This window comes from Cynocephalus volans, chromosome 1 (genome assembly GCF_027409185.1).
Source record: "Cynocephalus volans isolate mCynVol1 chromosome 1, mCynVol1.pri, whole genome shotgun sequence".
NCBI classification, from domain to species: domain Eukaryota; kingdom Metazoa; phylum Chordata; class Mammalia; order Dermoptera; family Cynocephalidae; genus Cynocephalus; species Cynocephalus volans.
This window is the reverse complement of record NC_084460.1, coordinates 52,862,310-53,006,488: the sequence shown is the minus strand read 5'-3', so window position 1 is coordinate 53,006,488 and position 144,179 is coordinate 52,862,310. Positions and strand designations below refer to the sequence as shown.

Sequence of the window (144,179 nt, the reverse complement as noted above, 5' to 3'; positions counted from 1 at the left end):
GTGGCACAGATGCATTTTCTTCTGGAAGAAATTTTATGGTCATGTATTCAATGAGCTTGAAGCTGCCTCAGCAGGACACAAGTTAAACAAAAGATGAATGCACTTGAATATGGAAGTCAGAACTCAAGTTCAGAAATCCAAAAAGGGAAGAATTTGACCTGATAGCTTCTCAGAGACATAGAATTCTGAGACAGAGCAAACTCTCTTACTGGAACACGGTGAAGCATTAGGGAGGAAATAGAAATTGTTCGACTTGGATTTTGGGGTTTTTTGTTTTAACTTCAGGATTAAACTCTTAGTTTACAGAGATGTCAACTGGTACCATAGTAGAAAAAACATTTAAAAGTGTTCTGTTTGTTCCTTTATTCATTCAACTATCTATTAAGCACCTCCCAGGAGCCAGACACTGTTCTAGGTACTGAGATTGCAACTGGGAACAAGACAGTATGATGCCTCCGTGCTATTAACATTAAAGACAACAAGGCAAATGGACAATTAATTAATATGATGTCTTGTCTGGATAAGTGCCATGGAAAAAAGCAACAGGAATGGAAGGGGTGGAGAGGGACAGGTGGGGGGGCAGATGGGCACCATTGTGAATGGAGTAGAGAGCATTCCAGGAGTGGAACTGCTGGGCGGGAATGAACTTGGCCTGTTCCAGGAAGAGTAATAAAGTCAGCTATTAGTGACTCTTCATAGTGCCATCTAACCTCCCTTCAGATCGCAGATCAAGGGCAGTTTCTTGGGGAAAACTCCTCTGACCTCTCAGGCTACATTAGGTCTCCTATTACTGATGCTCCTGGGAAGACCCAGGACTTCTTATAGTGTTCTTCAGAGTTGTGACAAAACGCTTGTTCCCGTGATGATCTGGTGAATGTCTGTTGCCCTTGAGACACTGGTGGAAGCCATGGATCACATCTCCCTGTTCACCACTGTGGCCCCAGTACCTAGACCAGGATCTGACACCTAGTAGACATGTTCCACAGATACACTCAGTGCCACCCCTACCTTCTCCCATGTAATGCTCACAACAACTCTACCAAGTGGGTACTGCCATTCTGCCCATTTCTCAGATGAGGAAACCAAGACTCAGAGAGGGAAAGTGACTTGCTGAGGCCACACAGCTAGGCAAAGTGTGGGGAGGGTGTTGGGAACCGGGGTTTTAATCCAGGCCTTTTGGCTCCAAAGCCCAACCGGCATGCCTCACCCTTTGAACAGGTGATTGGCTCAGAGATGGGCACATTGGCAGGGGCTTCCAGGAAAGAGATGCCATCTTTCCCCCTGGGGAGCCTAAGGCTGAAGGCAACACCAAGGAAGACAGAATGAATGGAGAGACTGGAGAACCAGGCCTGTGGTGGCATCCTTCGAAGCACTGGGTCATGCCTCACCAGAACCAGACATGCATCTGGACACCAAAGTCTTCATGTACTGAGCCAGTTTCAGTCTGTGTCTTTCACTTGCAACATCAATGTTTTCTAATCGATACAATGTGTTGGATTGGTCATCACCATCCTTGCTGCAGTGGTTATTTTTACAGAAGAAATTAAGATATAAAGTAGGTTAATATACATATGTATATATATACCAGAACTGGTTACACGTCAAGTTTTTCAGAACGGTTACTCCTGGTTCCATCCCCAGCCCCCGTTCTCCAAGCATCTCAGCAGCTCAGTTCCCCATGGTAGGCCATTCCTGCTCCCTGTTGCAGCCACCGTGGCCCAAGCCAGCCCAGAAGGAATAAGATGCCTGGTGACACTTGTGGTAAGAAACTCTAAGCCCATGTCTGCCTTTTCTTCAATACCATGAATCAATGGTGAATTCGCACCAGATGCTGAAGTCAAAGTACTATCATGTGATAGCAGGTAAGCCATGAGAGATGAATCCGTCAACCACTACCAACTCCACACTGTGCTTAGTGCTCAGGGGCATGCAGAAGTATGACATATTGTTTGCTCTTTAAAAGCCTGTGATCTGCCAGGAAGATAAAAGAAAAGACTGGGAATTGTTAGAGAACAGTGCGAGACACATGCAATAAGAGACAGGTGGTGTCTGCCTGCCCCAAGGGCAATGGGCATTCAGAAAAAGCAAAGCCACTTCCTAAAAGCAAGAAACTCTAAGAAAGGTGGAAGGTTGTCCTTCCACTGCCATCAGGCATATTCCACCATGATTTTTGCCACAGCTGGATATTCTCCCTACCATTACTCACTTAATATTTTCCTTTTACTCAATAACTTTTTTTCACTCAAATTTTGCTTTAGAGAGGATGTCAGTCACACAAATGGAAACCAGTCTCACGTGCTTTACATAGAAAGTAACTATTATAAAATTAAATATAACAAAAGCACAAAACCCCATTCCCAATCATCTAACCAGATATTACTATGTGCCAAAAACTCTGGCTCTTGGCTAGCTTTCTCTTTATGCACTGGGAGGTGTTAAAGATTTGCTGTCTTCAGAGAGAGAGGCTATCCTGAAGCAATCAGGATTGAAACAGAAGGAGGGAGTAGCCTTATCATTATGTGATTCAGTTATCAATGTCATGGCACGCACCATATGAAATTATCTTGTGCACCACACTTGAGCACGCCTGCAGGCTGGCCATGGGCAAGGGCCTCAGCTTCACAGCTTGGATTCCGATGCCACTCAGAGTGCTGGCTCTGAGTGCCTTGCTTAGCTCTTCAAGTCTTAGTTTCCTCTTTGGTCGCAATAATGTCTAGCTAGACTGCAGCATTGTTGGGAGGACTTTAAATGAGATAACATAAGTACAATGATATGTAGGTCATAATAACTACACAAATATAAGCTGTTATTGTTTTTGCTACAATGTTGGTGACAACGTTGATAATATTTGGAGATCCACAGGCCCTGCCTGACCAGTTGGATTGCCGGCCCTAGATTCACTCAATGTTTATTTATCCAGTGTTGACCCAAAAGAAGAAACTGAGGCAAAAATATAAAAAGCAAAGAGTTTATTTGAGCCAAATTGTAGGACTGCAGCCCTGGAGACACAGGTTCAGGTTGCCCTGAATATATGCTCCAGGGGACAAAAGGGAAATCACTGGTCTTCACAGGAAAAAGAGCAGGAAAGGGAGGGGACATTTACAATGTTTTGATGGATGCAGCATATGTCACACAGAAGGGGTCAGATGTAACAGTTCTTCGAGGTGGGCTTTAGTCAAGGATCTTCCAGTTTGGCAAGAAGTAGCAGAAGGTAGTGACGAGCAGATTTGGGGTAGTTGTTCATCAGGAAGCTGCAACCTTCAGAGTGTTTTCAGTGAGGGTGCACCTGAAGCTCAAGCTGAGATGGCCTTGTCTCCATTTCAGGTGCCTTGACCAGGCTGACGTCACTTTCCCATGTCACTGGCAAACACATAAGAGTGCCTCCTTGGTATTAGGCACGTGCTAAAAGACATTGCTCCTGCCCTCTAACAGTGTATACTTTGGTGGGGATGTGACATTAGTCTGGCTGGTAAGATGACAAATGTGACAGTGGCTGGAAGGACTGTGTTAGTTCGAAGAGGGCAACCCAGCCCTGTCTGAGCAATCAGAGGAAGCCCCTGGAGAAGTGTGCGTGGTGCTGAAATGAAGGAGAGGGAGGACGGGGAAGAGGAGACATCCTGTCAGTCCTGTCATGAAAATATACAGTCCTAGGAAGCCAATGGGAATGCAGCTCCAGGCACTTGCTTGCCAGTGGGACCACCTTCTGGGCAGGTCTCAGCGTCAGTCCTGGGGATTTCCACCCAGTGTCCTTCCACTCTGGGTGAAGGCCAGGCTGGCCTCACCAGGCTCTGGTTGATCGTAGGTGAGGGTGTGTCCACATAGGCCTGTAGTGTATCCCTTCCAAAGGGCTGCTTGGGTGTAGCCAAGCGATTGCCCAGTGAAGTGCTGCCTCAGCCCCTCTGTTCTCGTCACCCAGGGATCCTCACTTCCCCCAGCAAAAGTGCCTCACTAACTGCAAAGCAACAGAAGCTGAGGTCAGGCACCACCAGATGTCAACTCTAAGGTAACCCAAGTTTGCAAAAAAATAACTCCTTTTGCAAACCTTGATGTATCATGTCTGCATCAAGGAGACCAAGAGGCAGTCTGGAGGCAGCTCTGGAAGATGGTTCATCTCAAAACCGAGAATTCTACTTTGGTTCTCAAAGGGCATCTTGGGGACAACTGTCCACCATAGTGATCCTGAGTGTGATGCAAAGACAGGAAGGCTGCAGTTTACCTCCCATGTGGTCAGATATGAAACACAGGAGGGGGGCTTCTGTGAAGTTGTATTTGAATCATAACCCATTATTATGATTAAAAGCTACCATCTATTGAGTCTTCTCTATGTGCCAGACACCACCCTAAGCTCTTCATGCTTCGTCTCATTTCATGTCACGTCGTCTGCACAGTCTGGGGAGTGAGGTGTGGAGAGATGAAGTGACTGGACTTAGGACACAAAGCTAAAGAAATGGAGGTGCCAGACCCAGCATTTAGGTCTGTCTGATACCACGTCCAGGCAGCCCACCCTTGCCCCGCACGTCCCGGATAGGAGGGGGCTCCTCATATGCAAGGCGCATGCTGTTCTCACCCTAAGTACAGGATCCAGCAGTACCCACAAGTGCTGGCACCCAACTGGAGCTCATCAAACAAGTTTGCCGCACTGAGCAGATAGATGTCTGCAAATGTGTGAACAAGGAGTGGTTGGTGTCCAGATGTGCCCTGATATCTGGGTTTGTCTTAAACAGGAGTGGACGCCAGCCCCTCTGCTAGAGGTGAAAGCAGGAATCCCCTGGACTTGGGCACCTGTGTGTCTGTCACCACCTGAAGCAGACTCAACATGGGCAGCATCTTGGGAGCAAAGGCCAGGAACATGCAGGTGGGATCAATAGGACCCTATGGCAATGTGGCCAGACTGTATGAGGATTTCTTCAGCACCATTCCCCACCATTGCCCCCAGGTCCATCTGCCTAGGAGCAAGGCAGATGGCTCAGAGGGCAGCTATGAGCCCTGCCAGCTAATAGGAACCACCGAAATGCTGCTGGTTCCCATGAGGACCTGAGGGAACCAGGAGTTGGAAGGTAGATGTGTCATGACTTCAGACAACTGAAAAGCATTTGCACATCCTTTATAAACAGCTGTGGAATGTGCTTGTCTGATTCTGGTGGGCCTGTTGACCCATCATTCATTCATGTGTGTGTCCAGAACAGCTGCCTGGCAATAGTGTGCCCATCATGGAGCTACGCAGCCTTGGAAAGAAAGGCCCGTGACTGCCAGGAGCTTGTCAAGCTGAACAAGGTGGTCGAGACCCTGAGAAGTCCTGCTCCTGGAGAGAAGAAGAGAAGGGAGCAGAACAAAGGGACTGAGGACAGGACGGGGTGAGGAACAAGGGACATATTCAGGATCTCACTGGACATATAGTCAGAGTCCAGGCCAGCATTGGGCGGCAGGGCACAGCAGAGCCAGGAACCATGCAAGATGGGACCCCTGGGACCCTGAAAGTCTCCATAGCCAGAAGAGGAAGGAACAGAGCCCAGCAAGGGGGCAGAGGCCTTCGCCAGGTCCCAAGGGCCTCAGGGTGCACTGTGAACTCTGTCGTGGTCTGGCCGGTGGCCCTGAGCCCACTTCTCTCTCTGGACATGAGGTTAAGGAAAGGCGAGTCTCTCTTGCCTGTCCTTCATCCATCCAGCAAATTTACTAAACGCTGTCCATGACCCAGGTACTGGTTTTGGCACCAGAAAACAAGGTCCCAGCCCCCGAGATGTGTTCAGTTCTGGTGGGGGAGACAGGCAATTGACAGGTGAATAACACGGAAGAACAAAAGTACAAACTTTGAAAGATTCCGCAGAGGAAGTGGGGAGCGTGGGGTGATGCGGGGCGTCTGAGGGAGGCCACTTCCGCTGTGTGATCAGCAAAGGCCCCTCCGGGCAGCTGATGTTCAAGCAGGTCCCGAGGATGGCAGGGAGCCAAGCACTAAAGTCCCCGAGGGAAAGGTGCTCCAGGTGAGGACACAGCAAGTGCAAAGGCCCGGGAGGGGTGGAGTCAGGCCGAGCACTTGGCAACCGGAGAAAGGGCAGAAAGGTTGGAGGGTTGTGTATTAGTTTTCTGTGGCTGCCACAACAAAAGCACCACAAAATTGGTGCATTAAAACAGAAATCAATCTTCTCAGTTAGCAATTTGAAATCAGAGTGTCGGCAGGTCTGTGCTGCTCCAGACTCTAGCGGAGAAGCCTGCCTGCCTCTCCTCCTGCTCCTGTGGTTCTAGGGTTGGGTTGACACAACCCCCATCTCTTTACCCCATCTTCACGTGGCCTTCTCCTCCCTGTCCTTTCCCCTTCTCCTCTCTTTTAAGAACACTGGTGACTGGATTCAGGCTCTACTCTAATCCAAAATGATTTTGTCTCTGAATTACATCTGCAAAAATCCTTTTTTCAAATAAATTCACATTCCCAGGTTTCAGTGGACGTATCTTTTGGGGGACCACCATTCAATCCACTATGGTCTGCCCTTTGGCTCCCCAAATTCATGTTTATCCTACCTGAAAAACACATGCACCCTATCCCAACATCTCAAAAGTCTCAACCCATTACAGCATCAACTCTACATCCGAAATCTCATGTGAATATCATCAGCTCAGAAGTATCAAACCTCATCATTTAAATCAGGTATGGGTGAGACACTGAGTATAAACCATCCTGGAGCAAGTTTCCTCTCCATCTGTGGACCTGTGATCCTAGAAAACAAGTTTTCTGCTTCCAAAATGCAATGGTGGGACAGGCAAAATGCAATGGTAGGCTAGGATAGACATTCCCATTCCCAAAGGGAAAAATTGAAATAAACAGAAGAGTCACTGGCCCCAAGCAAATTAGAAATCCAGCAGGGCAAATTCCGTTAGGTTTCAGGGCCTGAGAACAATCCTCTGTGGTTTTTGGCTCCACCCTCTGGGACTGTGGCTCCACCCTCTGGGCTCAGGCTCCGCCCTCTGGCCCTTCTAGCTGCATGTTGCAAACAGACTGTATTAATCAAGGAAAGAAGCAGAGAAACCAGTTGGAATGCTTGGGTAGACCAAACAGGAGGTGGTGGCTTAATCTGGGGTTGACATGGTAGGAATAAAGAATGGTAGATCAGATTCAGAAAATGTTTTGGGAGCAGAGCCAACTGGATTTCTCAATGGATTGAAGATGGGAGGCAAGAGGAGAGCGATGGAAAGGAATCAAGATGCTTTCTAGGATTCTGGCCTGAAACTTGCTGAGGGGAAATGGATGCACAGTGTTTTGAAACATAGGAGTTCTGTGTGAGTGAAGGGAATTCTTCATACCCATCCAGTCCCCAAAACTGGAGAACAAGCAGCTCCTGTGTGCAAGATTAGAAGGTCATATCCCCAAGTCCTTTTCTTTAGCACTCAACCAGTTTCTCTTTTTTATTCCAACCTTCATCTCTACTTCAAACTCAAAGCACATTTCCAGTAGATGAGTTTTAGGGGGTAAAAAGAGAAAAAGCGTTATTCTTGGAGGCCAGCCCCATAAGCCAGTGTGCTGAGAGGTCCTCCTTCCAATTGCTGGGACCCTCTGCCCTCCCCTCCTACACTCACTCCCTAGAGACACTGTTGTCAGTTGGGCAATCCCGGCCCACCTGCCCCAGCCCACCACATGGACCCCAGGCGTTGGTTACACACGGGACCCTCTCATTCTCACCCGCCAGGCCAGCCATCATTACAGTCATGTGCAGTTTGAAGTTACCCTGGCATCTGTTGCCATTGCTACTCTGAACTGGTTGAAGACAAAAGAAGAAACAAATGAAAACCCTTTGGAAAAACAGATTAATGTGGAAAAGTGCAAACAGTACACACACTTCACACATCGAGGAGACCGGGGGTGACTTTCAGCTGCCTGCCCTATGTGCAGATTTCAAGCATAGCCAGGAGATGCCAGAAGCTACCGTATTTTAATTCTTGTTTTAATTTTTTTCCACAGGTCCTTTATTAAGGAATGTCTGATAACATAAGTGGTCTTGAGGGGCTTCCTATATCTGAGCCTTAATAAGATAAACTAAAATAATGTTTACCACTTTCTGTGTGCCAAGCATTGACACACAGTATCTATAATACTCAGTGGCAAGAAAGGTCATTTTATCCGTATTTTACAGATGAGGAAACTGTGGCTCAGAAAAGCTCAGCAACTTCACCACATTCTTACAAGGGAGAGGTTGGGTCAGGAAATCTGAACTCAGGAGTTGTCAGCAGATGGATTGCATTTCAAGCTTCAGGTTAAGTTCACCCTGGAAATAAATGTGGATTGAGAAGGTACCTGGAAGCTGAGACCTGAGGTGATCCAAAGTTTAGATCTAGAATGAGGAAGAAGATCCACAAAAGGGGACTGAAAAAGAGAATCCACCTGTGATTCAACCCTACTGGGCCACTGCTTCCCACTAATAATGAATGGGGGCAGGGTATGGATATAGACACCAGTAGCCTCGCCTATATTCCCAACAGCTATTTTCCACTAGCTCATGCGTTTACTCAACAACACTTGGTAAGAAGTGAGCGACGGGCCAGGCACCATCAAGATGCTTGCTGGATAGAGGAGGAGGCTGGTGGTAGGAAATCATTGGAATATTCATTATCTGCCTCTAACATGCTCAGGACAGGCAAGTTTTAAATAGGGATCAACGTAAACCCACTCACCAGGTCACTCGGGCCAATATGGCCAGTCTGACTACATTGATCAGATTAATCCCAAGATATAAAAAAGAAAGCCACCATGCAACATCAAGATACAAATTAATAAGAAAATCTGGACACTACTCTCAGAAAGTTTGTTATGTAGTAGAATAGCTAGGCAGGCCCAGAGATAACATGGTTACTACGAAAACATGGCAAATTCAAAGAATGCATAAATACGGTGAAATACTGATGGCAAGCCCAAAAATAAACCCTTGCATATATGGGCAAATGATTTTCAAAAAAGGTTCCAAGACCATTCAGTGGGAAAGGGACAATCTTTTCAATAAATTGTGCTGGGAAAATAGGATATCCACATGCATCATAATGAAGTTGGACCCTACCTATGCCATATACAAAAATTAACTCAAAGTGGATCAAAGACCTAAAAATAAGAGCTAAAACTACCCAGTTCTTAGAAGAAAACGTCTGGGGAGAGCTTCATGACATTGGATTTGACAATGATTTTTTGGATATGACATCAAAGGCAAGACAACAACAACAACAAAAATGGATAAATTGAACTTTATCAAAATTAAAAACTTTTGTGTATTAAAGGATACTACCAACAGAGTGAAAGGCAACCTACAAGATGGGAGGAAGTATTTACAAGTCACTTATCTGATGATGAAAGATTAATATCCAGAATATGTAAAGAGCTCCTGCAATTCAACAACAAAGAAAACAAACCAAATTCAAAAATGGCAAAGGACTTGAATAGACTTTTCTCCAAAGAAGACATACAAATGGCTAATGAGCACATGAAAAGATGCTCAACAGCACTAAGCATTAGGGAAATGCAAATCAAAACCATGAGATATCACTTCACATCCATTAGAATGGCTATTATAAAAAAACAAAACAAAACAAAAACAGAAAATACCAAGTGTTAGTGAGGGTGTAGAGAACCTGGAACCCTTGTGCCCTGCTGGTAAAACCTAAAATGATGCAGCTGCAGTGGAAAACAGTGTGGCAGCTCCTCAGAAAACTAAAACTAGAATTACCATATGATCCAGCAATTCCACTTCTGGTAATATACCCAGAAAAATTAAAAGCAGAGACACAAACAGGTATTTGTATCCCCACATTGACAGCAGCATTATTCACAATAGCCAAAATGTAGAAGCAACCCAAATGCCAATTAATGGATGAATGGATAAACAAAATGCAGTCTATACAGGAGAGTACTTCAAAAAGTTCATGGAAAATGGAATTAAAATATACTGTGAATCTTTCCATGAACTTTTTGAAGACTCCTCATGCAATACACATATACAATCGTAAAAAGGAATGAAATTCTGATGCTTCAGCATGGATGAACCTTGAGGACATCATGCTAAGTGAAATAAGCTAGTCCCCAAAGAACAAATACTGTATGATTCCATTTATATGAGTTACTTAGAGCAGTCAGATTCATAGGGGCAGAAAGTAGAATGGGGTAGCCAGGTGCTGAGGGGGAAGAGGGCAAGGAAATTCAGGGTTTAATGGGGACAGAGTTTCAGTTTGGGAAGATAAAAAAGTTCTGGAGATGGATGCTGATGATGGTTGCACAACAATGTGAATTTACTTAATGCCACACAACTGTACACTTAAGAATGGTAAATTTTGTTATGTATATTTCATCACAACTTAGAAAAATAAATTTTTTTAAAATAGGGAAAAATGTCTCCTTCCCTCCCAAAAAAGTTACTAATGGCAGTAGTGGCCAAGTGAGTTGGTTTTTCAGAGCACTTTAGTTCAAAGCTGGAAGGGCATCAAGGGAAATCTTGAGTCTTTGAAAAAGTAATTAAAGCAAATCATTTCTTTCTTCTCTCAGCTCCCCTACAAAGCATAACTGGTCTGCGGTGACCCTGCTCAAAATCTTTCTCCACCAACTCTTGAAGGAGGAGGTAAAGCCACGCATGTGACCCCAGGTAGGGCCACCTGAAATTCGATCCTTGTGAATTTTGCCACGTGACGCCTGGCACAGCGCAAGGCACTTGGAATGCGATTAGTAGATGCAGTTTGAGTGAAAAGCGGGGCCAGCTGCAGCTTTTCCAGAGGCAGTTTTAGAGAGGGCAGAGGTGCACGTTTTAAAGCTAATAAAAGTTTTAAGTGAAGAGGAGATGTTCCAAATCTCTTATAAAAAGTAAGAGGAAGGAGAGGGAATAAAGGCCGTGTAGTTATGAAACAGGAGGGCACAAACCCCAAAATGACATTCATTTCTCAACTGGGTGGCTGACGCAGGCTTTCCACAAATGAGAAGCAGAGATGCGCTCACAGAGCTGTGGTCCCGACGATCAAACGTACACGGTTTTGTTATAGAATAAATTCTTTCCTTCTCTGGGTAGAACATTGAAGACTCGGGTCATGTCGGTTCAACAGATGCCCCCAGGCTAATTTCCTGGGGGTTGCGGGACGGTCTCTCTGCACCAAGGCGAGAAAACACTCCCATTCCGTTCTGTGCCCATTTGCCACTGAGAGTCCTCTAGCACAGTTCATCTCCTTTCCCTAGGGTCATCCGAATTATAATTTTTACACTTATCTGGTAAGTGTAAAATCAAGCTCTCCTTGACCAGTTTTTCTCTCTTAAGGGAAATCTTAATTTTGAATACCAATAGGTATATATATACATGAAGACTTTCATTCCAGCTTGGGTTTTGTTTGGAAAAAATAACGTTATTTAGTGACTTTTGGAAAATATTTAAAATTAAGGGATTCTATTGATGTGCAGATGAAGTAAATGGTAAATTGTTCCAGACAGTGTCAGTGACAGGAAACAAGATTATTTGCTATTTACATGGTTTTTTTGTTTGACTTAAATATTTATTCTGTATTCGTCCCTTAGATTTCCTTGAAAAATCTGTTTTTAAATATAGGTTTTTATGGGTTCATTCAGGCAGGACTTAAGACCAACCACTGATTTGATTAAATTAGTGTAAAAATCTGACATATTGAGCAATTGGCCTTGCTGTTTTTTGTTTTGTTTCGTGTTCCTGCCTTGGCTAATTGAATTAATTTTAAATCAATCTTTTTAATGTGTCATTGAGGACTATAAGACTGTTTCCTTTCGTTGCCTGACATTTTCTGCTGATCACTACCCTCCCTCCTCTTTACCCACAGTCTGTGTGTTTTGGGTGGGAAGGAGGTGGGGGAGATGATTGGAAATTTATTTCAGGGAATTAAAAAAAATTCTGGGCAAAGCAGAGGTAGTGATATTAAAGGCTAAACTGAGAGCAAGCACAATCAGCTGTAAGATTTTTAGATTTGTTCTTTGCCATAGGTACATTTTCACAATGGAGTCAAAAAGTCTGACACTTTTTCTGGGAAGCAGAAAAGCATTGTAGGGAAAGGCTGGGGCAGGGAGACAGCTTCCACCTCTGATAAGGTCATGCAGATTTGATGTCTTTGTTCTGGTTCACAATAGAGTTATGAATAAGATTATATGGTTAGCAGCAGCCTTAGACAGTCAGAGAAACAAGACATGGGTCTCATGAGAAAATACTTACATAAACTAAATAGGAGGCCAGAGGTTGTTTACATAAGCTTTGAGAAATAATAACTGAAATAAGCTGAAACCAATTCTGTGATGTAACAAATGTACAAAGCTGTCGGGATTCAACAGAGGAGATGGTTGTGTAGTTAGGGAATTATGTCCAATGTCAAAAACCAATTAAAAAAACTAAGGTGCTGAAAGTTTGGTCAAAAAGGTCTGGTCTCCTCAGGCTTGCATAGGACTGGAAGCTTCAACCTTGCAAGGCCATTTCTGAGATTTTTCACACCTGCAAAGTGAAGGAAAGGAATGCATGCATTCTGGTGACAGGATCCAATTAATTACAGGATCTGTTATAAACAGTCAGCTGTATGACTTTGGCAGAAAGCAAATTTGTCATCTCGAGAGAAATTCAAAGTTCTAAATAAACAAGTGTGATTAGAATGATCAGCAAATTTCGACCTACTTCGAATCCTCTCATTATTAAGAGTGAGAATGACAGAGACAGGGTGCAAATTTGAGCAAGATGGAAAGTGTTAAGGAGATTAAGAAATTAAGTGACTCCAAACAGACCAGTGGGTGAAAGGTGACTGGTGGCCTTGGGTGAACGAAACTAATTTATCTCCCAGAAGTTCCTAGAATGTAAACGGCTTGGATCAGCTTCAGCATCTGCATTTAAACATGGCAAATCTCTTCCAAATCATAACACAAGGAGCAAGATCTCAACTTCTAGTTCATTTCATCTTATTTTATGTTTTGGTGTTCTCTCATCCAATTCTCATAGTAGTTTTTATAGAATATGTTCAATAAATTCTTCAAAATGAGGTATTGTTGGTTTGTTTACATTCGTGGTTCTCAGCTGGGGGTGATTTACCCTCCAGAAGACACTTGGCAACGTCTGGATACATTTTTGATTGTCACAACTGGTATGGGGGGCAGGGATGTTGTTGGCTACTGGCACCTAGTCAGCAGAGATCAGGGATGCTGCTAAACATCCTACATTGCACAGGACAAAGAAGTATCTGGCCCTAATGTCAATGTGCCAAAGCTGGGAAATCCTGGTCCCCAGACTGTACATTTTAGAGCATCCAGTTGATCAGACAACAAACCCTTACCAGGCAACACTTTGCACACTGGGATCTAGGTAGAATAATCCCAGAGGAGACTCTTTAGATTACAAGGGACAAAACTCAACTCAGATAAGCTCAGGCAGAATGGAGAATTCATTGGCTCTAGTAAGTAATATCCAGAACCTTTAATGAGTTAAGGATGCCTGGTTCCCTCACATGAGCTCTTCTCAGATGGGCCAACGCATTTGCAGCAACAACTCAGGTTTGTGTCCATTTTATGTGTTTTAGCCTCTGCCCTCAGTTCATCTGCCTTATCCAGGCAGAAGAACTTCTGTTTCTTGATGGAGGCAGAGGAAAAAAGGAGGCTGGAGCTTTTTGATTTTCTATTGTCTTGTAGATTTACCTAGAACTGGTTAATGCTCTTCTGAGGGAACTTTTCCCTGAAAAGCAGGGGTGAAAATAAATGCAATTTATACACAGCATAAATTTAAAACTCCCGGAGGGTAAGCACGTCCACTGTGCACTATGACGCCACTTCAAGATGTTTCGTGCAGTCCTGCTGGTCATCACAGTGCCAAGAGAGATCTGTTAAGCTTTGGAGCATTACCAGACCAAGCATAGTGCTTAAGATAGCATCTTCCTCTTGTCCTCAAAGACAAAAGATAATTGGTTTTCTCCACTATCCATTTTTCACCTGTGGTTCTAAATGTGCCATGAGCTCTTTAACAATTAGAAGGATGGGACTAAAAATGCTCCTGTAATGGCAAAGAGCAAAAGGCAGATCACGTACACACAGACCTGCCTCTTCCTCAGCCAAGAAACAAACAACTCATTTGACTTCAACTGGAACATAAGAACTCAAGAAAACAAGTATCAGGAACTCTTTAGATATCCCTTTTAAAATCATGAATTTCGCTAAGTTGAAACAAAGTTGCTGAACTGTTTCCTAGGAGATTTCCAACAGAGAAGAGTGAGGACATGACGGATTTGAGCTTTAAGGAGTCACACTGACTGTGTTGCATCTTCTTTGGAAGCTTGTCATTTAAAAATCTCCTGTTTCTTGTAAAAGATGAAGGAAATTCTCCCCTCATTGTGCAGAGCCGGCCACTCAGAGGGAGCAAAACACAGCAGTGTTTCCATATTCAAAGATGACGAAGAAAATCATCTCCCATCCTGGTGAGAAAAAGCAATCAGAAAGACAAATGAGGAGGCCCTTTCGGCCTGTCGTTCAAAACTTCTCACACTTGTATCGCACTTCCTATTTTTAAAGCACTCTTTTACGTGTTTTGTGCCTTTTCGGCCTTACAATATTGTAAGGCGGTGAGCTTCTTGAGGGCTGAGACTTTGTCTTTGTACCTATATCTGCCCAAAGGCCTTGGACATCAACTTAGGTTGAAAAGACTTTGGTGAGAAAGGCCAGCCAAATATTGCTGTCCACATTTTGCATATAAGGAAACCGAGAACAGACCGTTTTGGAGAGTCTCTAACACTGGAAGTACAGTGAGTGCCATTCTTCCCACGCTGTTCTGGGAGCTATTCAGCTATTACAAAAGAATCTCATCCCTTCTTGTGGCTCCCTGTCCCGACACATGCTGAGCCGTCAAGTCTCTGTCCCTTTGTCTAGTGGGTTGTTCATCCTTGGCCGGAAATCACTATACTGGTTTGTATTCCAGTTTCCTACACACCCCGGTTGCAAGCAGCTGTTGTCCTGACTCCAGGCAGAGAAGCGATTGCTCGGAAGCAGCTGAACAAAACAAAAAAACCCAAAATGGACAAAGTGTTATTGGATTGGAGGGAGGCAGCTATCAACGCTCAGAGTGCGGGTTCCTTGAAGACAGGAATTAGGTCTGATTCATCTCTGAAACCAACATATTACCTCACAAAGTAAAAATCCTTAGTAAACACTTGCTCAATTAATCCATTTGTCTAATCACCATGGACCGATCACACATCAATCTGTGTGATATCATGGAATCCTCAAAATAATCCTATATGATGAAGGTCAATATCACCATTGACAGCATGAACCTTTGATGTGGTACAATGAGAAGGGCACATTATCTCTGCTATCTTCCTCCCCAAACCCCACAGCTAAGCGCAATATGAGGGAAACATCAGACAACCCCAAACTGAGGAATGTTCCACCAAATGCCTGACTATTCCCCTCAAAACAGTCAAGGTCACCAAGCCCAAGGAAAGTCTGATTAACTGTTGCAGATCAGAAAAGCCCAAGGACACATGTACTGTGGCGTCCTGGGTGGGATCCTGGACCAGGAAAGGGACATTAGGAGAAAACTAGTGAAATCTGAATAAGCTGTGGAGTTTACTTAATAGTAATATACCAGTGCTAGCTCTATATTAGGGACAAAAGTGCTACAGAAATGATGATGTCGACAATAGAGGAAATCAGGTGAAAGGTTTATGGGAAGTCTCTGTACTATCTTTGCAACTTTTCTGTAAATCTAAAATGATTTTAAAATTTAAAAATTATTTACATAAAAACATTTGCTGAAAAATACAACCCTCTAAGGTAGGTGCTATTGTTTGCTCCAGTTGATGGGTGAGGGGACTGTCCAGAGGGGTTTGCAATGTCTCCTAACCCTATTGTCATTCTAGCAATTTCTCAGCCCCTGCACCAAGACTGCTGTTTGTACCAGGCCTCACAACAATTAGATCATGAAAGAAGATCTCGAAGCGTGATCAAAGCAAATTGCTACGAGGGGAAGTGAGAACGCATCCGTATCTGCAAGGTCTGGAAAAGTCCCATGTGGTCACTGGACTGTTTGCGCTCCCAGGGAGGGTTGTGGTGAGATTGATTTAGAGGGATGCTCAGAGAACTCCTCAGAACAACTGTAAACCATGCACATCTGAGTGGGATGGAAAATTGGTTCCAATTCAGTGGGATCTGGGTGGCAGGAAATTATCTGGAATAACCTCTAACACTCTGAAGACACCAAACTTTCTGCGCCTCTCAAGAGTCAAAGGCCCACAGCTGCTTCCAATCAGGGAAGGCAAACTTTCCATTTGGAGCGCCGCATTCTCACACGTTCTTATTGCTAGCTCTTCAAAGAACAGCTCCCTCACCCTGGCGCGAGGAAGAAAACACATGCTCTTTCAAGCTCCCAGACCCGTCATGCTCCCTTTCTCCTCCCCTCCTCACTAACGTGCTTGCTTTTCTGACGGGGGTGGTCCCCAAGTCCTCAGATGCCTCCAGCATTACCCACAGGGATTTCTCGGAGGATACCCTTTGTCCCGGCACTTGCGACTGCCCACTAGATTTCGCTTCAATAACATTCAGTTTTACAAACTTCCAGTGCTGCACAAATATGCAGTGGACCGCAGTGGAGCCTTCTGGTTCTGCCTTCCCAACATCCATTTTCCCTTCCTCCCACGGTAGCTTGGCCAACACTCCATCCCCCCTTGTCCCCGAGGTGCTGAGAGAAGAGGTCCTGCCTCCCCCATCCAGTCCTGGTTCAATCACAGTCCCAGTGAATGATGGATGATGGACTGAGGGAAAGGGAATAGGAGCCAAGCAGGTTGACTTGGATTTGTCACTAACAAACAGGAGTCCCAAGTGCCCTGCAACCAAAGGGTAAGTCCCCTATGATATGTCCTGATCTCTTGCAGGGCTTCAGGTCAACACCTGTTGCGCAGATTTAGCAAAGTGTCCTGTCTCTTTCATTCTCAAAAGTGCCCCATGTTGGCCAATAATACAAGCACATTACTTATGACATGGCCTTCCCCTGAGAAGCTCACCATCAGCTGTGCAGTACACATTCTTCTCACTACTTTCTTCTACACTCAACATGAACCCATTATTGCTCCTTCCTCATTTCTACAGAAATGCAGACATCCTGCAAAAGCTGTTATACCCTTTTCTCTTAAGACTCAGTCACCCTTCCCTACAATACTTGTCAATCCACTCACTCATTCTGTTTAATGCTGCAGAATATCCCATTGAATGGATGTACCTGGTTTGTTAACATTGGCCTGTGGATGGACATTTAGGTTGTTCCCACTCTGTCACTGTTACAAATAGTGCTGCATTCTTGTAAAAATGTCTTGGTACACTCGTAAGCATGTTTCTGTAAGACAAATGTCTAGAAGTGGACATGTCACTTAAAAGGGAAAATGTGTAGTCACTTCACTGTGGATAGACCTCAATGGCTCCAATATTGCTTACCTTGACCTGGAGTCTCCGTGGTCACTACTTGATAGGACCTTGTGAAAACCGAGTAGAGAGATCACATTTAGTGAGCACCTTTGGTGTGTTGAGCTTTGTTATGCCTCTTAGTATGTAGAACTTTGTGTGTACTTAGCTTGCAAAGCAGGTGCAATTATCACCCACATTGTACAGATGAGAAAACTGAAGGTCAGGGAAGGTGAGCAACTTGCTCCAAACTGTCTGACACATGGAAACATACATATTTGGCTCCAGTACTGCCTAACTCAGGAGCCTGGGCCTGTCACTCCCAACTCTTTTTCCCCTAGTCGCTGTGTGCCTTAGAGCTGGGTACATTGTCACAACCCACTCTGCCTCATGAGTTCTGTTAATGCCATTTCTACAATAATCAATTAGAAACCAGAGGAACTGGTGTGGGGTTGGATATGAAGCTCTCTTCGTCTGGTTTGAATTATTATGAAATCAGGGTTATGTTAATATTTTTCATGCTATACTCATAAGACAGTGATTATTTTCTTTTATTCATTTATTTTCTTTTTCTGTCAACTTCAGCTGCTAAATCCTTCCCACTCCAACCTTCCTGATCTCCCTAAAATTGCACAGGATGAGGAGGATTTGCTGTTTCCTAAGCAAGTCGGCTCCTAGGGGTGGGTCAGATGGCCTCACAGACAGGACACTTCCACAGTCTTTGCCTTTTGGTCTATTTCACCCATAAACTTCTGGCTCTGCAGGGAGAACACATTTCTATGACACTCTCATGTACACACCTCCATGAACTCTTTCACAAACTGGATGCATCTAAAGCTGGACAAAAACAAGCTGTGCCCCCCAGCTGTGGCTGCCACGTTCCTCTGCTGCTGGTTCTGGCAGGAGCACATTGTGGGACACAATGAAAGACTTCATGGCCTAACCTGACTTTCTGTCCATTCACTCTTGTTTCCTCCCTGTGGCTCCTCTAACGACGTTTCTTAGAATTTCTGGGCTGCTGTGGCAGGCAAGATGGGCAGCTCCTCAGAGGAAAGACTGACAGACACTCTCGACCTTTCCTTGGTGGTACGTGAAGGTGGCACTTACTAATTATGGCTTTCAACAGAGGGCTCATCGCAATCACAGGTGTCATCCTAGGCCATGCCTGAGAGGAAGCAGGAGACTTTTGTGCACCACATTAGGGGTGCAGGAAGAGGGTTCTACACCCAGAAAGTGTGGACATACCACCTGACAAATCCCTTGTCCAGGAGGTACTGACAGATTTCACACAAGTATCAAGGACATAATACATATAAAAAGCTTACCTGGTAGCTTCCCTCTCCCCCAGGTTTAAAACTTGACCTTCTAAAGTGTCAGCAAACTGAGAAATTTAGCAGATTCCTACTCACAGACACACTGGAGACATTCACAATGCCATCACCAGCAGCCAAGGCCACCTGGGGAGTGGACAAGTATCAGCAGGTAAAGCTGTCTCATTATTATAGAGGAGTCAGGAGTAGTGGCTATAGTGAAGAACTAGCAGCATGAATGGATCAACAACACAGAGCTTAATGAAAAAATTAGGAAACCGAACAAGATATATAACCATTTACATAAATTAGAAATAGATGCACAAAATTTATCTATGGTGATAGAAGTCAGAAAGTGATTACTTCTGGGTTGGAGGACAGTGATTGACTAAGAAGGGCATGAAAGAGTCTTCTGGGTGCTTGGAGCCTTCTAGATCTTGATCTGAGAGGTGGCTATCAGTATAGATATATGTGAGGTCCATCAAGAAATACACTTAAGATTTGCATGTGTATGTGTATATGCATACAAAGCAACAATAGACATGTTGAAAAAACATAAATGGTTAGTGCATGAATGGTTTGGTGGTCAATGGGGCAGAGGAGAAAGGGTCTGGAGTAGGGTGGCAAAAGGGGATGGAGGGATGGATGGATGGATAGATGAGTGGATGGATGGATAGATGATGGGTGAATGGTTGGATGGATGCATAATTAGATTGAGAGAGAGAATGGAGGAATAGATGAATGAATGGATGGATGGATAAACAGATAGATAAAGCTAGCTGGCAGAGGAGAGATAATGTTACTGTTCTTGACCCACCATAGTAGGCCCAGTTGGCTCAAAGTTGCAGACATCAAAACCTGACTCCAGCCATCTTAATCACTGAGGGAAATGATCTGAAGGACATTGAGTAGCTCACAGGACTGACAACAATGCTGGTGAATTGGGCTGTATGATGTCATTAGTCGTTTGTCAAATGTAGAGTGACCAACCGTCCCAGTTTGCCCAGGACCAGGGGATCCCAGGACACTGGACTTTCCATGCTAAACTGGGAAATTCCCAGGCAAACCAGGACATGTCACCTTAGCAAATGGCTCCATCCAGTTAGGAATGAAAAGAAGGGAGCTCACAGAAGACACCGACCAGATCACTCCCCAAAGTTGGGCCTGGGCCTCTTGATTCTCCAAGGTAAGTTCTGAAAACGTTTGACTGAGTTTGGGAATTCAATAAAAAAATGTTCGATATTAATAACTTTTTTCTCCCAGAGCTTCTGATTGAATCTGGAGAGTTTATCCATGATTTGGGGCAAGATAGTAACGAAATAAAATCCCTGGGCTTTCTTCATGGTTCAATCCAGGACAGAAACTTCATTGCGCACAGTTACACAGCTGAAGTCCTCAGAGTGTATGACAGGGCCTTGTAAACTGCAATGCATTATGTACACGTGAGTAAAATATTATCGTCATCCTGGTTTGTGAAAATCTCTTGTGGTATTGAAGATTTTTATACGACAAAGATCCATGCTTTTTCTTTGCTGAATTAACAATTCATTTATGCTAATAAAACAAAGAAATCCAGTTGCCAATGTCTCAAAAACAATCTCATATCTTCCCATGAATTCTAATGTGGCTTCCTCCCTACTCCCCTCTCCTCTTTTTCTTTTTAGCTGGAAAATGGGAACAGGTAGGTTGCTAAGTCTGTGGAGCATTTTGAGCCAAAAAGAGTAAATGGTCCATGGATTAAAAAGAAAAAAAAAAAAGTGTGAGAAATAACCCTATGTTTTCTGTTGGTCTTAGATTGTACCCCCAGTGCAAGTCATTTGAACTACCTACCTACCTTTTTCAGTCGCATGAGTTAAGATGGGACACGTGGCATTCTCCATACTCTCTCTTCAAGGTACCTGCTTCCTTTCTTCTCCACCAAGGTGCACAGTGAGGTGGCCCTGCCCAAAGGAAGCTGAATGGAGAGAGCTGCCTTGGTGGCAGGGGATTTCCAAAGCTGTCCAGGCAGACAGACAGACATACCCTTCCTCTGTGAGCGACTTCTAAACCCTGAAGATGTTCTAGAAGGATTCAGGTGATGAAAGATATGTTCAGAACCTTAATGACTATTTTCCTAAGCCCTGCTTGTTGGTCCCAAAGGGCTATCTCAGTGCCTTAGGGTAGAAATGAACTGTCCTTTGGAGGATGAGGTAGGATCATCTTCATCAAAGAGGATGTTGTATTGCTTCAGGACAGTCCCAGAACTCACAGTCACCCAGAGCATCCTGCATCTGACACTGTTTGTCTGACATGGTTGGTGAGAGGTGGTAGTGGGAACACAGATCCGGGGGGGGTGGACAGCTGGGTATAAGTGTCAGCTCTGCCACTTTTAATTGTATGACCTCTGGCAAGTTGCTCAACAGGTCTGTTCCTGATTTCCTCATCTGTAACAAGGGAATGAAAATAATACCTACCCTGGAGAGTTGTAGTGAAGATCTACTGACTTAAGACAGTGGTTCTCAAGGTGTGATCTGGGGTCCCGCAGACCCTTTCACCAAGCTTGACACATTTTCACAATAATACTAAGTTGTCACTGGCCTCTTATTTCCAAATTCTCGTAGAAGCACACAGTGGAGTTTCAGAGACTACAGAGAACGTGACATTGCAACAGACATTAAAAGAGACGTCCATAAAATGGAAAACAATGCCCCTCTCTTCACTAAATTCTTATTTTGAAAAATACTGTTTCCTATTAAAAAATATATAGTAGATTTACTATTATTGTGTTTAAGCGGATTAACAATTTTAAGTATTTTCAGTTTTAATTTACAGTGCAATAAAGATGAACCTCCACTTTATGATAGGCATTTATTTTCTAACAAAACTTCTTTGAGGTTCTCAATCATTTTTAAGGGTATGAGAAACCAGAACTGATGACATAATAGATGTAAGCACTCTAGAACAGTACTAAGTGCTAGCCATGAGTATTTCATTTAATGTAAAAAACCTGGGAGGTGTTCTTACTGTTCCCACTTTACAGAAGGAGAAACTGAGACACAGAGAAGACTCAAAGCCAGACAGATTCAGATCAGAGCCAGACTCAAGCCCACATCTGTCTGGGTCCAAAGCCTGTGTGCTTAGCTGGAGGCTGAACTTAGTTTCATTCATCCCTTGCTTTATCTAGTGGCTAGCTGACTCTGAGTCTGCATATATTCAGTACTCTGAAAAGGCTTGTTGAATGAATTAATGAATGAACGAGAGTTTCAGCTTATGCAGTATAATTTGGCAGACCATGTTTTGTGCCTACCACAAAACAGGCCCTCTGTTGGGGCTGAAATCTGCTTCCTGAGAGCAGGGACCTGTCTTTATTGACCTCTGAGTCTCTAACGTCCAGCACAGACTGGACTCACTATAGCTACTCAATGCCCAAAGCAGTGAGCCCAGGTGAGTTTTGAGAGGGGAGAGGGTCTCTGCTCCATGAAAGCAAATGTCTTCCTTATTAAAGGAGACCATCATCAGTTTTTATAATCAACCCCATCACAAAGATATTCCCTTTTGTTTGAATACTAAGGGAAAACTCTGGATGATTTATAGAGGAGGATCTTGCAACACCAGATGCTAAAGAATTCATATTAATTAGGAATAGGCTTCCTGTGCCACCCCAATCTTACCTTGACATTTAGTGAACTAAAATATCATTTAAAGCCAGACACAATCTACCTTTGTCCCTCTGACTTTCAGGGTAGAAAATGGCTGAATGCGTCAGGAGGTATTTCATATTCAAGGCAGATCTGAAATGTACTCAGGCCAGGACTATGGCAAGAGCTTTGCAGGTAGGAGAATAACACGTTTCAACAGAGAGCTGACAAGATGGGGACCTTATAAGATGGGGTGGGATGGCTTCCCACCCCCATGACACCCAACCCGCATAGTCTCAAATTGCATCTCTTGCAGGGCTGTGTGGTTCCGTTCAGGTGCATACGCACATGGGGTGCAGCTGCGTCTGCATGCTGTCTCCTCTCTGGTACGCCAGGAAGTCATTTGAAATTCATATGCATGTAATCGAGAGCTACATTTCCTCTCACTGCGCATGAAACCACGAAGCAGTGACCACAGTGGTGATTAATAATGTAGCTTCTCCCACCCCCCCAGCTCCTAGGCTTAGGGTAGAAGTCAATTAAATTTTCACCTTTAAGTTCCCTGCTTCTCCAAAGCATATTATTTTATTTAATCTGTCAATAATTTCCTACAATCTGGTTATAAAATCAGAGTATAATCTATGGCGGTTTTTTCTTTTTTCTCTCTATCCTTCCATAGGCTTTCTCCCCCAGATGAAATAGCCATGAAATCTGTGCAATGATGTCATGATCCTTCACCGTACCTGCATGTCTCCTGGCCCAGGACCGCCTCTCCTCCAGCTCTACTGATGTCCTCTGGCAGACGTGTCCCATGGGAAGGGACTGCAGTTTTACTTTCTTTGCCACTTGTGAAAATTGAGTTGCCACAGCACAGGGAGTCAGGATGATTTGCAACCCCCCCTCCCCACAGTGGGAAGCATTTAGCTGTGGGTCAGCTGCCCAGGCCAAGACAGGTACCAGGGCAGCTGGGACAACAAGCCCATCTCTGTTACCCATGGGCTTCATGCTGCCTTTCAGCCACTGGTGGTTAAAGATATTGAATGTTTTTCTTTATCAGCAGTTTCCTTAATTAAAAACCAATATGTACCTTCTGTTCCCAGGCCCCAAAGTGTTATCTCCTGATACGTTGAAGACAGCACGCTTAGACATGCTTTCCTGATGCACTCCCCGTTGGACGTGGACCATTTTACATAAGCACCACATAAGAGACGACTTGTGGACACTGACCCAGGAATTGGTTTCTTTGGGTGACTTCTGTTGGGCGCACGTAGCTCAGCCACTGATTGAAAAGGCTAAGCTTTTCAAACTTTAAATCTATGTTAAACAAGGACTGAGTCTGCTGAGCAAGACAGAGTGGCCCCAGCAGGTAAGGAGAACTCAGTGAATCCTGAGCAAAACCACAGTCATTTCAGCCAGTTTTTCCTCAAGCCCCAATCAGATGTGTTTTTCAAGCACCCTTCCAGTGTTCACTCCCAATGAAGAAAAAATTAGGAAGTGCGGGGCAGGGAGGTTCCAGATACGAATCTACACTTCTGGGATTTTATCCATGTCAATTATTTAAATTCTGCTCCTAAGTGAGTCAGAAATGAAACTGCTTACTCCACGCATGTCATAAAACACAACAGTGGACAGCAGACATTTGGAATCTTCTGGACATCATAAGTGAATTTTCTTTCATCTTTCTGTCCAGATGAAAGCAAAAATTACAAGGCGATTCGAGCCACCTACTCCTGTATTAGAGGCTGATGGACAGCAGTTTTCAAAGTCTGTGGCTGCCTGACCCTTTGTTTCATTTCACAGCTTGGGTTATTCCATCCAGAGGGGCTATCATGAGTATCACAATCGTCAGGTTAAATGGGATACTGAGACAAAAACCCAAATGGGCTGCATGGAATTCCGGGCAGGTCTGAGCAACTCCACCCTGAGACACATTGAGTGAAGCTATTTTAATCTTAGTCACCTGTCATTTTCAGGAACAATACAGACCTTGCAGGCAGGGGTGTACATTTGGATTTTAAGCCAGTTTCTAGCTTTCAGGTCCCAGAAGAACTTCCTTCCTAGATTCACAAACATAGAGTAGATTTCCTGACCATGGTGATTCAGATAAAAGTGTACTCTTTAACTCTACCCACAAAGTCCTCCTGAGCTGGCTCGTGCCCACTGCAGCCCCTCTCCTGTTTCTCGCCTACCTACTCTCTCCCTGGGCCATGCCTCTAACCTGTCAGCTCCTCCAACTCAGTGCTCCCTCCACCTGGAAGCCCATTCCCTTCTCATCCCAATTCATTGCTCAGAGTTCAGCCTAAAGGTTCCCCCTACTTCTTCGAGCTCCCCCAATTACTTTGTGTCATCCCACCTGATAGGGTCCCTTTCTAGCATTTATCAAGTTGCAAATAAATAACATGTAATATTTTGTTTAATGACATCTTCTCTACGTGGCTGTACCTGGCAGATGACAGATGCTCAAAAAACATTTGTTGGATGCATGGAAAGAAGGAAGGGAGAAAGGAAGGAAGGGAGGAAGGAAGGGAGGGAAGAAGGAAAGTAGGAAGGAAGGGAGGGAGGGACCTCAGGGCAGCCCCACTGTGGTGACTCCCATGATGAGCCACCCAGATCCACCTTGACGAGAGGCTGCAGCCCCCGGCTGCTGCAGCCTTCATCCACTGTTGCCTTCAGGGATCGCTTCAGCTGCAGATAGCTGAAGGTCACACCCCTTCTCAGGCAGCCCCAGGCAGCGCACAGCCAATGACTCATTGATGCAGGGGTCTAAAGTCCTGGCCTAGCCAACTTTAAAGAGCCGTTCTAGCTCCAGAGCATCCCATGGGTTGGTCAAGGCTGTCCTTGCCTCTATCAGCTTCTCCCTCTGCCCGTCCCGCTTCGCTATCCTTCTCTGCACAGGCATGGATGCCAGCGATACTCCCTAATAAACCTCTGGCACATGGAGCTCTGTTTCAGAGTCTGCTTCCCAGGGAACTCAACCTGAAATACTCATAAATCCTGGTGGTCTAAGGCCCTCTCCTTGCAGATGGATGCCTCCCAAGTCTAGCATGAACCAGTCCCCCAAAACTCAGGTTCCCAGGGGGAAAAACACCAAGTGATATTCCATCTGCACCCCAACATTGAACCATAACAGTTTTGGCAAAAACCTTAGAAAAAATGGCCTTTCTGGAACCACTATTGGAATCAGTAATGAGACATCGAGAAGTTTCTTTTACATGACTGAAAATAATTTTTAAAGTAGAAAAAGTCACAGAAAGTGTAGCCTGATGCCTGGCAACATACTTAAATATCCAATAAATGTTTATTGAAACAATGAAAGCTTCTTTTTTCTTGTTCTCTGTTTCTCCCCTAAGACTAACACATTCAGCCCCATGCAGTTATTTTCTCCAAATCACTTGTTTTTAGCACAAAAGGAATAACTACTTGTGATGTATTTTTCCATTATTTTCTTTGTGCAGGAGGTTTTTAAATTAATTTATTCTCTTTCTGCATCAGGTTGTCTTATAATTGAAGATGTGAAGTGTTTGTCTTCCAAAGGCTTTCTGGCGATGTCTTTTTTGCTGTTAACATATTCTTTGTCTCCGCCTGTGATCCCTGACAAATTGCCCACGGAACAGCGACTCAAGTGCATAAATTACGAGACCACATAGGCACTGCGCACATCTATTTGAGTCTAAATGTCTTAGAAGAGAAGTTTTCTTTTTGCAAAACAAACACAATCAAACCTTGATTAACTAGAACATGGCCGGGATAGGACAGTCTTGATAATTTGATTTTCTCAGTAATTTTCAGTTACCAGAAATCCATTGATACTTCCAAACCGTGATGCAGAAAATCTTTGTAAAATGTCTTGTTCTTCTTTCCATGCCTAGCAAGGATAGCAGAACATAATGGAAAATTTTGGAGGCAGAATGTGGTCATGTCATGGCAAAAATACTGGACTTCAGGCCTGGTTGAAACCCTGCTGTTGGTCACAGCTTTGCCTCTGATTCGAGCCAGAACATGACCCTCTGGTCCTCAGTTTCCCCTAAAAGGACAAAGGTGCCACCAGTGAACCGGATCCTCCCAACTTGGTGCCCAGCATTTCCTCCCATTTTGCTGTAGAGATTTGTGGACAGTTTGGGCTGCGTTTACCCTCACAGTAAAATCCTATCCTTTGATCTGTCAGTCTTTCCTGAGTGTCTACTAGGTGTTCACGGGCGCTTGGTGAAGGTAAAGCAACAAGCAGCATCTGTTCACGTGGACTTCCCTTCCTTTCCCCTGGCTCTTTCTCCTTCAGTTGGAATGGGAAGTGGGGAGAAAAGTGAGATTCAGGATAAAGTGAACTGTCTTCCATCGATGTCCTACTGTGGCTCCAGAAGGATATCCTGAAGAGACAGTGATGCCCCTGAGAGTGTGATGGAAAAAATACTGCCTTGGCCTGGGGAGCCTGGACATCGCTCTGGTCCCACCCAGGCAAGTCTTTTTCCCCACTCTGGTCTCTTCTGCAGTGTGAGAGCTGAGCTGTTCAGGGGTCTCCAAAAGACTTTAACGTCATCTTCTTAGACCAGGGTTTCTCAGTCTCAGTGCTCTCGGCGTGAGTTATGGGGCCGTCCTGCACTGCGTGTTATAGGAGCAGCATCTCTGGCCTCTAGATGCAGATGCCAGGGAGCACCCCCACCCAGGTGATGAAATTGAAGCTGTCTGCAGACATTGCCTAGTGTGCCCTGGGAGGTAAAGTTTCCTCCTGCTTCAAAACCACTGCCTTAAAGAGGGGTCTCTCAACTTTTCCTGAGAAAAAGAATCTGGGCATGAGCACATCGGGCATCAAATATTTGATGGTTTCTCTCAAGGTAAGTTAGTGCCCACATGGGTTTCTTCGCTGTTGTGGGACACAAGGGGTATTAATTCCCTACGTTATGAGGTGCCTGGAAATCAGCATGCTAATTAAGATGGCCCCAAGTTGCCAGGTGGAGGGAATATGTACTGGCACTAATTGGAACTACCAAGAGGGTAAGAAAAATTGTAAGCACAAGACTAGTGAGACGTCATCTTGCAGCCTTCTTTGCTTCATGTGAGAAGAATTGAGGTTGTTGGCATAAAGCAGAAGAGGAGATGGATCTTAATGCTTAGGACCAATCCTCCTTCTCTACTGAGGAGAATAAAGGAAAAATCTTTATTTGCACTAAATGTTTTGAATTAGGGTAAAGATACACTTTCTGATACCCCCTTCACTTTCTTGGCCCTAAGTACCATTTGATATTATGTTGTTTCTATATTTGTTTGCCTGGTTCATGAACTCACACCCCTTGCCCCAAATAAAAGCTCCATGGATCTTGTACATCTTTTTCACTCCTAGATCCTCATGTGTCTGCTGAAGGCTTAAACACTCAGTTTCTACCGGTGGAGTGAACAAGATGGAGTGAGCCATGAAAAATTGTTGCTTAGCTGTGGGATGGTGAGTAGAGACCGCTGTAGATGCCCATGTGCATCTCTGAGGACCGCATGGGTCTTCAAGAAGGAAGGAGTTGGGCTATGTTACTTATCTTAGAAACTTTCCTTCCTTTCCCTGACTCACAGAGAGCCATTTCCATTTACTTATTTAGCAAACGTGCGTGAATGCCTGCCATGAGCCAGGCACTGTTTCAGAGGCTGAGACACTGAGATGAAGACATCTTTGTCCTCCAAGGAGGTCCTATTTTGGCCACGTATGTGGCTGTCTCATTTCCTCACTCGCTGCCCCCAGGCCACTGAGTTCTTTATTTTAGCAAGAGGAGGACTTTTTGAGTAGTCCTTCAATGTGCCTTTTGCATATGTGTCTGTGTGCATATAAGGGGGGTTCTTCAGAGCAAATATGTCTCACTAGAGCACTAGTATGTGTGGTTTACACATCATATAGAAAAAACAAGCCCAGGAATCTGGCCTTTCCTTTATAATGGAGCCCAGAGGACTTGATTCTGCTGAGTCACACCCGGTTGCATATAATGTACACACAGAAGGCAAACAGATCTCTGTGGCCAGAGACAGGGCTGGGTCACTCTGTCCCAGATGCTGCACATACAAAACCACTGAATCCCTGAAAGAATCCGTTCACTCACTCATTTACACAGAAAGATAATTCATGAGGGTACTTCAAAAAATTCATAAAGAATTTTATTACCTTTTAATTCTATTTTTCCACAAATTCTTTTGAAGTACCTTCATACTTCTGGGATGAAATAGCCATGGGCTAATCCCAGGATGCTCAATCATAAAGGTTGTTGGATTTACCTCTGGCAGAAACTGAAGGAAACTGAAAACAGACATCTGTCTCAGTTGGAGGCAAATGTCCTAGATGCCAAGTCTTTGGATCAACAAGCTGTCACTGAGCAGGACAATTGAAAGCTGCTCTCCATGGTTGTTAGCACAGCCAAATTCATTTGCTTCACACTGGAAGTGGGGAAGCAGGTCTCAGAGCAGAACTGATGCCAGTGCTGTCGTTTGACATGGATGCATGACTAGATGTCCTGTGTGTCATTTTGTGCTCACCATCCAACCAACCAACCAACCAACACAACACCAAAACAGAAAAACATACTTACACAACAAGACATTATACAATTGTTCCTTTGAGACTAAAAGATGCTATAATCCTTTGATTTGAAATGTTAATTATTCAACTGTAAAGTTTGACTGAAGAAACTTACCTGATAAACCTACAATTCTACCTGTGGGTCACAAGTTCTACTGTTTTGGAGAAAAAATGGAAACAGAGCTATGCTTAACAGGAATTAAAATAACTAGAGAATCTAACACCACATATACCATTTAGATTAACTCAATGTTTCCCCAACTGCAATGGGTATACTGCTGGTGGTATAAAGATGATATTTAAGTGGTACATGGATGAACAATTTCTGATAGTTTTATTATATTTAATGCATATTAGAAAATATACTTAACTAGCAAATTAAATTTGAGATTTCACAGCTATTATTGCTGAGGGTAATAATTGCTTCTTTAACACAGAGATGATTTAAATAAAAGTACTAAGCAAACAATATACCCAAATGTAGCATGGTGACACATATAGCAAAAAGCATTAAGATGTTTCTCAAATGACTGAAGTCTGGAAATAACAGATTTATTTATTACTATTAGAGTCTGATGAGTTAGGAAAAAACTATTAAGAGCCATCAATTAGTATATTTGTTCCTTCCATATTCCCGTTTCCACCTTTTCTCCCAATGCACTGAGCCCTTATTGACTTCAAGTGGCTTCAAGAGGTATATACCTAGAAGAATCATATTGTGTTGAGCTATAAAATAAGTCCACTTATTCTTGCAAAGAATACATGAATTATCTTTATAAGGAGATATGAGGTTAAGGATGTTTTCTCTGTAAATGAATAATGTTAAGTATCTAAGAAACATCCATTCCAAGGGGAAAAGTTCTAGACTATTGCACTGTGGCTGGTGCCCTCATGTGGCTTCAAAGTTTCGCTACATTTAAGAGTTTTAAAACACATTTCTGAGTTACAAACTATAAACCATGGCAGATAAGGCCAAGCAAGACACATGGCAAAAGGAAACTGCACAAGGAAATGTGATAATTTGCCATTACCTAAAACTTTGGTTGAATGGCAAGGGATAACAATATGGCGGACAGGGTGTCTGGTCAACTAGTTGGGAACAATCAGATGTCCAATTCATCCAGGATATTGTTTGTGGTGGTTTTGGTTACAGTGTTAACAAATCACAGAAGTCATTTTCATTTTAAGTTTTATTTTTATCAAAACAAAATAATTTAACCATATAAATAAAGAAATTTCAACAAACAACCAAGAAGCCAATCTCTTCTCCGATTATGGACAACCAATAGAGCAGTAAGTCCTGAAGAGTTGGCTGCATATATAAGATATTGAGTCATCCTCTAGGGCTCCAAGAGGCAAAGGCTTTTCTTCCAATGGTGAAGCAATGTGCTCAAATGTTCCTATACTCACTGAGACCAAATTATGTGTATTCCCATATAAGTTCAAAGCCTGGGTGAAAAGAATCTTACAGGGTAGATACCTAACACATAAGATCTTCCAGGTCCTGACAGCTATATTTAATAAGTTCCGAAGATAAGGGCAGAAATTGTGCTTAGGTATCGAGAAATGTAGTGTTTCAAAGGCCAGAGTGTCTCCCTCACATGAACTACAGGAATAAACTGAAGTCAAAAGAAACACACAAGCCATGTTTGCTGCAATCATAGAAATACGGTCATCCGCAGAACCGGCGGGTCATTTTCTCCTCACCACATTAAATTATGTCTGTGGAGCTGAGTAGCAGCACATTCCAATAATGACAACAGTCTCCATAACTATAAAAATCTGCTGCACTGGGCAAATTTTGTGCAAAATGCAAATTTCTATGCTGGGGGAAAAAATGAATAATGTGAACATTCTAAGTTATGAATGTAAATGCAAGGAAATACTTTTCGGCATGAGACCGCAAATTGATTATCTTTCATGACAAGGACTGTGGTCACAATGCACTTTTGCAAGACTTCTCTTTTGAGCTCAGCTTTAGAATAGGAATTTTAGAAAGGGAAAGTGTAATTTGCCCTAGGTTACCCTTCATGCTACTGGCAGTGTTTTGACTAGAATTCAAAGACATCATCCTCCCTCCTTTTTTAAATTGCTTGGTGAAGAAACCATAGATTCTCCCAGTTACTGTGAGGTGTGCACCAAAGGGCTATTAGCTTCGTCTAGAATCTCAAAGGTTAGACCTAACAGGAGGGGTGAGCTGTTTTTCATTACGGCTTACAACAGAAGGACTCGGCTTGTCCATCAAAAATCACATGACTTTAAGAGTCATTTAACAGTAAAGGGGAGGTGAAACCTCTCTCCTCCGTACATCTCTAACAAGCGAGTTCTGGCCAGGTGCAGGTACATTTGGAACGATGACCCTGGGGCTGGCCGTGAGTATCATGGGTCATGGCACTTGTATGCTTTGCCCTGAGACAATGGCAAAGAATTCAAAGCGCCCTTTTTCCTTAGCCCATGTCAGCATCCCTGGAACTGTTCTCTGTGAGAGAAGCTGAGGCACCAGTTGGTTAAGACCCTTACCTGAAGATATAATAAAGTCAACAGCAATGGGGAAAGGAAGAAATCCCTTGTCTTTAAACTCTTGTTTGCCTTGTTCTAAAATAAACTTGTTTTTCCTTAATCATTATACAGTACACACTTGCCAATTATAAAACTGCAGCAATTATCATTTGATAATACTGAAATTTTATTTTCAATAACCCATACTGGGTTATAGATTGCTGATGTCACCCTTAAAATGTACTCCTAGAATTGTATTTTACTTTAGGAAAACCCACAGGAAAATTAACATTTATAAAATCAGAGATTACTCATTGCTTTATAAAATGATTCCTCATTTAAAAAAAAAAAATCTTTACCTTAGGATGCTTTTCAGTAGCCCCTAGAGTCATTCAAAATACATTTTTTAGGGCCGGCTCCATAGCTCACTCGGGCGAGTGCGGCACTGGTAGCGCTGAGGCCGAGGGTTCAGATCCTATATAGGGATGGCCGGTGCACTCACTGGCTGAGCGTGATACAAACAACACCATGCCAAGGGTTATGATCCCCTTACCGGTCAGGAAAAAAAAATACATTTTTTATTTTAAAAACTCCATTGAAATACAGCTTTTCTCAAATTCACACTAATATAAAGTAAGGTACACTTGAAAACATTGCCACCCACTAGCTAAATGACCAGCTGAGGCAGGATGATTTAGCAACCTGCTCACTTTTGTAAGAGAAAGGATGGTTAGAGAGGTGTAGTCAGTGCCACATTCGATTTAGGTTGGCATGTGGCAGCCAGCAGCAGTGGCACATAGAAGGACAGAGCTTCCACCACAATCCTGAGGCCAGTGCGATATGGAACTATGACTTACTGATTTAGATCAAGTGATCCAGTTGACACCTCAGCAGCCACCAGGAAAGAAAAGATCTGGAAGATGGTTTTCTCCCCCTGCCCATTGTCTCCTAGGACAAAATAGCCCATTTGGCCTACAGATATGTTTTCTTCCACTCACACAGTACTGTTCCATTTTTCCTTTTGATTTTTGAATTATAAGCCAACATTTATAAATGTGGTAACTGCACTCCAAAACCTGAAATTCTGGGAAGAAGTGAGATGAAGCTTCCCCAAGCTCACATTCTTTGTAGGAGTAATTGATGGAAGGTACTTGTGCTTTAGTCCTCACCGTCCTCACCCAGACTTCTTGCATGCAGTACCCCTGGGTGATGGCTTCCCATGGGTAACATCTCCAAGGCACAGAGTGCACGCATGTAAAGGGCTCTCACAAGGATTGGAACCTGGAGACATGGTCAGCTCATCTCATCCACCTGTCTCGTGCTCATTTAGGGAAACTGAGGTGCAGAAAGGGTCTCAACAAAGATTTCCTAGCTCATTAAAGACAAACTCAGGACTTCAATCTCTCTCCCTCCTGGGCTCAGACCACTGTCCTCCCCTGCGTCTCTCATTACAGTGGCAAGGATCATTCAAAAGGGCAGATAATTATCACACCACATACGTTTGGTTTAAAAAGTACGCTAAGTAAATGTCTAATATACTTTTTATTTCTCTTCCGCTTTTCTTGGCTGGGCTTGTCACCACTTGGATATTTATAAGTGCATATGAAGTGACCACAGACACGTGCTAAGTAACCAGGGGAAGCTGGTCTCACACTGAAGTTTTCTATGAATAACACCAAAATTGGAAAATTCACATGAAGATACTTGAAATTTGGCCATACTTAATCTCAGGCAAGGACTTTAACTAAAGTGTGTTCACATGTGTGAGATGCTTTGCATTGCTGCCTTGCCTTTGAAGTAAAAGATGTCATATGAACATCATTACATCAAAGTTAAGCCCAAAGAGCTCGGCTATAAACTTCAAATTGTACAAAATCATACCAAAAGCAAGTATAAAATTTTATTAAAATACAGCAGTGTAAATCTCTTTAAGTTTTTCCCCTCCCATTTAAGGAGAAGGAGAGGGAGGCAGTAAATCGGAGGCTTTGCTCACTGGTTTGGCTGACGTAGATCTGCTATGTTCTCCTGCACAGGAGTGCACTGGCTTGCAATACTGGGGAATTTTATCTGTGCTGTTCAGACTTGCACAATACAGAGGCTGATTTAATTTGACAGCAAAGTAACACCAAGCCCCCAAAATAAAATTACTGAGATGTAAAACAGCGTCAAAACTCCAATTAGTTTTGTATCCTTGAAGCTTCTGGAGGAAATCTAAAAGGTTCCCGTCACGATGAGCAGGCATCAATTTAACCTGTACAGATTACTAAAATGTAACCCTCTAATTGAAATTGCTCAGAGCACAATATGACAAAAAGAATCAGAGGAAAATAAGTGAATTATTCCCCCTCAAAAAATGACTCATTACAGAGAGACTGTTCTATTAACTTTTAACACAGCGTTCCTTTGCAAGAGCTAGAAAAACCAACGGTCTCAGAGACCTCAACAGAAAAGGCACCAGGCACGAGAACAGTATGTACGTGTGTCATTTGACCATAGGTAAGCATTGACCATTTGTGCAACATTTAACAATAATCAGCATTTCATCAGATCATAGGCATTTTAAAGTATATTTACAACTTCCACTAAGGAGGCAAATCACTGCAACCAAACTTCAGTTTTTGAATGAATCTGAATTTTGTCTCCAGAATGAACAGATGCCCACTTCACGCCCCACCTCTTTTTCAAACTATACACATTTATTCCATGCATGCTAACCGCCTTTGAAGCAAACCCTCAGTTTGCTGATGCAGGAAGGCAGTTGCCTTGACTCTGTGGGGTCCACTTTCTCGTAAACATGTTGGTTAATGCCATTTTAAGCTGTAAGCTGTCTTGGTTAATGCCATTTTATCAGAGTGAGGCAGTGGGGACTGATGCAGAGGGTAGGCTAGAGTCAAGGTAGAGTTGCTGTGTCTGTTGAGCATTCTTAGACTTTGCTTCATTGCTACCCTGCTCTACCTGGCACCACCTGAACAGGAGCAGGGAATGCCCAAGGGGAGCTGGAAAAGAGTGCTGTGAGTTGAGGGCTTAGAGTTGGTTGGAGTTGGCTTGGAAAGAACCCAAAATGGCTTTCCTATCCCGTAGGTGTTTCATAAATAGAGCTCAGTTCTTCTGCCAGTTTGATGACATTTACTCATGAAGCACCATCTGTCTTTGACCGCAGACACCATCTTTCTCTGGAAACTTCATATTTCTATAACCAACCGGTCTTCGTCGTCACTGCTGGTGTCACTGAACTCCACTTGAGTTTGCTTTCTTATTCCTTCCAAACCCCTCTTCTTAATGGATTTAGAAGGGGCTTCGGGGATTTCTGTGGGCTTCTCTGGGTTAGAAGAAACCACACAACCTTTCAGGGTAATTAACCCAGGTACCTGACATTTCCCACTGTCACTTCCTGAAGTGGGGACAGCTATTTCTCCACACCCATATTGGCCCCTGGGAGGAAAAAATGTCTTTTGTCTCCCTTCCTCTTGCTGTGAACTAGGTGAACTTGGTCCTGAAGCTGGTATCTCCAGATAAGTTTTTCCAATTGAGTCTGACAGAACTGAACCTGAAATTCTTTCAGAGGAAGGTTTCCCTGGTAAGAGCGTCTGTGATACTCCCTCTGCTATAGCTTTTCTGTCTGGGGAGTCTGGGTCGAGAGTCTCCCCTGCAGCCCAGCTGTGCTCTTGTGGCTCTGTACTGTGAACTCCCACAGAAATACAAATGGCAGCCGCAGAGGTAGCAACATCATGGCAGGGAAAAGTTCCTTTCGATCCAAAGGAAGAAGGCTCTTGAGCGTCTGAGAAAATGCATGGTTTGGGATCTGTTGAGACTTGATCCTGTGAGGATAGCAGCTGAGTCTCCAGCAATCCAATGTCAAGATCTTTGCCATGGGGCAGAAGGTGGTCATTAGCCACTGCCAAGCAGGTGTCAGATTGTAGAGGTAATCCGGACCCAGCAGCAGTGTTGTGAGAACAGTCACCATGCTCACTGGCAGATGGAGAAATATCCTGCAACAAAGCGCAAAGGAAGAAGAAATAGGGGGTAAAAAGGTTAATTGATACAAAGAAAAACGTGGTCAGAAACATGGTCCTCAATGAAAACAAGGTCGTGAGGTCTCAATGATTCTTTACTGAGCGTGATCTTCAAAGTGATGCCCTCAATAAGTTTCCATTAATAACTAATTGGTGCATTAACACGAATAAAGCTCCTTATTGATAGAAAATAGGTTGCTGAGATTGCTATGTGTATCTTTCTGGCTTCGTTAAAAACAAAATGGCTCAGTTATTCAAGGAGCTGAGCTTCCTATTTTAAGTTACTTTAAGTTGTTCACAAAGTGGATGTACTATTCTATTGTATTGTGTATTGAAGTTTTGGTTCAGATTAGTATTTTAGTCCTTTTCAACAAGCAGGCAGGGGATGATTTCATACTGGTTTTCAACAACCTGTTTGGGAGTGATTTCATGTTGCAGTGATGTCTGAAGTACGGCAGCATCTCTGCTCTATTTAGGTATGAATTAGTACCGTACTTAGGATTTCTAATAAACAGTCAAATTGTCCAAATGGTCTTACCACAAAAGTTGCCCTTTCTTTCAGTGCAGAATGGAGGTATCTGTTTGCTTGATGGGTTTTTTGTGCTAGGAAACTTCACTAGGTGATCCAAGAGAATTCTGACTCACTGGACAAGAAGAAGGGAGAGCTATAAATCTGGACCACAGATAGGTAGAGACAGCTTAAAATCGAATCCCCACCTTCACAGTTAATTTGTCATTTTCCCTGACAGTCTTTGAACTCGTGCTAGGAGAGAAGGTTCTTGAAGTTTGTCTGCATTCATCCTCCTCCTCCTCTTCATTCCCACAACCAGGAGACGACTCTGAGGTGGCACAGGGCAGCTCTTCTTGCAGATTTAGACCTGAAAGGGGGCAGGCACATTTATATAACATCTGGGATTATAAAATGAAGAGCAATTTCCTAGGAGGTTGTTGAGGTTTTCAAGGCCACCTCTCTCAGCTCATTAACCCTCATCCGACACATCGGTGTGGGCTAGAGCTCAATCTACCTCCAACCAACTCACACTTGGTCAAATAAAATGGAGACTTCTGCTAAAGAAAGTAACAGCAAAATCAATTGTCAAAGTAGAAAAATCCTTACATTACATAAATTGTAAAAAATATGTCATGTGGCTTTTTTTCCCATCAGAGTCATCTTCCTGGTCATGTTTGCTCAGGTTCATTTTAGATCAGCTTGAATTTTCCAGCCATACAACCAGGTGGCCAGAGTAGACATTTCACCCTAGACCATGTGAGATGGCAACCTGGAGATGGCATATCACAGAGGCCATTAGATCCTGGGCCAGGGTTAAGGTTGGCTCTTGTGATGCTGCTGTGCTGTTGCAGCAGTTATTGTCGTGATGGTAGGGGGAGGGGAGGGCTTGGAAAATAACCACACACCAGCCTCTCCTGCGTCCCTCACCCTGACCATTCTCTCATGGTGACCTGACATACAGGTCCAAAGGACCACAGCATTTCAGAGAGGGTAGATTACATCATGAGATGAGGTCAGAAGAACATTCAAGAACAACTTGTCACTAGGGAAGCAGCATAGACCTACTTTCAATTTGCCTTTGTTTTCATTAAAGTTGCACATGCACAGAGTTTGAAAAAGTCAAATCTTTCTACTTATGCAGGAAAACAGGAACCCCAGCCCATCTATCCATCTTTTCCCATTTTGGATTCTATTGCTATTTATCTGCTCCACTTCTAATAGCATACTCATAATCTCATACTACTACTTTCTGAATTTCTTATTTTTTCAGTTTGGAGTGTAGACTATGGCTTCTCAGGCAGGGAGAAGAGAGTTTAGCTCTTCTTCCAGCTCCTCTCCTCCACAACCTTCACCACCACCCACCCCCCACACTCATACACGTGCACACTTCTTGCCCCCCACCCTCTCAGCAGGTATGTAACTCTGGTGTTTAGGTGACATTCGGTGTTCACATTATTATGCTCAGGAACATGTAGCATGCTATGATTACATTGTCTCTCTTGCCAAAATTGTTTTCCCTGTAGTTAATAACTATTTTGGTTTTTTTTCTTTTGCTTAGTTTTCTGTGGACTTACTACTAAAATCATTCCCCAATCTCCTCCTCAACCGTCTAAGGTTTCATTTCATTCCTTTAGAAATCTCTCTCTCTTGAAGCATTCCGACTCACTCCAAATAGACAAGTGCTCTCTACACTGATGCAGGGTTGTGCTCCTAGGATCCTCCTTTGACACCCCTGTGGTGACTGTTTTCACTTCTCTCTTGGTAGCCAGACCCCCATGACTTCTTTTTTTGTGGTTTTACTCTCTTGCTTTACGAACAAAAAATGTCCAGTAGCTTCATGAGAAAGGATGCATGAGATAAAACTGTTTAGACTTTAATTAGACAAGCTTGTCTGGGTATGACATTCTGAACTGGAAAGCATTTTCCTTCAGCATTGAGGACGTTGCTCCTTTGAATTCTAGTTGTTGAGAAGCCTGGAGCCAATATGATTTATGCTTCATGGTCCTTGGATGAAGGCTTTTTGTTCTTCCCTCTCTGGAAGCCCAGAGGCTCTTCATTGACGTGAGTGTCACTATTGTCCCAGCTCTATTTTCATTCATTGTCTGGCCACTTCACTAGTCCTTTCAATCTGAATCACATCCTTAGGTTTTAGAAATATATGGTTCTTTTTTTTTTCTTTTTTTCTTTTCCTTTATCATGTACAGTGCATTGTTTGAAATAAGTATACATTGTGGAATGGCTAAATTGGGCTAATTACATATGCATTACCTCACATACTTATCTATCTTTTTGTGTGTGTGGTGAGAACACTGAAAATTACTCTCTTCGCAATTTTCAAGAATAAAATACCTTGTTATTAACTACAGTCAATGTGTTATATAATAGAGTTCTGTAATTTATATGTTATTTTTCTTCTCTCTCTCTCTCTCTTGGCGGCTGGCTGGTATAAGGATCTGAACCCTTGACCTTGGTGTTATCAGCACTGTGCTCTAACCAAGTGAGCCAACCTGTCAGCCCTTCTATGTTATTTCTTTATTGTTTTTTCCTTCCATTTTGTCTTTTCTCTTTCTAGAATGGCTCTTATTAGGTTATTGAATCACTTGATATCATCCTTTATTTTTCTTATCTTTTCTCTCCTGTTTTTCATTTCTTTGTCTTCTTGTTAATCTTTTGGGAGAATTCCCTCAATTTTATATTCCAATTCATTAGTTTACATTCCTGCTATCATTTTTTTTTTTTTTTTAATTTCTGAGAGTCCTTTCCTGTGGTCCTTTTTTAGAGCATCCTGGTCTTACTTCGTAGCTTCAACCTCTCTTTATCTCTGGCAATATCGATAACAGTTTCTCACCGTTGTTGTTATTGTTGAAGTTTGCCTCTCCCTATATAATCTGTCTGCCAAGTTCCTCTGCTTCAGTTTGTTTATTTTTTATCTCCCTCTTCATGTTAAAGTCTTTCCTGAACTATAGAAAAATTTTAAATATCTGCCCACGTTTAAGATACGGGCACTAAGAAACTGATTTGTGATCTTTCCAAGTGCAGTTTGTCAACCATGGGCTTCACTGTGGGGTTATCTGGTTGCCCTGTTTGAGTGAGGAACTGTGAAGTAACTATCTTTAGGTTTCCCACACATACTGGTTAGCTTCTGCAAGAACAGTCCTCCAGTCTCCTACCTAGAAAGTGTAAGCCAAGCTGCGGGCATTCTGGAGTCTAAATTGGGGAAAAGACCTGGGGGGTTCAAGATGCTGTACTAAGCATTTGGTTAACCCCCCTGTTTTCAACGTAGCTGCTGCTGAACTAATTGCACCTGCTGTTCCCAGCATTTTGAATACTCTCCAGAGACTGAAATCCTAGTCTTCTGCAGCGGGGCATGGGAGGGATGTTACCAAGTTCTGAGAAGTAGGGGTGGGTTGGTGGGGTCCAATCATTTCTTGGTCTTTCAACCAATTGTCCTGTTTTCAGCCCCATCTGGTACCACGAATTTCTGAATTGGGGGGGGGGTTCCCCACTGGTAAATCAGGTTAAATTCTTTGCGGTCTGCTGAATCAGTTACTGCCCAGCCTCTGCATCCCAGCTCCTACAAGCTCAGCACCATTTCCTCTCCAAATCATTTTCTCCTTGTGGGCTTGTGCATTACACATGCATTCATTTACTAACATCTCCTGTGTTTTTAGAGAAGAATGGAGGTAAACATGCATGTTCCATCCTCCATCCTGAACCAAAAGAACAGACCTACTTCTTATATTTCAAGGGGTAGGTGACTGGATTGCCATGTACACAAATCCTGAACATATTAACTTTGACAATCTGTAGACAAGCACAATGGTTTGGTAAAGGATGCAATGATCTTTCTCCTTCAGTACCATCTTTCCTGGAGCCCCCTGTGTACTCGGGTTGTCTAATAACACAGGGCCAGGTTTCTGATATTCTATTCATTTGTTCAGCAGATATGTCCTAAGCCCCTTCAACAGACCAGGCACCATGCTCAGCCCTGAGAAATCTCAGGAGAATGAAATAAAGGTGGCCCTAGCCCTCAAGAGCTTCTGCTGTCATGGGAAAAGAGAAGCCAAGACCAGGGAGCAGATGCATAAGGTCATTTCAGATTGTGATGACGTTGCAAAGGAAATGAACAGAGTGTGGGGATCTTACAGAGAGTAAAGACGAGTGGTAGCACTGCAGACATATCAATAAACAGGAAGCTATTACAGAGACGGACAGGAGATGGGAGGAGTATTACAGAGTCATGATAAAGCGGGTATCACGGAGAGTATTGATAAGTGAGGGAGTGTATTTCAGAGAGTAATGGGGGGGTCTAATTGTTTTATAAAATTGAAGAAGGCCTCTCGGAAAAGGTGGCATCAGAAATGAGACTTTCAGATATGCATGTGTTGAAACAACACACTGTACCCCACAAATATGTACAAGTGAAGGTTAAAATCAAATTAAATTAAAAAAACAAAAACAAAAAAAGGAATGAGACCTTCAGGGTGAGAAAGAGCCAATCCACAAAGAGTCTTCCCACACAGGGATGCAGAGATCCTGAGGTGAGAAGGAGCTTGGGGTTAAGAAATGGGTGGGAGACCAGCGGGGAAGGAGGGTCCTGAGTGAAGGGGCAGAATTAAGGTGGGGATTTTAACAGGGACTCAGATCTTGAAGGGTACAAGGGGTCATGGTAAGGAGTTTAAATTTTATTCTGCATTCATTGTGACAAAACCAACATTTTCATCAGGGGGTCTACATTTTTTAAAGATGCATGTTGCTACTCTCTGGAGATTAAATTGGGGGGAAAAGAAAATAGAGGAGGCAAAACCAGTTACAAGGTGACCAGGGTATTCCTGGGGCCAGACTGGGTGGGTTGACTAGGGCAGTAGAAGTAGAAGTGGAATAAATAGATGAATTAAAGTCATATTTTCATTCTCACCCATGAAAAATCACCAAAAAATAATAATGATGATAAATATTTTCCTAGCCCCATAGTTTACCTAACAAAAGCACTCATTCTAAGTGGATTAAGCTCTGTCCCCACAGTGACAAAACAACCACGCAACTCATTCAATTCAATGAAGAAGGAAAACCTATTAGTCTAGAGAAGATAATTAGATTGGCCGAATGTCTTCCCAACAGGTTGTTTGGGTTGTTGAGCTTAAGCATAAAGGTCATGTGCACATTTGACCAATAAGTTCTGACTCATCTATGAGAGTCAAGGAAGAAAATCCATTGATCTAATTTGCTTTTGACCCTACAGTCTAAGAGAAAAGTGAATTATGCTTAATAGTCATGAAAAATGCCCAAATAATGCCACTGAAGTGTGTTAAACTAATTTTAATTATTGAGAAGGCTGCTAACTTGCTTTTAAATGAATGGCCCTTTTCAAAAAGTAAGTAGTGTCCTGGTCAGATTGTAAAGCACAGAACACGATTCTGTTTAGGCCTCAGCAACACCCTGTACAAAGCACTTCCTATATCTTCACGAGTTGCAGGTTCCACTGTCTTAATAAGACCTTTGGAAATCCAACTGCTGTTACACAACTGTGTGAGTCCTACTAGAAAAACTGTCTCTCATCACAGCTCTCTGCACCGTTCTGTTCTCCCCGATTAAAGACAGTGTTTTTAATAATTTCCCTCGGAAATAATTGCCAAACTGCATTTCAAGGAAGAAACAGCTTAACGTGTTATAGCGGTTTCAAATTTAGCCATCTTTAAAAGGCTATAGGAAACTGTAAAATAATTAGAAAACGTAGTGAAAAAACAATGTGATCAAAAACCTAACTGGAGACACTGTTAATGCCAAATCTTCTTCTGGCTGTCTAAATTTCTAGGCCTTACTAAAATGCCAATAAATGTATTACTCAAATATCATTACCTGAAAATGTAAGTAATTTGATACATTTCTTTCAGTTTGTCCCAATACACTAAAAATTCTGTTAATTTGTAGTCCATAGACTCTGAATCATAGGAAAGGGCTAGGAACCAGTCTACAACGCTGGCCTTCTAAACAAGCTGCAGGTATAAACAAGAACATAGAGTAATCTCCTAGACTATTAGTTGATCTGAGATTAAATTGTTTAGAAGCATCCCTGCCATTAAAGGATGCACATTGTACTAGCAATTAAAATGTGCAATTCTTAAAGAAAGCTGGGCAGATCTCTAAATGTAATCACTTTATGGACAGTTATGTGCTCATGTACTCAAATACTGATTGAACTCAGTTTTTGAGCCCATACTTTTTGGACCCATTTTTGAGCCCATATCACTGAGCCTAAGTATGTTTTGAATGTTGAGTACATCCAACACTCTGTGCTAAAAATTGTGCTAAATGCAGAGAATTTGTTTAGTGGCCAACGAGGCAGACACACCCTCATGGAAATTACAGTCTAATGCTTGAGAAATTCAGTGAGCAAATAATTATACAAAAAAACTCCTCGAACAAATGTAGTAAATACTATGAAAGAAAAAGCAAGAAGGTGCTATGAGATGGGAAAACAGGGCCCCGACTCAACCTCTATCCACGGAAAATAGTAAAAACCATCCACATGGTTGAATCATCTGCTACCCCACCAGTCCTGGATGGTTTTCTCTCTGAGTCTGAATCATTTGTTCATGTAATTATTTCAACCAATTTTCTTTAAGTCTTTGCATAACTGACATTATATTAAAGTGTTTTGACAGTAAATTCATTTGTCCCTGCAATCCCCTTACAATTTTTGTTTATAAAGCCTCTTTTGGGGGGAAAAAACATACATACACACACACACACACACACATACATATCTGCAGAAAATGGAAGAAAGAGGCTTTATTCCTCTTAGGCAAAGAGAATGGGAGATGTCAGATGTCGATGTCAATCAGAAAATAATCAGAAGTCAGTGGGCCGTAAGCGACGAGAAGCAGGCTGAGATTTTCATCCCACCAGCAGGGAAGGACTCAAGAGAGGACCAGAAAAACATATTTATCAAGTGTGGCCTCAGGTATTTCTGTACTTTCCTAATGCAATCTTTTGAAAGTTTGCCTCTAAGTAATCATAAACAAATCTTTTATTTCAGCAACCACTTTTCTTAGTGATTTTCATCTCTTTTCTATTTCTTTGATGAAAGGCAATCAGAACTCTCTCCCTTCACAGAAATCCTTTACTTAAACTACGTTTAAAATCTTGCTTTAAGTTAAAATTTGTATCATGTCCACGCATAAGAGCATTCCCATAAAATAGACTCAAAATAGGATTAGGAAATCGTGGAAGGAAAAAAGAAGGAGATTAAAAAAATGCCATTTGAAACATTAAATACCAAGACTGAACCCAGCCAATCTACTTTACGTATCATTATTTTAAGTTTCTCGTGGCTAAATGAAAATTGTCTGTGTAGGTCTCTTCCCTGGGACATAATTGGTATACCTGAAACAGCATCTCCTCTTTCCTAGAGACTTACGCCCTACAATGAAGGAAAAATTACTCTGTTTCGGCAATTTCAGAGCACTGTGACTTTACTAATAGCTTTGGGGGAAGAATTAATACTTCTCCATTAATTCTAATGAGAAAAGACATAGGAATGTCATTAGAAAAGATGTAGAAAGTCCTGTGGGAGAAAGTAGGGAGGGAGAACTGGGCCCAGGAGAGACCCCAGGCCTCCGGGTCACTCAGACACCTCAGATGGCCGCAGGGGAGGACAGCCCAACGGGCCATAGTGGCCAGGCACAAGGAGCCGCTGAAGAAAACCGGAGGAAACAAAAGGAACATCTACCTTTGTGCCAGGGAATTATCCAAACCTCCTCATACAATATGTAGAAATTGTATCTCTTATGTGCGTGTAATTAGATAAAGCTTTTACTTCAGAAGCCGCCTGCAATTGCCGTCGTCTCTACATTTCTGTTCCTGAGATGAAAGGAAAGTGTTTTGCTCACTTTCTCCTCTCAGATATTTTCTCCAAACTCATTAAACGGGATGGCTTTGAAACATTTTGGTGACTTTAAAGCTCGGTTGTGTACGGAATTCAACAATTTTCCTCCATTAAGTGAAATAATGAAAACTGCCCAGGAACAGTCTTTGAAAAGTTATTTGGAAATGTACTGAGGAAAATGTGTTTCGTGGGTTTGTTCTGAACCAGGGGTGACATCTGGGGACTTTTCTCATTGCCCCAACTCTTCCCTGAGGGAAGATGCTCCCAGGATGTAAACTTCTTATAACATAACAAAGAATTTTCCAGCTCCAAATGTCAGCAGAGCCAAGGTTGAGAAACTGCTTGAAACCAAGGATCACAAGGGTGGGGACAGTGGCAAAGGGCTGTTGACTCTCAGCTCCAGCCGGTGAGACAGTGAAGAATCCAGCGTCCAGCTCACCAGACCTGTCCATTTTCCAAAAGAAACTGGAAATTTGTGTTTTACGTGTTTTTAAACATTGATAACTCATTAATTTTCAAAACACCAACAGCACTGTTCTGCCCGACATATCTGTGGCCTGAATTTAGCTGAGAGCCTGTGTGTGACCTCTTATTAATTGAGAAACTGAAGCTTCACCCTGGCTCTCCTATTTTGCCTAAAGCAAAGTTTCTTTTTAAAAATACTGTTAAAAAAAATATTAAGGGGAGAGTAAACCTGTTTTTGAAAAGTACTTTGGTAATATCTTATGAGGAGAAATACATAATCATAAAACTATTGATCCAGCCACAATCTTTGGGAAATTGAGCAAGAATGTTTACTGCAGCAATAGTTGTGGTAATCCACACAAATACCCATCAGTAGAGGAAGGGTTGAATAAATGAAGGATGGTTCACCCCTACTCTGGGATTTTATGCCACTATTTAAATGATCTACAGAAAGAAAGAGCTGAAGCATTTTTTTAATGTGGTTTGTTTTTACAAAATAGCTTGTATTGTTTTGTATTATCAACTTTAGTTGTACATTTAAAAATAAATAGAAATAAAAATAAAATGATATATATATATATGTATAGGTCTAGAGTTATGCAGAAGACATATTAAGAAGAAAAGAATTGCCAATTACTATACATGGTGTGACCTTTTTGTGTAAAAAATAAAATAAAATGTGTCTGTTCCTATTTGCATGCACACGGAGAAAGGTATGGAAGGATGTGTACCAACCCAACTCTGGTGGTGTCAGGGGGCCATGCGGCTAGATGTTGCCAGGCTTTTCTTGGATACACTGATGTCACTTTCTTTGTTGCAGCAAGCATGGTATTGCTTCATCAATACCATGGAAAGAAAAAATAACAGACAAATAATGATATTAGCTCCAAAAGTCAGATAAAATAATGAAGAAAACCCCCAGAATGTGCCCTAATGTGCTCAGGCAAAACTAAAAGTCAAGGCAGTCGCCTTACCAGAGAGTCAGAAGAGACTGCTGAAAGAGGGAGATAAATCTTCAAACACTAGTAACCGAAGTTCAGTTTCTCAGGCAGAGAACAGAGAAACATTGAGAGACTCATGAAAGGAAGAGAAAAAATACATTTTTCCATCTCTAACCAAATCTAGAGTATTTCTGTGCTATCCTATTTTTTTTTTTTTTTGAAACTTTGCCTGTTCTGAGTCATCATTTTGAATCTTTTTTTTCAGAAACCACTTTTCTCTATGGTTCTCATTTCTCTTCTCTTTCTCTGATGAAAGGCAATCAGTTTGAGAATACTTCATGTACCATTTTCTCCAAAAAAAAGCATTTTTAGTGGAAGAGTATACTTAAAATCTTTTGGTAAGTCAAAACTTTAATCATTCCCAGACAATAAGAGAATGATCCATCACAAAGAGAGGATAAATTGCAGGGAAGAAAAGAAACTAAATGAGGGGGGAAAAAAACTGCTAATATTATTTGAATCCTTTAGTACCAAAATTGAATCAAGAGAATATATGTTATGGATCATCAATTTCAAACTTTCTTAACTCTAAATGAAAACTGTAGAAAGGAAAATTCAGGCTTTGGAATCTAACTGATGTGTTTCAGCAACTGCCTCAACATTTCTTAAGATTTACACCCTGTAGAAGGAGGCGTTATCCTGTTTCAGCAATTCTGTAAGCAATATTACTTAACTAATGGCTTTAGGAGAAGAATAGCTCCCTATTAATTGTGACAGGAAAAATAATGCTTCAGAGCCATTAGCTCTAGTTGGAGAAACGGGGAGGGCGGAGTGGATGAGGGAGTCTGGCGTTCAGGCCGCCATCTTGTTTCTCCTTGGGAAACATTTGAGGTGATCAGTGACAGAGCAGGGCCCAGAGCCCCAAGGGAACCGCCCGCCCCCTCCTCCCCCATCTACTCATGGCAGACACACCAGTACAAAGGCTAAAGAGAAGAAATAATTCTCATCGGCTTGATTTCAGAAAATTCCATCACATCCCCACAAAATACTTATTCTACCTCTTAAACACAATCAGGTAAACATTTTACCTCAGAAAGTACCTGTCAGAGCAGTTCTCTTTTCTATGTTTCCAATGAAAGGTGGCTGCTTTGATAACTTTCACCTCAGAGAAATGTTCCCTAAACTATATGCATGGAAAACAAAAAAATCCAGTTAAAATATTTCAGTCACTGGAAAGCTTAGTCATGGGCAGAATTCAAAAGAAGAGATTCCAGTGAGAAGGAATGTGAATGAGGCAAGGAGCATGGACAAGACCCCCCGACCCCCGCCCTGCCTTGCCCCAGAATTAAATACAGGTTTACTGCTAATAATTTAAGAAGCTCAGTTTTACATAGCTGATGTAGCATACACATAGCTGAAGAGAAGAAAATTAGGACATCGTTACATAATGATTGGTACTGTGGTAAATGCCACAAGGAGATGCAGTATGAATCACGCCACAAGGACACCTAATCTGGGTCGAGAGTCAGAAGTGACTAGCCTGAGGAATCACTAAAATGTCCCCTCACAAAACTGTCCAAGGAGAGTCAATATGGTCATGGAGCTTCAGCCTGGTTCCTCAGACAGGTGTGGTTGAAGAACCCATCAAAGGAGAAGAAAATTGCCTTTATCAAAATCTAGCAACATGCCAGGGTACGTCTCTCTCCTAATGCAATTTTCTGAAAGTCTATCTCTTCTAAGTCATCACACATTTTATTTCAGAAACTACTTTTCTTAGCGGTACTCATTTCTTTTCTATCTCTTTGATGAAAAGCAACCAATTTAAGATTTCCCTCTTGGAGATTTCTTTTTTTCTTTTCCTGAAAGATGTTTAGTGGAAAGACATGTTTAAAATCAATCCGTCGGTGAAAGATTTTGCCCAGGCCACAACATGTACCTAAAATTTAGAGAGCAAAAGGAGACATGAGGTGAAGAGAAAAAAAATACAGTTATTGAAAATACCATTTGAAATTTAGAATGCCAAGATTGAAATCAAGAGTATCTAGTTTTTGAATTATTATTTGCAATGTTTCTCATTACTAAATGAGTTTGTAAACAAGTCTATTTCTCAAGACATAATCGAGGTATTCGAAAGAGCTCATTTTTCCTCAAGATTTGCATCCTTTAAAAGGAGAAATTGATCCATTTTAATAATAATAGCTGAGAAGAAAGATCTTCCCTTCTCTCCCCCATTAATCCTGACAAAGGGGAAAATGCGCTCACGTCAAACTAGAAACAGAAGCAAGAAAGAACATGCTGGAGTGGGCCTCATCAATTTTAGCTTTCCAATCACCTCAGAAAAAAAAACATTCTAAGTCCAGTCTCCATGGAAAGATACATGTTGAGGGAGAATCTAGGGCTTTGCTCAAACCAAAGTTCCAGACTAGTAAAACAATTTGACAAGAAAACCTAGAAAAAAGGATGAGGGAGCACTGTTCTGTTCCCATAACAAGTTTAGATATTCTATCTCCTGTGGTACTTAGGTGACTTTTTTTTTTCTTCTTGCTTCAGAATATCTGCCACTGCACTTCATTTTACTTTTTTTGCATCATAGAGGAAAGGCAAGTGTTTGGAAAGCTGAAACCTTTCTTTCACTCAGATATTTCTTCTACACAATGTTACAGGAAGATCCGGTTTGAAATATTTGGTAATGGAATCTTGTATGGGTACAGAATTCAATAGCATTACTTAAATTCTATTTAAGAACAAGGGGACTGCAATGAAAGGAAATGAATAAAACTTGCCAAAAATACTCTTTAAAAACTTTCATACCAAAATTTACTCAAGAATGTATGTTTTCTGGCTTATCTTCTAAGTGTGATTTTCCTACTAATGAAAGAAACTCTACCAGATGTAGTGTGGGGGTAATTGAAATACTTTTAACTTGGCTTCATCTTTTTTCAAGATTTTCACCTCTCCCTGCAGCAATGCAAGTCAAGTAGTGGGGTTTTTTGTTGTTTGTTTGTTTTGTTTTGTTTTGTTTTGAGTAAAAGCCTCTCCGTGGTTTCTATGGATTCTGATAAAAAATAAAATAAAATAGAGGGGACCGTCATGAGTTCTTTTCAGAACAAAGTAGGGAATAAAATATCAAGAGTTAGCTGTGCCTTGCTATGAAGAGATCATAGAGACGTGAACTTCAGGGTTGCGTGAAACCTGGAAGCCGAGATGTGACTGACAAAGAGGAGAAGAGAAATAACAGGAAGAGATGGACGAAATTCTTAGAGAATTGTGAAATCACTCTTTTGTCCGCCCACCAGCTTTAGAAAGTCTATCTTTTATGATACGAAACTTGAATTATAGGACTTTTTTTTACTTCAGAAACTATCTCCTAGACTCAGAGTAGTACCCTTTATCTTTCTTCAAATTTAATCAGTCTGCTTAAAGTGCACCAGAAATTTAAAAGCTCAGTTATATACAATCTCAAAAGCTTCCCTGAAAATATAGGTAGGACTACAAATGTAACAAGGAAAGAGAGAGAATAAAAAAGAAAAACACTGCCTTAGAAATAATCAGGAAATCTGATCTCTAGATTTTTTTTTTATGAACAACAATTGAAGTATTAGAACTGTCTAGAAATTCCACCCCTTGAGGCACGTAAACAATCTTTACATCTTACTTGAAGATTTCTACTCCATCACCTACAAAAGGAGTCTGTTTCACTATTCTAAAGCAATATAGGAAAGGAAATAGATGATCTGACAGAGAACGGGAGGAAGCCTTGTCTGAAGAAGAATGCACACAATGTCATGCACCCAGAAAATTCCGCCTGGAGAGGTTGTGAATGAATTCCACCTGGAGAAGGGTGCATACACAATGGCCTGGGAGATGAATCTTGTGGCAGACACACAATTCTGCACAGATGATATACAAAAGCTCAGGGGGTTGCAGAAAGAACAGAATAAAAACTTTGCAAACCTTCCTAGAGGTGAGAAGTTTCTTTAGAAACTCTTCTAGCTTTAAGCAATTGCTTAAATGCTCTGCTGGTGGTGGTCTTCAGCAGAGGTGTGTGTTGGGGAGGTGGGGACAATGGTTCATCTTAGCTCAGAACCTGTCTGCTTGGGTATTCTCTTAAATGAGAGACAACCGGATAAGTAAGATTACCTCCCTGAAATCCTCTCTCAATACAAGTCACGGGGTCTACTTAAAATGCTTACAGAAAGAAATGATAACTAAATCAAATCTGTAAAACTAAGGTCCAATAAAAAGAGATTAAAGAAGGGGAAAAACCTGAACCTTAAGCGGCTGTCATAGAAAATTTATTCAGGAAATCTTCGTGACTTAGCTTTCAAAATATGTTATTACTAAATTCAAATCAGAAAAAGAATACACGGCCTAAATAATCATGGAGTAAACTAACATAATGGTTTTGAAATAAAGTCGTTTACACTGTTTCCATGAATGCTGACAGAAAAATAATGAGAAAATTGCATGAGCATCCATCAAAGGAGGAAGGCTGGAAACATCAAGAGCGGGTTCTGTTTGGTTTCTCTCACTCAAGCCCCTCATAAAAATAAAATTTTTAAAAAGTCAGTGTAAAGAGAAAGGAAGAAAAATGCAAAGCAGGTTTGCACCCAAAGGGTGTTGGTATAGCAGGAAGCAAACCAACTCCTGCTGGAGAGAAAAACAGTAATTATTACATTATTCACCTGCTTTCTATCACTCCAAGGAGTTCTCAACTCCTCTATGCAAATGCAACCTTCAAAACTTCTATTTTGAGAAATTATTAGTCAATTTTACCTCAAATATTTCTCTCACACAGAGGAAAACAAGGCTATCCATTTTCCTTTACAGAATATCTTCCTGTCCTGGGTTCACTGTGGGTGACTGTCAAGTATACTTCATTATTATAAAAGTTCTCTCAGGGAGAGAAATCCATACCCAGGCTCTAATAAATACAAGGGGGAGAAGATGAGAAGAGATGAAATAGCGTGAGGTAGATAATAAAATTTAAAATAGGTTTTAGGGTAGAAATGTACCCTGTGTATAAGATCGGGGCTCGGCGCTGATTACAGCCTCTGAGTGTATTTTCTAAGCCAGAAGGGTGCAGCTTTGATTCTTTCTCCCTCACAAATTTCAAAGAGAAAAGAAAAATAACCCTTTTTCTTCCATATATTAGCTTCGAAAAAAGAAAAAAAAAAAGAAAGAAAGTGAATGTGGACTTCCATTTGGCAAAGTCTTGGGTAAAAACCCTGGGCAACCTCCTGTGTCTCCCTGCTGGCCAGGGCATCTAGCTGAGAAGCCCTGGGTCCCGAGAAGGAAATATCTTATCTAAACCAAGCAGCCCAGATGGAAAGACTGGCAGGGCCACAGAGAAGTTGAGAGAAAGAGAAGGGGACGTCAAAATGGACTGATTCCAGGGGATACTGGGGGTCAAGATGCCCGATGGACGGCAACTGTCCTCCCCCCTCTTAAGAGGTAACCAGCAAGTGTTTGAATAACAGAGGGCCCAGCAACCAACCCAGCTGTAAGAAGGGCCCCAGACAGACAGGGTGGGGATGAGCAGCAACCCCCAAACCCATCAGGATTAAGAAGTGAAATCAGGGCTGGTTGGTTAGCTCATTTGGTTAGAGGGTAGTGCTGATAACACCAAGGTCAAGGGTTCAGATCCTCGTACCAGCCAGTAGCCAAAAAAAAAAAAAAAGTGAAATTAGATTTGAAATTTTTAAGTATATGGGGTCAGCCGGAAGGATATACCAGCAAGGATGACCATCCAAGGCCTCCAATGGAAGGGTTGCCAGGCAAAATACAGATGCCTAGTTAAATTTGAATTTCAGGTAAACTACAAATCATTTTTAATGAAAGTATGTCTTATGCAATATTTGGGGCATACTTATAAGAAAAAAATGGTCATTCATTGTTCATCTGAAATTCACATTTGACTGGGTGTTCTCTATTTTTATTTGCTAAATCTGGACACCCTACCTCAGGGTGGAGGGAAAGGGAAATTGATTGGGGACTGGCTGTGCTTAGAAAAGTCTGTCTGAAGATGTGGGGTTGGACAGCCACCCCCTTCTCTCCCCAGCTCCAGGAATCAAGGATGGTTATGGGGGGCTGGATTGATTTAGGATGAGTAACTATTATCAATAAAGACATCTTCACCGGGGGCAGGGCACCTCACAAATGTCCCAAGCATGGAGATGGCCCTGACAGACCTTGAAGAAGGATAAGTTAGGAGGGCTTCAAAAGACTCAGGAGACAAAGCTGCAGGCAAGAGAAGGCAGGGATGGGGATGTAGAGAGAACCAGCATCCCAGAGCCCTTCCGTGGTTTTTAACCATTTTTTAAGACCACCCTGAAAACCCAAACTTCTAAAAGTCTATTTTGAAAAATTATTGGTCTATTTGAGTTCAAAAACATTTCTTTCATTCTATCCATTTTGGAGAACTCAAGGCTACCCATTTTCTTCCCCGAATGGTCCTCTAACCACCAGGAAAGACTATTAAGTCTAGTTCATTATTACGAAGGTTCTTTCTGGGTGAGAAGCCTCAGCCAGCCTCTCATAAATGCGAGGGGAGCAGCTGAGAGGGGCAGAACAGGCAGAGTGTAGATAATGGCCTTTAAAAAGGGCATTATGTGGAAATGTGTCCTAGAGTTCTGAATGAGGCGGCCACGCTCCAGTAATTGCAGGTTCAGGGACATTTTCTAGATGAGAGTTTTGTTATGCTCAGAACTTCTCTCTCAAGAATTTTAAAACGGAGGAATAAAAGAAGAAAAAAACTTTTTTTTTTTTCTTTTTAAGCTGGGAGGGGGGAAAAAAGAACACAAACTTTGGCTTTTATTGTTAAACTTGTCAACAGCATGTACTTCAGAAAAGGGCAAGAGTTGATTTTTTTTTTTTTCTCTCCATCAGAAACATCTCTTTTTGTTCACTTGAGGGAAAAGAGCTCATTAAAAAACAACCCCCTATGCAGAGGAGAGGAATTGTCCCTCAAGGAAAAAGCCCCCTGAAGGGACAAGCCAAGCAATTCGGGAAGACCCTTCCACGTCCATTTCTCCTTCTGCACCTGGTAGAGCAGAGAGAGGAAACACAAAGACAAAATAGGATGTCTGGCCCCAGAGGCTACTTGGCCGGGCCTGCGGCAGACAGACAAGTCTATTTCATGTTTGTCGCATGGCTGCTTATAGGTAGAAAAAGGTACAGCTGTGTCATGAAGGCCCTGACTTTGGGGGGATCTTGGACAGGCCCAGAAAGAGGAAAAAACCTACAAGGATGTCAAGAGGGCACAGGAGGGTACAATACACAGACGGAAAGCAAGGGATTGAAAGGCCAGGCTGGAAAATCAGTACCCTGTAAACTTCCTGTCAGTTCTAGACGTTTTTAACCTCACTATGCAAAAATGACCTTCAAAAATTCTGTCTTGAAAAAATCGTTAGACTACGTACCTCAGAAATATTTCTGCCCTATACATGAAGACCCAAGGCTATTCATCTTTCCACACTGAGCCTCCACAGGCCTTGCACTTGCTGGAAGAAAATCTGATGCGTGCCCCACTCCTACGATGGTTCTCTGAGCGGTAGAAGGCTATACCCACCTGCTCATAAATACCAGGAGAGGAGATGGGAGCCAGTGAAATAGTACAGGATAAATAACACAATTTTAAATAGGTTTCAGTGCAGAAATGTACCCTATGGTTCTTTATTTATTTATTTTTTGTAGGTAACATCTCTACTCTGATTATAGGTTCAGGGTACATTTTCTCAGCAAGGATTGTAATACAGTTCATATCAAATATTTTCCTTGAAAACAAAAGTAATTTACTTTTCCAATAATGTTTTGGTTCAGGCAAAGACTACGGTGAACTTGGTCTCACGTAGCAGCTCAGATAAAGGCCCAGGTCGACATCATTCCAGAAATATTAATTACATTGTGCATCACAGGAAATAGGAATGGGGTGAGTGGGGAGACTCCTGGGGGGCTGAGAGCAGAGTTTGCAACTGAAGGGAACCCACAGAAGAGCAGGAAGGCGAGGCAGGCACTGGATACTTCCAGGACAGAAAAGCAGAATTCTTGTGGATAAAAAGATGGCAGGGCCAGGAGTGTGGTAACTTTACAGTGGAGAGACCTGGCAAGCATGGCCTTGGCTAGGTGATCAAGGTCAACATCAGCCATGATAAATCGTGTTGACAGCATGATGTGATGAGAAGGGCACGCACCTCTGTGGTCCTTCCTCCTCAACACCCACAACCGCAGTCCAGCCGTGAGAAAAACACCAGACGAACTCCAATAGAGAGACATCCTACAGGAGACATGGCCGGTACTCCTCCAAAGTGTCATCAAAAAGGACAGTCTAAGAAACAGTCACAGCTAAGAAGAGCATAAGGAAAAGGACAACTAAATGTCATGTGGGATCCTCAGACAAGAAAAGGACATTACGGAAAAGCTATGGAAATCTGAATAAACTGTGAAGTTTAATTAATATTAATGTATCAATAGTTAATGTATCTTTAATTGGAAAAATGTGTCATACTAATAATGTGAGATGTTAATAATAGGGGAAACTGGGTGCGGAGTATATGGGAACTCTCTGTACTATCTTTACAACTTTTCTGTAAATATAAAACTGTTGCAAAATAAAAAGATCATTTTAAAAAAAAACAAAAACCCCAATGCTCTAGATGCTCTTTGAAGGACAGTGCAAACTCCTCTCGCCTGGGGGAGAGATTTGTGTATGTGTGTTGGGGGAGGGAGGGTCTTCTGCTTCTGTTGCATGGAGTGTCTCAAAACCTAGACTGACTCTAAAAACCTTCTGGAAGTCCACACCTTCTCCCTTCCTCTCTAGGAGTTGGACAACACTGCTCTTCTAAGACATGATGAGGTAATGAATAATTTTTTTTTTCTTCTCATTTCAAACCACTTTCTTTAACACTATTGGGAGTATTCTACTGTCAGTACAAACTATCTAATTGGCAGGACCCAGTTCAAATGAAAACATGGTGCCTTTATTCAAATTGATTAAGAATTTCAAGTCAGCAGCAGTGGAGCATCCAACCGAGAGTGGCTCTTAACATCACCAGTGACAACAACCAACAAAACCATCCTGCAGAGACAGATGAGCAGAGCAGAGAAGGGAGCTCTTGTCAAAGCTTGCAGATGAAGGGAGGCTGTTCCTTGAAGATGTGCCCCGCCCACCCACAGGAGCCATAACCCTCTGCACCTTGGTGCTCCCCAAGGTTGCCCACCGAGACCCCTGGGCTGACCCCTTTTCTCAGAAAAGAACCTAAATGCCCATGGTAGAAAAACTTGCTTGTGACCAGAAACAGGGGAAGCAGCCAGAATGGGGGACGGGGGGTCTTTTGGTGTTATTTTCTTTTATTCTTTTTCAGAAGGTGGGGTGAAGGTGTTGTTGGACACACATGCGCGCACACACACCCTCTAGGATGAACCTGTCAACCATGGATGCACAAAACCCACAGCTGTCAGTTCTGATCCTCAGGAAAATTGAAAAGGGCTAGAGAGAATTCTTTAAGGTTCTCTCCTGGATGCTCATCATGTGTTTGGGATAAAGCAGAGGAGTGACTCAGGTCGGATAAATAAAACTTTCATTCAACCACAGTCTCCCAAGGTGGACATTACTGAATTTAAGGCACTTTTGATGGGGAAGAGGTGTGGATGGATACATGTTCACTCTTCTGCCATGGAAATGATCATTTATGGAAGCTTCAGCTTTGGTAGAATTAAAATCTTGGCTATTCCCTAATCAGATGGGGGTTTTGTCTGTTTGTTTTGTTTTCAGCTCTTGTATTGTCCGGATCTGGGGCACAGCGCTGCAGAAATGCAGGGCCGTCCACTCCTGATAGCACTGGCTCTCTCATCTTCATGTGAGTGTCACCTGATTCATTCATTTGTGGCGGTGGCCCGGCTCCTTGCAGCTGGAATATCTGCTCTGTGAGTGGTCTGTCTTGATAATCACGGTTTTCCCTGCACCTAAAACATGGTGTGTGCACATAATGGGTGCTCATAAAATACCTGTTGGATGAACTGAATCAATGAAAACTAGTCTGTCTGACTTCAAAACCTATACCACAGGTGGCTTTTCCACTTCATTCCTCAAAATCTCAAATACAATCCCCACGCAGAGAGATGTTCCCTCCTATAACGTGACTGTAGATCCTGGGGGGAGGTTTGGCGAAGGGTTAACAAAGGGGTCTCAGGGCTGAGGCGGACCCCAGGTAGAATTCAGCGTTGGACAGGCTTCACAGAAAATCTCCTTTTCTGATTAATTCACAGCAGTTCTTTCCTGTCACCCCCATGAGTGAGATCAATAATGATTTGACTCTGTTCCAGTATTCTCGCTGATTATAATCATATTTAAAAACCCTGATCATTTTTTTAACTCCATTTAATGTCAATTTGCATTCATCAAGGATTTTTTTTTTTTTTTCTTCTTTAAAGGAGTAGTTCTCCTTATAGGCTAAATATGAATTGTTAAGGTAACAGGCCCTATGTCTGAAAGTGTTTGGGAGAAGACAAAGGTGGGAGGTGTGATTTTCAGCCGTTTCAGCAAGGAGCCTTCCCATTGCGGGAAGTGACAGCCAGCGCAGGTTCATGTGTTCCTCGTGCTGGAGTTTCTCCTGTCTCAGTTACTGGCAGTATTAATTTTCCTTAGGGGTGTAGAGGTATACCCATGAGCTCTTCCTGAGGGATCAGTGGGGTGTACTGGGGAGGAACAGAAAAACATGCATAAATAATGAGACACTCTCATGCAATTTTGACGGAGTCTCAGGCCTTGTTCTGTGTCAATAATAGCAAGGTGATTTTCCTACTGTTATTACCGCAGCTCACCATATAATTTGCACTCTCTTCAGTAGGCGACAGTGTAAAAGCATCAGTGACTGAATGGAAATGACAAGGATGAAAAGCAGCCACCACAGGTGCAGTGTTTGGAACTGTGTGGACAAAGGGCAGACCTTGTTTCTTGTTTCATGATGGGGGGGTGGGTGAATGGGGACCATGCACAGGGAGGTTTAGAATAGGAGCATGTGAAAGCAAGAGAACTTAGGAGAGAAAAGAGCATCTCCAAGCGTGAACATGTGAACATGGGTGATTAGTACCAAGACTCTTAAAGTATCCCTTGCTTTCTTCAGCTAAACAAACCAAAACGTATTTTTCTCTAACTAGAATTGCAAAGTTGTATCTGTTTTTGTTCTTTTTTTAATTTGACTTTTTACTGTGCTGGGAAGTACAATAATGAACAAGATTTCACTACAGCCTGGAGAGACTCATGATCCAGACATAAAGGAAAATCTTCACATGTAAATAGTACCTGGAAAATAGCATTACTGGCACGAAGACTAACTAAAAATTTTCTTCATAAGGAAAAAAACCTTGAACTTTCATCCTGTCTATCATCTGTAGCTCATGTGGCAGAGTACATGAATTGCCTATCTCTGATCATCTTTCTTAGTAATAAGAACCCACTTTCTAGCTGGGATGCATTTCTGCTCTGCTGAAAACTACATCTCCCAGTTTTCCTTGCAGCCAGCTATGACCAGGTAACTCAGTCTGGCCAAAGAGGTGAGAGATACAGCACTATTCAAGGCATGCTCTAAAGGTAAGGAGCTATCCTCCCCTTCCTCTTTTCTCCTTTCTATTGTCTGGAACACACTACCCACAGAATGAACTGCACAGGGTAGGGGCAGCAGGGTAAGAAAATAGAAGGATCCTGGGTCACTGGTGAGATCCTTGACCAGTGGTTCTAGCCCAGACTACCTACCCCAGACTACTTGTTATATGGAAAAAGAATTACTTGTTTATTAAAAGCTCCTAGGGAATGTGTTCTAAATTGCTGCATATGTCCGAAATAGAAGGTATGGTTGTCTGATTGCAAAAATAACAATAGTAATGCTAATGATAAGGCCACAGTTCTTTTCATGTCCTTTGCAATTTGATTTTCAGGGTCTCCTATCAGGAGATGGACCCAATTTCCCTACCCCTCAAATTTGGACTGGTCTTGTGACTCCTTGGCTGGTCAAATCAGCAGAATACCCAGCTGACCCAAAGATTCATGAGCAATAATAAATACTTATTATTATAAGCCATTGAGCTTTGTGGTGTTTTGTTACACAGCAGTAGCTAACTTACATCACAGATAAACATATGTCTGATAGAAGATGACTACTGCTGTGTAACAAATATATATGTATGGTTACCTTAGACATAAGACATAGATGTATATATATTTGTAATAATAAGTATTTTTAAATTAAAATTCTTTCAGAATATTTACTTACAAATCACAATGGTAAGCATATTACATGTTAGGGAAGCCCAAATTTTCTAACCAGAGTCTGGAGTTAGCCTGCCTAGATTCATAGCTCTTGCTTATTCTGTAACCAACAGTAAGTCATTTATCCTTTCCACACCAATTTTCTCATCTTTAAAAAGACTATCATTATAGTATTTGTATTTTTGTCAAAAAGTTTGAAAGAGATCATAAAAGGGCTCAGAATAGTGACCAGTCCATAGTAAACACCCACTGATGTTAGCTAAGATCCTTGTATTCCTATTATTATTATTATAAAATATAAGACAATAGAAACCAATCATAACACAGCTGAGCAATTAATATAACTGAAGTTTGAGAATAAAGATGTTCACAATAAACTTAAAATGAATGACTATTTAAAATCATGCATGGGAAAAAAACAGTCATTCCCAAATACCTTTGTGTGATTGGATCATCAGTTAGATGTTGGATCTTTTCTACCTCTGTTTTTATTAAAATAAAGAAAGCATTCCTTCTCCATGTCCAGCCTACTTTCATTTTATTTTCTGAATGTCACATAGGAGTCAAGCATGAGCACTTAGTCCCATTTCAGTCCCTCTACTGAACATTCAATATATATTATACCAAGAAGTACATATGTCTGAGTGTGAGAGATATTTTTCCCCAAAAATTTATCCCTCTGAAAAGAGAGAGCTGCCTTATCGTCAAACCCATGCAAAGTTTTCCATTCTGTAGAGAACTTTCTCAATTATTTCATTTTGAATTACAAAATACTGTTTGGGAAGACAGATTAGCCTGAAATGATGCCATTCAATGCAGGTTTGACTCACTCATAGACGTGACCTGACAAAATTGGCTTAGAAAAAGGTGATGGAAGGGAAGCTCTTTTAACACAAATGTAGTCATTATTCCTGGCATTTGGGATACAATTATAAGCACTGGATGTTGTTGTCAACAAATCTCTTAAAAACTGCTTTAAAAAGCAAAATGGAACATGTTTATTTTGTGAAAATTGCGAATAGGCCCTTACTGGAGAAATGAAAGTGACTGTCCCAATGTTCTGTGAATAGGTGCTTATGGCTGTGGATAAATGTCTGTGACGGTATTGTGCTCGGATTCTGAAAGTGCTAAAGCTCAAAGCACTGGGATGAAAGTGAAATGCTGTGTTCCGAAAACTCTATTAGATGACTCAAGCGAGTGGCTCTGGAGATGACAAAGACATTATCAAAGATGCATGCTCCAAGTTCAGCTGGAATTGCTTCGTGAAATGTGAGCAGAAAACATAATATCTCTAAACTAATATTTTATGTAACGTGTGATTTAAAGGGACATACACAACTAGATTAATAAATTAGATATTGTAAGTAGAAATGTGCCTATTTCATCAACATCCTTCTATGTTATATTTCAGGTTGGCCTCAAAACTCCTTTCAATCTTTGTGTTGAGGAAATAGGGGATAGCCTGATATCGGGGCATAAGGGTAAACAGCTGCATTCCATAACTTATAGATAACTGGTGTCTTAGGTTCTTGCAGAAGTGGTTTATTGAAGGGGTGCTCTCGGGATAAACTTGGAGGAAGTAAGAGAAACAAGGAGAAGTTAGACAAAGATGGGATTTCTGGAGAAGTCTAGCCTTAACCTAAGCCCACAGGGAGTTCTGGAGTGTAAACTACATCCCCGAATTTGTCCCCACCTTGAAGCAAAAGGGCTGGGTGGTTATATCCTCCCAAAAATGAATCAATGGCTGTGGGCCACCCCCCACCCAGTGTATGTGTATTTTGGGGGGTCAAAGTGGTTCCCATCAGCCAAGGCCAATCCTTTGGAGAAGGATATAGGTGAAATTTGTAAGCAGCCAATATCCACAACAGCCAGGAGATGGGAACGGGATAGAGGATGTGGGCAGGGAACCGCAGCATCTACTACAACCGTTAACTTATAGCACATGGCATGTAGAATGTCAGTGCCAGCTGTGTAACTCTTTGGTCTCCTCTACCTTTTAGGAAGCAAGAATAGGTTGTGTTAAACATTGGCTATTCTGTGTGTTCAGCCGCCATTCCCCCACCTCATTTCTCCTTCAGGGAACACCCTTCTCAGTGTGAACTGGCTGATTTATAATCACTACCTCCCATCTCTCGGAGTGGGCATAGTCTACACATTTGGCCAAGTAGAAGGTTCAGGGTGAGGCATATGACCCAAACCTCACTAAATCAGTTCATGCTGGGACTTTGATTAGAAGTTTCTCTTTCTACCGCTATTGCTAAGTGGGTGGGATGTAAGCCAGGGCCCCTGGGGGCCACCTCGTGGCTAGGGATGAAGCTAACCCAGATGAAAGCCAATTCCAATTTGAAGAGGGATAAACAGAGCCCTGGTGACATTGTTTCAGTCCCTGGATCCAGCCAGAGCTAACCTGGGCTTTCATTACATAAGCAAACAAATTCCCTTTTGTGCTTAAACCCTTTTGAGCTGGATTTTAGTCCCTTGCTACCAAGAATTGTGAGCCATTCCAAAACATCCTCCTCACTCGGACAGACATTGTAACAACTTCCTTATGCCCTGGAGAGTGAGACGGGTGGACGCCATGGACACCTGCTGACCCCCACCACCCTCCTAACCATAAGAACAGTGGGATTAAAGAGCTACCTCATGTCACCTAATGACAGACTTAAAACTCAAAGTTTGATGGTCTGCTCCTGTCCCATGGAAAACCACCTAATGTGTCTGCTTATGAGATACAAATCATGACTGTGACAAAAGAAGCCAGCATTTCCTATTAAGAGGCGTTTCCAACAGACATTGATTAATCTAGTTTCCCATTCTTCTAAGCAAAATAATAGAGAAATCATCATTTTCTTCCTTATCTAACTACACAGATGACTGCTTAGTGACTCCTCAAATTTATTGAGTGGCAAAACTGAAAGCAAAGAAGAAATATGCCCTGTGTCCTCAGAAGCACTGAAAGACTCAAGCTGTCAGGACCCAAGCAAGTCTTGCTAAACTGGCTGTGGAAAATCTAAGGAGAGATTAGGAAAGGTAAACACAAAATCGAACAAAAGTAAAGAGAACCTCCTCTTCCTCTTCAAGGAGCTGTTCAGAGTAAACCAGGTTAAGTTGGTTTTCACAGTTTTAATGCAGAGTAACTTAAAATTAACTGAACATGTTCCCCATTTCTTAATTTAAAAAAACAGTATTTATGCATTGACTCTATAATGGAATATTACTTAAATGAATCCAAATTAATTGAAATCCTACAGATCTAAGAAGCAGTTTTGAAAGACGAATAATTGCTTTCATATTTAAACATACAAAACCAATTTTTTGTATGATTAATGTGTGAATTTTTAAAAATCAACATATTATATTTAATTCATTTGAACAAAGATTAATGGGAATACATGTCTTTAGTTCTCAGTACTCTTCACTATAATGCTCTTTATAATCACTGTAGCAAGTAATTTCTGTTAAACTTGGAGAAGCTTTAAACGTTCAATGTTTAGGAGACAATAGGAACTCAGTGAAATGTACCTAATTTGTCCTTCAAAAAACCATGTCCAGTGCACGGTAAATGACTACCAAATAGCCATTGAAGGCACGGATTCCTGAATGAATGAAATCACATAGCCCACAGCTGGGTGCTGTGGAAAGAGCAGTCAGATTTATCAACATGATGGGGCAATAAATGTGGATGGGAAGTTATATCCTCAGGGCATCAGGGTTGACCTTCAGGAGGGGACAAAGGAAACCCAGGATGGGCCTAGGTAGAAGGTGCAGCTCCCCCAATGCTCTCCTGCTCTGTAGTGCAGTACAGTGTTGGCCTCCAGGAACACACAAGAAGCCAGGCTGGAAGAAGATGCTATTGAACCACAGATGAGAAGCCCATCTGCACCTCAAAGCACCAAGGTTGCAGGTACCTGGGCTGGTGAAAAGCTGGGCAAGCAGAACACACATGTGGCAGGAGGAGAGAGCAGAGTCTCTAGAGACAAGAAGAGGAAGTCCCCCACATGCCATCACATTGCCAACGGGACTCTGAAGGCTTCCTGGTGTGCTAAAAGTGGGGGCCTCTGATGTTCTCCCAGGGGGAGAGGAAAAGAAAGATTCGTTTACCCAAATTCATTCACCCCAAAAGAGCTGTGGCCACGTCGGTTTCGGCATTTGACTCAGTGGCCTGGTTGTGGACGTGGTGGGAGACAGAGAGAGATGGCGGTCACTCCTGCTTCCTTCCTCCCCCTCTCCCCATGGCCTCTCAGCAGCCGGTAAAGCAAAGGTCTCAAGCCAGCTGACTGTACTTGGGCCCAGATGATGATGGTGGTGGTGATGATGATGATGATGTATGTATGTGTTTGAATTACCATCGTGTAAAAACTGGGAGATTTTATTTGATATAAAATTCTAGGTTTTTGGTTTCTCTATAGAGATAGAGGGACATCTATCTTGGTTATGTGGGGTGTTTTCACCACATAATCAATAGACTTACATGCTGCTAAGCACTGTTTCAAATTACACATATTTGGGATGTTATTATCACCCCTGTTTTACAGATGGGGAAACTGAGGCATGGAAGAGCTAAGACACATCCCTAATGCCACATGACAACAAGTGGAACTCAGATGCAAGCCAGGGCATCTTCCTGCAGAGCTCGTCCTCTCTGCTGCTGTATCAACACTGCCTCTGCTGGGCAGGCTGCCTCAGGCTCTCTCCTCTCCTGCGTCTCTATTTTAGAACATTTGCTTTTTAATATTTTTCCATGTGCTTTTGAAAAACATGGCTAGTTCTGAAAGAAACAGTGTGTTTCCACATTGGAGAGGATGGAAACATCTCACATAACTTGGCAGCAGAAAGGTTCAGAAGTCCTGTTCTGTGTGCAAGGACTGGGAGTCTGTGTTTTGCAGTAGAATCCTCAGTTCTGCCTTGAATCTGTCTGGACAGGGAGCCCCCAAAACGTCCTGTGACGCCCTGTTTTGTCCTTTCTTTTACCCCCATCTCTCACCCTGGTCCTTGGAAAGCCAAATAATCTATCTCTCTCTCTCAGCCTCCTTTGAGGCTCCTTTCCTGCCCTCCTGTTCTCAGCTGGGGCTCCTGCCTCCTTTCTTTTAATAATCACTCTTATTCTTGCACGTCTGGGTGGCATTCCCGTCAGAGCAATGACACGCTATAAATGAGGGGGGTCGTCTGCTGAGACTGTGGCAAGAGTCGCTTATTCAGCAGGGGTCCAGACGCTTTCAAAAAGCACCAAGGCTCTGCTATCAGAATCCTGCTCTCCTTCCCTTTGGCTTTAGCCTGCACTTTAGTTCGACCACCTGAACTCCTAAGAACATAAAATAAATTCGTGTCCAGGGGTCCCCTAGTATCCAGATCCCCACCCCTCATCCCTCGCAAGTACAGGAGGCAAGGGGGACCAGTCCCCAGGCACACACACCTGGTCGAGATCGGCCCTGCAGAGAAGGAGGCAAGGGCCACAGCGGTGGCTGGCAGGAGGGAGCCCGGCCTGCCTGCACCTCGCAGACCGGCACTAGGGGGCCCTCTTGAAGTTCGGAAGACGATTTCACATCAAATGCAAAGTCGTGCCTCGCTTTTTTCCAGATAATAAATTCGCAAGGCTTGTTTTTTAACCCTCACCAGAGGTTATAAAATAGTTTCATAAAAAGTTTAGGTAAATTCATTGGTAACTTTTGAGGTTATGTGAGGCTGTTGTCAAAAAAATAGAAAGAAGGAAGGAAAAAAACAGCCTTTTTCTCTGCTGATGTAAGACCCAGAATCGCAGAGCCCGCGAGGGCGGATGGGAGGGGGGGCTTGGGGCTTTATGTTCTTCCAGAAGAGTCCACATGGAGACGTGGCTCTACCCGCCCTCGGATGCCATCAGCGGGGGACAGGGGCGGGGGGCCGGGGGAGATGAGCCAGCGCTCGGACTGCACCCAGGTCTCTGGCTGCCGCCGGCTGCCTGCATCCGAGACGCTGCCCGCACAAAGGCTGCTTTGCCACCTTCTCGATTTTTCCATGGCTACCAAGCCGCAGTCCGGGGGCAAGAGCTGGTCGGGGCTTTTGCGGTCACGTCTTCCTGGCAGGCAGGCGGGAATAGAGCAAAAGTTACAGTCCCTGAGCAGGGGTTAAAAAGAATAAGAACTTTATCAGATTGATAAGAAAGGGAGACAAGAGGAGGGAGAAAGAAAACAGCGCAGTTAAGAGAGGGGGCGTCACACATTAACCGTGATTCAGAGACGCAAATGCACTGAGTTCATTTTTAAATCTGCCTTTAGCTAGGGGAAAAAATAAGGAAATTATGGAAAATTGAGAAACAAACATCTCCGAGAGTGCTTTGCACCCGGGGGTGCTCAATGAACACTTAATAACTTCAAATGCTAGTTACTTAGAAAAATGGCTTTTGTCCATTCTCCGCACGCCAGGTGCCTAGTAGCAAAAACGGAAAGCTGAAAACGACTGAAAATGATCACTAATGTCTGTGAGGAGGGTAGTACAAAACTCACTTTTTCATGTCTCTGGAAGTTAAGGAAATAAACAAGCCAAAATATTAAGAGTTCTAGCACAGGAAAAATCTTGGAACTCAACTTGTATCTCTTTTCCTCAATGTATGAATTTGGGCAAGACTCCTAATTAGGATGGGGAATGGCCATGACATCCAGCTCCTGACCCCATGGGGCCATATTGAAAGTCAGACAAGGAAAAACATTTGGAGAAAATTCTCAAGATGCTGAAGCAGGAAGCAACACTTGTTGTTGGAACAGATTCTCCATGCTCCTGCCAGCACCGATGCTGGGGGAAGAGGCCAGTGTGGATGCATTTACCTAGAGAAAGTTGGGGTTTCCAAGCAGAGCATGGCATTGCCACAGAGATGGCTGGGCCATGGAGGATGACTCAGGTTCCAGGTCTTCTCTTCCTTTAGGGCCAGTCTACTTCAGCAGGGAGAGCCCTGTGTGCATCCGTGCAACACAAACTCAGGGGCCTCTGTTGTCCCCCCAGATACCAGCCAGTTCCCCCTCTGAGTGGTATGAGATTCCGTCATTCACTGACTCATTCCTTGGGCTTGAAGATGTCTTCTCCAGACCCGGGGTGAAAACGTAGTGCCTTCCCCCACTATCAACCGTGACACTGCCACACTGTAAAGTCCTTTATCCAGAGCACTTTCACATTCACTGTCTCATGTGACTTGAGCCTCTCAATGATCCCATGGAGCAATGAGTCAGGTATTCCTCAACAGGCTTCATGGGGTTTTTGAGGACCCCCTTAAATGAACCATGGACTCAGAAACTACACCCCCATTTTACAACTGAAAAGGGACATCCCTCACCCAAGGAACTAGTAAGAGTAAAAGTCAGGACTCAAACAAATTCTTCTAAATCCAAAAACCAAAATTCCTCTCCATGTACCACCTTGCCCTCAAAGGAGGCCGAGAGAGAAAAAAGGAGTATTTGGCTTTTCATGGTCAGCTGGGGAAGATGGTTGAGAAGACTTTGAGGTTTTTGGCATCAGAAGGAGCAGATTCTCCTATAAAAATAAATAAAATAAAAAGAGAATTGTGTTCTCAAGTTCTAGCTAGATGTTGAGACCTAACCTCTCTCTGTTTAAAAAAGAGATTAGGCAGGTGGTAAAGACATATTAGCATCAAAATGAGACTTTCTCTAAGACACAATCAAGAAGATTAAAAGGAAATTGAGAAAAAAATCATATTCTCATTATGATTCCATGTCACTTAAGGTTGGTCTCTGTATCACCTGAAGTTATTTGTCTTCTAGGCTCACCACTGGTGACCCCACTCTGCCTCACCCAGCCACTCACACCTTAGAATCAGTCCTAAAGGCTCGCCTGCCTCCAAAACCATAAAGGCCTTGTCCCTAGTGAAGACCAGGTACCAGGTGGAGATGGGAAGAGAAAGACCCAACAAGGGGAGCCGTGAACTCTTCATAATTTTGTTGAGGGTGACACCTGCCCCTTGTACCCATATTTGTAGGCCTGTTGAGTCCATGCCTGAGATCCTCATTTCTCATCCTGACTCCGCCTCTTATTCCATTCGGCTACTGGCTCCAGCAGGTCACATAGGAAAATTCTAGAACAAAACTCATGCTTTATTTGTGATGCTCTGCTGAGAAGGGGCTTATCCAACTCAAAGTTTTCAGAAAGTCTTTCAAAAGTAGAACCATCCTCATTTCAAGTTTGGGATTGAAGTTACGGTCTCTCTCTTTTAACATAAAAACACATTTATCTTTAAAATACCTGTATTTCAACCTCTTTTTAAACGACTCTGTTGTCCTGCCCTCTCAATCTCCAACTGAACCAGTCATTCCTCCACTACCCATGTTTGCCCTCCCACCTTCTGTCGGTGCAGAAATCAGAATTCTGAACGTGTTGCTCCTTTCTACAGGAATCTATTAGAGATTGCCACGGGGAACACTTAGCATTTTAGATAAATAAGTAAATAGTAGTTAAGTGCTGTTTCCTCCATTTCCAGCAGTTTAGCAAATATGGCAAAAATGCTTTATGATGCAAGGAGGGACGAAGGGATGATAGAGAGTGACAGCCTTTGGTTTTCCCTTCTGCCATGGGGGCCGGATGCAGGGGCCTTCAGGGTGGAATGAGCATCGGGAGTGTGGCAGCCCCTCCCAGCTCTGTTCCTGTTTATTACAGCCCACTCTCCCCTCTCCGCTCCAGCCGGCCTTGTCAGGATCCCTCATTTGGAAGCTTAATCATATCAGTGAGCTTACCGCGTTGCATTTGCAATGACTTGTTTACCAGTCTGTACCGGCTCCTCTTGCCAGCCTGGGCTCTCCCGAAGGACAAGGGCCATGTCATGCTCTTATTTGCCTCTCTTCCTGCTCCCACACACTGCCTGGCGCACAGCAGGCCCCACTAATTGCATGTGAACCCCAGGCTGTGTGACGCTGATCTATTTCACAGAGGTGTCTTAGTCCACAGCCAGTCCCTAAGGTCCTTGAGGAGACGGCTGTGCCGTGTCCTGTTTCTCTCCTCTCACGGGGCTTGAGGGGGCTCAACAGCTCATAATGGCACACTTAATTGCATCAAACCATGAGTCAGAGTTGTTTTATGTGTGCATGGAGGAGGAATGGACATCTGTTACGTTTACCTGCCTGACCCCCTCTTCTTTGGGGCGACCATCTCTGCTTTACTTGCTATAGCAGAGATGGCCCCAACCCATCCCTCAGCACAAGAACAGGTGCATGACCCAGGCCTGGCCATTCAACACCCCAGAGATTGGCTCAAGGAAAGCCACATGATCCAAGCCAGGCCAAGGAGATTTAGTCTGGGGACTTGGGTTATGACAGTGATCAAACTAACCTAAGCACAGAAAGGCTGGGCAGAACCAGAGTTGACAAAAGATGGAGAGAAACTGAGTCCTGATGACATCGGTAGAAACTCCAGATCCAGCCAGGCTTGAAGCCATGCCCTCTGTTATATGAGATAATGAGTTTCTCTCTTTCTTTGTCTAGGCAGATTTGAATTGAATCTTCTTTTCCTTACCACCTAAAGAGTCCTTCCTCATACAGGAGTACAGAGTTTAAGTTTCTGCCTCCAGTAGCAATATTTCAAAAGAAGATAACCAGGGTTTCTGTCTGAGAATAATAAAAGCTTGAAAAAAGAAACACTGGTATCATCTTGGCAGTCACTGCTCTGTGAGCCTTCTCATTTATCCCGCAAGTCTGGACTGTGGCCCCAAATCCCATCCTACACCAGAAAGGGCTGAGCAATTCATCTCTCTGGCTTCCGGTTATAATGAGGAGAGAAGACGCTGCTCAGCCTCTGACTGAAGTCTCACAGAGTACTGTTTGCTTTCTCAAATTCCCGGGAGGCTGAGCTTCTCTGAGCTTTCCTGGGAAATAGCTGAGTAACACTCAGGGTTCAGCAGCCTCCAAATCAATTAATCTCTTTTGCAAATTGCTAAGTCTAATGAATTGGCTAGGTACAGAGGAAGTTCTGCATAGCCTTTGTGTCCTTTGCAGTGACAGAACTCTACCGGAGCAGGCTGAGACATCGTGCCTCTGCTGAGGAACAAATCTATTAATGTTTGGAGAGAACATCAAATTGTGCCCAGTGGACTTAAAGTTTGGTCAAGAGAAACTCACTTCTCTGTAACTGAAAAAAAAAAAAAAATAGTCTTCTCCTCCCTCCATGTTCTTTTTTGCACTGGATAATGCCAGCCTTCCAGGGGCAGACAGGAAAAAGACCCCCAGTGAGAAGCAAGGCTGGCCGAACAGACCCTCCTGCCCATGTGCTACTCGAGGTAGCATCTTTTACTCATCTTAGGGGAAAAAAAAGTTTGTTAAGATCGAGGAAAGGAGAGATATTCTAATATGCTACCAGAGGGCATATAAATTAGGAAGAAATTTGGAAATATCTATTTGAAATGCACAACAGAACACTCAAAGACCCAGCAATTCCTCTTCCTGGGTCTTCCCCAGAGAAACCCTCTGCTTGGGCCAAGGAAATATGAACAGTGAGTCTAAGGAGCATCACACAGTCTGAAATCCTGGAGGTGGCCACAGTCTCTGTCATAGAAGGATGGTCATATAAAGAGTGTTCTTGCCTGGAGGGACACTGTCCCTGCTTACAGGATGAGATAGGTATGATGCATCAACAGAGCAGAATGGCAAAATATTGCTGAATAAAAAGGGCACTTTGCACAAAGAGACATGCAATGCAATCCCTGGTGCTACACACACACACACACAAGGATCTGTCAGATGCACTCTGAACTCCAAACTGTAGTTTTATCTGAGGAGGATATTAGGATGTGGATGTCAAATTGAACATGAGCCTTATCTATTGTATTTTAATGTGTTAAAAGAAGTATTATTCATGATGACACATGCAATTATAAACCAATAATTAACTTTTTTGTTCCTCTAAGTGCATAGTCACTTTTTCCAACTTCTACTTAAACATGAATGTACAGGGCCTGTGTCAGCATCTCTTAACCAGTCTCCTCACCAATCCCCCCAATCCATGCCAATCCTCTCTCCACTGTGCCTACCACAGTCTGCCCCATGGCGCCCACCATGGGCTCCCAGGCAATGTCTCAGAACCTCAGAAGTGTAGAGTTTGAAGCTGCCTTGGAAACTCTTGGTGGACCCCCATCTCCACTGCACCCCACTGTGGCAGAGAAGGTAGGGGCTCTTCAAGGAGGGTCTTTGTAGAATGTCACCCTGGCCTCTGCAGCCAACTCTGTTGAATGTAGAGCATGAATCTATATAGGTCAAGGCCTTATGAAGTTGAGGAAATACTAGATTAGACAATGCAAGCTAATGCGAATCCTATTGACAGAGAAAAAAGCTGATATGTCATCAGCTGCAAAGAGATGTCATATAAACACAACACACCAACACAACAGAGAGCCCCAGAGAAGGGCTTACAAGTGGGGTGAGGCAGAAGGAGGCATGATTTTAGGTGATTCACAAGCATGGCGTTGAGCAAAACTGAATTACACAGTGAGAAAGCTATTCTCCTTTCTCTTCTCTTTCAATCCTCCAATTAAGGAAAGGAGAAAGTCTCCACTGGCTGCTAATGTATCTTTAACACCTCTGTAACACTTCTAAATCTCTTTTTAGTAGAGGGAGTATACGTAGGGCTAAAATTTATTTACCAAAAAACATTGTTTGTTGTGTTTTTACTTTTTAATGTTCCCTTAATGGCATGTAATATTGCTTTTGTATTTTCAGTAGTGATAAACAGTTTCTCTTTAAAGTAAATGCATTTAAGGATTTTGTAAGTGAGCCAAAAGGAAGACGTAAATAAAGAATCACATAGGTGACATGCAGAGGTAACAACATTGCTGAAGGAGGTGCATGAACAACATGAATTTGGGAAACACTGTTGACCACCAGATTTATCATCTGGGTGGCTCTGGGCAAGTCACCAGACACTACGCTGAGCCTCAGTTTCTCCATTGGCAAGATGAAGATAAAAATCATTCATCACAAATTTGTTCAAGGGATTAAATGTGGATGAGCTTCCTAAATTAAAATGCCTCCTGAGTTTAGTTATTGAGAAAGTTTCCTAAAATCTCCCTTGGAAATATAGCCCCAAACTTCACAGTGTTTACTGTGATAAGCCATGCCAGCTGCAGGAAATTGCAAAACCATAAACTCGATGTAGCTCTTATCGTTCAATAAAACATCTCCCTCAATCAATATGACTTCAGATGTGTCATCCGGGCACAGGGCCACGCTCAGATCCTCTTCAGTGTTCCAATTTTAGTCTGTGTACTGGCAGAAGCAGCGCAGACTTCCAATGTGCCTAGCAAAAGCCAGAATAATTAACCTCAACCACATAATGTTCTACATTCAGTTCCACAAAATGCGTTTCTAAGGAAATGTATAAGAGTACTCTTTATACCACGGAATGTTTTAATGTATCCCAGCATCAGAAGAAATAGAACAGGTCTCAGTTAATGGAATGGGTTCTTTAATACAAGGGATTTCAACATAAAAAACAAAAAACAAAAAAAGCTGATATATCATCAGCTACAAAGAGATGTGCATATAAACACAAAAACAGGGCAGCCCTAATTATGAGATTCTTTTTGCAGCCCAGGGCAATAAATGGGATATTAGGAGAATGAAGATAAGGCTGTATGCTGATGGGCTTTAAGCTCACAGAGAATAGAATGTCCCACTTGAAATACAAACAAAATTCAATGATGTTGTGTTCATCCTCATGGCTCCCACGTTCTGAAAAGAAAAGTATTCATTTCAGAGCAGTGACCTCCTCAGGAAAAATGGATCAGGAATTGTGTAACCACAACAAAAGAGAACCGTTCATGGCTTTCACTCAGGTGTTTTTGCCCCTTTGTATGGACACGTGAGTTTTTCAATCACTTTTTCTAATGACAAACTAACACAGAACGTGTGAGTGATACATTCACGCATGCACCTGCAAAGCTGTTTTTCTTAACTGAGACCCTAACTTGAGAAATACACAGTGGAAAGAGCATTTTCATGGCAAGATTTGCTGGTGAACATCCCCTTGGGCTGGAAGAGATAGTGTCTGGCTGACTGGCACCCACTGGCTCCGTTTGGCATGGTTAAACTGCCCCCAATTCCTAAGCTGGTATTACAAAGACTTAGGTATTCCAGGTGAGATGAGAAACTGCAGTAGAGTCCATCACACGTGCATCTAACCTGCACCCTGACTTCTAAAGCTCACCCTCCCCTGACCTAAGGAGACACAACTCCATTATCTTGCTTAATCCCCACCACAACCAACCTATCCATTAAGATGTCATAGCAGTTTAAGAGGCTTAATGCTGAAACCAAATGGCGCACACCACGCAGCAAAGCAGGGACACTTGAGAATTTTTCACACCCCTCGTCAGTGGGAGGATTTGTTGCTTATCTTCAAAGCAGCTGATGGATGGATGGCCTTTTCTCTTTCCTTCTTTTATCTCAGCAGTGCTCAAACATATTGTGGGTGAGAATTTCTGTTCAGAGTTGTATACACAGATCACACCTTTATGATGGATTTACAGGATTTTCAAGGATAATTTTGACTATAGGTGATTTTGCCTTAGGGGCTGGCTTTGGAAAGGAGCCTCACTGCCCTCTAAAACATGGTCCTCCTATTGGATGGGAGAGGACTTCCAGTTAAAAGACATTGAAGTGATATTCTCAGGTTCACAGTCTGTACTTTTATTCTCCCAGAGCTTAAAACTGAGATGACATTGGATGATCCTTAAGGCTGAAGATGGTGATTCCATGAAATTAAATTATTTAGGTAAGTCCACTGTCATCCATCTAGACACCCAGAAGATTCTTTCATTACTGAACCAACTTGAAAGCACAATCAGAAACAAAATCTTCAAGTTGCATGCTTTTTCTTGTTTATTCTCAAAGAAGAGCTGGGGACTAGTTTTTGATTGTCCTTTCAGCTGAGGCTGAACTTCAAGGAAGCTCAAGACAAAGAGACTTATGTTTGTGTAACTGTTCATTCAACAAACACTTACTGGGCACCTGCTACTATGCTAGGCACCTGCAGGCAAAGGGCGAGGAGATGACTTACAGCTTGGCACACAGGGTGCTTATTAACTGAGATCATTGCTATTGGGGAAAGGCCACCAAAAATGTATTCATTTGCAATGGGGACCAAAATTTCACAGTAAATAGAGAGGGAGAATTAAGGACTTGGAGAATTTGTCTTGAAAAACAATGAAGCCAAAAGTTGTGAAAATAAGCTAAGCCCACAAAGATAAAATAAAAATAAACCTTCAGTTTAGAGGTTATAATGGCAAGGTATGAGCTAATTGTTAAAATCAAAAAGTTAAATCAAGCAGTGATGAGGACAGAGGGTGCTTTATACAAGTTGCGGGGTGGACGACAGTTCCCTACATCGCATTTACATTCACAGCAAGATCATCGAGAGGGATTTTTCCCCCCCCAAAAAACTCTTCATCAGTTTCTCCAAGGGCTTCTCTTAAGCCTCCGACACTCAAGCCACTCTCCTGCAGTTATCATGCTTGTCAGTTTTCTTCTGTTCATCACCTACTCTGATTCTGCCAGTGGGTGTGAATCAGGCAAGTTTCCAATAGTCACTTCCATCAACTTCATGAAATTCTACATCTTAAGCATGATTTGTGATTCCACTTGGCAATCAATTTATATTATACTGTGAAAACTAACCTCAAGGACATGGATGGATGCTATGGACAATGGGGGAAGGGGGGGTTGAATGAGTTCTAAAGATACCAATAGCCCATTTATTAGGGAAGGTTCTCATGCTCCTAGCCAACTTCATTATGACAGTGTCCCATAAAAAACATTTCGGTTATAAGGCAGATTCTTGCTTTCCTTGGGATATTCAATGACTTGATATCTAAGAACCTTTTTTTAACCCATCCCTTCAATGAGGAAGCTCAAGTCTATAAGGTTAAATCGAATAACACCCCTTAGCCCTGATCCTAGAGTGACTGTGGATGAGGAAGGAATTTCTTTGAACAGAGACACTCCCGCATATTCATAGCCACGTTTAGCCGGGCGTATCTGGTTAGTCTATCTACTTAATATCTAAACAGAAAATTCTGGCTACCTCCACTGTCTTGCTGGAAACTTGGATGGAATGGGCTACTGGACTTAATTTTTTTAAAAAAGACTCAATTCTCAGGAGAGTGTCACAGGCTGCAATCAATGTAAAATCTTATAAATCAGGTCTTTATCCTTCATAACTCCTCTGGCCTTATACTTGCAGATGACTTCACTGCTAAGCCATCTGTTAATTAGGATGATTAGTTCCAAGCTATTGGAATAGTTTATAGGAGAAGGAAATTAAACATCTTTTTGAAAAAAATATTTTTTAAAAACATCCTCTCTCTCATCCTCCTAAGTTATTGACAGGAAGAGTCTCCAAAAAGTAAAGACATAAAATCAGTTATAACATCTTACTTCAGGCTCTGGATACAAGTGTTCTTGACTACTTATCTTTTAATGTTTTACTGATTCTAGTTAGCTTACAAGGATTAGGACCTAAGGTTTTTCTCTGCTTTTAATTGGGAAACTCCCCTCTCCCCTGCCAAAAGGCCATTCTCAATTTCTTTGTTGGATTTCATCAAGTTCCCCAAAGTTATAGCCCCTCAGGTCACCCAAAACAGATCACCCCACTATTGTCCCACCATGGAAAACAGGTTCTCTTCCCCCCCCAAAAAAACCACATCCACACACACTCACAGGCACACTCAGGCATGCACAGACACACACACACACACACAGAGGCAAGGTCAGCTCCTCACTGAGAACCCAGCTCTGATCTCTCCCTCCTGGACCCACCAGGTCAAAGGAGACTCATGAAAGTTGTTTGTAGATGGTGGACAACCAAGGCCCAGCTTTCAGATCCTTTGAAGTCACAGCACTTTGTTTTCCAACACCCTCAGAGTGCCTGTCACTCCACTATGAAATATTGATGTTGGCAAGTGGTGGTAATAAAATCCCCATGGCCCTTTGATTTCCAGGAGGTATTTATTTTAACTCACTCTTCCACCCTCTGACTTAATGGTGTCCATCACGATCTGTCGACCCCAGCTTGCTGGTTTGTCCTACCAGCCTTCCCCATTCCCTCTCTGACACTTCAATAAGAAACAGGTGGTGATTAATATTCCCTGGGCCAATGCATTGACCATGTCCTGCAGGCTCACACCTGCCCTTCAGTGGACATCCTCTACCTTCTTCCTAATTGCTGAGCAGGGAGGCCTTTGAAAACAGGCACCAGGGACCCAGGCCTCTGGCTCAACTTGCTGCTCAAATAATAAACATGAACACATAGACATTGGTCACCACTCCAGACTGTTGCCAGGGCATTATGGGGGCGGGGAGTCCTCAGGAGGAATTCGTACTATAGATGGACTCTCGCTTCTTATATTCAGGTTTTGTTTCTGTTTTTTCCCCATTGGGTCTGGTTCTGTCTACCATTCATGGGCACCCCCAGTTTGCTCTTGGGACTTTTAGTATGAAAAAGCAATGCAATGCTGATGTGGAGACAAATAGAGTACAAAAGTAGGACTTCCCCCAAATGGAGGGAGCCTCAGGATCTCTAGGGCTCCACCATTAGTCCATGAGGGTGGCTGCAGGACCTTCTCTGAGGTTGAGAGGTTTGAAAGGGAAGAAGAAGTGAAAGGACCATGAAAGGTCAGAGGCTTTACAACTGGTCTCTTGGCCCACACTGAGACCTCCCCAGGGTCACCACGAGCACACTGGGTACACATGCAAATTAGGAAGAGGTGCCCACTTCCACTGGAGTATTTTATTATCTGAGCATATAATAACTGGAGGATGTACAGAAAGGCGTCCCCTGGGGAAGAGGAGAGAGGAGAAGGTGTCCCTTGCTTTGGGCTGACATAGCTCCATGGCCAGAGTGTGAGACTGGACAGGCCAGATGGTGGCCGGATTTCCACTCTGATTGGCACAACCCACACAACCATACACGGAGGCCCTGCCCTGGCCCCATCCAGCCCGCCCGCTGCTGGGTCTCCTTCCTGAAGGGAAGCTAATGGGTCCCCTCATCATTGAGATTGAAGCTACCAGTGGCCACTTGGACAACTGTTCCTCAAAGTATGGAATATGTCCTGCTGGTGGTGGGTAAGCTGATTCTATTTTAATGATTTAGGTTTATGATGGAACTTTCCTGCAAAAACTGTTTACAAACAATGAGCCCAGATGGGGTGCTTACTGTACACTGAATATCCACGTGCATTGCTGCCTTTTTTGTTTAGGAACACATTTTAAGGTCACTTCTGTTGGTTCACAGATGAGGGAAAATTATAAAGGTCGTTGACGAGTGGCCCACAAGTCCTTACCCGCAGAGCCTGTGGATGCAACCTTACTTGGAAAAGGGGTCTTTGCAGAAATACTTAAATTAAAGCTTGAAAGACGAGCTTATCCTGGACTTACTGTGACCCAAAGTCCAATAACAAGCATCCTTATCAGAGAAAGGCAGAGGGAGATTTGACCCACAGTGACACAGAGAAGCCATATTAAGACATATGCAAAGGTCAGAGCTTTGCAGCCATAAACCAAGGAACTCCTGGAGCCACCAGAAGCTGGGAGAGGCAGGAAGGATCCTCCCCTAGAGCCTTGGGAGAAAGTGTGAGACTCATGACCTCCAGAACCGTAATAGCATACATTTTTGTTGTTTTATGCCACCAAATTCATGGCAATTTCTTATGGCAACACTAGGAAACTATAACAGCTGGCAACCACGTGGGAACACAGTCTTTGATAAGTATCCCACATCCACCCCCAGGTTCAACCTACACGTCAGCCCACCAAACTCCATCTCCCTCCCCAGACCCCTGCCTGGCCCTGAGCCTTTCCCCACCTAATTCCCAGTCCAGAAAGCCTCTGTTCTGTTCTCCCTACATCCAGATTTCCAGAATAAGCCCTATCGCTCCTAAGAAAATGTCCCCTTTGTGTTCCTTCCCAATGCTAGTGAGAGTGACTTCGTCCTCTACCGGGCAACAAAAATGCTTATTACCACATGTCCCACTCTCATTTGCATTCAGCGTACACCAGTTTTCATGCATGTATGCTTATTATGCTGAGTATAGAACAACAACCCACATTTATCGTCTGCTTTAGAGCTCACAAAGCATCAACTGCACAGAATAGTGGCCTTGATCCTCACATGGAGCCACGGAATCCATAAAACAAGTGCATCAGTATCCTAGCTGTACAGACAGGAGATTCCACCAGGGAAACTAACCTACCTACCCATGTCATTCCCAATGTGGTTTGAGCAAAGGGTGGACAGTTGGTCAGTCTGTTTGTCTGTCTTTGCCCTCTACCACATTTATCGGGAACAGGGATTATCTTTTTTTCTCCTTCCCTTGGGTGCATAGTACAGAGCCCAGGGATATAAACAGGGAAACTGACGTGAGTTTCCAAGAAAAGCTTGACTCAGCCATCTTTAAGGTGCTGGGAAATCTCCATCTTTTGGGACAGCTGGCAGAGTTCTGGTTGGTTCTGTTTGATTCCACCAGGGACCATTCAGAATCTCCTGCCCTTAGATAGCAGTGGTGCCAGCTCTCTACCAGAGCCTCAGCAGTTTCCGTGGAAACTATCATTGGAGTTACACCCCAACATAAAGGAAAATTCAAGAACTGGACTTGATAGGGACAAAGGGCGGGGGGGGGGGCAGCAGGATCAGTGAAAACAAGGAAGCACCATGATTCCCACAGGGGCTCACCTCCTGTGAGAACTCCCATGCCTCTGGAAGTCACCCCCCACCAACTCTTTCCTCCCAGATGTACTGAGTGATGTTCTGCTCTTCAGAGGGCAGCAGCCTAGACCTGGATTCTCAGCTGTGGGTTGTACATTGGAAAAGCTCTCTAGGAGAGAGAAGGGGAGCACGGAGGTGATGCTGATGCTACCTGCCATTGTCATAGGAAGGCCCAGTGATGAAGCTGAGAGTTGTATGGTATCCTCTGGCCCTCTGTATGGGGGGAGACTTCTCTCTTGGACTGGTGGTGCAAACCAGCATTTAGCCCTGAGATGCCCTCCATGGGGGGGTGATTTCACCTAGCACAGCCCAAAGGGCAATTCCATTGGATAAGGAGGAAAGTAATGGAGTCGAGAATGAAAGTCACAGAAAACACAGAACCCAAAGCCAAGTTGGGTTCTCTGGTAATTTTTCCAGCTACTCCCACCCCACTACATCTCGGCCACTCCCACATGGATCTTGGCCCTTGATGTTCCTTCACAAAAACAATCTTTTTCCTTCTACAACTGGCCATCCAACTGTAAGAGCAAACACCTACCTCACTTTAAATTATCTCTGAGAAACAAAAGACTAATCCTTGTCCTTGTCTACCATAGAAGGCTTTGGGGGTAGGGAGTGGAGGAAGGGAGGCATGCCAGTGCCATCTGCCTGTAGGGGGCGCTGGCACTACACAAAGGTGTAGGAGACGGTGCCCAAGCAAACTGCCCCCAGGACCAGAAACCTCAGACATCAGACAGGGCCAAGGGTCAGCCCTGGAGCCAAACAGACAACAATCAGCCACAGAAGGATGGTGATTCAGGCACCGCTGGCCAGATGGGGCCCTGCAGCCTTCACAGATGGTCTTCATTACTCCCAGCCAACACTCTCCGAGCAAGGCTAGGGCTGGGCTCATTACTTACTAAGGGGAAGAAAGGGAGGGGAAATTCAGGTCCAGAGAAGTACAGTGATTTTCCCTGGTTGCTCAGTGATTGCAGCTCAAAATAGCCCTTCTTCCAGGAATCAGCCTCCCTCCATTTCTCCCTTATTTATTTCAGAGCATGGCAAAGAGGGTGCCTCTTACCGCTTCCCACGCGAGCGATGCACCCTGCAGCTCCCACGTGACTACTCCTATTTCTCTCACGTTGACTCTCAAGCTCATCCAGTGGCCCATGCGAGCCTCACAATGGCCCTGCAGAAAGCACCAAGCGGACTTTCCTTTGAGAGATGGGCAAGTTCTGAGGCATGTTTTCCTGCCTAGCTCAGGGCCTGGCGCCATGTGGCCAGGGCTCAAGGGTGTCTATTCACTTCTCCATATTGGATTCTCCATCTTCTTGCCCCATGCCCACCCCTTTAGTTTCGAGTCATTTTGACTGTCTCACAGATGTCACACCTTTCTCATCCCTCATGTACCTGACCCTGCTGGACTGTGGGCTGGCTCCTGTACATCCTGCCTCCCCAGCGTCCAAGCTGGGGTCTGGATTTCGCCTCCAAGGACAGCATTACCTGCCATTTCTGAAGAAGACTGCCCAAGGGTCCTACATGGATCCAGCCCCTCAGATGGGGGTGGGCGGCAGCTTCTCAGCAGCCGGGATGGTCTGCGCCGTCTACTGGCCTTCAGCTGAACGCGTCTCTGCAAGAAGTTCCCTTTGTACCTGCAGGACAGAGAAGCACATATGTGTGAGTGACCTCAAGAGCACGTGCCCTGAGAAATCCAAAGGGTCCCTGTGGGGAACCTGGGAGAACCATGCCCTACCTCTGACCAGCTGGTCAGCTCTCAGCAAATGCTGACCCCTCCCAGCCTCCTCCCCCACCTCCTCCTGTGACAACAGCACCTAACTCAGGAGGTTGCTGTAGGTACTTAATAAGATCGTGCTTAGAAAATACTTCCTACACTGCTAAGTGCATAGCAAGTGCATAGTAAAGGCTGGTTGCTGCAATTAAACATTGAATTATATGGTCTTGACCACTTGCTCAACACATTGTCCAGTACAACTTTCTGCAATGACAGAAATGTTTATAATCTTCACTGACCAACACAGAAGCCGCTAACTAACCCCATGAGGATACTGAGCATTTGAAATACTGAGTGTGTCTGAGAAACTGAGTGTTACATTTTGTCTCATTTTTATGAATTTAAATAGCTGCATGCGGCTAGTGGCCACCATATTGGACAGCCAGGTCTAGAGGTCTTCACAGACTTTCTGTCTGGAGGAGATCTTCTGTGTCTTCAAATTTAGTTGTCTCCAAAACAAAGTATGCACATTCTGGAGGGAAGACATGACAGGGGTAGAGAAAGAAAAACATGAAAGCTTCTATTTATATTTATTTTCATACAGATGTTTGTATTTCTCTTTTCACATGCCCTTTGTAACACACACAATACATTAGCAGAGTAGAACGAATGTGTGTATCATTTTTAAACGAACAACTATCCATTTATTAGAGTGAAGGCTCAACATTTGTTACTGATAGGCATGTGCAATCAAAAGCAGACCAGCAACCTAGTCCAGCGCACCCATCCTGCAGCTGGAAGGACTGAGGTGAGGAACAGCTGCACCTGCCCTAAGCGCTTCTGAAAGATCTTTGCATGTTTCTAGCTACTTCGCCAAGCCATGAAGACTCCCTGCTCTTTACAAGCCTCAGTTTACAAGAATTCTACTCCCTCCCATGGCGCTCGCAGAATGGGCTGTGGAGGAAGGAGAGGCAAACTGTGTGGCCCTTTCCCTTTCTCATTTGCCACCGCCAGGATCCAGCCGCAGTCCCCTGATCTCCAGGGCTGCCTGCAGAATTTTAAGTGAGATCTGCAGAATGCCATGTCCTCCTGGGCGCTGGTTTTCCCTGGCAGCAACAATGTGAAAGTGACTTTTTTTCTCATCTTTTCTGAAGTCAGGGTTGGGGGGATGCTCCCCTCCTCCAGCGCCTCCTCCAGTTGCTTCCCCTGCCTGGGGCAGGAGCTGATATTCCCCTGGGGGCCCTGGCTTGTTCTTTGAAGCAGTCTTCCCTGCTTGTGAGACCACAGGTTCCAGAAAGAGCTGTCTGAGTCAGGCTGGGGAGCTGCAGGCTGCTAATCACAAACCCCTGAGCCAGTTGGGACTCTGGCAGGGCCCGGTGGAGAGTGATTTCAAAGTGCAGAGACCGAGGGAAGAAGAGAGGTAAGAGTGTGTGAAGAGGATTCTTCTGCAAGCCACGGCTCACCTTTGTTCCCAGTCAGCTGCTGCCTGCCACATGCTTGCAGGTGTTAAGAATGGCACAATTTGAACTACAGGGAGGTTTTGCTTTTGGATAATGAGTGAGCCAGAGACTCCACTCAATCAAAATAACAAGGAGATGGCTGGGAGGGTCCCAGCCCCTGAATTCAGGTCTCATCAACATGGAGTTTGGGCCCTTTGGCCCTAGGGGAGAGCCCTAGTGGACCTTGGCATTGTCTTCAAAATAATATTTTGTTTGGTCATGGGCAGTGTCTGTTTCTATCTCTCCTGGGTTCCCCCAGAACATTCTGTGTGCAGCCCCTCCTGGAGCAGCAGTATCCGGGGGACATCAGCCTGGGCTGGGCAGATTCTGCAAGCCTGTCCCCATTGCCAGTCACACAAGGCCGCTCAAGGGGCTGCAGATGCTGTGGTCCCCTGGCTGGATTGCCTTCCCCAGCTGCACATCTATGCCCGTGCATGCCCCGGCTGCTAGGTGATACACACACCCCCTTCTCAAGAGGATTGCTCTTGGCCGATGAGAGCTGGTCTTGCCTAAAGACACTTAGAGGAGTTTGCACACCTTCCCCCCAGGGGAAACTGAGCCACTGGCTGACTGTGGCAGGGTGTAACAGCTCAGCCCCTTCACCTCTGACAGGACAGTCTGTGGTGCAGTTCACGCTGCAGAGCTACCCACGGGCTCAGGTGGGTGGTGGACACTCTAATGCCACATCTTTGCTTAGTTCCTTCCGGGCTGTGGCCTGCTGCACCACCCCCAACCTCCTGCAAGCTCTCCCTCCGTAGATCACTTGTATAGGCATCCCCGTCTCAGACTCTGCTTCCAGCAAACCCATCCCCAGACACTCAACAGAAGCATCCCCTCCTCCTCTCCTCTCTCCCATTTGCCTATTTCTCCCCAGAACACTCAAGTCCATTTGAAAAACATCCTAAAATATGCACGTGTCCTTATAAATCTGTAGTGTTGCCTTGTGCACGGCATTGCACACAAAGTCCATTCTCATTTTATTTTTACTCAAGGCTATGTTTTAAGATCAATCTAGGTTTCTGTAGATATGTCCAATTTGCTGCTTTTAGCTGGCCTGTAGAGTGATTCACATTTTTAAATAAGCTGTCATTTAAAGTCCAGATTTTAAATCCAACTCCTACGCTCCATGCACCCTCTGCTCTCTTGGTCTCTCCTCTAACAGCCTACATCACGGACACTTTGTTAACAGGCCTCATGAAGATGAATCAGAAGAAAGCCTTCTGATACCATGTCAGCTCCAGCAGAGACACTTCAAGGCTGGTTGGCCAAGGTCATGAGCTCAGGGACATCAGTTTTGACTGGAGTCCAGTGGGAAGGTCATGAAGAGAGGTGGGGGGTGCCATTGTGGTCGTGTATCTGATGCTAACCAAAATCCACTGACCACCCTGCCTGCTCCAACCTTCCTCCCCTACATGTCCACTGCCCTTTTTATCAACCAAGTCTGAGGGAGGGAAGATAGATCCAAGGAGAGGGTCTTGTGGGCTCACACAGCCTGCCTCCCACCTGATCCTTCTGGGAAAATACTGTGTGGTCTGGGGTCCCTCACCTTCCACTCTTGACCCCACAGGGAATCACAAAGCACAGAGAAGTGGAGTGGAAGGAGGGGTGCCAGAGCCTTCAGTTCCCACTAAGCAGAACCTGGGACTGTGGTTAAAGCCCTGGTGCTGTGGCCAGTGTGACAAAGGGTCTCAGCCACGTGTAGCGGGGCCACATGTAGCCAGGCTATTTGAACTGAGGCCACATCTGTGGGTCTGTGTCTTGACCTGACTCTAGAGATTATGCTGCTATTACTGAGAGTGCTAGCTCATTGAATAAGTAAATTGTGTCATGACTAAAACGAACAGACACTCAGCTCAGACAGATAAACACCCATCTCATAAGGAAAGCCACTATCTTCTAATAGAATTACATTCTCAGAGCCCATGTTTCTCCTCCTCTCCTCTCCTCTCCCCCTCAAATGGCTAATGCACATCTTAGGCTTTAAAGAGCACCCCTCCATTACAAGCTCCAATATCTCCCTCACTTGTTCAGATTCAATTCACCCACAGCTTTGCAGCTCACTGTTCCATTTGTTGGAAGCTTCCTAGAACCCGTCTCTGAGTGTTTCATGCTTCATACAGCACTGTACACAGTTACAAATTAATCAATAAAATCCAATTCCATGGTCCGGTGCTTGCTTTGGACACGGCAGAGACGTAATTGGTGAGCAATCTGAATCTCTGCGCCTTTAGTTAATGTCAAGGCAATTAGGCATCCAAATATGAATTTTCTACATTTTTTCATTTCCTCTCTGATAATGGATTCTGCGTTTTCTAATTCCTGCCCTTTAACTCATGTAGTTTCATTAATGAAAACAGCCATTTTCATTACAGTGTGGTATTTGGAGTTGGCAAAAAAACAAAGAGATGGATAGAACAGAATGGATGCCCTGAAATAAACTCCAGGTGTAAATGGGAAGCTAAAAAATAGCACATAAGTGGGGGGAAATGGATTAATGCAGGGTTTGCAAGCTTTTTATGTAAAGATCCAGGTAATAAATATTTTAGACTTTGCAGGCCATGTACAATCTCTGTCACATATTCTTTTTCTTTATGTATGTATAACATTTTATAAATATAAAAACCATGCCTAGCTTATAGTAAAACAGGTCAAAAGCCATATTTGACCCATGGTCCATAGTTGTGTATATAAGCAAAAATAAAAATAAATCCTTCCATGTACATGAATATATATCACCATACAAGAAGGAAACATAAGAGAACATATTTGTATATTTGTGGCACTGGGAGATCGAGGGAAAGGAAAGATTTCTTAGACAAGACTAAAAAGTAAATCACAAAGGAAAAGTAGCTCCATTTGACTACATCAAAATTCTTAATGACAAAAGAATCACATGCAGGGTTAAAGAATAAGAATTTCATTTCCAACAGTACAGTGAACTAAATATTCTGATTGACTACCACCATACTCATACTGAAAACAACTAAAAATGCAGATTAAAATATAAAATTTTTAAAACATATTTAAACATATTGATGTTCTGATTGAAAGGCAAGAAATAGTTAAAAGTCAAAAACAAGTGAAAACTGAAGCCTGGTAAGATTGCTTTCATTCTGAGGGCATTTGCCAAACCAGGTGAGTTCCGTCTTCTATTGCCATGTTCTGATAAGATGCAGGGTGCAGGACCTCCACTCTTGCGTAAAGCTCAGACCTCAGAAGGCCATACCCTCTGTGAAGGTTAATTCCAGGTGTCAATGTGGTTAGATGAAGGAATGCTGAGAAACCTGGTAAAACTATCTTTTTAGGTGTGTACATGAAGTTGTTTCCAGCAGAGATTAGTATGAGAGTCTGAGTGGACTGGGTGAGAAAGACCCACCCTCAATGTGGGTGAGACCCATCCAATCCACTGGGGGTCTGGAGAGAAAAAGAGAGAGAAAAAACGTGTAGCTCTCTCTCTACCTGCTGGAGCTGGGACACACTCTTCTCTCCTGTCCATGGACATCAGAGCTTGAGACTCTTCAGCTTTGGGGTTCCAGGACTTACACCAAGGACACCATCAGCTTTCCTGGTTTTGAGACCTTTGGACTTGGACTGAGCCACACTACCGGCATCCAGTTTGCAGACAGCCTATCATGGGACTTTTCTTCGCAGTCACATGAGCTAATTACCCTAATAAATCCCTCTCATATAATTATAACATATCCTATTGATTCTGTCTCTCTGGAGAACCCTGACTAATACACTCTCAATATACGGGTGAATTAGAAATAAATACTATCCTATCCCCACCACCATAAAAAACAAAAAAACAAAAAACCTCCCAACTCAAATCTTATCACTGAGGGAAGGGGAAAATCCTCTCCTGTTCATTTCATGACAATAAGTCAACCTTCTTATAGGTTTGCAGCCTACATTGACAATATACAAGTGACCAATGACAGGAAAAAACCTAAAGCCAAGAATTTCATCTAAAGGGGTGTCCAGCGGGTGCTACCAAGGCATCTAGCAGAAGCAAAACAAATATTCATTAGGGAAATTCACCTTGAACCCATGTCCTAAAGTTCCAAAAATATCAACTCACAGTCAAAAATCCCAACACAAACAAGGAAACAAGTTACCATAAATGAGAGCTAATACACAAAACATACTCAGACACGCCAAGACTTTTTCTGTTGGCATGATCACATGCAAAATATTAAGTGTGTTTTTAAAAAGGTTGAAAATAAGAGTAAAGAGCAAGAGATTATACAAATAACCAAGCAGACTCAAAACATAACCAAATGGAACTTTTTAGAAATAAAACATATTATACATGAGCAATTCAATTTGAAACTCAGTAGACCAACGAAAGCAAGGAGATCGATTAAGAGGCCATTGTAACAGGCCAGGGACTGACCAAGATGGAATAACAGTAACTGGATTTACCATCCTAAATAAAACCTATGAAACAATGGTTTTCAGGACATTGGACATCAAGCAATGAAGACAGTCATCCCTAAGAGAAGAGGAACTGTTGAGGGGAGCCATACGATGTCCCACCTTATTGGTGCAGAAATTTTCCAGGTCTGGCACCATTTGTTGGAAAGACTATACTTTCCCCACTGAATTTCTTTTGAGCCTTTATCAAAAATCAATTGACCATATACGTGTAGTCTATTTCTGTACTCTATTCTGTTCCATTGGTCTATTTTTATATTTCTCTGCAAATATCACACCATCTTGAATACTTTAACTTTATAGTAAATCTTAAAAGTAAAATGGTGTAATCAACACAGTGTGGTATTTGCATCAATATAGACAAATAGGTCAACAAATGATGCTGCAACAATTAGATACGCACATGCAAAAATAAGAACTTTAATCCATACATCACACATATATAAAAATTAAGTAAAAATGGATATAAGCCTAAATGTAAAACCCAAAAGTATAAAACTTTAGAAAAAAACATGGAAGAAAATTTTTGCAGCTGTAGATAGGCACAGATTTTTTAGTTATGAAGCTAAAAGCACAATCAACAAAAGAAATAATAATAAATTGGATTTCATCAAAATTAAAGATAAAAGATACACCACAGACTGGAAGAAAATATTTGCAAATCACATATCTGATAAAAGCCTTATAACCAGAATATATAATGAGGTCTCAGAACTCAATAAAAAGAAAACAAACAACCCGTTTTTTTTAATGAGCAAAAGATCTGAACAGACACTTCACCAGAAAAGATATACAAATGGTAAACAGCACATGAAAAGATGTTCAATATCATCAGATATTGGAGGAATGCAAATTTAAACTATAATGAGATACCACTGCACAATTAAAATGACTAAAACTAAAAAGAATTATCATACTAAGTGTTGGCAAGGATGTGGAGAACCTGAAACTCTCACATACTGCTAGTGTAGATGTAAAATGATACAATCTCCTAGGAAAACAATTTGGCAGCTTCTTAAAAAGTGAATGATACATCTACCATATGATCTAACTATTCCCCTTCTAGGCATCTACCCAAGAGAATTTAAAGCATATGTCCAACAAAGACTTGCATATAAATACCTATAGTAGTTATGTCTGTAACAGCCCCACACTGAAACAACTAAATGTCTCCCAAGTGAGCGTATAAACAAGTTGTGACATATGCACCCAATGGCATAAAAAGAAATGAATATTGATATACACAACAACGTGGATGAACCTCAAAATAATCATGCTGACTGAAATAGCCCAGTAAAAAAAAAAAAAAAGTACATATTATATAATTCCATTTCTATAAAGTTCTAGGAAAAGCAAACTAATCTATATTGAAAGAAAGTATATCTGTGGTTACCTGGGGGTGAGGAGGTGGTAGGGAGGGTGGGAGGGAGGAATTACAAAGGGATAGGAGGAACCTTTGGGGCATGATGAATGTGTTCATGACCTTGTCTGTATTGTTGGTTTCACAGGTGTATACATAGGTCAAAACTGATTAAATCGTATGCTTTAGAGATGTGCAAATTAATTAAATTAAATTATACTTCAATAAAGCTTTATAAAAACATAACTCAGTGGACTAAGAAAACTAGGAAAATTTTAAAGATAGATCTAACAAAGTATCCAGGTTATAACATGGAAAAACAAAGTTATCAAAGTAGAGGTGAGAGACGTGAAAGGTAGAGAAAGTCCAGTATACACTATTTCAGTGTTTCAGAAACAAGAAAAGAGAATGAGAGAGAGGTGACATTTGAGGAACGATGACTGAGAATTTTGGCAACATCAGTCCACGAATCATCAAAGCCCAATGGATACCTAATGGAAAAGTAAAAAGGAATGCACACCTGTATACATCAAAGTAAAACTATGGAACACCAAAGATTCAAAGAAGATCTTAAAAGTAGCCAGAGATAAAAGACTTTCAAAAGACAAAGCAGACTAATAGCTGGCTTTTCACCCCAAAATGGAAGTCAAAGGGCACTGTGGTAACAGCTTTGATCTGCTTGGGGAAAACAACCATCAACCTAGACTGTGTACCCAGCAGAAGCATTTCTCAACACCATGATGAAATAAATGTATTTTCAGACTCATAAAAACTGAAAGAGTTATTTTCTCAAAAGGAAATTCTCAAGAATATGCTTTAGGCAGAAGAAAATCCCAGGAGGAAGACGATCTAATGCACACAAGAAAAGAATGAAGAGGCAAGATAAGGGCAATTATGAGGGTAAATATAAATAAATGGGCATAAAAAGACAATAGACTTGGAAAAATATTTGAAGTATACGTAACAGGTAAAGAATATATACAAATCTAGAATATATACAGAATCTTATAAATTATATTTGTCATTAACAAGCCTGATAACAGTAAAACATTAGTAAGCATTTGGAGGAAGGGCAAACTCTCGCTCATGGGACAGAACTCTATAGCAATTAAGATGAATGAATTTGACCTGTATGTGCTAACACAACAAGATCGTCAAAAACAACACTGAGCTGAAAAATCAAAGTGAAGAATAGTAAATTCGGTATGATATGTATATACATACTTTAAAGACACAAAACAATATCATATATTATTGATGGATACATTGATTTACAGTCAAAGTAGGAAAACACAGATTGAAACAATTTGTACCAAATATGTAAACTACATTATCTCTTTTATTTAACTTAATTTTATTTTTATTTTCCACATATTACATGTATATTATATAAGGTAATATTTTATTTATTTTATTTTTAAGGCTCGGAAGCAAATATGACAAAAATGTTAATATTTGGTAATTCTGCTTTATCGTTACCTGGGAATTTGTTATATTTTTTCTGAACTTTCCTGTATTTTTAATATTCTTTTTCAAAAGAAAAAAGAAAAAAATAGATACTCTCTAACACATAAATTTTACATTCTCTGGGAGCTAAGACCTATAGGGCAATATCTGCTACAGTATTTTATTTTTTGTAGAATATTAAGACAACTGAAGAGAAAGTAGGAAAATCATTCAAAAAATAGAATCATTTCTCTTGAGGAGAGAACACAAGAGTTAGATGACCAACAGAGAGATGGTAGATACATAGATTCATAGATAGACACATAGAAAGAAAAGTGGATGGATGGATATCTACATTCGTATGTGGGTGGGTGAATAGACAGTGTGGTAGGCAGACTAATGCCCCCTGCCTCAAAGATGTCCATGTCCTAATCCCTGGAATCTGTGAATATGTTGCCTTGTATGGCGAAAGGCAGTTCTCAGATGGAATTAAGAGTACTGACCTGGATTACCCAGGGGAGCCCAATCTAATCACATGAGTCCTTAAAAATGGAAGAAGAGGCAGAAGATTGGTCAGAGAGACGAGAATAAAGAAGAGGGAGGAGAGATTTAAAGTGTGAGAGGAGTCGACCCTCATTTGCTGGTTTGGGATGTGGAGGAAGGGGAGCCGTGAGCTGAGGAACTGAATTATGCCAACAACCCGAACGAGCAGGAAAACAATTCTCTCCTAGAGCCACCAGAAAGGAATGCAGCCTGTGACACCTTGATTTTAGTCCAGTGAGACCCGTGCTGAACTTCTGACTTACAGAACTATAAAATAATAAATCTGTGCTGTTAAAAACGACACACTAAGTTTGGTAATTTATTATAGCAGCCATAGAAAACTAATACAGACAGACAGACAGACAGACAGACAGATACAGCAGATCCCTCACTTCATTGTATACAAGTCTTTCTATCTGGTCATCTGCAAAGTCAATATACGTAAAACAAATCTTATGTCACTACTGCCTTCTGTTATAAGTTGGTTATAAATTACCATGTGAAAAATGGTAGGGGTTCAATAGGTAGCGTCCTTTTGAAGGGGAAAAATAAGCTCTATGCCTGGCCTCCTGAGCAGTGAATTTGAAGCACTTTTCGAACTAGGGGTCACCTTTCAGTGTCTTCCCAACACTAGCATTCAGAATTGTGCACCTATTGCATGTCTTTGAAGACTGGCCAAATATGAAAGAGAAATGGAGAGGACTTTTCTCCAAGAAGCTCTATCATCTAACCGTGCAACTCCACCAGCAGAAAATTAATTAAATTTGAGACTTCACGTGGGTCAAATTGGTAGTATCCTTTATCAAATTTTTGCAGGCCAAATGCTATAGAACCAGTGGCTTAATAAGAAATTTGTCTGCAAAGGGAAACCTTTCCCCATACCTCCATTATCATATTCCCTTATAAACACCTCCCCAGTCAAAGATATGTCCCAGACATTAAAAGCACAAGTCTTAGCAACTGCTCACCATGAATGGTGATAAGGGAAAACAATGGGTCAGAAAACTCAGATAGCAACCCTAATTCTAGGAGCTGTGTGAGTTTAGGGAAGCCATTTGTGGCAGATACAACTAAGGGTGAGCCCATGAGTCAGACCTTTGTGTTATCCTCTCCCCTTCAGTGTGGGTGAAATCTGCGACTTGCTTCTATCTAATAAAATATGGCAAAGGTAAAGGTACTTTGCTGATGTAATTAAAGTCCCTAAACAAAACGTGGGTCGTCCTGGGTGGGCCTTACCTAATCAGGTAAGCCCTTTAGAATTGGGTTTAGAGGTCAGAGACTTGAGCCAGCAGACACTCACTGTCCCCATCGTTGGCTTTTCAGAAGCAGACTGCCATGAATTCTATGCCTCAAAAAAAAAAAAAAAGAAATTCTGCCAATAACCTGAGGGAGCTTGGAAACAGATCCTTTCCTAGTTGAGCCTCCAGATGAAAATGCAGCCCCACCACACATTGATTTCAGTTGTGGGAGACCTTAGTGGAGAACCCAGCTAAGCCATGCCTAGACTTTTGACCTACAGAAGCTGTGAGGTAATAGATGAGTGTATTTTAAGCCACAGTGTGGTAATTTGTTACACATCATAGAAAATGAATATACCCTTTAAGTTCTCTGCACCCTTATCTATAAGACGGATAATAAAAATCTCCATCTCAGAGAACACTTTTAAGGACCTGAGAGGATCATAAACAAGAAATCACTTCTTAAAATCTAGTCCCAATGTTAAAAGTTGTTAGAAGAAAGACATTAGAATTGGTCTCACTTCATGATGAGCAGACAACCATTCTTCTCCCACTAAACTCAGAGGATGTTCCTACTGTCCTACAGTCTTCTTGTTCTCACTGGTGTCAGAGCTGCAAAAACAACCTGCTTCAGAAACAACCGCTTTGTGGAGTAGGGACAAATCCCCCAGACTTGGGGTTCCCGGAGGACCTTCAGCACATCCATGCTCCTCCCTTGGCTCACTTTCCCATCTGGACAATGAGAGCATTCATCTGCATGAGTGTGTTTAAATGTAGGAATAAGAACAACGATTATGGTGTCCTTACCACGTGCCAGCATGTGCAAAGGGCTTCTCATGACTGACCTCACGGAATCCTCAGTGCAACCCTGAGTGCCAACTCTAGTGCCCAGTGCCTGGGTTAGAATCCTAGCTCTGCCCTCAATAGCTGTGTGGCTCTCACCAATTTACCTCCACTTTCTGAGTCTCCATTTCCCAGTCTATAAAATGAGTATACTGGGAGTATCCATCTGTATTAGTTTTCTGTGCTACATAACATGTTACCCCTAATTCAGCACCTTAAAACAACACCCATCTGTTATCTCATAGTTTCTGAAGGTCTGACGTCCAGACTCGGTTTAGCTGGATTCTCTGCTCAGGATCTCACAAGGTTAAAATCAACAGTCAGCCAGGCTACATTTCTTTCTGAAGCTCAAGATCCTCTCCCAAGCTCCCTGGTTGTTGGAAGAATTCGTTTCCTTGCAGTGGTAGGAATGGAGTCTCCCCTGCTTCTTGCTAACCATTAGTTGGGGGCTGCTCTTAGCTCCTCAGGGCCATTTGCCATTTCCATCAACATGAAGTTTGCTCCTTCAAAGCCAACAGGAGAGCATCTGCTGCACCTTTGAATTTCTCTCATTTCTTCCATCTCTGACCACTAGATCCTCTGTCCATCTAATTAGGTCACACCCACCCACACCTAAGGGAGGGTGGGGATTATTCAGAGCATGCACACTAGGGGTGGTAATCTTAGGGACTACCTTTGAACTATGCCTACCATGCTACCCAACAGGGCTGTGGTCAGGATTGAATGGGTTAGTACATGTAACAAACTTAAAACATTGGCTGGCACGTGGGGCTATGTGTCCAAGAATGGAAGTCAGGTCTCCTGACTCTACAGCCCATCCACTTTGAGACCCATCTTGTTTTTCTTCTTATCACAGTCTGTCTTATCTCCTGGTTGGATTTTATCCACCTGCCTCCCTCTCTGGACTGGAAACACCTTGACAGGAGGAGCCATATCCTCCCAGCACTTAGCACAGTGCCTGCTATGTCCTCCAAGATGGTCCCCAATTCCTCCCAGTTGTCATGTCCTTGGGCATTCTCCTCCTGCAACAAATAGGGCTGGACTGCATAATATATAAGATGTTGCAGAAATAACAGAATGGGGTTTCCGAGGGTGGGTCATAAAAGCGATCATGGCTCGCCTTGCTCTCTCTTGGATCACTCACTCGGGGGGAGCCCAGTCACATCGTCAGGAGGATGGACAGACACACCTGGGGAGGGACTCCTGCCAATATCAAGCACCAGGTGAGGGAGCCACCTTAGATGTTGATCCTCCAGCTGCTGTCACACCTTCATGAGACCACAGCCCCAGCCAGGATCTTGACTGCAGTCTCACGAGAGACCCCCAAGCCAGAACCATCCAGCTAAGCCACTCCTGAATTCTCAGCCTACGAAACCTTTGAGAGATAGTAAGTGTTTATGTGTTGAGCCACTAAGTCTTGCAGTAATTTGTTACACAGTCATAAATAACTCATATAGTCCTCGATACATATTTGGCAAGTTCGATTAATATTGAATACATAGTAATAACAGCTAACACTTACTTAGTCGCTACCTACCATGCCAGTCACTATTCAAAGAGCAACACAAACATGAGCTCCTATTCTAGAGGGAGAGTCATCCAGCAAACTCCTACACAAACACAGGTACACACAGCAGTGGTGCATGAAGGGAATAAAACCAGATGATGGGATGGAGAACAGACGGGGAGCCACTGAGATGCAAAGGTCACCCTACTGTGGTGCTGATGTCTTTCCTGAGACAGTGCACCAGCCACATGAGGAGCCAGAGTTAGCTTGTGCAGGCAGAGGGACACCAAAGGCAAAGAGACCGAATCTGGAATGAACTTGAAGTCACAGTCCTAACAGTCAGGAGCCAACAAAGGAGAAGATGACAGATGAATCACGGTCAACCAATAAGTGCTGTGGACATAAAGCTCGCAATGGCATCATTTTCATCTCACCCAGTTGCGGGCTCTGGGACAGAACTGTAATCCTTGTTCAGATTTTTCCTTGCTCTACAGTGACCCCTGTTCCCTCTTGGGCCCCATCTTCAGAATCTTGTTGAGGAGCTTGCTGAGTGGGGAGGCAGTCTTTTCGCTCCCACAGGGACAGCTATTAAGACCAAGATTTTTAAACTCAAAATATCTGCCTATGAGGCCCAGGCAGATAACCCGAGAGAGGCAGGCTGGATGTAAGGCAATAGGGAGACGTCGGTCTGAGGTAAGCTGGACAGCACAGCTTGTCTACAAAGAGTGGCCACCACCCAGCTCCAGCCAGCTGTTGCCATGCAAGAAGACAGGCCCAGTCTCTTCAGAGCTTCTGATATTTCAAAAGTGAGAAATCCAGATTTCTATGTGCAATTTCCTGATTTTTATGTGGCTTCTAAGTATCAAAACTTTTAGACAGAGCACTGACCTAACAAGGTTCTTACATGAACTGTGTTTGGCCCAAGAGTTGCTAGAGGGTTTATAAGGCATCCCGGAAAGATGTGCCCAGACCTGTTGGGGCACCAGTCTGGGACCCTCAGCCTTGTTTGGAAAAGTTTCCCAGACAGCCTCTATGTGTGGGCGCCTGGCATATAATAGCTGCACAACGAACGTTTGCTGAATTACTCAAGTTCAAGTCTTGGGGAGGCGGGAGCTGTCAAGGAAGCACCTCATGCTTCCTCTCTCCACATCTTCCGGGCCCCTGCTGAGCCTGAGACTTCAGGCTCGTCGGTTGTCACTCAGATATAACTTAGTGTTTCCTCCAAGCTAGTGGGATACCCATCAGGAATAACAATCACATGCCAATGTCCCTGTTTTCTCAGAATCCAAAGGCATCTACTCTCTGATCTGGCTGGTACACATTCCCCTTCCGCTGAGAAGAGTGCCCACATTTTCCTTTTGGAAAGGAAACCCACGTTTGGGTTAGGGCCGGTGAGTCAGGTCTGGCAGTCCCTGTCACACCTGCAGTGGTCCTCCTTTTATTCAGGCTACTTTGAGTAGGGCTTCTGTCACAAAAGCCCTGCATGATCCATGAAATAAAACATGTGCCTCAAAAATGATGGACATTAAAAAGGACAGGATGTGGTTTGGGCAGCATGAAGTGTGCTCCAGGGCCAACACAAGCATGATCACCTGGTGTGTGTCTGAAATGCGGAATCCCAGGCCCCACTCCAGACCTACTGAATTGGACTCAGCATTGCAAGAAAACTCCAGAAAACTCCAGGTGACCAGAGTGCCCCGTACAGGCTAGGGAGCCCAGGGGCAAGCCACTGTTGCCACACAGACTATGGAGTGAGACTTGCTGGCTCACATCTGGGTCCTTGAGGAGGTCATCTGGCCTCTCTGTGTCTCCATTTCCTCCTGAGAAAAATAGGGCTAATGATACCATCCACCTCATGGAGTCCTTGCAGGATCTAATGTGATGATACATGCGACAACACGATGAGTACAATGCCTGGCACGCAGCACATGTGCAGGTACATCAGCTCTGGACAAACGGTCCTGGAGAATTGATAATGGGGGAAGGGATGCTCAGAAGAGGAGAGGTCATCTCCAGCCACAGAGGATCTGAGCAGCTATGAGGAAAAGTTAAGAATTTGTGTTGCGTCTTGAAGAATCTGTAAACTTTGGGTGAAATATCGACAGTAGGGGAAAGGGCAAGAGCTTATCAAGAGAGGGGAGTGTGGAGAACCAAGAATGGGTGCACCAGGGTCTAGGTCCAGAGTGTGGGTGAGGGTGGAGGCAGCACCAAGGAGGAGATCCTGGGAAGGATGAGACCGAAAAATCTGGGGGAGTAGGGCAGATGGGGGGTGGGGCTGGTTAAAGAATTTGCTTTTTAACTTGTACATAATGGCAAGTCTGAAAGGTTTTGAGCAAAGCAACAAGACCATCAAAGAATGACATGATGAAAGAGTGGTATTAAGACCCACATGTGCTACCATTTGCTGTGGGTGTGTGTGCGCTTGAGCATACTCCGCAAAGAAAAGTCTGCAAGGGTGCACTCCTAAATGTTAATGGTGATTGCCCCTGAGTGGTGAGATTACCAGGATGTTTTAATTGTCTTCCCTTTGCTCATCTGTATTGCCTAATTTTTCTGCAAAGGACATACATTGCTTGCATAATTTAAAAAGCCATAAAAGCTGTAAATAATTAACACACTCTTTCTTCAGGACTTAAATTGGATGGATGTGATTTCAAGCCAGTTATTTCAAATAGTTGCTGGCAACCACATTGTATATCGACAAAATAAAAATTTTTTAAAAAAAATAGTTGCTGGATTCCTGGCCTTAGGCACTACTGAAAAATCTCACAAACGATGGGGGCTACACGGGCTGGGTTGACGGAGAATCAAATTTAGTCCTTTTACCATGGAACTCTAGACCCAACGAAACAAGAACTCTTTCTCTGGAGCACAGAAATGCCTTTTGAAGCCCATGGCAAGTGCTTTTTGGGGGGTTAGCTAAATCACAGTTTGCAGTTCCTGAAACTGTGGGCACATGCGGAAATAACAGAGGTGGCCATATGCCCTACCTTTTAGGGTTGATCCTTGGTTTCTTCTGCTTGCTCTTCCCACGAGATGTCTTCGCCCTCCTATGAGGCAGTCCTTTCTTCTGTTCTGGCTCAGACAGCAGGTCCTGGGACATCGCCCCTGGGACTGTTGGGTAGGAAAGCTGAAAATACCAGGGACGTTGGCATAATATTCCTCAAAGCCCTCATGATGGGGACAACCCAGAAGGGTTCTCTCTCTGCACACAGGATGCCTGTCTACACAAATCAAGGAACAGAAATGCTACATTGACAAATGGCCTGAACCTGTGAGGGGCTCCAACCAGGAACTGAAAAGAACCTTCTGGAACCCTGCTTGGGCTGGATCCACAGAGGAAAGCCCAGACATTTGGTGTTAACTGGAGGCCTAGGGAACGTCATGGCCAGCTCCTTTTCCCTCCCCCAAATCCACATCCCTAGGAAACCCCACACCTTTTGAAGGAAGGAGGGCTAAATGAGACCTTGGATTCCCCCTCTCAGTCTTTATTAACCTGAAGAGAGCACAACCCCACCTGCAGGGTCCACCTGGGAAAAGCAGAACAGACTGCAAGCTCTGAACTCCAGACCCCATCATCGTTTGATAGAGAGAGATAAATTAGGACTGAGGCTCCAGGACCCTCTTTGTTGGCTCTGGCCCATGCCAAAACAGGACTTAAGCCCTCAATTATCAGACCCAGATGCATGGACTCACCCTCAAGAGAGGACTGTAAACTCATCATTTCATCACGAAGTGAGAATACCCTTGAGCATCCACCACGTTTCCCTTTCTGACACTGCTCTCAGGGGTGGATTTGGGTCCCACCACTGTAATTATTTCTAGAGTCCAGGTATAATGACTCTCTTTTTTCAAGAGTTTTGTTTTTTGTTTTTGCGTGAAGTCTCTCTCTCAATAAGTTTCTGGTTTATAACCTTAGGTTACCCAGGGAGCTTTCCTGGGCAGAGTTTCATTTCACTTTTTGCATCTGTTACCAGGAAGCTCAGAGTTAAATTTTATGTCTAGTTACGAATAATATCTCACCCAGAATGTTTGAAAGAGCAACAATTCTTTCCTTTGAAATTTATTTTCGCATTACTTTCGTTTGGATTTGCATTTTTGGCCTCTATTCTTTCCTGTCCTACACGGAGTAGCTCCAGCTTCCCTCGGGAGCTGGCTGAGAAGCCATTAGAGTGGACAGTGATGTGACAAGGGGTAACTTCCCATTTCCCTTCATCACTACAAGCCCTGCCTGTTAAGCATGCTCTCTGAGCCCCCCAGGCCCTGGGCAAAGCTGGGCATTACCTTGGATATCTGTGCCAGCCCTTCTCTCAGGCTCATCCTGGTCCATCCTCCAGTGCTCAAGGGCAGGGGGTGGGGACTCTCATCCCGGAGGCTGCCACCAGGGAAGTGCAGAGCCGAGTACACAGAAGCGGCCTTCTCTTTCTGCTCCACGGGCAGAGGGAGGCTGCGGCTCAAGCAACACCACGTGAGCCGGGGCTCGGCCCTTAGTGAGGGGAAGGGGCTCTGGGCCCCGCAGCTCCTGTGGGTCCCTGAGTGGGGAGATGAGGTCAGCTCGGGCCGGCCATGGGGCATGCCCTGGGGCCGAGTGAGCACTGTGATGAAGGAGCCAGGCTGGAAGGGGCAGCCAGGACTGAGCCTTGCCAGGGGGTTTGAAGAAGGGTCTTCTGGGGCATTCTCAGACAGTTCCCCCAACTCCCAGGTGGGGGCCCAGGGATTTGGAACACCCCAAGAGGGCCTGACTTTGGCTGAATTGCTGCCCGTGCAGACAGCATGGATCTCAGCCTCCGTGTCCTGGGCCATTTGGGTGTCACATGTGGGGGTGGGCAGGAAGGAGCCTGTCTCCTTGGGGGCCCCTGTGGCTGAGCCAGGAGACTCCCTGGCTGCTGACATGCTACTGTACATCCTGTCTCCCTTATCCTCTCCCAGCTGCACCCCTTTCCTCCTGTCCCACAGCCTGGACCAGCCGGAGTCCTCTGAGATGCTGTCTGCCTCCCCTGAGGTTGAGCCGGAGGCTAGGCCAGGAGACAGGGGTGTCCCCAGTACTGATCCAACAAGAGATGCCCGTTCCTTGGGCCCCCTACTCCTGCAGAGAGAGTCCTGGCCTTGCCCGGGCCCCCGAGGAACAGGCAGTGGTAAGGGGGTCTCTCCCTGAGGTAACCTGAGGAGGTACTTGGGGGAAAAGTCTGCCAGAGCAGCGAGAATGCTAGGAGCCTCAGGCTGGGCGGCCAGCTCGGAGTGACGCCCAGTGGCCAGGGCTGCAGGGTGCATGGGGGGCTCCTCACCCCCCGGCCCCTCCTGCTTCAGGTCAACAGAGGAAGCAGCTGAGGAGGCGCCAGGGGACCCCAGAGGCTCGCCCACCCTCCCGGCACTCCTGTGCGGCCCCCGTGGCACCTCCTTGGGGTCACTCTCTTGCTTCCAGGATGGCGTGGAGGTGGGCTGTGTGGGGGCTCCTGGGGTCTCTGCTTCCAGAGACTCTGGCTGCTCCTGGCCCAGCTGCTCCTCCACTTTCAGCTTCTTCCTCTCCGAGGGCAGCTTGTCCCCCATGGGCCGGGGCTCACCAGAACCACCGCTAGGGTGTCTGGGGACAGTCTGTGTCCACGGACAGATCTCCTTCATGTCCCCACTGCTTTGCTCAACTCTTTCCAGCTTGGGGTCTGGCAAAACTAGCCTGAGGGCCTCTAGGTCACCTCCTTTGAGAGGGCCGGGCGCTGGGGGCAGCTGCAAGCCCAGTTCCAGCCTCCCACTTGGGAGAAGCAGAGGGCTCTTGCTGCCCAAACAGGGGAGATCTCTGCCACCAAGTGTGGGGGATGACACAGCCCTGCTTACCCTGGGCTGGTCACTGCCTCCTGCACTGGACACTGTCTTCCTCTGTTTAGGAGGCTCAGTCACCAAGGAGCCCTCCTGGACTGGCGGACTTCCCTGAGGCCCCAACTTGGCCCCTACAGAAGTGTCCCCGCAGCCAGGGGTCCTCCTGTCTTGGGATGGGGTTGGGCCCTTGCTCCCGGCTGCCTCTTCCTGTGGAGGAGGGTCCGGCTCTGCCCCATTGCCCACTCTCACCCCCCTGGCTTTCTTGCCTCCATGGGGGCCAGTTTTCATTTTCTGGTAGATTCTCTTGAACGTCTCCTTCCCATACACCTGCCACTTCTCCTGGGAGAACATCTTCAGCTTCCTCTGGCTGCACTTCTTACTGGCCATCCCCTCTGCCGTGGCGGTTCTCTCTCCTCTCGGGTCCTCTGCCAAGGCTGGGGTGTCTCCAGCGGGGGCACACGGAACGTCCTCAATGGCAGCCTGTCTGACCAGGGCCCGGGGGTGCCCGCTGGGGACGTCAGCCAAGGTCAGCCCCCAGCGGCAGCCCGGACGGGCTGGGGTGGGCCTGGGGCTCAGAGGCTTCTGCATCCTGGGGCAGGCGTCCTGGGGGTCCAGGGGCTCCAGCCACGTCCTGGAGCCCTCGACGAAGGGCAGCGAGTTGCTCCTGGTGACGGGAACACACTCCACCGAAGTGGAGAGCTGAGTAGGAACGGAGTGGAAGAAGAGGGGCCGCGACTTGTCCAGGGGGGCGAAGGTGGAGCTGGCGGGGCCCAGGGCGGTCCTCCTGCGGCCGGGCCCGGGCGCGCGGATGTCGAAGTGGAAGGAGTCCTTGTAGGTGTAGGGCATGGGCAGGTCGATGCTGCCCTGCTTGGACAGGACGGTCTTGCGGGGCCGCACGTTGTCCAGCTGCGGGTCGTCCACCACCGCCTGGTTGTGCGAGATGAGCCGGGCGATGCGCTCTTCCAGCCGCTTCTTCTCCAGCTCCAGGCTGGGCCTGGCGCCCCCCGGGCCCGGGCCGCCCTCGCCCTCGGACTCGGCGCTGTGCTCCGACAGGCTGTGCCGCGGGCTGCAGGCCACCTGAGGCTGCTCCGCGCTGTCCGAGCGGGACAGGTAGCCCGAGTCGGTGCTCTCGCACTTCCTCAGCCGCCCCTCGGGGGCTTTGGCGTCCCAGGGCTTCTCTGAGGACGTGGCCTGCTGCCGCTGCAAGGAGCACGGCCTGCCCACGGTCGGAGACTTATGTTCAGGCAGCTTCCGCCGGGGCTGAGTGCCGGCCAGAGGGAGCCCGGGGGACGCCATGTGGGTAGAGTCTAAAGGGCCCCCTCTGTCGGCAAATGTGGGCCCTGGACAGGGGACAGCGACCATCTTTGTCTCTAGGTTCTTGGCAACTGGGGAGAGATGGGCATCTGAAGAAAGGGGTCCCTCTGAGGCCCCTTCGCCCGACCTCTGGCTCCAGCTTTCCCCGCTGCCCTCTGCTCTGGAGGTCTCTCCGGCCTTGTCCCCCTCCTCCAAGAGGCTGCCCCCGGCTCCCTCGGACTCCGAGGACAGCCGGGAGTTGTTGAGGTGCGTCTGGGTCCTCCTGTGTTTGTACAGGTTGCTCTGGGTCTTAAAGGCGATGCCACAGGTAGCACACGGGAAGGGCCTCTCGCCCGTGTGGGACCGGATGTGCTTCTCCAAAACACTGGGCTTCAGGCAGTCCCGGCCGCAATGTGGGCACAGATGCTTGCCAGCATTCCGCACCTTGCCTGGGCTGCCCAGTGTGGGCCCCGGGCCCGGCGACAGGACAGGCAGAGCACCCACAATGTTCACGGTCAGCACTGGGGCCGCCGGCTTCCCCATCTGGGCAGGGCCAGGCCCTTCAGGCTGCAGCAGGGGACTGAGGATGAAGGGCACGCTGCCCCCATCCAGGCTTCCAGTCACCAGGGGGGCACGTGGCTGGAGGCCCCCCGGAGGCACCGTGTGGTACAGCGGGATGGGCAGGGCCTTCAGGAATACGGTGGGAGCCAGGCCCTGCTCTGGCGGCAGAATGAGGGGGCCCAGAGTCAGGTGAGGTGAGGTCTGCCCACCTGAGTGTCCTGGGTGGCCAGGAGTAGGAGCTGACTGGTCCCTGGCAGGCAAGGCAGGGCAGGTGGGTTCCGGAACCTCCATTCCACATCATCTGGGCAGCCCAAGATGCCAAGCAACCTGCAGGCAACAACCAAACTTTACTACGGGTACCTCCCTTCTCTCCTTGCACAGTAAACTCTTCCCTACCCCCCAACCCCCACCGGACATTTCATCACCCCATTGAAGCCTGACACCAATCCCCAAAGAAAAGCACACTTATCCCCAAGTTAAGAAAAGGAAAACTAAGGCTCAGAAAGTGGAAGTGACTCGTCGTGCAGCTGAGACATGGCAACACTGGATTCAGACCCGGATCTGTCTGAAAACTGTCTCTTATTTAGCGTGTCCAGAGGGAACTCCTGACTCTTGCTCTTTACTCTGATCCATGGCAGATTTGTCACCATCAGCCCTTGGGGCCTGCACAGTGCCCCCATGCAGAGGAGGCACTCAGAAAATGTGCTGAGTTCATGATAAAGAAAACTCATGCAACTCGTCAAGGTCCTCATAGTCCACAGTGATTCATGCACTTGGGGGAAGTTCCTGAACTTATCTGGGACTTGGTTTCCAGATCTGTAAAGTGGACAGAGAATCACGGGTTCTGAGTCTCTGCTGTAGGATGAAGACAATAAGGAACAAAACTGACCCAAGGGAAAGCTTGCCACATGTAGCAGACAGAAATACAGGATTCCCAATTAAAAAATTTCAGATAAACAATGCATAACTCTTTAGCATGAGTATGTCCCAAATATTTCATGAGAATTACTTTTAAGTACAAGTATGTCCCAAATCTCTCATGGGTCATGCTTATAATAAGACATTGTGCATTATTTATCTGAAATTCAAATTTAACTGGGTATCTTACACTTGATCTGGTGACATTACCAGGGAAAGGAGCTCTTTGTCAGCCTTAGGACAAGGCTCAGGCCTCTGCTCAAAGGTGGGGCTTTCAAAGCCCCTTCATATTGAGGTGGGAGAAAATTGGTTCTCTCTAAGCCAGCAAAAGCCAATGGGCAAATGCTAGGGAAGGGTGCAAGAGAGATATGCGCTTTGAGTCACAAGAAGAAAGCCAGGTGTGACAGGAAAATGTTAAGCCTGTGGCTAGAGGATCAGGGTCCCCAGATCTTTCTTCCTTAGGCCCCCATCCCTCAAGAGCTCCACAGAACACTTCACCCATCCCCCAGCTCAACACCTCAAAAAAAAAAAAAATCCAAATGCCACCCTTAAGCAGCAAGGTTGTCTAAGCAGGGTGTGGTAGAAGTAGCAGCCAGTTCGTACTGGCTCATGCAGGCTCAAGAGAGCTGATTGTTAAATTCTCAGGATTTTTGCAAGCCAGTTGTTAAATGCAGCCATAATTAAAAGTTAAATTACATTAACTCACAATTAAATAAATTATATCAAAAACAAAGCTACTACAGCCAGATATCTATATACAAAAGAATGAAATTGGACCCCAGCTTCACTCCCTATATAAAAATTAATTCAAAATGGATCACAGAAAGGATGGAAAAAGATTTACCATGCAAACAGAAAAGAAAAACGAGCTGGAGTAGCTATTCTTATATCTGAAAAAATAGACTTTAAACTAAAAACCATAAAAAGAGACAATGAGGGACACTACGTAATGATAAAAGGATTGATCCATCAAGAAGACATAACAATCATAAATATATACACACCCAATGTTGGAGCAGCCAGATTTATAAAACAAACTCTATTAGACCTAAAGAAGGAAATAGACACTAATACCATAATAGCAGGGGACCTGAACACCCCACTGTCAATATTGAACAGATCATCTAGGCAAAGAATCAGCAGAGAAACACAAGAACTAAACAATACTTTAGACCAATTGGACTTGGCAGATATCTAAAGAACATTCCATCCAACAACCTCAGAATATTCATTCTTCTCATCAGCACATGAATCATTCTCCAGGATAGATCACATATTAGGTCACAAATCAAGTCTCAACAAATTCAAAAAATTGGAATTATCCCATGTATTTTCTCAGACCACAATGGATTAAAATTAGAAATCAATAACAAACGAAATTCTGGAAACTATACAAACACATGGAAATTAAACAGCATTGTACTTAATGACATATGGGTCCGAGAAGAAATCAACCAGGAAATCAAAAAATTTATTGAAACTAATGAAAATAATGATACATCATACCAAAACCTGTGGGATACTGCAAAAGCAGTATTAAGGGGGAAATTTATTGCATTAAATGCTCACTTCAGAAGAATGGAAAGATGGCAAGTGAACAACCTAAAACTTCACCTTAAAGAACTAGAAAAAGAAGAACAATCCAAACCTAAAGTTAGCAGACAGAAAGAAATCATTAAGATCAGAGCAGAACTTAATGAAATTGAAACCCAAAAAAACAATGCAAAAGATCAATGAATCAAAAAGTTGGTTTTTTGAAAAGATAAATAAAATTGACAAACCATTAGCATGGCTAACAAAAAAAAAAGAAGAGAGAAGATTCAAATAACAAAAATTAGAAATGAAAAAGGTGATATTACAACTGATTCATCTGAAATACAAGGAATCATTCGAGACTACTATAAACAACTATACACCAACAAATTTGAAAATCTGGAGAAAATGGATAAATTTCTGGACACACACAAGCTCCCAAAACTGAGCCATGAAGATGTAGAAAATCTGAACGGACCAATAACAATAAAGGAGATTGAAGCTGTTATCAGAAGGCTCCCAACAAAGAAAAGCCCAGGACCAGATGGATTCACAGCAGAATTTTACCAAACATTCAAAGAGGAATTGACACTGATTCTTTACAAAGTATTCCAAAAGATTAAAACAGATGCAAATCTCCCAAACTCATTCTATGAAGCAAACATCATCCTGATACCAAAACCACGTAAAGATATAACCAAAAAAGAAAACTACAGGCTGATATCCTTGATGAATATAGATGCAAAAATCCTCACTAAAATACTAGCAAACAGAATACAGCAACACATACGTGAAATTATTCACAACGATTAAGTGGGATTCATCCCAGGGATGCAAGGTTGGTTCAACATATGCAAATCAATAAATGTGATACACCATATTAATAAAATCAAACACAAGGACCATATGATCATCTCTATAGATGCTGAAAAAGCATTTGATAAAATTCAACATTCATTCATGACAAAGACCCTCTATAAGTTAGGTATAGATGGAAAGTATCTCAACATAATTAAAGCCATATATGATAAACCCACTGCCAATATCATCCTGAATGGGGAAAAGCTGAAAGATCTCCTTTAAGAACAGGAACTAGACAAGGATGCCCACTCTCAACACTCCTATTCAACATAGTGTTGGAAGTACTAGCCAGAGCAATAAGAGAAGAGAAGGAAATAAAGGGTATCCAGATTGGAAAAGATGAAGTCAAACTGTCCCTGTTTGCAGATGATATGATCCTATATATCAAACAGCCTAAAGCCTCTACAAAAAACTCTTGAAGTTGATAAATGATTTCAGCACACTAGCAGGATACAAAATCAACACACAAAAATCAGTAGCATTTCTATTCTCCAATAGTGAACATGCAGAAAGAGAAATCAAGAAAGCCTGCCCATTTACAATAGCCACCAAAAAAATAAAATACTTAGGAATTGAGTTAACCAAGGAGGTGAAAAATCTCTATAATGAGAACTACAAACCACTGCTGAGAGAAAGTAGAGAGGATACAGGAAGATGGAAAGATATCCCATGTTCTTGGATTGGAAGAATCAACATAGTGAAAATGTCCATACTACCCAAAGTGATATACAAATGCAATGTAATCCCCATCAAAATTCCAATGACATTTTTCTCAGAAATGGAAAGAACTATCCAGACATTTATACGGAATAACAAAAGACCACGCATAGCCAAAGCAACACTGAGCAAAAAAAATAAAGCTGGAGGCATAACACTACCTGACTTTAAACTATACTACAAAGCTATAATAACCAAAACAGTATGGTACTGGCAAAAAAACAGACACACTGATCAATGGAATAGAATAGAGAATTCAGAAATCAACCCACACACCTACAGCCATCTGATCTTTGACAAAGGCACCAAGCCTATACACTGGGGAAGAGACTGTCTCTTTAGCAAATGGTGCTGGGATAACTGGATATCTATATGCAGGAGAATGAAAGTAGACCCATACCTTTCACCATACACTAAGGTCAACTCAAAATGGATTAAAGAAGTAAATATACACCCTGAAACAATAAAACTTCTTAAAGAAAACATAGGAGAAACACTTCAGGAAGTAGGACTGGACACAGACTTCATGAATACGACCCCAAAAGCATGAGCAACCAAAGGAAAAATAAACACATGGGATTATATCAAACTAAAGAGCTTCTGCACAGCAAAAGAAACAATTAACAGAGTTAAAAGACAACCAACAGAGTGGGAGAAAATATTTGCAAAATATACATCTCACAAAAGATTGATATGCAGAATATACAAGGAACTCAAACAACTCTACAAGAAAAAACAAGCAACCCAATTGAAAAATGAGTAAAAGAGCTAAGTAGGCATTTCTCTAAGGAAGATATACAAATGGCCAACAGACATATGAAAAAATGCTCAACATCACTCAGCATTCAGGAAATGCAAATCAAAACCATACTGAGATACCATCTCATCCCAGTTAGGATGGCTAAAATCTAAAAAACTCTGAACGATAAATGCTGGCAAGGTTGGGAGAAAAAGGGACTCTCATACATTGTTGGTGGGACTGCAAAATGGTGCAGCCTCTATGGAAAATGGTATGGAAGTTCCGCAAACAATTGCAGATAGATCTGCCATATGACCCAGCTATCCCACTGCTGGGAATATACCCAGAGGAATGGAAATCATCAAGTCGAAGGTATACCTGTTCCCCAATGTTCATCGCAGCACTCTTTACAATAGCCAAGAGTTGGAACCAGCCCAAATGCCCATCATTGGATGAGTGGATACGGAAAATGTGGTACATCTACACAATGGAATACTACTCAGCTATAAAAACGAATGAAATACTGCCATTTGCAACAACATGGATGAACCTTGAGAGAATTATATTAAGTGAAACAAGTCAGGCACAGAAAGAGATATATCACATGTTCTCACTTATTGGTGGGAGCTAAAAATAAATAAATAAATTCACACACACACACACACACACACACACAAAAAAAAAAAAAACTGGTGGGGAGAAGAAGACATAACAATTACAATTCCTTGAAGTTGACACAACAGGTATACAGAAAGGACATTGTTGGGTGGGAGGAGGGAGAGGGAGGAGGGAGGGAGGTTTCAGTAATGGGCCACAATAATCAACCACATTGTATATGGACAAAATAAAATTTTTTTAAAAAAATGGATCACAAACCTAAATGTAAGAACTAAAACTATAAAACTCTTAGAAGACATAGGATTAGCAAATCCTATGAATTTAACAAATTCTAAGATGCGACACCAAAAAACATAAGCAGCAAAAGAAAAAAACAGATCAATTTGACCTCAAAATTAAAAAATTTTGTGTATACGAGAATACTATCAAGAAAGTGAAAAGACAGCCTACAGAATGGGAGAAAATATTACAAATCAAATATCTGATGTATCCAGAATATATAAAGAACTCTTACAACTTAACAACAAAAAGACAAATAGCCCAATTTTAAAATTAGCAAAGTGTGTGGGCTGATTTCTGGATTCTCTATTCTATTCCATTGATCAGTGGGTCTTTTTTTATGCCAGTACTATACTGTTTTGGTTATTATAGCTTTGTAGTATAGCTTAAAGTCAGGTAGTGTTATGCCTCCAGCTTTATTTTTTTTGCTCAGCATTGCTTTGGCTATGCGTGGTCTTTTATTGTTCCATATAAATGTCTGAATAGTTCTTTCCATTTCTGAGAAAAATGTCTTTGGAATTTTGATGGGGATTGCATTGAATTTGTATATCACTTTGGGTAGTATGGACATTTTCACTATGTTGATTCTTCCAATCCAAGAGCATGGAATATCTTTCCATCTTCTTGTATCCTCTCTAATTTCTCTCAGCAGTGGTTTGTAGTTCTCATTATAGAGATTTTTCACCTCCTTGGTTAACTCAATTCCTAAGTATTTTATTTTTTTGGTGGCTATTGTAAATGGGCAGGCTTTCTTGATTTCTCCTTCTGTATGTTCACTATTGGAGAAAAGAAATGCTACTGATTTTTGTGTGTTGATTTTGTATCCTGCTACTGTGCTGAAATCATTTATCAATTCCAACAGTTTTTTTGTAGAGGTTTTAGGCTGAGAATCCAGAAATCAACCCACACACTTACTGCCATCTGATCTTTGACAAAGGCACCAAGCCTATTCACTGGGGAAGGGACTGCCTCTTCAGCAAATGGTGCTGGGATAACTGGATATCCATATGCAGGAGAATGAAACTAGATCCATACCTCTCGCCGTATACTAAAATCAACTCAAAATGGATTAAGGATTTAAATATATACCCTGAAACAATAAAACTTCTTAAAGAAAACATAGGAGAAACACTTCAGGAAATAGGACTGGGCACAGACTTCATGAATACGACCCCAAAAGCACGGGCAACCAAAGGAAAAATAAACAAATGGGATTATATCAAACTAAAGAGCTTCTGCACAGCAAAAGAAACAATTAACAGAGTTAAAAGACAACCAACAGAGTGGGAGAAAATATTTGCAAAATATACATCTGACAAAGGATTAATATCCAGAATATATAAGGAACTCAAACAACTTTACAAGAAGAAAACAAGCAACCCAATTAAAAAATGGGCAAAAGAGCTAAGTAGGCATTTCTCTAAGGAAGATATCCAAATGGCCAACAGACATATGAAAAAATGCTCAACATCACTCAGCATCCGGGAAATGCAAATCAAAACCACATTGAGATACCATCTAACCCCAGTTAGGATGGCTAAAATCCAAAAGACTATGAACGATAAATGCTGGCGAGGCTGCGGAGAAAAAGGAACTCTCATACATTGTTGGTGGGACTGCAAAATGGTGCCGCCTCTATGGAAAATGGTATGGAGGTTCCTCAAACAATTGCAGATAGATCTACCATATGACCCAGCTATCCCAATGTTGGGAATATACCCAGAGGAATGGAAATCATCAAGTCGAAGGTATACCTGTTCCCCAATGTTCATTGCAGCACTCTTTACAATAGCCAAGAGTTGGAACCAGCCCAAATGCCCATCATCGGATGAGTGGATACGGAAAATGTGGTACATCTACACAATGGAATACTACTCAGCTATAAAAACGAATGAAATACTGCCATTTGCAACAACATGGATGAACCTTGAGAGAATTATATTAAGTGAAACAAGTCAGGCACAGAAAGAGAAATACCACATGTTCTCACTTATTGGAGGGAGCTAAAAATTAATATATAAATTCACACACACACACACACACACACACACACACACAAATGGGGGGGAGAAGATATAACAACCACAATTATTTGAAGTTGATACAACAAGCAAACAGAAAGGACATTGTTGGGGGGAGGGGGGAGGGAGAAGGGAGGGAGGTTTTGGTGATGGGGAGTAATAATCAGCTACAATGTATATCGACAAAATAAAAATTTTTTAAAAAAAGAAATAAAAAATAAATAAATAAAAAATAATAATAATAAATAAAATTAGCAAAGGACTTGAATATTTCAAGGAAGAAATACAAATGCCCAAAAAGCACATGAAAAGGTGTGCCAAAACATTAGTCATCAGGAAAATGTAAATCAAAACCACAATGAGATATGACTTCACACCAACTAACTAGGCTATAGTAATAATAATAAACTGAAAATGACAAGTATTGGTGTGGATGTGGAGAAACTGGAACCCTTGTGCACTGCTGGTGGGGATCTTAAATGGTGCAGCCACTGTGGAAAACAGTTTGGCAGTACCTCATGGCAATTACCACATGATCTAGCAATTCTTCTCCTAGGTATATACCCAAAAGAATTGAAAACAGTATTCAGAGAAAAACTATGAACTATGGATGTTCATAGTAGCTCTATGCAAAATAGCCAAAAAGTAGAAAAAAAAATTGTCCATCAGCAGATGTGTGAACAGACAAAATGCAGGTGCTACTGAGCCATGAGAAGAAAGGAAGTCCTGACACACGCTTCAACATGGGTGAGCCTTGGAAACATTATGCTGAATGAAAGAAGCCAGACAAAAAAGGCCACATAATGCATGGTTCTATTTGAATGAAAAACCTGGAATAGGCAAATTTATAGAAACAGAAAACCAATTATAGTGGTTGATAGCAGTGAGGGTGGGGGGAGGAGAGAATAGGAAGTGACAGCTTACTTGGGTACAGGATTTTCTTTTGAGGTGATGAAATGTTTTGGAACTAGATAGAGGTGATGGTTGCACAAAACTATGAATGTACTAAACGTCACTGAATTGTACACATTAAAATATTTTAAATGGTGAATTTGATGTTATATGAATTTTACCTCAATAAAAAAAAGGTACTGTGTTTATTGAGAAAGGGTATTCAATAAAAAAAAGAAAGGTTCTTGGGGGCTGCTATAACAAAAATACCCTGGACTGGGTGTCTTAGACAGCAAACATTTAGTTCTCAGTTTTGCAGGCTGGAAGTCCAAGATTAAGGCGCTGGCAGATTGGGTGTCTGGTGAGGGTCCACGTCCTGGCTCATAGATGGCGGTCTTCTTGCTGCCTCCTCACAAGACAGAGGGGGCAATAAAACTCCCTGGGGTCCCTTTCATAAAGGTGCCAATCCTATTCATTAGGGCTCTACCTTCAGGACCTAATCACCTCCCAGAGGCCCCATCTCCTAATACCATCACATTGGGATGAGGATTTCAACACATGAATCTGGGGCAAACACAAACATCCAGTCCACAACAGGTACTAAATACACAAAGCTCATCACTTACTGGTTACTCTGTGACATCTTACCACTCTCAGTGCTCTTGAGGTTATCTAGGTTGATCACATCAGTGTGGTGGGAACACTACATAACAGTCTGGACTTCACATCCTCATTTTCCCAATGTCTAGCTCAGTGATGTCAGGTTCACAGCCTGAACCAGCTATGGTGGGAGTATTGACACCGCAGAGATCAGTAAATGCTACGAGTCAGTTTTGTTTTCCTTGTTTTTATCCTGAGAGCTGGTTTCAACATTTACTGGCACCCCCCTAGGCAGAAGGAAGGACAAAGACCATCTCACCTACTCTCTGTCCCTCTCGTAAACCTCTGCCTGGCATTATGGGTCGCACAGCACCACACCACCTGCCAGAACCCCTTGCCTCAAAAAAATCTAAGATGTTACAATTTTCTAAGAAAAAATGTAAAGACAGAAATCTCTACAGATTAGTAGGCAGCTATTACAATTCACAAGAGCTGATAGGAACGAGAGATAAAGGCTTACCTCAAGACACTGCACTCTTTCTATTAGCTGAGGAATTTGGGGAACCTTCCCAGGGGACCAACAGACTTGAGGTCCTCTCCCTGCTTAACCATCTTGCTGGTGGATAGCCCTGAGACTTAGTTTCCTTGGCAGTAAGAACTGTGTCATTAGGGCAGAGCTACCCAGAGGATCAGATGAAATAATTTATGTGAGAACACCAAGAGCTGTGCCCAGCACAGAATAAGGGCTCAATTTGAGTTTTCACTTATATGCCATAATATTTTGAACTATTAATGAACAGTTCCTCCCCACCCCATCCTCCTCCTACCCCTCATCTCTGCTCCCATCAGTCAGCCCAGCAGCCTCTGTCCTTTGCCTCTGGGAAGAGATGCTGTCTCAGCCTTGGACCCCAAGAAAAGGGTTCCATTTCAAGTGTTTTATCGGGAGGCAATGCCAGGAAACACTCATAGCGGGGTGGGAAACCCAGGGTGAGGGAAGCTACAAAGTGTATATCATCCAGCAAGTCCCCACTGTGGGTAACTGGAGTTAATCTCACTGTGGGACACCAAGAGATCGTGCAGAATGTACACCACAGAGTTGTCCCACCTGAGGGCAAGGGGGTGCTGTGCCACAAGGCTGCTTCTGGGGGCAATAATATCCTGGTGTTTCCAGCTGACCATGGGAAGGTACTGAGCAGACTCTGGTGGCCACCATAAGCCACCAAGCACAGAAATGCAGTGAAGTGAATGGGGTGAGTGAAGGGGTGGACAGGCAGAGACTCTTTTGGAGTCCCTGCAGCAGAAACAGGAAAGACTTTGAATTTCAAAGGCCTAAGATAGAAAACTTGCTGGGTATGAGCCAGTTTTCCTAATCCCCAGGTTGTAAGAGTCCCAGGTAAGGAGGAAGCAGAACGGAGGAGATTGACAAGCAGCGGCTGAGTCCCTCCAACCTCAGCTCACTGGGGAGTCACATGGAGAGGTAACCCGGCACCCCTTCCCTGGGGCAGTCAGGACTCAGATCATCAAATGCCCCAGAGCATGTCCCAGCCCGAGGGGTGGAGGCAGCCCCCAGAGTTCTCTGTCCCAACACGAATTCCAGAGCACCCAAAAGGGGCCCAGAAGTGACCAGGAAATGGGTTGGAACTGAGTTAGATGCCGCACAAGGGGTGTCCCAGTGGGAACCTGCTTGGGGAGCTGCAGGCCAAGTGCCATGTGCCCCCCACAAACATAAGCCCGATCTCTGGGGGGAGGGGGAGAGAAAAGAAACCCAGAACTGACTGCCACAGGATGGGAGGCTGGGGACTTCAAAACAGGAATTCCAGAAAAAAAGCACTACATTTCTGACACCTGCCATGATGATTATTTTGCTCCCTCTGCAGCCTGTTCTGTGATCACAGCAAAATCGATGCCTTTTAGTAACGGCTGATCCCTACCTAACCAGAGGCAAGATAACAAGCCCAATAACACTTTCCTTCGGGGAGATGGCACTTTTCTCAGGAAACCTCAAGGGGCCACATCTAATTTTGCTCACTCTGAATCAGGGTGGTGGCCAGTCACATTGTCCTCATTGGACTGATGGGGAAACTGAGGGACAGAGGATGTAAAGGCAGCTTGCCCAAAGACCTTCCTCTCCCTGTGTGTCAGGGGAGGGTTCAGGACAACCACCTGGTCTCCTAGACTCAATGTCAACTGTCAGTGCTGTTGCCATCCAGAGACTCCACCATGCAGAGAACTTGGCTCATTCCTCACTTTATTCTGCCACCTGTGGGGCGCCCTGCCTCCCCCAAGTCCCCCAAGCCAGTGACATTCTTCAGTGCAGATGTGCAGCATTACTGAGGAGAGGTAAAAAAGAGGTGGGACACATGAAGGAAAGCAGCGGCCATTTCCAAGGCGCCCTTTTCCAAAAAACCCATAAGTGGATCTGGGCAGAGGGAGAACAAGGAAATTCCACAAACAGGTTTTAAAAATTCACATTCAGGGCCCTGAAAGAGAAGGCCAGGAAGAAATGTACTAAACATTAAAGAGATTGAATTTTCAGAACCAACCTGGGTGCTAAAACAGCTGTTTTAGTAACGAGTCTCCCCAAGTTCAGTCCATCCTGCACCAGGGCCGCCCACCACCCGCCATGTGCGGGGACCGCTTAGGCAGTACCTTCTCCCTTCTCTGTGTAAATGGAGTCTGCTTTGCTGTGACACTGTCACTTTACACAGGAACTATAGGCACAACAAAGCAAGTGTACTTAATGTCACGAACGGTACACTTAAAAGTTGTTTTAAGTTATATTTCCTGTTATATATATTTTACCGCAATTTTCAAAAAGTAAAGCAAAAGGAGGGGAGAACTGTATCATTACCCAATGAGTTGAAAACTTACATCCACACAAAAACCTGCACACGGATGTTTATAGCGGCTTTATTTATAATGGTGAAAACTTGGAAGTGGCCAAGATAGCCTTCAGGAGGTGATGGATAAACAGACTTCGGTATATCCAGACAATCAGGTATTATCCAGCAATAAAAATAAGTGAACTATCAAGCCACGAAAAGACACAGAGGAACCTTAAATGCATGTTGCTAAGTGAAAGAAGCCAATCTGAAAAGACTGTGTATTATATAATTCCAACCGTATGACATTCTGGAAAAGGTAAAACTATGGAGACGGGAAGATCAGTGGTTGCGGGGTTGCGGGGAGGGAGGGATGCACAGGCGGAGCACAGAGGATTTTTAGGGCAGTGAAACCACTCTGTATGATACTATAATGACCAGACATGTCAGCATGCATTTGTCCAAACACATAGAATATACAGCACAAAGCGTGAACCCTCATGTGGACTGCAGGCTTCAGTTATATATCAATTGGCTTGGTCATGGTAACAAGCGTACCCACTGACACAAGATGTTACTAACAGGGAAACTGTATCAGGGGAGGGTTAAAGTGGCACATGGGAACTTTGTAGTTTCTCCTCCTTTTTCCGTAAACCTAAAACTGCTCTAAAACAATAAGTGTATTAACTTAACTAAAAAAAATTTAATCAAAACGATTTTAAAAAAGAGAGACATATGTGAAAAGATATTCATCCTCACCAGCAAAAAATGCAAGGTATATACCACAACGCCGTGTTTTGCCAAAACAAATAAATATTTGTAATAACTGGGGAAAAGGGGGAGGGTACTAAATCATTACCAAAAAGGTGAGATTATTTTTCCTAAGAACCATTAATAAATAGCTAGAAAAGAGGATCTTGACTGAAGTCACGACAAAGAAAAGATAAATGTTCAGGGGATAGATATGCAATCTACCCTAAGTGAATTGTATAATATACACACGTATTGAAACAACTCACTGTACCCCACAAACATGTATAATTAAATGTTAAAATAAAAAAGAGAGAAAAACCATTAAAATAAATATAAAACTATTAAATTATTTTAAATATGTATCTGTGGACCACTGTGTATGATCTTGCACACCCAAGTGGTATGGTCCCATACTCTGGGGAACACCTCTCTAATTTAAGATCTTGACCTGGGACACTCTCCAGCTAGACCCTGTACCCCCAAGACTGTAGCCACAGGCTCCCAGGTCCCCAGGCATCCAGCTGGGTTTGCCCAGTGGGGGACCCTTGCAGGTCTGAGGCAGGTGGGAGAGAGAGGGGAGACCTGGACCCGAGGTTGTCTCTGTCCCTCTACTGAAGGCTGCACTTTTGCCAGGCCATCCTCTCCAGTCCCAATCATGATTCCCGTCCTGGCCTCTGGGACCTGGGATTGGTAATGCCCCCTGCCCCCAACTTCTGTCAGCCCTCGGATGACTCAACATCCCATAACCAGGCCCACAGCTATAAACAGTCCCCTCGTTAATCCCCTCAATTACCCATCTAGGCTTCCCCGGACCCAAAGTGAAATTATAGTTTACACTATGTGCATGGGTAAATTTTCCCAGAGAGCGAGGGCATCCCTAACTCTCAGCAGATTCTAGAAGGGTCTACAAGGGCCTATGAGGGTGGGAAAGCCAGGTTTGCAGCGCCCCCTCCCTGAAAGCAGGGCCCATCCCCGCAACTGCTCTGGGACCTCTCAGGGGCAAGTACATGTCACTTCTCACTATGACTTCACCCAAATTAATTCCATTTGGTGACAAAATACATTTTGCTTAAACAAATTAAGATAACCGAGCAAGCCAGAAGAGAGTTTACAAACAAAACACGATGTGCAGAAGGCTTGGGCAAGTCGAAGCAGAAGAGTATCCCACACAATTGCCCAATTTTCATACACAAATTACGTGGTTTCCTTGTGGATAGTCAATAGGTTGCAGATGTTTGGAGGAAAAAGCCTGATGTAGGGTTGGCTTTGGCAACAGGAGGGGCCTGCCATCTCTGGCCAGCCACACCTAGGCCTGGGGGAGCCTCGGATGAGGAAGGAAAAGCCGGGATCCAAGTTCCAGTTCTGCCACTTACCCACATGTGGCTCAGCAAGTGCCTCTACCTTCAGGACTTTCACTTGTAAAATGGGGATGAACAAGGATAAAACAGATATGATCTGCAAGCACTTAGCATCAGTGCCAAATGAGCACACACTGCTGAAAATTATTGACATCCTTTTCTCTTTTTCTTTTTCCACATCAATCAGCTTTACCTTGGAAGCGTCTATCTGCCTGCGCTTCACAGGTCTGTAGCAGAGGTGGCTGACCATGTGGCAAATGCTGGTCACTGGCCCAGGTCCTTTACACACAATAAATCATCTACTCCACACGACAGCCCTATCAGGAGGGTGCTGTTATTATCATACTGCGGGGAATGAGGCAACAAGAGACAGAGGGATTCGTCCAGAGTCAAGGAGCTGGCAAGTCTATTCCTTCTTAGAGAAGGAAGACAGAGAGAACAATTTAAGATAGCTCCTGGCGTGCCAAATAAGATTTCTGGTAAGACGATCATCTTGAGAACCAGATATTGTCAGGAATGGAAAGTTTTCAAATTTACCTTCTCTCTTTGTTTAATGTTTTAGGCTCCAAGGCAGGAGGACCTGTACCCAGAGTTGTCCTGTAGGGTGGAAAAGATGCCCCTCTAACATGACAGAGCAAAGATACAGGCCTCGCTGCTGGATGGTTGAAGGAAGCTGCACTGTAAGGGAAACATAGTGGGTTGAGTTGTGCCCCCCAAAAGGGTATCCCTGCCCTAACCCTGCTACCTGTGAATGGGACCATCTTTGGAAATAGGGTCTTTGCAAATATAATTAAGTTAGGCATCTCTAGATGATATCATACTGGACATAATGAGAGCCCTACATCCAATGACTAGTGCCCTCATAAGAAGAGGACAGGTCACAGAGACGCAGGGAGAAGGCCAGGTGAAAGCCCAGAGACTGGAGTGATGCAGCCACAAGCCAATGAACACCTGGAACCACCAGAAGCTGGAAGAGGCCAGGAAGGATCCTCCCCTAGAGCCTTCAGAGGGAGTGTGACCCTGTTGACACCTTGCATTTAACTTCTGGCCTCCAGAGCTGTGAGAGAATAAATTCTGTTGTTGTAAGCCATCCATTTGTTATAAGAATTTGTTATAGCAGCTGCAGGAGGCTGATACAGGAAGTAAAAGAAAACCCTGCCCTTTTCCTAGCCCCAGAAAATTGTAAGAAAAGGCAGGCCAGATGAGGAAGGCAAGTGGGAGCCCAGGGTTTCAACCAAGGGAGGAGCAGTTATTAAGTGAGGGGAACACCAGGGCTGTCCCCCAACTCCCTTTTGATGGGCTCTTTGAAGGGACTCACAGACTGCCCTCATGTGAACTGTCATAAGGCACAGTCGAGCAGGGGAGGACCCAAGGCTACGCTGTTCTGAGTCACCACTGGTCCTCCCAGGGACTGGGCAGGGTCTGGCTTGGAACTTGCAGAGTGCCAGGGAGGGCCAACTATTAGGAAGAGTCCTTCTGTAGTGAGGGCTCCACAGTGGACCCCCAGATGCCATGTTGAAGAGACTCTTGGGGGGGACAAGTAAAAGAATATGAAATCTGGGGACACCAAGGGACTGGACGTTTATTTAATTTGCTTTGCAGAGTATTTAAGAGACAGCTCTGGAGGCAGATCCAAATCTCACCACACATTTACGAGTCATGTGACCTCAAACAAACTGCACGGCCTCTTTAGGACTCAGTTTTCTTATCTGTAAAATGGGGACATATTAACAGCACCCTCATAGGGTCATTGGAGATTTGAACACATTGTGAACATGCCTGGCCTGAAGTAAAAGCCTCATAGAATCAATAAATACCTGTTAGTTTTTTTCCCTCCCATTAAACTGGATCTTAGAAAAGACATTGTCAGCTACAAGCAAAGTAAAGGAATATTTTCTTTAAGTATATCCAAGTTGTAGAGTGAGTCAACTTTTTTCAAAGCATGAAAGTATTTCTGAATCATTGCATTGAATGACCACATAATGTCAATCATTCCTGCAGGATGGCCCAGTGTCCTGCACACTGCTTGGCACATATTGGTGCTCAATACATAGCTGTTCAATGAATGAAGCAGATCCCTGGATAAGGCTATAAGAAATGGCCTTGAGATAGGAGGTGCTCGGTTTCCCTGGGTTCAGGTCTCAGGACATACCTCTGGGTTTCAAGCCATGCCCCAAGGTCTCAGGCCCCTCCTGTAGGCTCTCACCTGGAGGAAAGTTACTGTTGCCAGTTAGACCTACTTTAAACATGGAGAAAATGAGACCACAAGGCGACTGGCTTCAGCAAATCCAGTGGCTGGGCATGCTCAGTAGAGAAGATTTATATAACCCTGGTAGGTGAATGTCCTTCCACTTGGGGTGCTAAAGAACATAGAATATTCTTGAATTCATTTGGTTCATGTGACAGGATTTGACCAATGAGCATGTTCCAAGAAGAGAACAACTGAGCATGTGCAAGACTGTTACATAACTGGGAACCACCCCCTAAATTGAATATTCATTGGATAGTATGAATATGCATTAGACAGTGAAACTATAAAAGCCCAGTTCCAGCAGAAAGCAGGGCTGCTGGTCACTCTCCTAGAGCCAGCCTGTGGAGTGTGCATTTCTTCCTTTTTGTATCAAGCTTACTTTCAACAAGCAGCTGCTGACTCTCTTGAGCCAGCCCACACTCTGTATTAAACTTTAAGTGTGTATTTCTTACTTTTGTGTTAAACTTGGCATGGGCCCTGCTCAGTCTCTGGAGCTATGCGCACTCTCTCTGTGAAATCTGTATCTCTTATTCATTATATTAAGCCTGTTCTCACTTTCTACTGTGACTTTGTTCTTGAATTCTTTCCTGTGCAGAGTCAAGAACCTGGTAAGAGGACCGGGTAGGTTGAGGCCAACTATTGGGCCCTCCCAGACCCTTCCTCCGGCATCAGCCTCACTTAGATGAGGAGCTGTCTCAGCCCCAGGGCAGGTTCAGTGAGATCTTTTGAGTTTATAGCTCAGTCCAGGACTCATCCAATGACAGTCCTACCCCCCCCCCCCCCAATCAGCCACTAGCAGAGCCCCGGTGAAAGCAGTGGAGGACTTTCCAAGCTCCTGCTTTCTCGGTCATCATAAAAATTTATTTCCATAAAACTCCAGTCTAAAGAGCTTCCAACCTTGAGCCAAGCCATGCTGTTCTTATCTTTTGTTTCTCAGAAGCTCCCAAAGGTTTATACAGTGGAGTTCTTCAACATGCAAATTTAATTCACTTGAATTTAATCTCACAGGTTAAACAAAATAATAATAATAACAATTCCCATCACTTGGCAACACCCCTAGCAGTCAACTCAACAAGTAAATGCCCAAGTGAAATAAGGAGACTTGCAGCTCTTGCTCCCTTGTGGGGCTCATCCACACGCAGCCCTCGCACCTTGAGCATCTCACAGCTGAATAAGATTCCAGTGTCTGTGGCATTTTGGGTACAACATGCATCAAAAACACAAGCCCCTCACTGCATCTGCTGATTAAGCAAGGAAGAAAGACACTGATGGAGTTGGGATGTGTTGTCCCCTCCAAAACTCATGTGGAAATTTAATCCCCAACATGGCAGTGTTGGAAACTGATTGAGTCATGGGGACAGATCCCTCATGAATGGATTAATGCTCTCCCTGGGGTAGGGGGGATTAATGAGTGAGTTTTTGCTCTATTAGTTCCCGTGAGAGCTGGTTGTTTAAAAAGACCCTGGCACCTCCCCTCTCTCTCTCTTGCTTCCTCTCACCCTGTGATCTGCCTGTACGGGCTGGCTGCCTGCCACTTTCCGCCATGAGTAGAAGCAGCCTGAGGCCCTTGCCAGATGCAGCTGTCCCAGAATCATAAGCCAAATAAACCTCTGTTCTTTATAAATTATCCAGTTTCAGGTATTTTTGTTATAGCAACATAAACGGACTAATACAGACACATTTCAACACCAAAGGAAAACTGGCTGAGTTGGAGGTACTGAGAAATACAAAGCTGCTTCAAAAAGCTTGTGCAAGGATTTGTATTATCTTTTAATTCTTTTTCCATGAACTTTTTGAAGTACCCACATACTGTTAGTAGACTGCAAAACATGGCCTCAATACTGGATGGCTCTCTGTTTCCACAGCCTTTGCAAGGGGTCTTTGCTGCTCCTCCCATCAAGATCTGGAGACTTTTTCTCCACTCCCCTGCTCAGCCATGAGGCTAGATCACTGGAGGCTGAGAGACCATGTGGAGCTGAGTCAGGCCATCCCAGTGGAGGCCCTCCTAGACCAGCCAGTCCCCTGCACATGAGTAAGCCCAGCCAAGACAAGAACCACCCGACTAAGCCCAGCCTTAAATACTAACCCTCAGAATCATGAGCTAAGTAAGTGGCTGTCATTTTAAGCTATGGTGGTTTGGGAGTGTTTGGTATATAGCAAGAGCCAACTGAAGATGCATGTATTAGAACTACACACTATACCCCACAAAAATGAATATAAATAAAATTGGAAAAAAAAAAAAGCCAACTGAATAGTATGACATCAATATGACACCTGTCTGAAGGATTTTAAAGGTAATTTTCGCCAGGGGATTTTTGCCTTACCACCACCCCTTACAGACTGTGGCTCTGTTGACACCCCACTTCTCCTAGGGTGCTTTGCTGAATAGATCATTACATCAGCATTGAAAGGAGTCATTATGGATTAATCCCTCTGGAAATGGCATCGTACTTTCCATTTTCTTCAAATATCCCAAGCTCTGGACACACCTCAGACCAAAGTTTCTTCAGCTTCCCTGCTAGAACCATTGGTCACCCTTCCAGGCTACTTGTCAACAATGGCCTCTGTGCCCACTGGCTTTTTTCTCTGTTTTCTCATCCATTTCTTTGAAGGACCTGGACAGTCCACAAATTTGCATTTTAACATATAGCAGAATTATCTTCCTTTGTTTTTTCCAGCTCAAGCACTTGCAAAATTTTTTTGATACCAATATTAGGTCAAAACTGTTTGCTAGAATGCAAAATAAAGAGAGAGAGAGGCTACGCACCCATGTGATGCTGGGTAGCACCATAGAGCTCTCATTGGCAGTGAGAGCTGGCAGCATGGAGCTTCAGTGCTCCTTGGCTTAGGGGATGCTGCGTGGTCTGCCATGCTGGGTCTCATTAGCTGGGAGCTAGGCAGTAGTGCTTGGGGCACTCACATTAACAAAGCACTTGCTTTGATTTAGTAAAATATTTTAAACAAAAACTGGTAGAATGAATTAACACTCTACGGGATGGCATTAAATAAAGTATATGGTTATGACAAAACCAAAGCAACTATTCCAGTTTAGTTTCCGCCTATTGAAAATCCATTTATTCATCCATTCAAATGTTTACTGAGCATCTGCTGTGTGCCAGGTACTATTTTATGTGTGGAGGGGTTTTCTTGGGACTGAGGGGGTTCCTTGGATGCAGGACTTTTAGTTTTAAAACAAGGCAAGTCCAGGGCAAAATAGGATAAGTTGGTCTCCCTCAGGGTACAGTACACCCACAAATAAAAGACCATATATTACAGAACTTACATTCAAGTTAGAGAAACAGACAAGATACATTTTTTTTTAAAAAAATTATGTAATGTATCAAAAAATGATAAGTACTATAAAAAAATAGAGCAGAGTAGGGGAGGACTGGAGTATAATAGAGGAATGTGGGGGAGGGGCCAGGTGGGAGGGAGGGTTGCAATTATAAATGGGGTGGACCAAGTGAGCTCCCTAGAGAAGGTGATGTTAGAACAAACACTGGAACCCAGTGATGAAGTGACCAAAAAGGCAATGGGGATGCAAACAGCCAGTGCAAAGGCCCTGGGGTGGGGCTGTACCTGAGGCACACACACTAAATCCAGAGGAACTGCGCTCAGAGGCAAGCCTGCCCAAGAACACTTTGTGATTCTTTCTGGGCAAGTCTTTTATTTCCCTGGACCTTGGCTTCTTCATCTGCACAACGGGAAAAACAATGTCTGGGTTACACAATGACCTGAAATTATAGGTACCAGAGGCACCACGCTTAGTTAAATGACAAGTAAGAGGCCTGTCTTTATTGCTGTTGTGACTATCACTCTCCTCTATGGCGAATGTTAAAAGCCACACTTAAAACTTTGTTGTCAGCTGGCAGGCAGGGCCCACACAAAGGTGACAGCTATTCTCCCCAACCATCCTCCTTCCTCCACTGAATGCCACTTTGTTTTATTTTGGGGTTTTTGTTTGTTTGTATGTTTTGTGGTGGCTGGAACTTTGAAGGTGACCTTTGCTGGAAGTCACATAGCCCAATTGTAGATTTTTCCTCTACAGGACTGGTGGCATTGGAGGTTTATCATGATTCCTTTCTGCTTAGAACACATAAAATAAAATGCTATGTAGCACCACAATTCGTGGTCGCCTGGCAGGCTGTAAACAGATTTGTTTATGATATGAAATAATGTAATTCACAGTATTGCATTTGTGATGGTTATTGTTTTATATAATTACAATAATTAGCCAGGAAAATAGCAAACAGATGCAATGCTGAATTCAAAGGAAGGGTAGGAAAAAGAGTCCCAAATACTGACGTGGTTAGGGCCAGGCGTTCTTTGTAAGTAGACAGCGTGCACACAGAATGGAATATACAAATGCATGTTACAGGGGCCTGTGGGTTTTACTCATAAAAGGATGTCACGTAGGACCCAAGGTGACAAAAAACCATGCTTCACAAATTTCCCCATGTCTCAGCAGTGCCATCCCACATGGAGTAGTGTTTTTTTAATTAAGGTACAATTTATATGCGGTAAAATTCATCCTCTTTTGTGCATAGTTCTATGAATTTTGACAAGCAGATACAATTTTGTAGTCATCAACATAAGACATAGAGGAATGCTATCACCCCCACACCAAATCACCCCATACCTCTCTGTGTTCAGCCCCTCCTCCACCCCCAACCCCTGGTGACCACTGTTCTGTCTTCTGTCCCTGTAGGCCTGCCATTTCCAGAATGTCATATAAATGGAATCATACACTATGAGCCTTTTTCAATCTAGCTTCTTTTGCTGAGGATCATACCTTCGTGCTTCAACAGTTCATTCTTTTTTATTGGCAAGTAATCTTCCAGTGTGGGGGTGTGCCACAGTTTGTCCACTTCTCTCCCCACTGGGCTGGTGTCAGAGGAGGCCACACAGGGAGCGATCACAAGGCACTCTGATCTCTCCCAGACGGGAGAGGTCATGAAGGCTGAGTGGGAGCTGAAGTACCACCCTCCCCGGGCAGCAACGAGGACACACTATGAGGTGCCAACAGAGGCTGATTGGGGAACTTGGACCTCTCCCACCCCCTCCCCTGCCAGAGCAGTCTCAAAGGGCCAGCAGAAACAGAAGTTATAATAAACCCGAATTCTCATAACTTAATCTCCAAAATGTCCAAGTTTCAAAAAAAAAAAAAAAAACCATTTCCCATTCCAAGAACCAAGAAGACCTCAAAATGAGTGAAAAAAGGCAATTCACAGATGCCAAGACCAAGATGTGAGAGATGTTGGAATGATTCAGCAAATATCATGCACCATCACGAACGTGTTTCAGTGAGTGCTTACAAATATGCTGGAAACAAACAGAACAACTCAGCGAACAAACAGGAGACAAAAGAATAACCAAATGCAAAGTTCAGAAATGAAACATAAGGCAACCAAAATTTTTAAAACTCAATGAGTTGGCTCAACAGCAAAATGGAGGGGACAGAAAAAAGAATCAGTGAACTTGAAGACAGGACAATAGAAATTACCCAGATCTGAACAATAGGGAAAAAAATAGGCTCGGAAAAAAAAAAAGAAAAGAAAAAAGAAATGGACAGAACCTCAGAGACCTATGGGACCAATAAAAGACATAACATTTATGTCACCAGAGTCTTGGGAGAAGAAGAGAAAGAGGACGGGGTTTAAGAAGTGCTGAAAACTTCACTTTGGCAAAATTCACAAACTTGAAGGTTCAGGAAGCAGAGCGAATCCCAAACAGGATAAACTCAAAGAAATCCACACCAACACACATCACGGTCAAACTTCTGAACGCTGAAGATAAACACATCTTGAGAGAGTGAGAAAGAAACACCTAAGCACAGGGAAGCAATCCCACCCCATCAAGTTTCTCTTCCAAAACATGCAGGCCAGCGGAAAGGGGCCCGGTCTCTTTCAAAGGCCAAAAGAAAAGAAATGTCAACCCCAAATTTCATATCTATCAAAAATAAGGAATGAAGGGGCAATCGAGTCATGCTCAAATAAAGGAAAACAAAAAGAACTCGTCACTATCAGGTCTACCTTCGAGGATGTCTAAAAGAAATTCTCAAAACAGAAAGGAAATACCAAAGAGGGAAACAGGACCACCTTGAAGGAAAAAGAACACAAAAAGAGCAAAAATGCAGGTAAAAACAGTATTTCCTTTTGAGTTCTCCAAGCTACATTTGGTGGTTGAAACAAAATTATAACACTGTCTGATATAGTTCTAAATGAATGTCGAGGAAATGTTTAATTTTTTTATATTTTAACATTTATTTGTACATTTGTGGGTACAGTGCATTGTTTTAATACATGCGTATACCGCACAGTGATTCACTTAATGTAGATAGTGTAGTTCTGTATCCATTAGTGTTTAAGGCAATTAGAAATGTGGGCACATAGAGGGAGGTAAATGCTTCTACACTTGACAACTGGTAAAATAATGACACCAGTAGACTGCGATCAGTTACATACATATCATGCAATAACCAGAGCAACCACATAATTGGTGTGAGGACATCCGATGGAGCCTGCCTGAACCACAGGCCGCAAATGTGATCCCTCTGCAGCCTACAGCGTTGGATTGGTGATAATGTGTCTGCACCCTTCCTGATAAAGAAACTGAAGGCTTGTGGAGCCAGCACATGGCCCACCTGTGGCCAGGAGTCCACATAGAGGGGTTGCTCCCTCTGCAAGCCCCACTTCTCGCATGTAGCCCATGAGCTCTGAAACCTGATCGCACTGGTGCCCAGACTCCTAAATGCATAGCCACTGATCCACGTGTTGATTATGTGATTTCCACCTGCATGCTGGAGTGTTGTCAGTGATTTGCCCACCAACTCCAGATGAGCTCCAGTCTCGCTAAACCAGCCAACTTCTCTGCTATGTGGTGGTTAAAATCACAGCTTCTCCAGTAAGGTCTGAAGCCCTTCCAAGTCTGCTCTTCCTTGAGTCCTCTCCCTCCATCCTATGGTACCAGATAGAGATTGCTTTTACCTTTTATTATAGTTAATCATTTTTATGTTAAAGTTCCCTGGTGTAATCTACTGTGTGGTTTCTATCACCTGCAGGGACACATACAACTACAAAATTGGCTCTGGGAGTAGTCCCATCACACGCAACAACATCAAAATTGACCAAGCTATCACCTGGAGTCGATTGTGATAAGGTGCCAATTATAATGTGTGCTTGGAGAGCCCGAGTGGCTTCTGCTCTTGCTGTATGGCAGTAATGATGACTGTAGGGGCTACAGGCTGACATGGATATTTCTGAGTGTCCTTGAGCACTTACAGAGAGAAAATGACAAGCTCAGCTTTGTTAACTCCCACCCCAAGTCATGGTCTGAAAATCAGACAGTGTCCATGACAGCCCTAAAAGAATCTCTCAATTTTTGTAGCTGCAGAGTTAACGCTGCTGAAAATCAAACACAAAATTCAATAGTACAAGTTGCTGAATTAAAATGGCAGTTGAATTCGCAGTCTCTCCAAGGTTCTCATGTGAAAATTAGGGCATTCATCATAAAACAATGGAATCCTGCAATTTAGGATGAGGACATCTCGTTGGAATTAGCAAAACTGACAATATTGATTTCCAGGTCATTCTGAGCCTACCTCACCGGTAGTTGTATTTTTCCCTCCAGTATCCGAGAAGACTGGTCTTCCTCAGCTTGAAAACACTGTGATACCCTCACTTGGTGTAGACACCTTGAGAGAGGGTGCTAATCCTCCTCAGAACCCACTGCAACCACCCCTTGTTGCCACAGACCCATTACTAGAGTCAAATCTCAGCATGACTCCAGAATGCTGCTAGTGTTTGCCCAGCAACTTCAGACAAATTCCAGTCTGGCTAAACCAGCAACTCCTCTGCTATCTAGTGTCCAAATCATATCTTCTCCAATGAGATCTTAACTGCTCCCACATTTGCACTCTCTTGGGTAGGTTTTCTCAATTCCAAGTTACCCTATGGAGATTCCTTATGTCTTATAGTTACTGTTTAATATAGTTAATAATTCTTATATTAAACTTCTCTTGTTTAACCTATTATGTGGTTTCTCCTTCCTGACTGGACCCAGACTGCTACAGTAAGACAGACCGAATCCCAGGCCATAAAATAACCTTCAACAAAGGTAAAGACTTGAAATCATACAGTGTGTTCTCTGACCACAATGGAATCAAACTATCAAACTAGAAATCAATAACAGAAAGATAACGGGCAAACTCCACATACTTGAAAACTAAACACATACTTCTAAATAGTCTATGGGTCAAAGAAAAAGTCTTAAGGGTAATCAAAAAATACATTGAAGAATGAAAATGAAAATACATCTCAAAATTTGTGAAACAGCTAAAGTAGTGCTGAGAGGGAAATTTATAGCACAAAATACTTGCATTAGAAAAGAAAAGAGTTTTAAATCAAGACTCTAAGCTCCTCCATCAACCTAGTAAAAGAAACACATAATAAACCCAAAGCAAGCAGAAGAAAGGAAATAATAAAGATAGGAGAAAAATCAATAAAATTGAATCAGAAAAACAATAGAGAAAATCAATGAAAGAAAAAGCTTGTTCTTAGACAAGATTGATGAAATTGATCTTTAGAATCTCTACAAAGACTGACAAAGGAAAAATGAGAAAAGACACAAACTATCAGTATCAGGAATGATATTGATATTGAATGGCAATGACAGGGGCTATCACTACAGACCCGGCAGACATCAAAAGGATCATAAGGGAATACTGGAATAATTCTACTCACGTAAATTTGATATCTCAGATGAAATGGATCCATTCCTCAAAAAGCACAAACTACCACAATTCACCTAATCTGAAATAGATAATGTGAATAGCACTATATTGTCAGATTGAGTTTTGTAATTTTAAAACTCCCAAGCAATAAGTCTCCAGATCCCAATGTGGAGAATTCTGCCTAACTTCTAAAGAATTAACACCAGTTCTACACTGTCCCTTCCAGAAAACAGAAGAGAAGCGAACACTTCCCAATTAATTTTATGAGCCTAAGAATTACCCTGACACCCAAACCAGACAAAGACAGTAGGAAAAAAGACAATTACAGATCAATATCCCTCATGAACATAGATGCAAAACCCTCACAAAACATTAGCAAATAGAATTCTGTGATATAAAAAGAATCTTATACCGTAACAAACCTCCCAGGGATGCATTCAATGTAATCCACTGTATTAACAGAGTAAAGAAGAAAATGGCATAATTACACCAATTGATGTAGAAGAAGCTTTCAACAAAATTCAACACCCATTCATCATAAAACCTCTCAGGAAAACAGAAATAGAAGGAAATCTCTTAATATGATAAAGAGCACCTACAGAGCACCAAAGCTAATATTATACTTAATGGTGAAAAAACAGAATGCTTTCTCCCTAAGATCAGGAACAGGACAAAGATGCCCACCTTCAACAGTCTTACTCAACAAATTACTGGAAGTTCTGGCCAGTGCAGTAAAGCAAGAAAGAAACACAAGATACATACGGCGAAAGGAAAGACGTACAGGTAAAAATGGAAGAAATAAAACTGTCCCTATTTTTGGCAGATCACATGATTGTTTACATAAAAGATCGCAAGGAATCTACAAAAAAACTCCTAGAACTAATAAGTAAGTTTAGCAAGGACACAAGATACAAGATTAACACACACAAAAAAATCAATTATATTTCTATATACTAGCTGTGAATAATTGGAAACCAAATAAAAGTACAATACCATTTATATTCATTCAAAAAAAAATGAAATACTTAAGTGTAACTCTAACAGAATATGTCCAGGACTTGTATACTGAAAACTACACAACTCTGATGAAAGATCTCCAAAAATAAAAAATCTAACTAATAAAGAGACATATTGCATTCATGGATTGGAAGACTCAACATAGTACAAATGTCAATTCTTCCCAAATTGATATACAGTCTTAATCCAATTCCAGTCAAAATCCCAATAAGATTTTTTGTTGGCATAGACAAGATTATTCTAAAATTTATGTAGAAAGGCAAAAGAACTATAATAACTCAAATAATTTTGAAGAAGGATAATAAAATGGAAAGAAATAGTCTACCTGATTTGAAATCTTATTATATAGCTACAGTAATCAAGACTCTATTGTCAGAGGAATAAACACACAAATCAGTAGAACAGAATAAAAAAAAAAAACAGAAATAGACCTGCACAATATGCCCAGCTGATTTCTGGCAAAGATTCAAAGCAATTTAATAGAGAGAGTATAGCCTTTTCAACAAATGGCGCTGGAGCAATTGACTTGCATAGGCAAAAAAAGAAAAAAAAAAAAAAACTTCACACCTTACTTATACAGAAGTTAACTCAAATGTAAAACAGGCTTACATGTAAAATGTAAAACTCTAAAGCTATAGAAAAAAAATAGAAGAAAATCTTCAGAAGCTAAGGCATGGGAAAGAGTTCCTAGACTTCACACAAAAAGTGTCATAAAAGGAAAAATTGTAAGTTGGACCTCATCAAAATTAAAAATTTTTCTCTATGAAAATCCCTGTTTATCAGAGGATAAAAATACTAACTACAGACCTCAAGAAAGTATTTGCAAACAACGTATCTGACAAAGGATTCATATCTAGAATATGTAGAAAAACCTATGAAAACGTAACAGTAAAAAAAATAAAAATACAACAGCAACCCAATTAGAAAATGAGCAAAAGACATGAAAAGACAGATCACCAGAGAAGATATACAGATGGCAAATAAGCACATGAAAAGATATTCAACATCATTAGCCACCAGAGAAATGCAAATTAAAACCACCTTGAAAGATCTCTGCACACCCATCAGAATGCTAGAATAAAAAACAGTGAAACACCAAATGCTGTTGAGGATGTGGAAACACAGGATACATGCTGGTGTGGAGGTGAAGTGGTACAGCCATTCTGGAAAAGACCTTGGCAGTTTCTTAAAAAATTAAACATGCAAGTACCATTCGACCCAGTAATTGCACTCCTGGGCATTCATCCCAGAGAAGTTAAAGCTCACGTGCACACAAAAGCCTGTACACAAATGTTCGTGGCAACGTTACTTTTAATAGCTATAAACCGAAATGAGCCCAGAGGTCCATCAACAGACGAATGTTCAAACCCACTGCGGTATATCCACGTCATAGAATATTACCCAGCTATAAAAGGGAACAGACTATCAACACAGGAAACAATTTGGATGAATCTCCAGAGAATTATGCTGAGTAAAGAAAGCCAAAGGCTACACACTGAACAATTCCATTTACATAACATTCTTAAAATGGCAAAGGATAGAACTGGCTGCTAGGGGTTAGGGAAGGGATAGGGGTGGTGAGGGTGGCCACGGGATTCTCATGATGATGGGAATGTTCTGTATCTTGACTATATCACTGTCAATACCCTGATTGTGATTTGCAACATGTTGCCATTGGGGGAAACTGGGTAAAAGGTACACGGGATCACTCTGTATTATTTCTTACACTGCACCTGAATCTATAATTATGCCCAAACAAAAAAGCTAATTTATAAAAATAATAAATTAATAAATTGAGAGAATGGAAACGTGAACAACCTTACTGGTGTGAGTCAATGCCTTTTAATGCAGCGTCTGTCGTTTACCTAAAACCATGACCCTATCCATGAGCACCACAACCTACCTTTGGAGAAACACTAACTCTGCACAGGCCATTTTACGTGACGTAGTTTTCTGTATATCAACTCATTTTTCCTTAACGTAAGTGCACTTATAGTCAAAGGAAATTATACATCACTACCATATAAGAAAAAGGTCCACTCCTGCTATGAATAGAAAAGGATCATAAAGAAACTGTAACTAAAGCAATAGAGGCTTCTGAGTTGGTGGCAAATCAGAGCTGAGAAAAGGCTTCCTTTCCTATAGATGCCCCAAAACAGCTCTGCAGAAATTCCTGAGTGTGACCGTCCAGCCCAGGTCAGCCATCTCTTCAGTGCCACACCCAGAAGGGCGACATAGGTGCTGGAATTCCCAGACCTCAAAGACAGGACCCGTCTTTGAACCTTTGCTCTGCTACCTGGGAAGTCTGTGATCTTGAATAAGTTACTGCAACTCTCCATGCTTTGTTTTCCTTATCTGAAAAGCAGGGCGTATGTCCAAAGGATTGGATAAGATAGCAAATGTGACTTGTCTGGACACAGAAGCTTCTCCATGTGTCCATTCCCTTCACCTCTTAATCAAACATAGACCTCCCTATCTCCCTTTGACAATCATGGTTCTCTAGGCACATGAGGTTTGTGGTCTCTACCAGGAGAAAGGTAACCTCTTGCCCCTTGGTGGTGGGGTCATTTCCCCTCGGGGCTTTGTGGTGATCGTTTATGTCCTTTGGGGTAACTTGCTCATGTGGAGCTCCTCCTTTATGACCATTCCCTTCCCGCAACTTCCTAGCTCAAGTGTAACTCAGGAAGTAAATCTGCATGCCTGAGCTTCTACAAATCTTCTCACAGATCCCAAGATTGCCGCAGAACCTAAACATCTGCTCTAATTAATATTAGCCTGTGACCCTGAATAGTTGCTCTTAGCAGGGGCAATAAAGTTAGGGTGGTTAAAAGGCGCATTATTTTAAACTTGCCCTGACGTGTGTTCTGTTTTTCCAAGTCAGCAAATGTTATTTTTCTAAGTTGTGTCCTGTCCCTCATTGCATTTCAGTAGATAACATCTCTGGTTTCATTCTTACAGAAAGATTTGCTACGGGAAAGGAGAAACATGTACCCTCTCAGAACTCAGCTTCCACGGCTGATCTGAGATACCCTCCAGCTCTTAGTTATTTTGGATACTGGGAAGCCAAATACGTGCATAAATACATGGTCCACTAGCCCTTGTAAATCTCATTGAAAAATGCTACCCTTGGGTGTCTGATCAGTAGAACTGCTATAAATAGTATCTCTATCAAATACCCTGATATTTAGATTATGCTGTATATATATATACATGTCTTACCTCTTGGGCTAACATAATGAATGTTTCTAACCAATTCACATCTTTGGTTTAATTAGGTCCATCACTGGGGGAAAAAAAGTTTGTAAAGCAATAAATTTTCTCATAAATGTTTTTATGTTTAGTAGAACATGAATTGTGGGCCTAGTTTCTGACAGCCATTATCAATTGCAGTAAATATTTTGACTGAAGCAACAGTGGTGCTAAGCACACAAGAGAATTACTGAACTGGGTCAGACCCAGTTTTATGTAGCATTTTCTTTTTAGTTGCATGCTTGAAGCCAAATATATCATTAAGAATACAGGGTAAAAGAGTTTGCTGTTTAAAAAAAAAAAACAACTAACATCTTCCATATGCTTTTGTTGTGGGACATGTTACATACCTTTGTGAAGAGTAGTATGTTTTCAGCCAGTGATGCTCCGATTCAAACACAAATGACCTGCCCTGGCCCTGAGAAGACATCCCTAGATCCAGAAGGCACACTGCGCTGGCCGCCCAGAGGACAGGAAAGCTCCTGGTCTTCTCTCCACACTGTTTATAGGGAGTTTGCTGCTGTTTGCTGAAAAGACGTGTTAGTGACCCCTAACCAGTTCCTACTCAGCAGGCAGCATCTCAGAGGACAGAGAGATGCTCTATGAGCCTTAGAAAATAAAATAAAAGAGGATGGCTTCCCCATGCTTGGCCTTTGGGTCAACACCATGTTTAACAGAGAAAAGCACCATTTCAAGCTACCTGGAGGAGACCCAAGTAGAGATGAAACTTGGTCTGGCTCAGAAATAGGAAGTAAGTTATTTTCTATATATTACTGAAAGTCACAGTAGCAACCCTTAGAAAACAGGAAGAGATAGAAGCAGAGGAAGGAAAAAAAAAAACAGAGCCACAGCTCAGGTCTGTAGTAACTGTGACTATTGATCTAACGACCCAGAAACATAGGCTGCTGCCCAGAAACATAGGTGAAAACCAGAGCTGTGACGAAAAGGCTGCTCTGTGCAGCAAGTAAGAAGTGCAGCCTGGGGAGGTCGCTTTCCTGGAGATGAGGTCAGGACAAGCACTTGCAGAGCCTCCACGTGTAACCCAGAATGAAAATTTCCATTGCAGCTGACAATGGTGGGAGGCCCCAACTGAGGATCTCTGAGATGCTGTCTTTATCTAAAGTTTTAATATTTTGTTCAATATGGACTTGTTTGCATTAATTTTTGTTTTGCCCCCAAGGTGACTGCTTCATTCTCTACCCTCCACCCCCACCCCACCCCCAAGTCTCAGCCCTGCTCTGTCTGACTCGGGAAGGGGCAAATACAGGAGAGATGAAGGGCAATTACTCTTAAATCTGTTTGAAAAATACAGTTATTCTAAAGGGTGGAGGTCAAGAGGCAGAATGGATCTCTAAACCAGAATACGAGCTGGTAGAAAGAAATGCCTCTGGGAGTGAGACAGGGCAGACCAGATGAAACTGGTTGTGCAGGTAGCAGTAGCGTGCTTACTTCAGGCTGATTTTCTATCCCTTTGAAATGTGTCATTTTTTCACTGGAGAGAGGGACACTTCCTCACTCCATTTTGACATCGATAATATTCAGCTGGTCATGAGTCTAAGCCTCATGTTTCACTAGACTGGGTTTGGGGGGCAATTTTATCTGGCAGAATGAGTTGGGCTTTGAACCCAACGATGCAGATTAGCATGGTTTCCACTCCCGGTAGAGCCAGCATCCGTGAGCCGGTGCCCAGGGGCTGGGCAAGCCACCACGGGTGCCAGAGGCCACAGGGAGTATGCAGTTGACAAGAGGAAAGTCATGAATGCAGAACACAGAGCCAGCTATGTGCGACTCATCTGTGCAAGTAGCCTTGGTGTGGCCAGCCCATGCAGCATAGCTATGCCTCCAGGGTCATCCCCACAGCCCAGCAACTGAGGACTAAATGCCCAGCCCAGGAGCCTGCCCTGGCTTGGATGCCAGTGTTCATTCTGATTCATTTGTACCTACCCCTCTCCTGCTGTTAAAATATTTTTAGCACCACACTTGGCCACAACGGACATATAAACAAAGCATCTTGGGAGCCCAGAAGAAGAGGATTTAGGGAAGCCTTCCTGGAGGAAATGAGAGCTGAGCTGGGCATTGCAGGATACAGAAGAATTTGGTGGTAGAAGCAGCAGGAGGCACGCTGGGGAGACCCAAAAGTGCATAAGAGGTTCAGGACACATTGGTGCTCTGTGAGGGGTGGCAGTGGATGTGGGGAGAGAGTGGAAGACAATGGACATACGGCTGGCACCAGCCACAGAGCACCCAGAGTCCATGCTGAAGAGATGGGACTGTGTGCTGGGGTGGGGGAGAAACCCAAAAGTTCGGAGCGTAGAGTTATGGAAAAGGAGAGACCAGGACAGAGAGGGATGAACTGGGGTCTCCTATGCCATTGCCGTGCCTACTCCTCCAGGGGGTCTGGGCCAGATGCCCCCCAGATTTGACCAAGGAAGTCCTTAGGAAAGACTCAGTCTCCAGATCCTAAAAAGACTTCCATCTGCCTCTTTTCTTCAAAGCTAGTCTGAATGTACTTTATTAAGAAATTAATGAAAAGGTTTTCTATGTGAAAGCTACTTTTAAAAAAGCTAAAACAAAACAAACAAAAAGCTTTGGAATTGATTTGATTAAAAATAAAAAGATCAGCTGATGAATGGATAAACAAGACATGGTATTTCCATACAATGGGATATCATTAGGCAGTAAAAGGGAAGGAAGTGGTGAGTCATAGCACAACAGAGATGAACCTTGAAAACATTGCACTAAGTGAAAGAAGCCGGACACAAAAGGCCACATATTGTGTGACTGCATTTATATGAAACGTCCAGAATAGGCGAATCTATAGAGACAGGAAGCAGATGAGTGGCTGTCAGGGGCTGGGGGAGGAAGGAGGGTGGGGGCGGCTGCTGATAGGTACGGGGTTTCTCAGGGGTTATTGAAAATGTTCTGGAATTAGACAATAGTAATGGTTGCACAACTTTGTGAACATACTAAAAACCACTAAACCACACACTTTAAAAGGGTGTATTGCATGGTGTGTGAGTTGTCTCTCAGTGTGATAAATCATCAATCACAACCCTTCTCATTTTTCTCAGCACCATGATACAGTTTGGCTTCTGAGCATGCAAGAGATCATCAATGAGCTAAGCAGGTGCAATTGTCACCAAAGAAAAAGAAAAATAATTCCAAAAAATTGTTAACTTGCTTTTTCAGGTCTTTTTTCCCCAAGGAAATAAACAAAAGAGATATATCGCTCGCTTGCCAAGAGAAGGACTCATTTGCCAAATTGCAGTCTGCACTGACTGTTCTTTATAACAAAGCCATCTCATGCAGCTAAAAGAAAAAGCAGCAAGACCAGGAGGACATCAGACATGCTGTGTGACCAAGAGAGACACAGGTGGGAAGAATAACTCACATAGGGGCAATTCCACACTGGCCTCACACCATCGGAGGAGTAGAATAATCCCTTGCCTTTGGAGTTTGGTCTCCACAACCTTCCCCAGTCCCCAAATGTGCAGTCACGTGGCAGAAAGCCCCAGGGAGAGGGGCTGATGGCAGCACTTTGAGCAGAGCCAACTGGCCCAACCAGGGCTAAATGTGTGGTTGGGTCTGAGCAGGAAAGCAGGGGCCTGGGGACCGGGCACAGCCCCACGAGCTAGCAGAAGTCTAAGGAACACTTCTTGGTGACTTGGATGAGTCAAACCAAGAGCAGCTATGAGACGAGTTCCCCTGGGCTCCTCCCCAGGGCCACCGTGCCACACCTGCTCCTGGCCTTTCTCTCCCCACCTTTGTGACCCTCTTCCAGGGAGTGACCTCACGGCCCCAGAAATATGTGTTAAATAAATGAATGGTGAATATTTTTGTTTGTTTGTTTCAACACTCCTGTATGTATTGCAGAACACAATTTGGAAAGAACCAACATCTCCCGAGACCAGCCACAACAGATGGTCATCTCTTCTGTTTCAGAGACTCCCGAGATGGACAGGGAGCAGTGACTCTCTTGTTCCTGTGTATCTGCCCCTTCTCTGGCTTCTCTGCCCCTTGAGTCATGAGTGGCTGTTGGATGTGGATAGCCTTGAAGCCTCCAAACCACAGTCTATAATCAAACACAGAGTGCTGTCACAGCGGCTTTCTGTGGGGAAAGCAGTGGGTGCAGGACCCCTCGCCAGGGTCAATGACACCCTGCCTTGGGAACAGCATACTCCAGTTTCCATGTAAGTCCCTCTTGGGGTTTGGTTCCCCTTAGCACCCTCCACATGGATCTCTCCATTGTCAAGAGAGGTTTGTAATCACCATTCTTGTGTGATAAAAAATGAGGCTGTACTTTTTGAGTCCCTTCAGAAAGGGGCACTCCACAGATGCGTGACAATGTGCTGCTGGCTGTTGTTCTCATTTCTGTGCATATAGAAAAGTGCCTCCCCCTGAAGTGTAATTGGACAAGCACCCCATGCAATTATCTGTCTGCACATCCTCAGGGCCAGTTAAACGATGTTTTTATTTAAAGCATGATGCATCCAGCCAGTTTTTGATTATCTGTGGTAATGGGGGTCACGGATCAGCTGAATAATTGAAATGGAAACTTTATTCCCACTGAGAGTTTCTCTCCCCTCCACCCCTTTCCTTCCTTCCGCAGCTCCCACACGAGGAGAGGGGCGCTGTTGGATCGTGGAAGGAGAGGTCCCCATCTCAGCCCCGGCCAGGACAGTTACTAACTTGCTGCATGCCTTATTTCTCATCCCCAAGCTGCGTGTCATCTTTATTTATGTTTACAACATATTTCTTCAAACTGACTTGCTTTCATCATTTAATTCGTCCCAAGCTGCTATAGTCATTGATGTGATGAGAATATATTATTGTAATAGCCACTAAAGTAACTCCGTTGAAGCACTGCACTTTTGAAAAGAAATATATCTAAAGGTACTACTACTCCTGGCTTGGATCCTAGATCCTTAATGGAAAGACTAGTGAAAGGCACATAAAGTCTGGAGTTTAGTTAACAGGAATATAGCCACAAGTGTTGCTCAGTCCTGACAGATGCCCCCGGGCACAGAGACACTGTAGTAGGGGTCACTGGGTGGAGGGATGTGGAAACGCTTGTGCTAACTTAGCAACGTTTCTGTAAATCTAATATGATTCCAACATACAAAGTTGATTAAGAAAGAAAAAAGCACAGTCTCTCCTAAAGTTAAAGAAAGAAGGTAAAAAGTTAAACAGAAAAAAAAAACCCAAAACACTAACATACCCCTGGGGGGTTGCATACCAGTCTTTGGGAAATGTCAGACCAGATTGTGAGTCTGAATTTTCTGATATATTGAGCAACAGGGATGGGCTGGGTTTGGGTTGGTGCTTCTGGCCCAAACCCCCTCTAGGGAAGGCTGAGAGGAAGAGAAAGACAGACGATTCACATCACCAACGGCTCAGTGGGCACAGAATGGGCAGGACTTTGCCAAGACAACATCCTTCTGGTCCACAAGATAGTTTCCCCCAAATCATCCACCCGTCACCTCCTGTGACCTCTTGCCTCGTCCCCTCTCCCTGTGCAGCAAAGACTGTTTGGGAAATAAATGCCCCCCTGGACCCTTTCTGGAGCGGCTCCCATCACGTTGATGGAGATGGCTCCATTAAGCTGGCTTCCTGCTTGCACCAGGCTGTGATTGTGGTGCTTTGGGGGAAAGGTACAAAGCCTCTCAGTGCCATTACATCCAATGTCCTCTGTAGGTAATTGCCATCTGCAGCTCATTTCCCCAAACCATTGCTGCAGGCTGCACTTGCCTAGCGTTACGTATAATGAAAGTGCCTGAGTGACGGAAGAAAAGCTGGGGGAAGGCAGGGCACTTTGTTTCCCTAAAATTGCATCCCTATTTAGAAAGATGTGGTGTGGCTTCTGAACACTGGATTATCAGACTTTTAATCATAGAGTGTAATAATGAAATCATTTTCAGTATCTGAAGTGATTTTGTTTGTTGGCGTCACCCATTGTTTTTTTGATTAATTTTTTAGACCAGAAAGAAAAAGCCTTACATGTCAGATATAACAAAAAAAGCTGGTTCTCTCTCCTTCTACCTCCAAAAGTTTCTTATGTAAGGAGTTTGTTTTCTGATTTTTTTTCATAGGGAAGAGTTCAGTGGTCCAGATGGGGAACAAAATGGCGGGACTAAGACCCTGGCACACTCCTCACTTGGGGGACTGGCTAATCAGCATCTGTCGGATATATTTACAAAAACAATATGTTTAAACATTGCAATAAACAGATTAAAACACAGATTTGTATATTAGCTTCTGCCAGCTGCTTCTCCCAGCCAAGAATACTTTTATCCTTATGAAAGTAGATGATGATTGTTCCTCGAATCCAAGTCCTGGCCTGAGACACCCTGGCTCTTCCCAGGGATTTGGTTTTCTCCTTCTCTCAGTGGCCTCTGATCTCTCATTCTGGCTTTGTCCTCCACTGTCTATCCTTTGAGTATGTTCTTACTGTAAGTCTCATCAAATCCTTTTTGGAAGGAGGCAGAGCTCCAATTACAAGTCATCCAATTTGCCTCCAAAGCCAGAGTTTAGAATCCCACCCAAAGGAAAGGAGTTAGCATGACCTCAGTTCTGCTTGACCCTTAGCACAGTGAGCCCCCTGTCCAGCTCCGAGCAGGACTTGGTCCTCTTCTTTCTCCTCTCCTTCTTTTTAAACCTCTTTATTGAAGTGTTTATTCAGCCTTTAAAAAAAAAGAAGGAAATCCTGCCTTTGCAACAACATGGATGGACCTGGAGGACTTTATGCTAAGTAAAATAAGCCAGGCACAGAAAGACAAATACCATATGACCTCGCTTACACATGGGACCTAAAAGAGTCAAACTCACAGAAGCGAAATATGGAATAGTGATTGCCAGAGGCTGGGAGGGAGGGAAATGGGAAGGCAATGGCCAAAGGGGTCACAGTTTCAGCTATGCCAGGTAACTAAGCTATGGAGAGCTACTATACAGCGTCGTGTCTGTAGTTAAGAGTTCTGTATCATACACCTAACATTGTCCAAGAGGATAGCTCTTATGTAAGCCTTTCTTGCCACAAAATAGCAATAAAGGGGATGGGAGGAAACTTTGGGAGGTGGTGGGTGTGTCTATGGCCTTGACAGTGGTGATGATTTCACAGATGTGCACTTATCCCCAAAGTCATCAGGTTGTATACTTTAAATATGTACAGATTTTTACAGGACTTGCTTTTAAGTGCTGGGAATTTCAGTCTGACTGAGTACCAGGGAAAGCCTGCAGCTCATTCATACATCCTTCAGGATGACGGTCACTTCATTCCCTCTGGGAAGGGGTCCCTAGCATGTCTCTCAAGGCCAAACTCTGAAGATGAAGTCTTCCCAATGGAGGATGTTTCTCCCCTTCACTCAGTGTCCCCAACTCATCTCTTACCATTCCCAGAGGATAAAAGACTCCTGGAATTGAGAACCAATGTTGCTTTAGAGATCATCTAATCCAGCAATGTCAAGTACAGCACAGTTCCCCTCCCCTCCCAACACTCAGGGTAGACATTGCAGCCTGACACCATGGTCTTCCCTACTGAGCCAGGCATCTGAAGCCTGCTCTACCTGGACCTCCAAGGCAGTCATTCCCAGCAAGATCTAGCATCTGAGCTAAAGCCACTCCCCCCCTTTTAAAGATCGCAAAGCAAGGAAGGTCGGCCAGCTAATGAGCAAGGTAGGAATAGACCTACCTCTCACCAGAGCCCATGTCATCACCCACAACACCAAATTCCGGCTGCTCCCAACCACACCAGGGTGGTCTATGTATGTACGTGCAAATGCAGATACCTACACAGGAGCACACAGACAAAAATACTAATGCGTGTGTGTGCCCAGCCTTGCCCACTTTTTGTCCTCTAAAAAGGGTTCTGGCTTTGTCCAATCTGTTCCTTCCCTTCCTCCTGCCTTTGAAAGGGTTTTGTCTTTGCTAGACTGTTCTGTAGTCTTTTGTGTGATGCAAAATCAAGATAATCGGGAATAAAAACAAAGACAAAAGCCCAACAGGCAGATTCTAATGAAAAAAGCAGTGAAAGAAGACAACGTTATTCCTCCCAGGTGTTGGGGAAATTGCATTCAACAGTTACTCACTCGCTCAACAAATATTTATTGATACCAGCCATGTTCCAGGTCTTGTTCAAGGCCATAAGATCGGGGGAGAATAAAATAGATAAAGTCCTTGTTTTCATGAGACTGACATTCCGGTGTGAGAGATAATCATAAATAAGAAAGTACATAGGTGAGTAAAGTGATTTGAGATAGAGGTTAGGTTCAATGAAGCCAAAAAAAATAGAGTGAAATGCGAGTGAGGGGGGCGGAGAGGAGGAGCATCCCTGGAAAGAGACCCGAAAATAAGAAAGACTCAGCCGTGGGGCAATCTGAGGGCAAGGGGTACCAGACCGAGGGAGCAATGAGTACAGAGGTCCCGTGAGACCACTCTCCCAGCAAGTCACACAAACCGGCAGAAAGGGCAGAAAGCTGACATGTCTTCCGGGTGATGAAGAGAAGGGTTCTAGAAGAGAAACCAGTGGGCATGCAGGGGACAGATGACACAGAGCCTCTTAGGCCACAGGAGACACTTTATTCTAAGTAGCATAGGACTTGGCACAGAAGTGGGGAAAGGAATTGAGAGAAATATCAGGGTCCAGACACAGAGGGAAGAACTTTTCACAGAGCTTGAGGAAGAGGGATATTGGAGTTGCCATGGGGTAAGAGAAAAGCGGATGGAAAAAGAAAGAAGAAATTTTATAGTATGGGGCGGGTGATGCTTCTTCACAGTGTTCAAGAAAAACAAGCGACGAACTTGAGTCATCAAATTGCTTTCCGTTTGCCACTCTGGACCTGGTGCTCAGAAAGAGGCTTGGAGACGGCCACATGTAACCCAGGTCCTGTAGGGGCTATGTATGCATTCTATAGGATTTACCAACATGTGTGAACATGTATGTGTGTGTCCTTGGAGAAGTGATGGTTTCTGGATGCACGTGGTTCCCTAACCCTGAAGTGGGAAAAATAGACCCAGACTTAGCGAGGTTCAGCCAGACCACCCAGGCAGCGGGAGTCTCCCCCGACCCAGGGTCCCCTGGCACTGTGCATTTTCCTGGCCACTTGAGACCTTAGGACAGTGGATTGTAATGACTGGTTTACCTGTCAGTCTCTCTCACCAGACCCTGCACTACTCAAAGATGCAGACAAAAATTCAACTTTCTTAGCCTAGCTCCAAGTAGGTACTTGGGAAACAGTTGTTTGTCGGGAAAGCAAAAACTGCTTGTGGCTTTTTCAAAGAAAGAGTTCGCTCCCTTACAAAGAAGCAGGGTAATAATTCCCCCTTGGAAACCCTGCAGCCAAAGCCTCCTCCCACCCTGTCCTTGACCTTTTGGAGTTGAGCTTGATGGGACTGGCCCACCACCGACTCGCCCTTCACATGGCGTGCTGGGGGCCCTTGGGACACTCAAACACGTCCGTCCAGCCTTGCAATCAGGTCTTGGCAGGCCACCTGGGCAGTGTCCAGCACAATTAAGCACTTCACGCTGTATGCCTCGATGCCCTCCCCTTGCTGGGGTGATCCACCACTCCTGCCAAGCTCTCTGCTCTTGGGGGCGTCCACCCCAAGAAGACGCACCCGGCCCAGCAGGGAGGGCCAAGCAGAAATCAAGACCTGACCTTCTCAAAAGTCAGGCAGTGGGTCGTATACATGCTGATGTCTTGCTGACTCCTCCCTGCTCTCTTTGGGTGCAGTTCCACAGGATTTGGCTCAGATGGGAAGGTCTTGGGATGTGTGGGCCAGGAGCCAATGCACGTGTGCTCTGGAGCAAGGATAGCTGGGAATTGTGTGGGATGCAGAATCAGGAGCAGGCTCTGGCTGAGACATCCATCCAGGTGCTGAATAGTGAGCCACTGTGTGCACTGGGCTGAGGGTGTTGGCACTTTGGTCACAAGTGGGCTTTGATCTAATTGAACAGGCCACAGCTGGCAGAAGTCCAGGTACCCAGCGTCACCCTTGCCCCATGCAAATCCATTCTCCACCATCGCCAGAGGGATCTTTTTCAAACACGAAATTACATCCACACATCCCCGCTCTCGCTAAAACCTTTTAGTGGCCCCATTGCTCTTGGGATACAGCTATGTCTTCCGGAGTGCGAGGCTCCGCGTGTGTCGACCTCTGCCCACTTTCCAGCCCCTTCTTGTGGCCTGTAGCCCAGCCACACATTGGCCTTTCAGCTCCTTGGATTCCTGCTCATCTCAGGGTCCCCAGAGGAGTCACACTCATGGCCTGAAATGCTCTCTGCATTCCCCGTTGCTTACTACTAAACCTTCAGTATGTCCTCAGAAGGCCTTCTCAGACACCCACTCCCTGACCAGGTCAGATCCCGCATGCACATCACAATTGTAATTAAACCATTAGATGTATCATTATTTGCTTAATGATGCAATCCTCATAAGCAGGGAGGATTCTGCCTTCTTCACCAGCACCGGGCATGGATGCATGGACAGATGGATGGACGGATGGACGTATGGATCGATCGATGGATCAACCCTCCAATCAAACAGAACAGACCATGAATTCTCCTCCACACTTTGCTTATGCTGTTCCCCAAGACTGGAATTCCCTTCCTTCCCTTGATCCACATAACCAAAGTCTACCTGTCCATCGAGGCAGATCCCAAATGCTGCCTTCTTAACAACGGCCTCCAGGACTCCTCCAGCTAGAAGTGATCTCCGTCCACCCTGAACTTCAGCAGCACAGTCTCTGTGACACTTTTCCATAAATCTTTACCTGCCTCCCATTGTAGTGGATTTAGCTTGGCTCACTGGACTCCAAGCTCTTTGAAGGTGAGAGGTGCACCTTTTTTGTTGTTGCTGTGGCTCTTGCAGCACATAAGACGGTACCTGACACGCAGCAATGACTAGTAGTTATTATGATGTACTGGGCAACCTGCCGATGATATACACCATTGAACAGGGAAGGAAAAGGAGGCTGCCAGAGGTTTAGCAGCTTGCCCCAGACCACGCAGCCAGTGATAGGCAAAGAGCACTTAGGCCCAGGTTCTCTGGCTCCATGCCAGTGTGTTCAGCCATTAAACCAAGCCCCCATCCTTGGCAGACACTTTCTACTCGTACTGCCAGAAAGAAGGGCCAGCACAGGCCCCTTCTCATCAGTTTCGCCTGGGCTCAGCCTCCTCTCCTGGAGAACATCTCCCAACACATGGGGTTCAGTTGGCACCAACATTTGAGACCAACCCTATTAACTCTAAATGCACCAATCCCAGTCTCAGTTAAAGCTGCTGCAAGTCTCCATAAAGTACTTTTCCAAGTAGTGCTCCCTTTTCGAAAGTTCATACCCAGGACCCAGGAGTTAATACTATCTTTTCTTCACCCAGCAGTGATTCATCTGCCCCAACTGCAGAGGGAGGGAATTAGTTGTAGCTGGGTTGAATTATGACTCAGTGTCTCACTAGTTGTGGGCAAGTTACAAGAATCCCAGGTACTTGAGACAGTACAGGTGCTAAATACAAGGGGCTAAGTACAAGGTACTAAACATAGGTGCTAACCACAGGGTCAGGTGTATCGCTGACACCCAGTAAATGCTAACGGTAGTGTTATGGTGGTCAGGGCTCCAAACCCGGGGCATGAGCAGGAATATGCCCAGGAAAAGGCCTGCTTTCTTCTCTCTAGAGAGGGATGCCAGAGCCACAGGGAAGGTTACCCCAGCAGTCAGGAGCCGTGTGGCTTGCTGGGAACACACAGATCACGGTGGCAGGTCACGCACACATCAACAACTCCCCCCGCCCAGTCTCACACATCCACCTCCACACCAGCCCCCAGCGTCCTCATCTACACCGAGAAAACACATGTGTGTGCGTTTACCCAGCCCACATTTACCAGGAACGTGGGCCTCTCCAGGTGAGCCGCTGGGTCCCCCTGCCCCTGCCGGAGCCCAGGGATGGTGAAGGCTGTGCTCACGGGTCCCCCATGCAGGTAGGTGAGCCTGCCAAGCGGCCAAGTGTATTTGCATATAATTTGCATGTGTTGACACAGCTGTTCCTGTCTCTGCACCGAGCACTTCCAAGCTAACCTGTTATTACTGCTCCCCCAAAGCTCGTGCTGCCTGCCCACCCACTACTGCCAGTGAGTACTACGCAGGGAGGCAGGCCAGGAGCTGCCTACATGCTCGGGCAGGTCATGCCAACCTCCCTGGGCCTCGGTTTCTCCTCCGGACAACAAAAAATAACACACCTCCACTGGTCAGACTCAAGGAGAGCTCCTCGTACAGGAGATGTCAGCCTGTGCCCAGAGCTGGGCACACGCTACAGCGTAGCAGGCTCTTCATTCTTATCAGAAGTCAGGAGTCAAGTCTTGGATGGAGAATTTGGCCCCCACACCCTCCCCAGACGATGTTTTTGAGTCTCACTCTGTGGGTCCCCTATGCTACAGTTGCTCGTTGTGCCAAATATATAAAAATATAGAAGGCCTAGTTAAATTCAAATTTCTAAGAAGCAATAAGTAATATTTTAGTATAAGTATGTCCTGTGCAACCTTGGGACAGGCTTATACTAAGAAAGTATTCATGGTTTACCTGAAACTGAAAATTTAACTGGGCCTTCTGTATTTTATGACAACCCTACCTGTGACCTGGGGCCCACTGGCTTCTGTTAATACTAATATCCTGTTTTCTCACGGTTTTCACCTAAGCTCAGAGGAACACAGTCTCTGTTTCCTAAATGTTCAGCTTCCCAACCCAGGACAGGAAGGTAGGGCAGAGGTTACAAGTGAGGTAAACTGAGAATTGCTGAGGGGGAGAGACAGGGAGAGGGAGAGAGGACACGTGTTTCCTAATTTAGTTAAAAATCTAAAATCTGTTCCTCTTTGGTTGCTGTGGGGAGCGGGTGGTTATCACTGCGAACGTGAGGCCGCGTTTCCTGTGGTGAAGGGATGTGTGTTTTCAACAGAGCGCGTTTCTAGGGCTCCTCTCAGGATGTGAGGCCCACGGCCGGTCGCAGAGGAAAAGGCAAGCCGCGGTGGGGGGCCTGAGGCCAGGGGCCTCTTTGGCCCTGGGGTTGGAGTGAGGGTCCAGCCCTGGGGGGTCCCGGCAGAGCCTCTGCCCTGTGTGGGTTGAGCCTTCCTCTAGCCTTTGTCCAGCTTCCCTGTCACACACCAGCCAACTGGGACCTTTGCAGAACACAGCTGTGACAATCTCTTACTTGTGCTGGGGTGTGTAGAGCTCAGACACCCGAGTTCACTATCAATGGGGCAAGGCTCAGGCATGAAACACATGTGGGGTGATTCTGTGAAGAGCGTCCACTGTGCACCCAGGGGCCCCGCAGTCTCTCCCTCCGAGGGGCCAAGCCCGGGCTCTTCTCGCTGGGGCACACGTGCTCCTGAAATGGACAGAGTGCCACAGCCTGGGTACACTCTAGGTAAACATGCGCTTCATCTAGGAGGGACCGTTCTCCTTCAAGATTTTTTTCTTTGAAATCTTATTTTACAGCAGGATCAATGAATGCATTGCGATGTATAATGTGAAAGTTTTCTACTTTTAAGATAAAATGCAAAAAGTAAAATAGAACGTATAAGGCTGTTTCCTCCTCCATAAAATGGTGATGGGGAGGGCACCAACCTCATGGGGCCATTGCGAAGATTAAATAAAAAATGCAGGCAAAGCCCTTCCTCAGCATGGCACCAGGCCACAGGAAGATCTTCGTTCGTTGGAACTTAAATTACCATCTAGACCGGGCCCAGGGATTAAGATCCCTTCGTCTGGATTTCCTTATGAGACCACCACGTGCATAACGAGATCACAAAGCAGCAGAAGGGAGTCTAGGTTTCAGGCACTGGAGAAAGCTGGCTGATTTTCAGTTGATTTTCTAATGGCATCTTCTGGCCAGACCTCAGAGGACTTGTCACATCTGACCTGCCAAGATGGGCACCCATCTGGTATGCCTATGGCCACAGATGTGACCTGATGGGAAGGGGCGGGAGACCCTCGAGACCAGTGGAGACACCACCCAGCAGCTCTACCCGCTGGGCGTCTGGTGTCCCCAGCCCAGAACACACGCACTGCACCTGCCCTCCCACTGATGGTGCTCTGGGGGAGGATTGGTAAGCAGTGTTCAAGGTGCGTGGGGTGGTCAAGAGGGCAGGGCTCAATCCCATTACGAGGGCTGAGGTGGTGGGCTCAGCTGTCTGAGCCAGAGGACGGAACTGAGCCTCATGACGTGGGACCGCCTTCTCAGCACCCTGCTTACTTACTCCCACCATCCTGGCCCTTCCTTTTAAGAACCTCAGGAATCCTGGGGTGATGCTTCTCAAGGACCCAAAAACTGGTCCTTGGAGCTCATCTGTATCCATTGTGTCCTCCAATCAACAGAGAAGCCAGTGACAAGCCACAGACATCACAGCATCTCACCCAGCCTATGCTGTTATTAGAGGGGCCAACCATAAGTGACACAGGAGCTAAATGAAGACAACAGCAGGCCCTGAGAAATGGCACTGAACAATTAGTAGTCGACGGCTCAGTCTGACTCTAGGGTAGAGGGAGACTATCCCGAATAATTTAAGAGAGAATAGGGAACGGCTCTTGTGATTAGGAGCCCTGGTGTACCCACACTTTCTCATGGACCTAAAAGTTGTTGCAAATGCATTAAAACAGCTGTCCGCATGGTTCGGCCATCACTTGGCCTTTTGCTTCTCACCCTCGCCTCTCGCCGGCCGTGAAAGCAAGGTGCTGTGCTTATGAGAACTCCCGCGTGCAAATCACTCTTCACATTCCCAGCCTCGCATCTGAAATGGGAACGGGCTTTTCGGGGTAATTAGCCTCATACACAGTTTCAGCCAATATCCAGTCAACCCCAGTCCCATAATTAGTTTCTGTTAAAATATTACACTTTGTCTACACTATATTGGAAGATGTTCCCGGGTAATGAAATCTACTTTGTCAAAATCAGCATTGTTTGGAGATTAGGGGACCTTATTCTTCTTTGTGGTGGTAGAGTTGCCCCCAAAGCCCTTTTTTTTTTTTTTAATTCCAAGCCATGATCCAACATCTTTTTTTTTTTTTTTTTTTTTCCAATTTCAGCTTGGACAGCCTTTCCTTTTTGAAAAACAAAGCCTAACAACCACAGTTCTCTCTTGGCCCATGGCCAGACATCCAAGGGTTGGAGCCAGGAGATTAACGGATGCACCCGGAGAGGACAAGGTCAGAGAGCAGAACATTCTGGACACACGTTTGTGTTGGAGACCAGACCCCCACAGGCCTGGAGAGTGCCCATGCATGAGGGTCGGCACCTCCACTTTGAACGACATGCTAAGGCCCTTCAGAACCTGTGTATGAAACATGCCTGTGACATTAATTAATGTCAGGAAAAATGTAACAGCAGATCTTGGAAACTAAAAATAGATCTTTGCCAACTGATTCATCCTCTGACTGCACAGAATTCAGAGCTCTTTAATCTGCTTCTCCTCTACATGTACGTTACATTATGGCCTTTCTCCTTCCTCTCCATCTTTGTCGTTCTTCCTTTATTTCTCTCCTTCTTGTTGAGAGGTTTAAACCTTCCAGAAGTGATGTCCCCACTCGGCTACCCTCCGACCCACAAACATGCTTAATAAGCAAGGAAATCATTGCTTTTCCTGGCTCCCATGGTCGTAAGCCATGTAACTTGTACTTAATATTTTCCACGCGGACGTCTTTGCCTGTTGCAACACACACAGAACTCTATAGCTTCGTTTCCGACTACGGTTCCTTCTATTTTAAACTTTGTTGATTTCTACTAGGAAGGAAGCCTATTTCATACAGATTAGCTGGACAGCTGGGTCTGATTGCTTCTGATTACCGGGCTTGGGGCCACTAGGGAAACAGGTTTCCCAAAGCCCCTTGGATGGAGAACCATTCCATATGGCCCCGGGAGTGTGGGTCACTGCTCACTCTGGGGAGGAAGGGACAGCAGACTCTGTCAGAAATCAACAGGTCAAGCCAAAGGCAGGATCACACCTTAATCCACATCTCAGGTTTAGGAGGCTGTGCTGAAAGGTGGAGGGGCTGGGGGAGAAGCCCCTTGTTCAAAAGATCTCACAGGGATCTGAGTGGGGGCTTGTGTCAGAGACAACTGCGTGTTCTTGGAAGGGAGCGAGCATCCTTCATGCTTGCCTGATAGAATCACTCGGGAGGCAACAGACCAGGCTCACTGATTAAGATCCCTTCAGCTGGCCTTGCCTCCCAGACCTCCAGGTGCATAAAGAAATCACAAAGTCCTCTCTCACCTTTAAGTGGTCAGTCCACAGGCAGGTGGGGGCTGCCGCTCTCGCCCGAAAACCGGTGGATCCGATGAGGCAGGAGTATTCTCCCTGCTCGTCCCATGTCTGCCTTTGCTTCTCTTTATGCCTCCTCTAGAGAAAACCGAGTGCTGGAAATTTAAAAAAAGAA

At 43.8% G+C, this 144,179-nt stretch overlaps 1 protein-coding gene across 1 annotated transcript; it reads right to left on the bottom strand.

Moving 5' to 3' along the window:
- Positions 1–34,541: 34,541 nt before the first annotated feature.
- ZNF831 (zinc finger protein 831) lies at positions 34,542–98,702 on the bottom strand. Its single transcript, XM_063088227.1, has 5 exons — positions 95,031–98,702; positions 93,737–93,876; positions 77,645–77,793; positions 36,090–36,250; positions 34,542–35,348 (listed from the first exon to the last, which is right to left on the bottom strand). The coding sequence occupies exons 1-5, from the start codon at positions 98,700–98,702 to the stop codon at positions 34,542–34,544; spliced, it is 4,929 nt and encodes a 1,642-aa protein (XP_062944297.1).
- Positions 98,703–144,179: the final 45,477 nt, after the last annotated feature.

Bases quoted from the DNA above. Each gene is read 5' to 3' on its own strand.
- ZNF831 (XM_063088227.1), bottom strand. From the start codon at position 98,702: ATGGAGGTTCCGGAACCCACCTGCCCTGCCTTGCCTGCCAGGGACCAG. The intron at 93,877-95,030 runs GTAATGCCCAGC...TGGTATTTTCAG, and splicing joins GGCTGGCACAGATATCCAAG to CTTTCCTACCCAACAGTCCC. The intron at 77,794-93,736 runs GTAGGGCATATG...TCTGTCCTGCAG, and splicing joins CCAAGGATCAACCCTAAAAG to GTACAAAGGGAACTTCTTGC.